Source organism: Papio anubis, chromosome 9, assembly GCF_008728515.1.
Source record: "Papio anubis isolate 15944 chromosome 9, Panubis1.0, whole genome shotgun sequence".
Lineage (NCBI taxonomy): Eukaryota > Metazoa > Chordata > Mammalia > Primates > Cercopithecidae > Papio > Papio anubis.
Window position 1 is genome coordinate 32,177,496 of NC_044984.1, and position 144,179 is coordinate 32,321,674.

The 144,179-nt window shown below is 36.7% G+C and overlaps 1 protein-coding gene and 1 pseudogene across 1 annotated transcript; one reads left to right on the forward strand and one right to left on the reverse strand.

Annotated features, from left to right (window-relative positions):
* Nucleotides 1–36,845: 36,845 nt before the first annotated feature.
* Nucleotides 36,846–103,498, reverse strand: SYT10 (synaptotagmin 10). The gene is made up of 7 exons (XM_003906194.4): nt 103,044–103,498; nt 90,168–90,525; nt 72,963–73,530; nt 49,645–49,765; nt 46,828–46,999; nt 44,284–44,413; nt 36,846–41,404 (listed from the first exon to the last, which is right to left on the reverse strand). Exons 1-7 carry the CDS (start codon nt 103,192–103,194, stop codon nt 41,333–41,335), a joined length of 1,572 nt encoding a protein of 523 aa, XP_003906243.1. The 5' UTR covers nt 103,195–103,498; the 3' UTR covers nt 36,846–41,332.
* A 14,919-nt stretch (nt 103,499–118,417) lies between these two features.
* LOC101021169 lies at nt 118,418–119,673 on the forward strand (annotated as a pseudogene).
* Nucleotides 119,674–144,179: the final 24,506 nt, after the last annotated feature.

Consider the following 144,179-nt stretch of genomic DNA (forward strand, 5'->3'; position numbering starts at 1 on the left):
AAACTACCATTGACTTTCTTCACAGAATTAGAAAAAAACTACTTTAAATTTCATATGGAACAAAAAAATAGCCTGTATAACCAAGACAAGCCTAAGCAAAAAAAACAACAAGTCTGGAGGTATCACACTACCGGCCTTGATACTACAAGGCTACAGCAACTAAAACACCATGGTACTTGTACTAAAACAGATATATATATAAATAAAAAAATGGAATACAACAGAGGCCTCAAAAATAATGTCACACATCTACAACCACCTGATCTTTGATAAACCTGACAAAAACAAGCAATGGGGAAAGGATTTCCTATTTAATAAATGGTGTAGGGAAAACTGGCTAGCCATATACAAAAAACTGAAACTAGATCCCTTCCTTACACCTTATACAAAAATTAACTCAAGATGGATTAAAGACTTAAATGTAAGACCGAAAACCATAAAAACCCTAGAAGAAAACCTAGGCAATACCATTCAGGACATAGGCATGGGCAAAGACTTCATGACTAAAACACCAAAAGCAATGGCAACAAAAGCCAAAATTGACAAATGGGATCTAATTAAACTAAAAAGCTTCTGCACAGGAAAGAAACTATCATCAGAGTGAACAGGTACTCTACAAAATGGGAGAAAATTTTTGCAATCTATCCATCTGATAACAGTCTAATATCCAGAATCTATGAGGAACTTAAACAAATTTACGAGAAAAAAAAAAAAAAACCCATCAAAAGGTGAGTGAAGGATATGAACTGACACTTCTCAAAAGAAGACATTTATGCAGCCAACAAACATGAACAAAAGCTCATCATCACAGGTCATTAGAGAAATCCAAATCAAAACCACAATGAGATACCATCTCACACCAGTTAGAATAGTGATCATTAAAAAGTCAGGAAACAAGAGATGCTGGAGAGGATGTGGAGAAATAGGAATGCTTTTACACTGTTGGTGGGAGTGTAAATTAGTTCAACCATTATGGAAAACAGTGTGGCGATTCCTCAAGGATCTAGAACTAGAAATGCCATTTGACCCAGCAATCCCATTACTGGGTATATACCCAAAGGATTATAAATCATGCTACTATAAAGACACATGCACATGTATGGTTATTGCAGCACTATTCACAGTAACAAAGACTTGGAACCAACCCAAATGCCCATCAATGTTTGATTGGATAAAGAAAATATGGCACATATACACCATGGGATACTATGCAGCCGTAAAAAGAATGAGTTCATGTCTTTTTCAGGGACATGGATGAAGCTGGAAACCATCATTCTCAGCAAACTAACACAGGAACAGAAAACCAAACACTGCATGTTCTCACTCATAAGTGGGAGTTGAACAATGAGAATATATATGGGCACAGAAAGGGGAACATCACACACCGGGACCTGTCAGAGGGTGGAGGGCAAAGGAAGGGATAGTATTTTTTTTTTTTTTTTTTTTTGAGACGGAGTCTCGCTCTGTCACCCAGGCTGGAGTGCAGTGGTCAGATCTCAGCTCACTGCAAGCTCCGCCTCCCGGGTTTACGCCATTCTCCTGCCTCAGCCTCCCGAGTAGCTGGGACTACAGGCGCCCGCCACCTCGCCCGGCTAAGTTTTTGTATTTTTAGTAGAGACGGGGTTTCACTGTGTTAGCCAGGATGGTCTCGATCTCCTGACCTCGTGATCCGCCCGTCTCGGCCTCCCAAAGTGCTGGGATTACAGGCTTGAGCCACTGCGCCCGGCCAGGAAGGGATAGTATTAAGAGAAATACCTAATATAGATGATGGGTTGATGGGTGCAGCAAACTACCACAGCAGACGTATACCCGTGTAACAAACCTGAACATTCTGCACATGAATCCCAGAACTGAAAGTGTAATTAAATAAAATAATAATAAAATAAAGAAGCTGGCTAAAACCCACAGAAACCAAGATGGTGATGTGAATGACCTTTGGTCGTCCTCACTGCTATAGTCCTATCAACGCCATGACTCTTTACAAATGCCATTGCAATGTCAGGAAGTTACCCTATATGGTCTAAAAAGGGGAGGCATGAATAATCCACCCCTTGTTAGCATATAATTAAGAAATAACCATAAAAATGGGCAACCAACAGCCCTCAGGGCTGCTCTGCCTATGGAGTAGCCATTCTTTATTCCTTTACTTTCTTAATAAACTTGGTTTCACTTAAAATAAATAAGTAAATAAATAAATATTGCTATCTTCCAAAGTTTTTGTTCCACTGAAAACCTTTAGAGAAAAAACTGTAAGAGTTTGGGATATTTTCAATTCAAAAATTTGTCATTGGTTTTAAGTTTCTTCAAATCATGTTTTCCCCTATTGTTTCTGCCTGAATTTGAATATGCCAGAATTCCTTAGAGAATTATATAGTTAGGAAAATCCATCAGTTTTTAAGTACTCTAAACTTAAAAACAAAGATGAAAAAAAATATATATGCTGGTCATATATCCTTATAAATGTATATATTTCACCTTATCTGTGATTTTCATTTCTTTGCCTTAATAATAGACATTGGTATAATTAAAAAAAAACAGGGGAGTAAACTTTTTGGATAAGGTTATGTCAAGACAATTTAATCTGAATCATACTTATTTGAGACATATGAGACTGTGTTCATCACATGAACTGTATGATTATGAAATAGGTTTTAATATCAAACTAAAATTATTTTAACTCAATGTATTCTTTGTAATGATAATAGTGCCTTATTTCTTTGTTGTCATAGGCATTTTTCATTCTATAATTCTCATTTATTCATTTTAAAAAGCTAGCCAATTTGACTCTCGGAGAATGTAGTGGCTCTTGGAATGTACACCTTTATATTTCTCTAAGCATAAAATCTGAACTTATTCAATGCCTGCTGGAGGTGAAGACATAGTCCAAATTTAAGTGTAAATCCTAGCATAAGGCAAAATAAATGTGGGAACCCATGTGTATTAGGCCATTCTTGCATTGCTATAAAGAAATACCTGAGACTGAGTAATTTTTAAGAAGAGATTTAATTGGCTCAAGGTTCTGCAGGCTGTACAAGAAGCATAGTGCTGGCATCTGTTTCTGGGGAGGCCTCAGCAAGCTTACAATCATGACTGAAGGTGAAAGGGGAGCAGGCATCTCACACGGCAGGAACAGGAGCAAGGGGTGGAGGAGATGCCACACACTTTCAAACAACCAGATCTTCTGTGAACTCAAAGGGAGAATTCACTCATCACCAATGGGATAGTGACAAGTCATTCATGAGGGATCTGCCCCCATCATTCAAACACCTCCCACTGATGCACCACCTTTCAATACTGGAGACTACATTTCAACATGAGATTTGGAGAGGACACATATTCAAACCATATCGTCATGCCAGTTGCATATCTATTCAGTATGCCCAGACATTTCCAACCATAGTGATGAGCTTTGCTGCCCATGAGGGCATAGAGCACATCTATAGTCTGTCAGGCTCTTACTGGCTGTTATCCTTTTCCAGCCTTCCATTTGTTGCTTTCCCCACCATTGTTCTAGATCTTGTCCTTTACTCTTGTTTATATTAATGTACAACTTATTCTATCCCCCTTTGGACATGCACCATGTATATGAGAAAGATTGTTTCTAAACACATTGGTCCTTTCATTGTGTTTCCGGTGATTTTAGTGACTGTATCATGCTTTGAATTACTTTTACAAATAAGCCCAAATGAAAAATACAGATATCATTGCATTTATATGATTAATTTTGATTTTTGAGTCTCATTTAGAAATACAGCATTGAAATTTTTAGGCATTCTTATTTTGATGATAGTTCTCTTGGTGAGTTACTCCATAGCTACCTCACCTCTTATTGAGTTATCCTTCTCGTTTCTAATTTTCTTAGGCCCACAGAAATGTCATTAGTATCTTTATTTATACTCATAGCATTGTCCAGTACCAGTTCCACAGGGAATCTGATCTAAAATCTAGCCAAACACCAGTGATATCCTATCTCAAACTATCGATTTTCCCTCACTTCATTATGATTACCTTTGATTTTCAGTTTTAGCAAATCTCTATTCTCTGTGATAGTGCTGACTACAAAGTTGAGAGGGTTATTTCTGTGATTAAAATTTCATGGTTTCTTGCATCTAAATTCTTTGCTAGAGAGAACATTGAATATTCTGGAGAGAAAAAAATACAGCTAACAATTTTTTGTTGCAGAAATTTACCATTACAAATTCTAGGGAGTGCCCTTTCATTAGTTCTCTGCAGGAGAAGTCAAATAATGGTAATAAGCTGCAAAGCAAGGTTTTGACAATTTATGTTTATAAAAATAAATAATACATTTTGCATATACAGAATAATGTTTTATCATGATTTTTATTTCCAGGACCAAATAGAAAATATAACATTTGAAACAATTAAAACAAGAATGTTCTCTGAAAAATTGAGTACTACATTGTGCTATTTCTGGTCCCTCTATGGTTTATTGACCCTGCTAATATAATCATGCATTTTTAGCATTAAAAAAAAAGCCATTTTTTGTGCAGTTAAGAATTCAGAGGGATATTGTTAATTGAACTAATAATTCTCAATTTTCGAATCAAAGCAACAAGAATTTCTTATAATCCTGATGTGTGGCTAATTCTATGTCATATAGTCTAAAGAAATACAGGGTCTTTGTTGCTGCAAGTTTTATAATTTTGACAAGAAAGCAAGTAGAAAGAGAAGTCACACACACACACACACATATATATAATAAAGTTCTTTTTTATAGTATAAAAACAGCAAAATTAAAAATATTCTGCCTGCTGGAATCTTATAGAGGCATTAATGGAGGGGCGTGAGATTTTGATTGGCCTTAGAGTGTAGGAGTTAAATTAATGGGTGGGTGAAGAAGGAAGAGTAGAAGACACAGTGGAGGAGAGGTTAGTATCCATCAAAAGGTATGCCAGCTCCTTTCCCCTAGGACTGTAGATCTTTGCCTAACCCTCAAATTTTGTTGGACAAACTCTCCGTGATATGTATAGGGTTCTCTTGAGAGCTGTAGGATTTTAAATTTCTTGTTTTTCTTAGAAACGGATGGGCTTGCTGAGGTGATTTATAGCAAGTGAATTAGATCAAGTTCAGTGATGTTCAATTTTGTCACATGTGTAGACACAGCCATAGCTCTGGAAGTTGTTAAGATTTTGTGTCAATAATAGGAGGTTAACTGGTAAGGTCACTTTGTGATTCAGAACAGAAAGACGAAATGTTCTGAACTGGATAATAAAATTCAGTTGGACATGTGACCAACATTGTTCTCAGGTACTGGTATCTGAAACATTTTTTGTAATGCTGGAGAAAAGCAGCAACATAATATGGTGAAATATGCCACAGATAAGAATTAACATCTGATGTTGCCATTGTCTGCTTATAGTATGCATCTGACTTCTAGTAGCTGCAAAGAAGAGGAGATTTTTGGAATTGAATAGAAATATTACAGATCCAGTGTCTTCTGGGTAGTAAGAAAACCAATTTTTTAGGCTCTTGAATTTTGCATTTTTTTAAACAAAATTTCAGGAGCTGTAGATCCTTCCTGGTACTGTAGTGCAGATAAGAAAGAAAATAAAAAGTAGAAAGGAAGAGATACAAAGAGGATGGAGCTAGAGACAGACAGCGATATAAAGACAGAGAGAAACAGGGAGAGTAAGACCAAGGGAAAGACAGAGACTGGATGATACATATGTGTGGGCTGTCAGCTCCCTTCCTGAACCTAAACCTGATACTTAGTTCTATGAACTGAATTGTGTTCCCTCTTCCCTAAATTCATATGTTGAGACCCTAACCCCCATTGTGATTATAATTGGAAATAGGGCTTTTAAGGAGGTAATTGAGGTTAAATGAGGTCTCAAGTTGGAGCATGAATCCATTAGAACTGGTGTCCTTTGTCTATAAGAAGAGGAAGAGACACCAGGAGTCTATTTCTCTGCACAAGCACAGAGGAAAGGCCACGTGAGGACACAGGGAGGAGGCGGCAGTCTGCAAGCCAAGAGGAAAGGCCCACCCTGAAACCAACCCTCCTGCTACCTTGCTCCTTGGACTTGTAGCCTCTAGGACTGCAAGAAAATAAATGACTATTGTTTCAGCCATCCAATTTGTGGTAAAGTATTTTGTCATGGCAGCCTGACCAGACTGGTACACTCACTATGCCAGTAAAGGAACAGTGCAACTACCTCATCCTTGACTAGCCAAGTCATTTTCTTTGCCAAAAGGAGAATGAGGAGTGCATCTTGGTTTGTGTCTAAGTGAGTTTGAGGGGACATCACACTGGAGTTAGCTCCAACTTTGCTGGCATAAAATAAACGTGTTAGATGATCCAGCAGCTCAGGAAGATCTTCAACTACATCCTCATCTGAAATCAGTTACAGTGACTTTCCCTAACTTTAATTCTATTATGTGTCTAATCTCAAGGAATGCAAGTCAGTTGGTGGTGGTTGGAATATATCAGTAGAGGTCCAAGCAGCAGTACAGGATAAGTAGACAGCATTGTCTGTTGGGTGATGCGTAACTCAGTTTACATTTGGCTGTGATCTGAGGGAAGCCCTCTAATCAGCCTGAAGCGTAACTGCTAGGAATGGGTGATGGGCAGGATGCTTAGAAGAGTGGGAAGGGCACTCCCACTCTTCTGCCTACTGCCAGGTCCTTGGATAAAATGCTCCTTCAGCAGGATCCTTTGCTTTATAATCCCTCATTCCTGACCATATGATTTATTCGTGGCCAGCCTTCTAATCCTGCACTCAATTCGCCTACCACCCAGTCTACAGCAACTTGTAGTCTCATAGGAATTGAAGTGGCATGAAGTTCTTCCTCGATTTGACTACGTCCTCTCCATGCCTCAATGAGCACAGGCTTTTGAAACAAAAAGACCAAGAAGAAACTCTTGTTTTCCTCTCTTATATTCCTCCCCTGAGAAAATAATCATGGAAAATCCAGCTGCTTTGACTGTGGGAAGCGGAAGAAGAAAAGGATGGAGTCAACTCCAAGGAGGAAGAAAGAAAAAGGGATCATATTGGTAAATATCTAAAGATATTACTCTTTCATACTTGTTATGCCACCTGCTATACATATGCATATAAATTGTTATTAGCTCCACTTTCTAGCTCCTTAAAGAGGAATTTAGAGAACCAGTGGCCAATCGGGGCTACTACAGATATGTCACACTGACTTAAACCATGGAGGAAGAATTAATGTCATTAGATCAGTGGTTACATATTTTCAGGTGTTACAGTCCTGTCTCATTGAATGAGAAAGAATGAGGGATGCTAGATGTTCTGCAATATTTAGGGCAGTCTGCACAAGAAAGGATTATTCAGCATCCTGCATGACTTTCATATCTTAATAATTAAAAATTTAAAAACTTGTTCAAATAGACAAAAATTCTGTTTGTGGTGTACAGCATAGTGTTAAGATATATGTACATATTGTGAAATGGCTAAATCAAGCTAATTAACATGCATTATCTCACATACTTATCTTTTTCATGGTTAGAACACAAAATTGACTCCCGTAATTTTCAAGTATAAAATATATTATCATTAACTATAGTTACCATAGGTCTCTTGAATTTATTCCTCCTGTTTAAGTGAAAATTTGTATCCTTTCACTAACATCACCATTCCGCAAACCCCAGCCTCTGGTACTCATCATTCTGCTCTCTACTTCTATGAGTTTGGCTATTTTGTATTCCACATATAGGTGAGATCATGTGGTCTTTGCCTTTCTATGCCTGGCTTGTTTCAGTCAACATAATGTCCTCTAGATTCATCCATATTGTCACAAATGCCAGTATTTCCTTTTTTTTTTTTTTTTTTAAGGCTGGATAGTATTCCATTGTGAAAATATGGCATTAAAAAAATCTGTTCAACCATTGATGGCTACTTCAGTGGTTTCCATGTCTTGGCTATTGTGAATAATGCTACAATGAATATGGGAGTGCAGATATCTCTTCAACATAACAATTCCAATTCTTTTATATAAGTATACCAGGAGTGGGATTGCTGCATCACACGGTAATTCTATTTTTAGTTTTTTTGGGAACCTCTATACTGTTTTCCACAATGGTGGCACTAATTTACACTCTCACCAACAGGATACAAAAGTTCCTTTTTCTCCACATCTTTGTCAAAACTTCTCTTTTGTCTTTTTGATAATAATCATTCTAACTAGTGTTAAGTGATAGCTCACTGTGGTTTTAATTTGCATTTCCCTGATTAGTGATGTTGAGCATTTTTTTCATATACCTGTTGTCCCTCTGCAAATCTTCTTTGAGAAATGTCTATTTAGGACCTTGGCCAATTTTTAAATTGGGTTTTTTGTTTTCTTGCTAGTGAATTACTGAATTCCTTATGTATTTTGGATATTAACCCTTTATCAGACATACTGTTTGCAAATATTTTTTCTTATTCAGTAGCTTGTGTCTTTACTCTGTTGATTATTTCCTTGGCTGCACAGAAGCTTTTTAGTTTGATGTAATCCAATTTGACTATTTTTGCTTTTGTTGTCTGTGCTTTTGGGGCCATATACAAAATTATTGCCATGACTAATGTCATAGAGCTTTCCTTCTATATTTTCTTCTAGTAGTTTTACAGTTTCAGATCTTAAGTCTTTAATTGATTTTGAGTTGATGTTTGTACATACTGTGAGATAAGGCTCTAAATTGTCCCAACCTATTGGCTAAGGTACAAATGAGGCATAGGTTTCGGGCAGAAGTTCAGTTAAGTAATAAACAACTGGCTGAAGTTTTTTTTTGTTGCTGCTTCCCTTGAGAAGCTCAGAGTATGGCCTTTGTTCGGCACCTTCCGCACACAGGTTATAAGTTATCTAACAACTTAACTCTTATAACTTTTCATATCCAGAGTGGAAAAACTCACATTATGTAAAGTGATTTTGAAGTGTTTAGTCATTGCTTTCATGATATAGGTACAATTTTTGAGGGTATGCACGTGATTCATTTGGCCAAAATGGATTGCACAAATTGACTTTTATCGAAAACAACTTACAATAAAAGAATTGGTTAATGGAAGACTGTATGATACCTCAGCTGAAGAGTCTCCATTTATGGTGGAGGTACATACCACTTTATCCAAAGTTAAATGAATTCAAGTAGCAGAAAATGAAATTTCATACTTTACATTAGAGAGTTTGTTTTTTAGATCTGCCCACAGGACACAGGGGTGGTCCTTGGGGATGGAGTGACTCATGCTCCCAATCATAACTAAAAGTTGTTAATCTTTCTTCTTTTCCAGAAAACTGTTAACTATTTTAGAGAATTAAATTACAATTCAATTTATTGGATAATGCAATTTAATACAAGAAAAGCTTCCCAGGAGCTTCCCACAGCTGTCACCCCAAGAGATCAAGAAAGCATGCTCCCTGCCGTATCACAAAGAACCAGGCACCCTTTCCAGACTTCAGCAGCCCTGGGGAAGTGAGAGCCCACCACCCCCCAGAGTCTACTGGGATAAAAATCTGCTTGGCATTCCTGCTGTTCTCAGACCTATATTCATCCAACCACTCCCAAGTGTTTCTCGTAATGCCCTGGGGCTCCTCTCCACTGATCCAGTTTCTTATTCCTCTTAGAGTCCCCTAACCCCTTTCACTGTACTATTTGGTATTCCTGATCTATGATCAGGAAATTCTTACACAGTCTCGGCTTCTTCCACATATTTGCCTTAACCAGACCTCCTCCTGCAGCATTCTCAAGCAGAAGTTGCTCACCTACTAACCTCCAGGCCAGATCATGTGAACCATGCAGGCTATTAATGCCTTGACCACTTGTCTCAAATGGTGTTCTCCCATCTACCGCACATTCTCACTCCCATGGGTGTGTCTTGTACCTTTTCTAGTCCCAAACTGTTCCATCTTAAAATCCCCAATGCGTTTCATTGAAAGGCCATAACTGTCTATATTTCTTATTGGCTTAAATAACCTATTGGAATAATAGTTTTATTTTTATGCTGTAGCTCCTCAGCACCGGTCTTAACTCATGTAGCTTTCTCATAACTACTTCGGAATTTTACTCTCTATCCACAAAGACCTTATCCCTTTCCTTCCTTCCCCCTTATTCTTAGCAAATGATTTGGACTTTGATATTTATCTACTTGACATAGACATTTTAATGTCTCAGTAACTTCAAATTCAGTATGTAGAAAAATACCTTTTGAACTTTCCTCCTCCATGAAAAATGTTCCTCCTATCCCTTGAGTCCAGGAGTTCGAGACTGGCTGCAGTGAGCTATGAACACGCTACTGCACTCCAACCAGGGTGACAGAGTGAGACCTTATCTCTATAAATAAATAAATAAATTCCCCTCTTTCAGTGTTCTCTGTCTCTCTTTCTCTCTTGCACACCTCTGATCGAGTCACTCAAAACTTTAAAACTATAAACTTGAAATGTTCCTGTCTGCAGGCATTCCACTGCCCCTGTTGGAAAGGCCATCTTCTTAGTAGTCATATCACTACATGGGCTGGATCCTAACTGTTTCCCTCCAGCCTCATCTTGTGCTAGCTGCTCCTCACTCTGCGAATCTTTTTGTACCACTAATAATCACCATCTTTCATTTTTTCTGATGCACTCAGCGTCTTTGCACAGGCAGTTTTCTCTGTTTACCACTATACCAGCAACCAGCTTACCCTTTTCATTCTTTTTTTTTTAAAATTATTATTATTATTATACTTTAAGTTCTAGGGTACATGTGCATAACGTGGCAGGTTTGTGCCATTACATATCTATATTTGTGCCATGTTGCTGTGCTGCACCCATCAACTCGCCAGCACCCATCAACCTTCGTCATTTTACATCAGGTATAACTCCCAATGCAATTCCTCCCTCCCCCTCCCCATGATAGGCCCCAGTGTGTGATGTTCCCCTTCCAGAGTCCAAGTGATCTCATTTTGTTCAGTTCCCACCTATGAGGAGAACATGTGGTGTTTGGTTTTCTACCCTGTGGATAGTTTGCTAAGAATGATGGTTTCCAGTTGCATCCATGTCCCTACAAAGGACAATAAACTCATCCTTTTATGGCTGCATAGTATTCCCCATGGTGTATATGTGTGCCACATTTTCTTAATCCAGTCTGTCACTGATGGACATTTGGGTTGATTCCAAGTCTTGCTATTATTGTGAATAGTGCCGCACAAACATAATGCGGTGCATGTGTCTTTATAGCAGCATGATTTATAATCCTTTTGGGTATATACCCAGCAATGGGACGGCTGGGCCATATGGCATCTAGTTCTAGATCCTTGAGGAATCGCCATACTGTTTTCCATAATGGTTGAACTAGTTTACAATCCCACCAACAGTGTAAAAGTGTTCCTATTTCTCCACATCCTCTCCAGCACCTGTTGCTTCCTGACTTTTTAATGATCGCCATTCTAACTGGTGTGAGATGGTATCTCATTGTGGTTTTGATTTGCATTTCCCGATGGCCAGTGATGATGAGCATTTTCTCATGTGTCTGTTGGCTGTATGAATGTCTTTGAGAAATGTCTGTTCATCCTTTGCCCACTTTTTGATGGGTTGTTTGTTTTTTTTTCTTTGTAAATTTGTTTGAGTTCTTTGTAGGTTCTGGATATTAGCCTCCTTTGTCAGATGAGTAGATTGCAAAAATTTTCTCCCATTCTGTAGGTTGTCTCTTCACCTGATGCAGTAGTTTCTTTTACAGCAGAAGCTCTTTAGTTTAATGAGATCCCATTTGTCAACTTTGGCTTTTGCTGCCATTGCTTTTGTGTTTTAGACATGAAGCCTTGCCCCATGCCTATGTCCTGAATGGTACTACCTAGGTTTTCTCCTCTAGGATTTTTATGGTATTAGGCCTAACATTTAAGTCTCCTAATCCATCTTGAATTAATTTTCGTGATAAGGAGTAAGGAAAGGATCCAGTTTCAGCTTTCTACTTATGGCTAGCCAATTTTCCCAGCAATTCATTTATTAAATAGGAACTTTTCCCCATTTCTGTTTCTCTCAGGTTTGTCAAAGATCAGATGGCTGTAGATGTGGTATTATTTCTGAGGACTCTGTTCTGTTCCATTGGTCTATATCTCTGTTTTGGTACCAGTACCATGCTGTTTTTGGTTATGCAGCCTTGTAGTATAGTTTGAAGTCAGGTAGCTTGGATGCCTCCAGCTTATCTTTGACTTAGGATTGTCTTGAGATGCGGGTTCTTTTTGGTTCCATGAACTTTTAAGGCAGTTTTTTCCAATTCTGTGAAGAAACTCGCTGGTAGCTTGATGGGGATGGCATTGAATCTATAAATAACCTTGGGCAGTATGGCCATTTTCATGATATTGATTCTTCCTATCCATGAGCAGGGTATGTTCTTCCCATTTGTTTGTGTCCTCTTTTATTTCACTGAGCAGTGTTTTGTAGTTCTCCCTTGAAGAGGTCCTTTACATCCTTTGTAAGTTGGATTCCTAGGTATTTTATTCTCTTTGAAGCACCAGAATGGAAGTTCATTCATGATTTGGTCGCTTGTCTGTTACTGGTGTATAAGAATGCTTGTGATTTTTTTATACATTAATTTTGTGGTCCTGAGATTTTGCTGAACTTGCTTATCAGCTTAAGGAGATTTTGGGCTGAGACAATGGGATTTTCTAAATATACAATCATGTCATCTGCAAAGAGGGACAATTTGACTTCTTCTTGTAACTGAATACCCTTTGATTTCTCTCTTGCCTGATTGCCCTAGCTGTGAACTTCCAACACTATGTTGAATAGGAGTGGGTGGAGAGGGCATCCCTGTCTTGTGCCAGTTTTCAAAGGGAATTTTTCCAGTTTTTGCCCATTCAGTATGATATTGGCTGTGGGTTTGTCAAGTAAATAGCTCTTATTATTTTGAGGTACGCTCCATCAATACCGTAATTTATTGAGCCGCTTTTAGCATGAAGGGCTGTTGAATTTTGTCAAAAGCCTTTTCTGCATCTATTGGAGATAATCATGTGGTTCTTGTGGTCTTTGGTTCTGTTTATATGCTGATTACGCTATTGATTTGCTAATGTTGAACCAGCCTTGCATCCCGGGATGAAGCCCATTTGATCATGGTGGATAAGCTTTTTGATGTGTTGCTGAACTGTGTGCCACTATTTTATTGAGGATTTTTGCATCGATGTTCATCAGGATATTATTCAAAATTTCTTTTTTGTGTTGTCTCTCTGCCAGGCTTTGGTATCAGAATGATGTTGGCCCCATAAAATGAGTTAGGAGTGACTTCTTTTCTATTGATTGAATAGTTTCAGAAGGAATGGTACCAGCTCCTCCTCCTTGTACCTCTGGTAGAATTCAGCTGTGAATCCATCTGGTCCTGGACTTTTTGGTTGGTAGCTATTAATTATTGCCTCAATTTCAGAGTCTGCTATTGGTCTATTCAGGATTCAACTTCTTCCTGGTTTAGTCTTGGGAGAGTGTAAGTGTCCAGGAAATTATCCATTTCTTCTAGATTTTCTAGTTTATTTTATGTGAGAGGTATTTATAGTATTCCTCTGATGGTAGTTTGTATTTCTATGGGGTCGGTGGTGCATATCCCCTTTATCAGCTTTTATTAATCTATTTGATTCTTTCTTTTTCTTTCTTTATTAGTCTTGCTAGTGGTCTGTCAATTTTGTTGATCTTTCTAAAAACCAACTCCTGGATTCATTGGATTTTTGAGGGTTTTTGTGTCTCTATCTCCCTTCAGTTCTGCTCTGATCTTAGTTATTTCTTTTCCTTCTGCTAGCTTTTGAATGCATTTGCTCTTGCTTCTCTGCCTTTTAATTGTGATGTTAGAGTGTCAATTTTAGATCTTTTCCTGCTTTCTCTTGTGGGCATTTAGTGCTATAAACTCTCCCTCTACACACTGCTTTAAATGTGTCCCAGAGATTCTGGTATGTTGTATCTTTTGTTCTCATTGGTTTCAAAGAACTTGCTTTTATTTCTGCCTTCCTCTCATTTCAAGTATGTACCCAGTAGTCATTCAGGAGCAGGTTGTCTCAGTTTCCATGTTGTTGAGCTGTTTTGATTGAGTTTCTAGTCCTGAGTTCTAGTTTGATTACACTGTGGTCTGAGAGACAGTTTGTTACAATTTCTGTTCTTGTACATTTGCTGAGGAGTGCTTTTACTTCCAATTATGTGGTCAATTTTGGAATAAGTAGCGATGTGGTGCTGAGAAGAATGTATATTCTGTTGATTTGGGGTGGAGAGTTCTATAGATGTTCTATTAGGTCTGCTTTTTGCTGCAGAGATGAGTTCAATTCCTGATATCCTTGTTAACTTTCTGTCTTGTTGATCTGTCTAATGTTGGCCAGTGGATGTTGAAGTCTCCCATTATTATTGTATGGGAGTCTAAGTCTCTTGTAAGTCTCTAAGGACTTGCTTTATGAATCTGCTCTCCTGTAATGGGTGCATATATATTTAGGTTAGCTCTTCCTGTTGAATTGATCCTCTTTCACCATTATGTAATGGCCTTCTTTGTCTCTTTTGATCTTTATGGTTTAAAGCCTCGTTTGTCGAGACTCAGCATTGTAACCCCCGCTTTTTGTTCTCCATTTGTTTGGTAAATCTTCCTCCATCCCTTTATTTGAGCCTATGTATGTCTCTAAGGCAGGAGGATGGGTCTCCGGTCACAGCAGACTGATGGGTCTTGACTCTTATCCAGTTTGCCAGTCTGTGTCTTTTTAATTGGAGCATTTAGTCCATTTACATTTACAGATTGTTATGTGAACTTGATCCTGCCATTATGATATTAACTGGTTATTTCGGTTCGCTAGCTGATGCAGTTTCTTCCTAGCCTCGATGGTCTCTACGCTTTGCATAAGCTTTTGCAATGGGCCCATCGTTGTTCCTTTCCATGTTTAGTGCTTCCTTCAGGGTCTCTTTGGTGGGCAAGCAGGCCTGGTGTTGACAAAATCTCTCAAGCATTTGCTTGACTGTAAAGGATTTTATTTCTCCTTCACTTATGAAACTTAGTGTGACTGAATATGAAATTTGGGTTGAAAAGCTTTTCTTTAAGAATGTTGAATATTGGCCCTACTCTCTTCTAGCCTGAGACTTTCTGCCACGAAATTCGCTGTTAGTCTGATGGGCTTCCCCTTTGTGTAACCCGACCTTTCTCTGGCTGCCCTTAAGATTTTTTCCTTCATTTCAACTTTGTGAATCTGGCAATTATGTGTCTTGAGTTGCTCTTCTCGAGGAATATCTTTTGTGGCGTTTTCTTGTATTTCCTGGATTTTGAATGTTGGCCTGCCCTACTAGGTTGGGAAGTTCTCCGATGATATCCTGAAGAGTGTTGTCCAACTTGGTTCCCTTTTTCTCTTTACTTTGCACCCTAACCCGATGATTTATTCTTTATAATCCCATACTTTTCGAGCTTTGTTTCTTTCTTCGCCTATTTCTCGTTTCCATTTGATCCCTCAATTACTGATAATTTTCTTCCAGTTGATCGAAGTTAGTGCTTTGTGCATTTGTTTCGCGTATTTCGTGGTCATGCTTTATCTCTTTTCTATTTCATTTATGACCTTTCTCTGTATTAATTAATTTTAGCCATCAATTCTTCCACTTTTTTTATTTCAAGATTTTAGTTTTCTTTTGCACTGCAATGCACTCCTCCTTTAGCTCTGAGTTTGATGGATCAGGCCTTTCTCTCTATCCTCACAAGCCACCAAGCTTTGATCCGTTGTTGGCTATGAGCTGCGCCTCCTTTGCTGGGGAGATGTGCTCTTATTTTTTGAATTTCCACCTTTCTCCTGCTTTTTCCCCTGTCTTTGTGGTTTTATCTGCCTCTGGTCTTTGATGATGATGGTGGACGTGCATGATGGGGTTTTGGTGTAGGTGTTCTTCTGTTTGGATAGTTTTCTTCTAACAGTCAGGACCTCAGCTGTAGGTCTGTTGGAGATTGCTTGGAGGTCCACTCCAGACCCTGTTTTCTCTGAGAGTCAGCAGCAGAGGCTGCAGAAGATAGAAGGTTGAATAGCGAGTGTATCTGTTCGATCTTAAGCTGGGAGGCTTCCTTCAGAGGTGTACTCTCACCCTGTGAGGTGTGGGGTGTCAGACTGCCCTAGTGGTAGATGTCTCCCAGTTAGGCTACTCAGGAGTCAGGGACCCACTCTGAGCCGTGGCAGTCTGTCCCTTCTCAGCTCTCAACCTCCGTGGTTGGGAGATCCACTGCCTTTCAAAGCTGTCAGACAGAGTTTCATGGGGCCGCAGAGGTTTCTGCCGCTGTTGTTGTTTATACGTGCCGCGGTCCCTGGCAGAGGTGGAGTCTACAGAGACAGGCAGGTTTCCCTTGAGCTGCTGTGAGCTCCACTCAGTTCAGCTTCCCAGCTTTGTTTCACCTACTTAAGCTCCTCAGCAATGGCGGGTGCCCCCTCCCCCAGCCTGGCTGCTGCCTTGCCGAGAGATCGCAGGACTGCTGTGCTAGCAATGAGGGAGGTCTGCGGGCTGGCACCTCCCTCGCCAGGTGTGCGAGCATAATCTCCTGGTGTGTGCCTGTATTCTTAAAGCCAGGCATTGGGGTGGGAGCACCATTTTCCAGGTGTTGTGTGTCTCAGTTCCCCTGGCTAGGAAAAGGGATTCCCTTTCCCCTTGCGCTTCCCAGGTGAGGCGATGCCTCGCCCTGCTTCAGCTCTTGCTGGTCGGGCTGCAGCAGGTGACCAGCACTGATTGTCTGGCACTCCCTAGTGAGATTAACCCAGTACCTCAGTTGCAAATGCAGAAATTACTGGTCTTCTGTGTCGCTGGTGCTGGGAGTTGGAGACTGGAGCTGTTCCTATTCAGCCATCTTGCTCCGCTCCCCCCTTTTCATTCTTCATGTCCCTGCTAAAATACCCTTTCCTCCAATTAAACCTCCGCTGACCAAGCTCTCTACAAGATTAGGTTAAGTCTTCCTAAAATACAATATAATAAAAAGTTGCATGTCTCAATTAGAATGATTGATTATTAATATTTATTTCCTACCCTCAAAATAAGTATCATAATACCAGGGTCTGGGGCCACTGGATTCACCTATATAGATTTTCAATAACATCCATGGAAAAAACGAACAGATGACTTTGAATCAGTCTATTCACTGTATTTTATGAAGTGTAAGCATGATGTCTTTATTGTGACTCACAGGGGTATAATTTTCTCTCTTCACAGAAGATATGAATCAATGCAACCTCTCTATCATCTCAATTTAAAGCACTTTGCTCATGGATCACTATCTCCTATCTTTCCAGATCACTTCCTCTTTCTCTTGTATTCCAAAACCCCTGGAGATGAGCATGATAGGAGAAAAAACATACAACAATACTGACTGTTCCCACTTTAAATTTATTCCATAAGCCTAAAAGGAGACCCTTAGTTCTGCCTAGCAGGAGGAGTGCCTTCCCCTTGGATGTTCATCCTCTCATTTTCCTGGAAGATTTTCCTACTCCCTCCTTTCTCATCCTTGGAATCCTTCCCTTGCGACTTTCCTTCACAGCTGGCATTCTTCCTTCACTAAAAACACTGAAGCACGCAGAGAGGTAGAAATTAGCATGGGAAAAGTAACATCATGCTTATGTGGTGCTGGGAATAACAGTGAAATAAGGACAGTATAATGGTATGAGAAGGGGGCAGAATATCTGAAGCAATGTCTTTACATAGGTGAGCATAAAAGCACAGTGTTATTTTTCCCATCTTAATTTCTCTTAAATATCTATAACATAATATTCCAATACAATTATTTTCTGAAATGTGATTTTTAAAATGCAGTATGTCATAATTTATTTTGGCAACGTCATATTGTTGAAAATATATACTGTGTTTCTAATAGTATTTGCTATAAATATGTGGAGTTTTCTATTTGTTTATATTAACTAATATTTAATCCTATGTTATCTTTTTATATAATGTACTGTTTTTAGTGGTTTCTTATTGTTTTCCTTCTTTTTGGTTTTTTTTTTTTTTTTTTTTTTTGGCGATCTAGACTATTTTGGTTTTAACCCCTATTAGTCTATTCATTGTTTTCATTGTAGATATATGCTTTTAGGTAAATATAGTGTAACTATTATTTTTAAAAAATATTAATGTCTCTTAGCCACCATGTATTATAATAAATTCAACCCCCTTTCTTTTCTTCCATCTCTTCACTCATTTCATATCTACTTTTTTGGTGATGAAATCTAAAATTTTAGTTCATGTTATCATTTCATACATTTTATACTACATTTTCTTTTTCAAGATTTTTCTACTATATTTTGTAGTAAATTAGTATTTATTCAAACAATTTCTATTTCAGTAGTTTTATTTCATAGAGACAATTTCTTTATATGATGACTTTTCTATTATTAAAATCTTTGTTTTTTTATTCTTTTCTCATTTTGTTGAATAACTTCTTCAAGTATCTTGCATTTAGCATATGGGTATGCTATACTCTGAACACTTGCACATTTAAAAATATATTTTCTTATTCGTATAGTTGAATGCAAATTTAGCCTTGCATAGAGTTCTTTTGTTGAAACTCTTTTTTACAACACGATAACAACAAAAATAACATTGAAAAACTTCAGAATATGTGACATTAAATACATTAGAAATTAATGTAATTAAGGATTGATTGCCAATTTCATGATAGAACTTTACTAATAATTACAATTATATAATTACAATTAAAATTAAATTATCTAATCACTTACAACAGGTTAAACAAATAAAATACACCTGAAATTAATAGCAAACCATGTTTATATTTAAGAAAGACCAGATGTGGTGGCTCAAGCCTGTGATCCCAGCACTTTGGGAGGCCAAGGCTGGGGGATTGCTTGAGCCCAGGAGTTTGAGACCAGCCTGGGCAATATAGTAAAACCACATCTCTACATTTTTTTTTAAAATTAGTAAAGCATAATGGCACCTGCCTGAAGTCCCAGTTACTTGGGAGGCTGAGGCAGAAGTGAGTTGTGATTGTGTCACTGCACTCCAGCCTGAGCAACACAGCAAGACTCTGTCTCCAAAGAAAAAGAGAAAGATAGTGTATTTTATTGTGAATACTCTCCATAAAAGGATAATTTTTTCAATGTATTAGTTCATAATATGTTCCTACAAAATTGTGCAAATTCAGAATAGGATTATAAGAATTAGAATGCCATATGACATCGGTAACTATATCCTTGTTGGCTTATTTATTAGTTTCTGGTGGAAATACAGATGTACAAATAAATGACAGCTGTCACTTCAGGTAAGACAGCTGAATATCAAAATTTATTTAAAAAGAGATTCTTAAGTTTTATTGTTGTTGAAAAGAGAGATGCAAACAGTATCAGTAGTTTCTTAGAATGAATCTTTAACAAATCAACATTCATTTGAAATAAAATCTGTGCTTAAATTTAAGGCATTTACATAGGTTTACATTTTAGTAGGGATGTAGAAAATACATCCGTACTAAACAATTGATTGAACAGTGGTGAGGCTTCGTAAAATAATTCCAAAATGTTCCAGACTTTAATTTTTTTTTTTTTTTTTTTGAGACAGAGTTTCACTACTGTTGCCCAGGCTGGAGTGCAATGGTGCAATCTCTGCTCACCACAACCTCTGCCTCCCGGGTTCAAACGATTCTCCTGCCTCAGCCTCCCAAGTAGCTGGGATTACAGGCATGCGCCACCACGCCCGGTTAATTTTGTATTTTTAGTGGAGACAGAGTTTCTCCTTTTATATAACACTATGCATCTGAGATATGGCAGGCATTTTGTTTCCCAAAATATTTGTGAAAAAGGCAAATGTGTACCATGTGGGAAATGACATCGTTTGTTGAAAACACATATGGAATTGTATATCATGGATTACATAAAACAATGTTGCAAAAATGAAGCTTGGCTAACTATTGGAATGGTTTGCTGAAATTGGTTTTCAGATTTGAATTTCATGTTATCCTTGAAACTTCTATATCACATGTGAAGGGTTTGGAATTTTGCCGTAAAAGTGCCAAAGTAAAAGTAATGTCATTCCCTTCTTTCTTTCCAAAAGTAGAAGCATTAAAGAGAAGCAAACACACTTAGGAGAGTAAGGAGAAGTTTTGCAAAATCAAAAACCAAAACCCCAACAACCCAAAAGGTAAACATAAAATTCTGATATATTTCAAAGTTACAAGAATTATAAATAACAAAATGAAAATTTTAAAATTAAATATTTTGTAAGATTACTTATAAACAATGTTATGTAAAATAATAACACTCTTCCCAATCTCTACTCCACTGTCAGTCTTTATGTGTCAGCTTTTGGCCAGCAATGTTTCTACCACCACTCTTTCTTTCCTTTCCCCACAGTCTTTATTGTTATTACCATTGTTATTATTATTATTTTTGAGACGGAGTCTCACTCTGTCGCCCAGGCTAGAGTGCAGTGGCGCGATCTCGGCTCACTGCAAGCTCCGCCTCCCGGGTTCACGCCATTCTCCTGCCTCAGCCTCCCAAATAGCTGAGACTACAGGCGCCCGCCACCGCGCCCGGCTAATTTTTTTGTATTTTCAGTAGAGACGGGGTTTCACCGTGTTAGCCAGGATGGTCTCAATCTCCTGACCTCATGATCCGCCTGCCTCGACCTCCCAAAGTGCTGGGGTTACAGGAGTGAGCCACTGTGCCTGGCCAGTCTATGTAATTATTAAGACTGTAGTGGTAAATGAAAATGGACCAGGTAAATTTTAAAGGAAATATGAATATGGGGTATATAGGAACAGTCAGAGAATTAACATGGATGTAGTTTGCCTTTATCTTGGTTGAGTGAGATTTTAGAGATCAATGCCTGTTCATTTTTGCATTTATCATTTTAAGCAGTAAAATTACATTTTTTTCTCTCTCCTTTTTATTATTTTATTTTATTTTATTTTTGAGATGGAGTCTTCCTCTGTCGCCTAGGCTGGAGTGCAGTGGTGTGATCTCGGCTCACTGCAACCTCTGCCTCCTGGGTTCAAGCGATTCTCCTTCCTCAGCCTCCAGAGAAGCTGAGACTACGGGTGCATACCATCACGCCCAGCTAATTTTTGTATTTTTAGTAGAGACAGGGTTTCACCATGTTGGCCAGGATGGTCTTGATCTCTTGACCTTGTGATCTGCCTGCCTCAGCCTCTCAAAGTGCTGGGTTTACAGGAGTGAAACACCGCGCCTGGCCCATTTTTTCTCTCTTTAACAGAATTAATTAACTACATTTGATTCACCGATCCAGTTTTGTAAACTCAGATGTGATACATAAAATATAACAAGCTAGATGTTAATTATATTAAAAATGGACCTCAAGTTTATAGAATTGTGTTCATCATAATGTTTGGTTTGTAGACAAATTATTTTCATTGGTCCATGTGAAAAAGAAAGTCCTGTTTTATTTTATGTATGCAGATAAGCGTGTATGTATGTATTTGTTAATATAAAGAGCGACCATGAACTCAAACCTTAATAATTAACTATACTGTGGCACACACCTGTAATCCCAGCTACTTGGGAGGCTGAGGCACAAAGAATCGTTTGAGTTTGGTAGGCTGAGGTTGCAGTGAGCCGATCATGCCACTGCCCTCCAGCCTGGGTGACAAAGCGAGAATCTGTCTCATAATAATAATAATAATCATCATCATCATCATCTAGACCATTCTAGTTATTTGTATGAATATATTTATTCATCTTCATTCTTTTTTTTTTTTTTTTTTTTTTTTTTTTTTTGAGACGGAGTCTCGCTCTGTCACCCAGGCTGGAGTGCAGTGGCCGGATCTCAGCTCACTGCAAGCTCTACCTCCCGGGTTCACGCCATTCTCTTGCCTCAGCCTCCCGAGTAGCTGGGACTACAGGCGCCTGCCACCTCGCCCGGCTAAGTTTTTGTATTTTTAGTAGAGACGGGGTTTCACTGTGTTAGCCAGGATGGTCTCGATCTCCTGACCTCGTGATCCGCCCGTCTCGGCCTCCCAAAGTGCTGGGATTACAGGCTTGAGCCACCGCGCCCGGCCCTTCATTCTATCATTCTAGGTACCACCTCCCAATAAACTCTGACCTTAATTTTATGTCTATCATTTTCTTGCTCTGTTTTTTGATAACAGCATTATTCAAATATAATTCATATAGCAAACAATTTACCCACATATATATGTGTTTTCATATATATATAATATATATAATTAGTGTTGTATTCACATGGTTATACAACCATCACCACAATCAATTTTAGAACATTTTTATCAGTTCAGAAGTTAATGCTATATCCTTTGCAGTCATCCTCAATCTTCTCATCTACTATAGCCCCAGGCAACCACAAATCTACATTCTGTCTCAATGGATTTGTCTATTTTGTACATGTTATTTCATATAAATACAATCCTAAAAATGTGTTGTCTTTGGTAACCAGTTTCTTTCATCTAGCATAATGTTTTCAAGCTTTGCATGTTATGGCATGTCCCAGTATTTTATTCTAAATAATATAGTCCATTGCATGAATATACCATGTTTCAGTTATCCATTCATCAATTGTTGGGCATTTAGATTGTTTCCTCTTTTTTGACTATTATCAATAATGAAGGTATGAATATTCATGTACACCAGGAGTCCCCAACCCCCAGGGTACAGACTGGTACCAATTCATGGCCTATTAGGAACCAGGTGCACAGCAGGAGGTAAGTAGCAGGCAAATGAGCATTACTGCCTGAGCTCTGCTTCCTGTCAGATCAGTGGCAGCATTAGATTCTCATAGGAGCTCAAACCTTATTGTTAACTGCACATGTGAGGGATCTAGGTTTCAACCTCCTTATGAGAGTCTAATGCCTGATGATCTGAGGTGATACAGTTTTATCCTGAAACCATTCCCACCCCAGTCTGTGGAAATATTGTTTTCCACAAAACAGTCCCTGGTGCCAAAAAGGTTAGGGACTGCTGATGTACACTTTCTTTGGTGGACTTATGTTTTTATTTCTCTAAGGTATATATTTAGGAGTGGAATTGCTGGTCATATGTAATTTTATGTGTAACTTTCCTACCAACAATTTATGAGGTTTCAAATTTCCCCATATAGATGGCAATGCTTGTTATTATCTGTCTTTTAAATTATAGGCATTTTAATGGTTGCGAAGTAGTTACTTATTGTGGTTTTGATTTCCCTGGTGACTAATGATGCTGAACATCTTTTCATGTGCTTATTGGTCTTTTGTATCTCTTTTTGGAGAAATGTCTTTTCAGATCTCTTACCCATTTTAAAATTGGATTCTTTGTCTTTCTATTATTGAACTACAGATGTTCTTTGTATGACTTATATATAATTTCTCCCATTTGGTGGGATGTATTTTCACTTACTTGATGGTGTCCTTTGAACCACAAATGATTTTAATTTTAATGAAATCCAATTTATCTATTATTTCTTTGAAATTATTGCCAAGTCCAAGGTCACGAAGATTTATGCTTATGTATTCTTCTAAGAGTTTCATAATTTTAGTTTTTATATTTAGGACTTTGAATCACTTTGAGTGAATTATTGTTTATGGTGTGAGGTAGGGTTCCAACTTCATTCATTTGGGTGTGAATATCTAATTATCCTAACACCATTTGTTGAAAAGATTATTGTTTTCCCATTTCATTGTTTGACACCCTTGTTAAAAAACGATTGACCATAAATGTGAAAGTTTTTCCTGAATTCTCAATTTGCTTCCACTGATTTATCATCTATTCTTGTTCTATTATCAGTCTTTATTCTCTTGCTCTTTTGAATTAGTTTATATGTAGTTTTTGCTTGCAGTGACACAGTATTCTTTAGCGATTTAAAAAAATTGTGTAAAGGTATAACTATACATATTCTTTAAGTTGAGTGTTTTCAGTCACCATTTTCTAAGATTTATTAAGAGTTTAAATTAAGGCCAGGCACATTGGCTCACACCTGTAATCCCAGCACTCTGAAAGGCCGAGGTGTGCAGATCACTTGAGGTCAGGAGTTTGAGACCAGCCTGGCCAACATGGAGTAACCCCATCTCTACTAAAAATACAAAAACTTAGCTGGGTGTGGTGGTGAGAACCTGTAATCCCAGCTACTCAGGAGGCTGAGGCAAGAGAATTGCTTGAACCCAGAAGGCAGAAGTTGTGGTGAGCCGGAATTGCACCATTGCTCTCCAGCCTGGGTGTCAGAGTGAGACTCCATCTAAAATAAAAAAAAAAAAAAAAAAAAAAAAAAAAAAGAGTTTAAATTAAGATTTATCCATATTGTAGGTAGAAATAATTAGGTGATTCCACTATTGTTTAATATTTTGTTGCTGAATATACCACATTTTCTTTATCCATTGCGCTTTTTATTAGCATGTGAGTCATTTCTTCTTTCCCTTCATTGATTTTGTGTGGTTTTCCTATTAAAATTTGGTATGTATCTCCTAATCCACATGGTTGAAGGTTTCTCTGGGTATAGACTTAGGAGTGGAATTGCTCCATCCCATATATGTGAAAGTCTAATAGATACTTCCAAATTGTTTTCTTAATATCACTCTCCTAATAGAAATGTATTAGAAAGTCTATTGGTTTACCACCTTTTTGGAGTTAGTGTTGAGACTTTGTGACATTGTCAATTAATATTTTATATTGTTCTCATTATAACCCTGATTTACATTTTCTTGATTATTAACGAGATGGAGTACTTCTTTATGTGTTTACTGCCCATAAACATTCCCTCCTCCATTAAAACCTTTCATGCTTTTGCTCACTTTATACTGGATTACTTAAGTTCTTCTTATTGATTTGTAAGATTTGTTTACATAACATGCTATGGACTCCTTATTAGTTGTATGAGTTGTTAATATCTTATCCTCAATTTGTAGTTTGTTTTCACCCTTTTTTGTTTTTTAATTTTTTTAGAAATGTGGGTCTCGATCTGTTGCCAAGGCTGGAGTGCAGTGGCATCATCATAGCTCACTGCATCCTTCAACTCCTGGGCTCAAGCAATCCTCTCCTCAGCCTCCTGAGTAGCTGGGACTACAGGCCTAAACCACCCCATCTGGTTGCTTTTTTACTCTAAATGTTTGTTTTGATAATGACAAGTTGTTTATTTAATGTAACAGTATTCATCAGTCTTTTGCAATGTAGAGCACATTTCATGTCTTAAGAAACCATTTCCTCTTTCTAAATTATTTATACTTTACAATATAATTTTGAGAATTTTCATTTCACATTTGAATGCCACTCAAAGTTGAATTTAGTATGTAGACTGAAAAGAGGATCCGTGTTTATATTTTTCCCATTTTTAAAACTTGCAGTTATTAAATAGTTCCATTGTTTTCTCACAGCTTAATATGTCCCCTCTGTTATATTAATTTCCATATCTATGTGGCATGTTTTTACTCTCTTTATTTTGTCAGTTTGCCTAAGTTCATACTGTACCACACTGTTTTGACGAGTGTAACTTCAGGATAAGACATGATTTTTTTTTTTTTTTAGGTGAAATCTCAACTCCTTTTCTTCCTTTTCAGCAGAATGTCTGTTCATAGACCTTTACTTTTCCATATGCCATTTAAGAATCAGCTTATTAGGTTCCATTAAAACAAAAACAAACAAACAGAAATCTTGTTGCAGTTTTGATTAGAGTTGCTTTGAAACTCTGAGTTCTTTGTGGTCCATCTGGAGGAAATTTAAATCTTTACTTTTGTTTGTTTCTATAATTGTCTTTGCTCAGTTCTAAGAAACTAGAAAGTTTTGGCCAGGTTTACCTACTCCAAGGTCACAAAGATATCCTTCTTTGTCATCCAGAAGATTTATAGGTTTAAGATATCCATTTAAGTGTGATGTAGATGAAATTAATTTTTATGTATGATATGAGGTAGGGGTCAAATTTTATTTTCTTATGGATTTCCAGTTGTTCCACTATTGCTCATTTTCTTTTTTTTTGTTATTATACTTCGAGTTCTAGGGTACATGTGCATAACATGCAGGTTTGTCACATATGTATACTTGTGCCATGTTGGTGTGCTGCAACCATCAACTCGTCAGCACACATCAACTCGTCATTTACATCAGGTATAACTCCCAATGCAATCCCTCCCCCCTCCCCACTCCCCATGATAGGCTCCGGTGTGTGATGTTCCCCTTCCTGAGTCCAAGTGATCTCATTGTTCAGTTCCCACCTATGAGTGAGAACATGTGGTGTTTGGTTTTCTGTTCTTGTGATAGTTTGCTAAGAATGATGGTTTCCAGCTGCATCCATGTCCCTACAAAGGACACAAACTCATCCTTTTTTATGGCTGCATAGTATTCCATGGTGTATATGTGCCACATTTTCTTAATCCAGTCTGTCACTGATGGACATTTGGGTTGATTCCAAGTCTTTGCTATTGTGAATAGTGCCTCAATAAACATACGTGTGCATGTGTCTTTATAGCAGCATGATTTATAATCCTTTGGGTATATACCCAGTAATGGGATGGCTGGGTCATATGGTACATCTAGTTCTAGATCCTTGAGGAATCGCCATACTGTTTTCCATAATGGTTGAACTAGTTTACAATCCCACCAACAGTGTAAAAGTGTTCCTATTTCTCCACATCCTCTCCAGCACCTGTTGTTTCCTGACTTTTTAATGATCGCCATTCTAACTGGTGTGAGATGGTATCTCATTGTGGTTTTGATTTGCATTTCTCTGATGGCCAGTGATGATGAGCATTTTTTCATGTGTTTGTTGGCTGTATGAATGTCTTCTTTTGAGAAATGTCTATTCATATCCTTTGCCCACTTTTTGATGGGGTTGTTTGTTTTTTTCTTGTAAATTTGTTTGAGTTCTTTGTAGGTTCTGGATATTAGCCCTTTGTCAGATGAGTAGATTGCAAAAATTTTCTCCCATTCTGTAGGTTGCCTGTTCACTCTGATGGTAGTTTCTTTTGCTGTGCAGAAGCTCTTTAGTTTAATTAGATCCCATTTGTCAATTTTGGCTTTTGCTGCCGTTGCTTTTGGTGTTTTAGACATGAAGTCTTTGCCCATGCCTATGTCCTGAATGGTACTACCTAGGTTTTCCTCTAGGATTTTTATGGTATTAGGTCTAACATTTAAGTCTCTAATCCATCTTGAATTAATTTTCGTATAAGGAGTAAGGAAAGGATCCAGTTTCAGCTTTCTACTTATGGCTAGCCAATTTTCCCAGCACCATTTATTAAATAGGGAATCCTTTCCCCATTTCTTGTTTTTCTCAGGTTTGTCAAAGATCAGATGGCTGTAGATGTGTGGTATTATTTCTGAGGACTCTGTTCTGTTCCATTGGTCTATATCTCTGTTTTGGTACCAGTACCATGCTGTTTTGGTTATGCAGCCTTGTAGTATAGTTTGAAGTCAGGTAGCGTGATGCCTCCAGCTTTGTTCTTTTGACTTAGGATTGTCTTGGAGATGCGGGTTCTTTTTTGGTTCCATATGAACTTTAAGGCAGTTTTTTCCAATTCTGTGAAGAAACTCGTTGGTAGCTTGATGGGGATGGCATTGAATCTATAAATAACCTTGGGCAGTATGGCCATTTTCATGATATTGATTCTTCCTATCCATGAGCATGGTATGTTCTTCCATTTGTTTGTGTCCTCTTTTATTTCACTGAGCAGTGTTTTGTAGTTCTCCTTGAAGAGGTCCTTTACATCCCTTGTAAGTTGGATTCCTAGGTATTTTATTCTCTTTGAAGCAATTGTGAATGGAAGTTCATTCATGATTTGGCTCTCTGTTTGTCTGTTACTGGTGTATAAGAATGCTTGTGATTTTTGCACATTAATTTTGTATCCTGAGACTTTGCTGAAGTTGCTTATCAGCTTAAGGAGATTTTGGGCTGAGACAATGGGATTTTCTAAATATACAATCATGTCATCTGCAAAGAGGGACAATTTGACTTCTTCTTTTCCTAACTGAATACCCTTGATTTCTTTCTCTTGCCTGATTACCCTAGCCAGAAATTCCAACACTATGTTGAATAGGAGTGGTGAGAGAGGGCATCCCTGTCTTGTGCCAGTTTTCAAAGGGAATTTTTCCAGTTTTTGCCCATTCAGTATGATATTGACTGTGGGTTTGTCATAAATAGCTCTTATTATTTTGAGGTACGTTCCATCAATACCGAATTTATTGAGCGTTTTTAGCATGAAGGGCTGTTGAATTTTGTCAAAAGCCTTTTCTGCATCTATTGAGATAATCATGTGGTTCTTGTCTTTGGTTCTGTTTATATGCTGGATTATGTTTATTGATTTGCGAATATTGAACCAGCCTTGCATCTCAGGGATGAAGCCCACTTGATCATGGTGGATAAGCTTTTTGATGTGTTGCTGAATCCGGTTTGCCAGTATTTTATTGAGGATTTTTGCATCGATGTTCATCAGGGATATTGGTCTAAAATTCTCTTTTTGTGTTGTCTCTCTGCCAGGCTTTGGTATCAGGATGATGTTGGCCTCATAAAATGAGTTAGGGAGGATTCCCTCTTTTTCTATTGATTGGAAGAGTTTCAAAAGGAATGGTACCAGCTACTCCTTGTACCTCTGGTAGAATTCAGCTGTGAATCCATCTGGTCCTGGACTTTTTTTGGTTGGTAGGCTATTAATTATTGCCTCAATTTCAGAGTCTGCTATTGGTCTATTCAGGGATTCAACTTCTTCCTGGTTTAGTCTTGGGAGAGTGTAAGTGTCCAGGAAATTATCCATTTCTTCTACATTTTCCAGTTTATTTGCATAGAGGTGTTTATAGTATTCTCTGATGGTAGTTTGTATTTCTGTGGGGTCAGTGGTGATATCCCCTTTATCATTTTTTATTGTGTCAATTTGATTCTTCTCTCTTTTCTTGTTTATTAGTCTTGCTAGTGGTCTGTCAATTTTGTTGATCTTTTCAGAAAACCAACTCCTGGATTCATTGATTTTTTGGAGGGTTTTTTGTGTCTCTATCTCCTTCAGTTCTGCTCTGATCTTAGTTATTTCTTGCCTTCTGCTAGCTTTCGAATGTGTTTGCGCTTGCTTCTCTAGTTCTTTTAATTGCGATGTTAGAGTGTCAATTTTAGATCTTTCCTGCTTTCTCTTGTGGGCATTTAGTGCTATAAATTTCCCTCTACACACTGCTTTAAATGTGTCCCAGAGATTCTGGTATGTTGTATCTTTGTTCTGATTGGTTTCAAATAACAGCTTTATTTCTGCCTTCATTTCGTTATGTACCCAGCAGTCATTCAGGAGCAGGTTGTTCAGTTTCCATGTAGTTGAGCGGTTTTGATTGAGTTTCTTAGTCCTGAGTTCTAGTTTGATTGCACTGTGGTCTGAGAGACAGTTTGTTATAATTTCTCTTCTTGTACATTTGCTGAGGAGTGCTTTACTTCCAATTATGTGGTCAATTTTGGAGTGAGTACGATGTGGTGCTGAGAAGAATGTATATTCTGTTGATTTGGGGTGGAGAGTTCTATAGATGTCTATTAGGTCTGCTTGCTGCAGAGATGAGTTCAATTCCTGGATATCCTTGTTAACTTTCTGTCTCATTGATCTGTCTAATGTTGACAGTGGAGTGTTGAAGTCTCCCATTATTATTGTATGGGAGTCTAAGTCTCTTTGTAAGTCTCTAAGGACTTGCTTCATGAATCTGGGTGCTCCTGTATTGGGTGCATATATATTTAGGATAGTTAGCTCTTCCTGTTGAATTGATCCCTTTACCATTATGTAATGGCCTTCTTTGTCTCTTTTGATCTTTGATGGTTTAAAGTCTGTTTTATCAGAGACTAGTATTGCAACCCCTGCTTTTTTTTGTTCTCCATTTGCTTGGTAAATCTTCCTCCATCCCTTTATTTTGAGCCTATGTATGTCTCTGCGTGTGAGATGGGTCTCCTGAATACAGCAGACTGATGGGTCTTGACTCTTTATCCAGTTTGCCAGTCTGTGTCTTTTAATTGGAGCATTTAGTCCATTTACATTTAAGGTTAAGATTGTTATGTGTGAACTTGATCCTGCCATTATGATATTAACTGGTTATTTTGCTCGTTAGTTGATGCAGTTTCTTCCTAGCCTCGATGGTCTTTACATTTTGGCATGTTTTTGCAATGGCTGGTACCGGTTGTTCCTTTCCATGTTGAGTGCTTCCTTCAGGGTCTCTTGTAAGGCAGGCCTAGTGGTGACAAAATCTCTAAGCATTTGCTTATCTGTAAAGGATTTTATTTCTCCTTCACTTATGAAACTTAGTTTGGCTGGATATGAAATTCTGGGTTGAAAATTCTTTTCTTTTAGAATGTTGAATATTGGCCCCCACTCTCTTCTGTCTTGTAAAGTTTCTGCCGAGAGATCTGCTGTTAGTCTGATGGGGTTCCCTTTGTTGGTGACCCAACCTTTCTCTCTGGCTGCCCTTAAGATTTTTTCCTTTATTTCAACTTTGGTGAATCTGGCAATTATGTGTCTTGGAGTTGCTCTTCTCGAGGAGTATCTTTGTGGCGTTCTCTGTATTTCCTAGATTTGAATGTTGGCCTGCCCTACTAGGTTGGGGAAGTTCTCCTGGATGATATCCTGAAGAGTGTTGTCCAACTTGGTTCCATTTTCCCCCTCACTTTCAGGCACCCCAATCAGACGTAGATTTGGTCTTTTTACATAATCCCATACTTCTTGCAGGCTTTGTTCATTTCTTTTTCTTCTTTTTTCTTTTGGTTTCTCTTCTCGCTTCATTTCATTCATTTGATCCTCAATCGCTGATACTCTTTCTTCCAGTTGATCGAGTCGGTTACTGAAGCTTGTGCATTTGTCATGTATTTCTCGTGTCATGGTTTTCATCTCTTTCATTTCGTTTATGACCTTCTCTGCATTAATTACTCTAGCCATCAATTCTTCCACTTTTCTTTCAAGATTTTTAGTTTCTTTCGCTGGGTACGTAATTCCTCCTTTAGCTCTGAGAAGTTTGATGGACTGAAGCCTTCTTCTCTCATCTCGTCAAAGTCATTCTCCGTCCAGCTTTGATCCGTTGCTGGCGATGAGCTGCGCTCCTTTGCCAGGGGAGATGTGCTCTTATTTTTTGAATTTCCAGCTTTTCTGCCCTGCTTTTTCCCCATCTTTGTGGTTTTATCTGCCTCTGGTCTTTGATGATGGTGACGTACTGATGGGGATTTGGTGTAGGTGTCCTTCCTGTTTGATACTTTTCCTTCTAACAGTCAGGACCCTCAGCTGTGGGTCTGTTGGAGATTGCTTGAGGTCCACTCCAGACCCTGTTTGCCTGGGTATCAGCAGCAGAGGCTGCAGAAGATAGAATATTGCTGAACAGCGAGCGTACCTGTCTGATTCTTGCTTTGGAAGCTTCCTCTCAGGGGTGTACTCCACCCTGTGAGGTGTGGGGTGTCAGACTGCCCCTAGTGGGGGATGTCTCCCAGTTAGGCTACTCAGGAGTCAGGGACCCACTTGAGCAGGCAGTCTGTCCCTTCTCAGCTCTCAACCTCCGTGTTGGGAGATCTACTGCTCTCTTCAAAGCTGTCAGACAGAGTCGTTTGCGTCTGCAGAGGTTTCTGCTGCGTTTGTTATTGTTTACTGTGCCCTGTCCCCAGAGGTGGAGTCTACAGAGACAGGTAGGTTTCCTTGAGCTGCTGTGAGCTCCACCCAGTTCGAGCTTCCCAGAGGCTTTGTTTACCCACTTAAGCCTCAGCAATGGCGGGCGCCCCTCCCCCAGCCTGGCTGCTGCCCTGCTGGTAGATCACAGACTGCTGTGCTAGCAATGAGGGAGGCTCTGTGGGCGTGGGACCCTCCCGGCCAGGTGTGGTATATAATCTCCTGGTTTGCCCGTTAGCTTAAAGCACAGTATTGGGGTGGGAGTTACCCAATTTTCCAGGTGTTGTGTGTCTCAGTTCCCCTGGCTAGGAAAAGGCATTCCCTTCCCCCTTGCGCTTCCCAGGTGAGGCAATGCCTCGCCCTGCTTCAGCTCTTGCTGGTTGGGCTGCAGCAGCTGACCAGCACCGATTGTCTGGCACTCCCTAGTGAGATGAACCCAGTACCTCAGTTGAAAATGCAGAAATCACCGGTCTTCTGTGTTGCTCGCGCTGGGAGTTGGAGACTGGAGCTGTTCCTATTCGGCCATCTTGCCGAAAATCCTGCTCATTTTCTTTTAGAGATCCATATAGGGTTTTTAAGTAAAGATATGGGATGCTCAGAGATGCATTTTCTGGAGATGGAGCTGTATAGTGGAGAGGGAGTGGCCTTTAGGAGAATCTAGACATTTTTAAACCAATTAGCAAGAGTTATAAAATTCAGAAAAGAGGTTTCATAGCCTCAGGTATGGTAGTGGCAATGGGAGAGGTTTTTTTTTCTTTTTTCTGAAGATGATTAACAGTCTATAGAACTTGAACCTATTGTCTAGGCTCCTTCTCTACTCTTCATTGTTTTTTTTCTTTTTTCTTTTTTTTTTTTGGTCAGGTCAGGGTCAATTTGGCATTTACTCCCTTCTTAGCCACTTCATCTGCACAAACACCTATCTTATGGCTTTTAAAAATATCCCATCCATGGGTTCTTCCTATTAATGACAGGAATGAAGTTGGTGCAAAAACTAGTACCTACTATTTGCAGAATATTTTATATATTACAAGATGGCACATACATTAACTAAGTGGTAGGTCAGACAGAAATAACTAATCTCAATTTATAGATGAGTAAAGTAAGTGTTAATGAGGTTCATATAACTTTCGTCAGTGATTTATCTAAAGAGGCAAAATACCTTTAAGTCTTATTTTGTTTCATAGTATGAAGGCAACCAGAAAAGCAACAGGTCACAAAATGTGCATGTAGTTTGAGGTCAAAGACCTAGATTTGAGGCCCCATTCCACAGTCTACTACAATACGTTGGACTTTCATTTAAACTCTGTTAACCACGATTATCTTCTCTGTTAAATGGGGGTGATGAAATCCACATGGCTTGTGGTAAGAATTAAGAAGCAATATATGTGAAAGTATTTTAAAATTGTATCAGTATTAGTTGTTATAGCTCATGTCCTGTAGAGATTAAAAGCCCTGATTTAGGAATGAGTTAGCCATGTTTGCAAGATTGTACTCTGCCATTGACTACGGGTGTATCCACTTAATCAATCTGAGCCTCAATTCCCCCATCTTTAAAAAGGTCACAATAATACATCCCAGACATTTTGTACACATAGATTTGGAATACAATAGGTAATAAGCACAGTGCTTGGTGCATAGCATGTATTCTGTATGTTTTAGGTAACATGTCCAATAAAAAACAATCTCTCCTTTAATTCTCAACTCTAGCTTTCAATTTTAGCTTCTGGTTGAGTTAACTTTGTACCTATTAGTGCTACTTATATCTTATTATTTACTAATTAGAGGTAGTTAGAGTTGTGTGTTCCTGGAAGCACCATTTACATAGACTACAGGCTGTTTTATTCCTCCTGGGGTTGTGCAATTTTGTGGCCTGTTTGTGCCTTGTGTTCTTTGTATGATTTCTATCTATTAGCTCTTTCACTTTCTGGCTTGAGTTTCTGTTACTGACTCAGCTCTAGCTTCCCATTTAAGGTAAGTTTTTTACTCATGTATGTTCTAAAATTAATTAAAAAATTAGTTGCTCATGAAAATGCACACAATCTAATCAGACTCACTAAATGCATTCATAGTGGGAATTCATTTCTCTTCACATAATTTATACTCATAGCTGGAACTTGAATGATTATTTTTCACTTGGAGAATTTTTTTTTTTTTTTTAAATTCTAACTATAGCATGAAAGTGGAAACTTCTTGTCAAGTGTCCTATTTGTGCTTTCTATTTAGATTTTTGGTTTTATTCTCTGTGGACGTTACTGGATACAACTTTACCCCATTCTGTGTCATTGTACGAGTGGATAGAATCAAAACTATTCAAATTTAGCACAACAAGGGATTTTTAAACAATAACATAAATAATGGGTTATTTTTTTCTACTTCTTTCAGACACACTGGTGGGTGACAGCCGAAATCATCCTGGAAACTGTCAAGATAAGAACTTGTGCTTTTCAAGAGAAGATAACTTTTGTTTAAACTTTGCTTTACATTTCCTCATACATATATTTAATATGTATTTTTTATTTATATATAGTATAAATGTCCTTTATAGATTATAACCTAATATTTTGACATCTACTTTGAAGAATGATTAGTTTGAGATATGCTTATATGAAAAATTTATCTGCTTTCAAAAATGAAATAAAAACCTTTAAAAATAAATAAGGAAGAAAATCCCAATGGAAGAATGGGAAAAGACTTAATGAAATCCAAATTGCCAATAATTATGTAAAATATGACCTATCCCACCAGAAAAAAAGGAAATAGAAATTAAAACATTTTTTCATGTTCAAATTGGCAGATTCAAATAATAATGCCAATTGTGGATGAGGGTACCTGGAAGCTCTCATATATTGTTAGTGGGAATACACATTTTAAACCAGTGGGAATATGAACACTTCCTGGGGAGAAATTTGGGAACACTACCAAGAAAATCTTTAAAAGTGGCAATCTGGTTCCTTTTCTAAAGCAATAACTTAGATTTCACTCAGGCTCTTCATACTGTTTGGATATACGGATTTAAACAAGGCCAGACAGGTCAGGTCATTGAGTTTTTATCCTGCATCATTCTGGGAAGAGGCATATATATATATATATATATATTTTTTTTTTTTTTTTTTGAGGCGGAGTTTCACTCTTTGCTCTTGTTGCCCAGGCTTGAGTATAGTGGCGTAATCTTGGCTCACTGCAACCTCTGCCTCCTTGGTTCAAGTGATTCTCCTTCCTCAGCCTCCTGAGTAGTTGTGACTACAGGTGCCCACCACCATGCCTGGCTAATTTTTTTTATTTTTTATAGAGACAGGGTTTCACCATGTTGGTCAGGCTGGTCTTGAACTCCTGACTACAGGTGATCCACCTGCCTCAGCCTCCCAAAGTGCTGGGATTACAGGCCTGAGCCAACATGCCTGGCCATATATATATATCTATATATATATAGATAGATATAAATAAACAATGACTCTAGGTATAGAACATCTGATTTGCCAACAGTTATGATTTTCTTTGAGTCAGTGCCCTGTTTACTGTCTAAAACTAGTAGCTACGCCTATATTCTTGATGAAAATATTTTGAAAACTGGAGACAAAGCAGAAGCAGACAAATGATCCAGCAAAATATCTGATACACCCCAACTGCTGAATCACCTGCTAAGGTATTTCTAGGGGCTTGGGATTTTTTTTGGAAGGTAAAACAAATTTAGCTAATGTGTGTAAATGGCATTTACGGCTTTTAACACTTGACTCATGATTGTTTCATTGCTTCTTAGTGGAAATAATCAAAAATTTAATTGAATAATTTTGTGATAAAAATGACATATATTGCAGAAGACCTTTAACATATATTCAGTGCCCGAATTATTGGATTATTGATAAACATATCATTCTGCACTACTAATGAATGCCACAAATAATGTCTATTAGAGAAAATCTTAATAATATAAAGGTCACAAAATTAAATCTGGAAAATATATTTTCTATAAACACAGACAAAGATAATTTATAATCACTTTATTTCTTTTGCAAAGTACATATGAAACAGAGTAAAATTATATTTCAAATGCTTTCCATTTTCTTTTACAAAAGTAATCATAAACTGTATACTTCATAAGAGCTTTGAGGTTTAATTGTTACATAATTCATCTGAACCTGACAAATATAGTCACACATTCTAAAGAAGACATTGTAAAAATACTGCATTGTGTAACATCTTTTAAAGGTGGTTGCAAAAAATTTTTTCTAAGTAATACAATTATATGCTGTCAAGTTTCACAAATGACTGTTTACAATGTACAAAGGCCAGAAACACAAATTTCAAAAGATTTTAACATTTCTGTTCTATAATACGGAAATCAAAGATACTGATTTGAACAATGGCCAAGTATCAAATCACAAAATTCAGCTGAAAAGTCACCTAACGAACAAGGACTAAAGGTACAAAAAAATCAGATATAATGGATCCAAATAATTTGATGTTACAAGTGAAATGATGGATTTTTAGTGGTTCCTGGCAGTTTAGAATAATTGATAATTGGCAACATCTTGGACTATTCGTTAGTGGACTCATCACATTTACAATGTGAGGCAGTTCTTTTCGACTTTGACTTCTTCATCCTGAAATAAAGGTTTCGCTTCATTGTTCATAATTTCTCCATATTTTGCAGGTGAACCCGATCACTTCTTTCAGTCGGAAAGGTCAATAACAAGCTAATGTGAATGACACCCTTTGGGCTGGACATTTGTCAATAAAAGAAACTATAAATGCAAATATTTTGTATATTATAGTTGGTCTACCTGTTTATTTATACAGTGATAAAATTTATGAAGCTATTCACACTGGAGATTACTATGTTCTTTAAGTGGAAAACTTCCAGGGTATTTTTAAAGAAAAACAAAAATTACAATGAAACTCACAAAATGATCTATATAAGTATAAATAGAACAAATCATGCAATTTTTATACAGAATAATTCAATGACCAGTTTGTAAACAACCTAGGGATTAAGGTTGTTTTGGGTCCACGAACTTTATTCTATGGAAAAATCATAGCCAAATATCATTCATATATTGATGCTCAGATTAGGAAAATTAAACAAAAAATTTTGAAAGGGTTGATGAAATAAACAGCTAATGCATTAACCTTCCAACATTGAGATTTATTTCTCTTAACACTTTTGGCTTATAATATTCATTAATAGCTAATAAATTATTTTTGAGGGAACAAAAATGTGAAACTGAATAACTGAAATCCACCACCCTGTGCAGTAAATAAGGGGATCTGTATACATACAACAGATTACACTTACAGCGAAATTTCAGGAGAAAATGGCTTACTTTGACTCTCTGGTGACAAGATCAGGCATAACTTTGCTTTTTGGAGAGGGTTCTCATGGTCCAGGTGAGTTTAGAAGAAATTATTCTCAGTTTGAGATAAAAATATTTCCATACAAATGTATCTATCAATAGCAAGTCATTTCTAGTGTCGCAGTATAGAATCATCGTAATCAATTCCTCCAGGCAGGAGTGTATTTAAATCATTTCAGGCATGAAAAAGGCTACCCTTTCTCTTAAACATTGTCTACGTATTTTTCAGTCACCACTTTTAGTATTCAAAATGTTTGCATTCAATAAACTGTTAAGTCCCACTTCCACTTCAGCCTTTAATTGAGTGCTTTATTTTTTTAAGTCTCTGTAGCATGATGTCATGCCACCAAATTATACCCTGGTTTCTTATGTTCACGATGAACAGGGTGAGAGGGAAAATAACTTTTTACTTTGATGAGAAGACACTTGAACTGAGTATTAATTAACTGCCACTGTTCAAATACACATCTTTTTGGTTAACTGTTAATGGTAGATGACAACTAATTACTAATACATCTTTTATTAAATTACCATTCACTTTAATTAACAGAATATTGAGTACATATATAGAAATCTTTTAATAAAACATAAAATTCTTACCTAAAAGGGTATCACTGAATAATGTATTGGAAACAACATTTAGTTTAATTAACTGTTTCTCATAGAAAATACAAGCTCATTCTTTTCTTTGAAATAATGGGTCTTTACAGCAGGTTCAGATGAATCGTATCCTGACCCATGTCACTGAGTTAACAATTAAATGCTCTGTCATAGGTTTTTTGGGAACAATGTTAAATTATATACATTTCTCTAAAAGTTAAAACACACACCTCTTTTGATTTTGCATCTCAATATCATATTTCCATACGCTTTAGCTTCTTTTCTCAACTGTCATGTAATTATTTTACTTTCATTCTTTGAATCATGTCTCATTGACAGCAATATATTTTTAGCCTAAAGTTTATAAAAATTTAGATCAAGTAGAGTACCTCAAAACAACCAGAGCAGCTTCAAAAACAAGTGAAGAAAACTCTGCATTTTCTTTTTATTTAGTAGAGGTCAAATGACGCTCTCAAATCCTTAACAACTCCAGGTGTTCTTTATTATCAGGCAATTAAATTACCTGGTATTACAACTAAGGTGGCAAAAAAAATCAGACTAAATTCTATAAAAATATACATTCTTAAATAATTTCAAGTACTCTTTTTGAGGAGCTAAAGAAATTACCACATGTTCAATGTTAAGATTTCGTGTCCCTTCATTTGTAATAGTCTTTGGCTCTTTTGGTAACTGATCCTCAAATAAGGTATATTTTGTTTTATGGATAGTGAAAGTTGACCACAGGGTTGGAAGTTTGGCTTTTTCAATTTTGCAGTAATTAATCATTAAATGAATTCTTTAGGAGATTGATACCTCTATACTGAGTTGCAAAAATTTATAATAATAAACATCAGAGGAGAATAAACACAGTTGGGAATGTCAATGAACTATCACCACCAAATAGGTTCAAATATATTTGCTTTTATTTATCAAAAACCTGAGTCAGTATTGATCAGTTGTGATCTCCCTGCAGTAACTACAACGTGCACACACTTCCCAAAACTGCATAAGAAAGTGAGTGCTTGGCTCTGCTTTCCTGTCTTTATTCCCCTAGCAGTAGTCTTAATGATATTTGTTGCTGAACTGTGAATATATTCAATATAGAAATGTTTACATGTTAAATGAAGTATCAGAAACACAGGGTTGGCCTGACAAAAACAATTGTTGGGAAAAATATTATTAGGAAACCAGTGTGAAAAAAACAATGTTTTGAGTTTTATGAAAAGATATACTCCACAAACATGAATGTTCTTTTCATATTCAATTTCCTCATCCCCGTGATTGCCTGGTGAATCAGGTAAAAACAACAACACATCCCTCCCCTAAAACTAAAAAGAATATCAGTGTTGTTATGCTAATGAATCAATCCTTACTCTTTTTTTCCCTAGACTTATATTTGGTAAGTCCCTGAAGAAGTCCCTGAAATTAGATATTCATTATATACCTGAACTGCAACTTCATAATGTGTCAGTACTGTCATTAAAATGTGATGTCCCACACAAATGAGAGGAGATTTGTAATATCAACCTTATTTTAAATACTGAAACTAAAAATATTTCATCTTCACTTACAAGCAGAAAGATGGTAAGTTATGTGTATATGAATGTGTGGGCTGTAGAGAGTGAGGGTGTGTTGTATTAAAAGTGTTAGGATTACATTTTAATAATATGAACTGTCATTTTTAACAATCATGCCTTATTAATCTGAGCATAAACCTACCTCCTGAATTACATGAAAGATCAGTTGTGGTGAATTTCCTCTTCTTAATCTCTTTCTCAGGATTAACACATATCCTTGCATGCTGAGTTTATTCTAACTTCAAGGAAACATTTAAAAAATTATTTTAAAAACTTATTTTAATCTACAATTCCCATATTAGAGTCTTCTGATTGGCCAATGGGTTCACATTTTTTCATCACAAGCATTGGCTTTTTCTCCTTAGGAAGTAAAGAAAAGCGAGTTTCTAAGAATCAACAAAAAGTCCTTCAAATATGTTTTTGGGTGAAAAGAATTATACTCACTTAGGAAATGTAATTGTTAATTTACTTTAAGCTTCAGTTATATCTAGTAATAAAACAATTGTCTCCAAAAATGTCATTCTATTAATAGTATAACTTTGTCTTCCCATTTGAAAAGTTTTATTTCCCAATAAAACAAATAATTTCAAAATGCAAGTGTCATCTGTCATTTTACCTATAGCAAATAATCCTTTTAGGCTTGACAAGGTAGCCAAGTGTTTCCAAACAGCTTTCTTCTATTATTTTAAATGAGAAAATGTTAGCTAGGAGTACCTGTTTTCCCTTAGGGTGGTATAAGCATTCTTGAAAAATCTGAGGCAGAACTATGTTTGCCTTTAAAAAGGTTAATGTGCAAAATATTTACCTCTTAATTAATAGTAATGCCATCACTACAAGAGATGTCAACAAAATGTTAATGCTTTTAAAACTTTTTTTAACATTTAGAAACAATGGGATTTTACAAAAATAAAAATTTCATAACCGCTGATAAAATTTTCTCATCCAGGTAAATATGTTTTTATTTTCTTGCCTTTTTTTTAAAAAACCATCAATTTTGAAATAAGCTTGAAATATATACTATCCACACCACACATCTCAAAAGTAAGGTTGGGGTAATTTAGTATAGATACTTTCCAACAGGGCCTGAAAATGGGACAAAATATGTTGACCTGATTTAAAAGAAAGTTCTGTTCTGTAAAAACATTTGCATAGTTTTTACATGTAGTGGCCTGAACCTTGATCCTTATGAAGGCAAATGCCTTTCATGCAAGGACTGGAGGCCTGGGCCTTTAGAATTAATGTGTTTATTATTATTAAGCATTGAAGGTGTATTATTAATATTTATGGTATATGTCTATATTTTGCTGAAAATAAATCATCTTTTCTTTATGAAAGTACTCAATTCCAATGATTAGCTTCTGACTGGGTTTAAGAGTCACCATTATCGTGTACAATCTAAACGATGATGAACACAGACAGTGTTGTTGTTCCTTTGGTGTTTGTCAGTACGGTCTATCAGAAATACAGGATCTATATGATAGCTTCAAGTCACAAAAAATACATGTCACAGTACTTGAGAACCTTACAAACACTTAAAAAATGAACTTCTGATTCTGTTCACTTAGAAATACTAATGCTACATTTGAGGTGAAGATTATTAGAATTAAAAAAATATCAGTTAAACAGTGCAACAGATATTTGAGCTAATGTTACAGTAAACCAGTATAAAATGGTAGCCACAATGGCTCAGCCTCCATTTTTCAGCCAATAAGCATTACTTCTTAAATTTATATTCAAAATGATTCTTTAAATTTACAGCTTTGTCTGTGTGTTTTAAAGAACAAGCTTGAGAGACAAAGTTTTGAGTTTAGCAGAGCCAAACCTCACCAAGAAAGTAATTTTCTGGGAATGTAAGAAAGTATTATCAGATAAGTAACATTAATTTGATTGTGCAAGGATTTGTTGTGTAAGTTAAGTTCAAAATCTCCTTTTAAGTTTATATAGAACCACATGCACAATTAGAAATGAACACAGTATAACAAAATCAAACCCATACATATGTGACATCTGCTACTTTATACAATAGCAGCATAAACTATATTTAATTTTAGATAAATATGAACTGTTTAAAAAACCATTTCTTTGCTTATGTAAACAATTACAACATAGTAAAACACTCTGTGCTAACAGGCATTTGACGCAAAGGATAAAATGCCTTATGCAACTAAGGACTATATGTATTCAAGTAAAATGTATTGATGTTCAAAGTTAAAAAATCAACAATAAAAGTAAATAAAAAAGTGCACATCAAGTTCGTTGATTACTATGGATATATTTTAAATGAGGAAATCAAACCTTCCACTTTTTTTTTCTGATTCAATGAGCACATGATCCTAGGTTCTTAATATCATGGTCTTATTTTGGAGGCATTATGGTGTGGAAGGTGGTTTAGGAGAAGGGCAGGATCCTTGACTATCAAAACTGGTCGCCCGGCCAGGTAACTGAAAGACAATAATTTCATAACATATGATCTAGTACAGAAACAGAATACAGTGGTTAATCATTGCTCCCTTTTAGTAGTGAATATTCAACCATAATATGTGAATCTCTGAAGAAAAGAAATACATAACTCCCTTTGCCCTTCAGAACTTACCTTCTCTGCTACCATGAAGGGACATGGATGTCTCATAGAATGTAGGCAGAGCATGGTACACAGACGTACATGGAGCAGCCCTGTGTAGACAACTATTTAAAACTGCAGAATAATTTCAAATTTTACAACGGGTTTTAGCTTTTTTTCTACAAAAAATAAATGGTTTACTTTAGTAAAGTAAAGCCCGGCTAATTTTCGTATTTTTAGTAGAGACAGGGTTTCACCATGTTGGCCAGGCTGGTTTACTTTAGTGAGGGGCAATTTCTAGGAAAGAGCAGTAAGAGACTAAACACAAGAGAACTGAAGTAAACACAAGATACTGCATTCCACTTGCTCTAAGGCAGGAGGTGATCATGGAGGCGGTTAACGAGATGAGAACTGCATTTGGCAGATGGAAGCCCCAAGTGACAGAGATACTTTCGCACAATCCTTAAATGCCTGTGTGTATTTAAAAAGTTTAATTACAACAAAATGAATGACTATCTAGATAAAAGGAACCCGATTTTCTTTTTCTTTTCTTTTTTTTTGAGATGGAGTCTCACTCTTGTCGCCCAGGCTGGAGTGCAGTGGTGTATCTTGGCTCACTGCAACCTCTGCCTCCTTGGGTTACGTGATTCTCCTGTGTCAGCATCCCAAGTAGCTTGGATTACAGGCACCTGCCACCAAGCCTGGTTAATTTTTGTATTTTTAGTACAGACGGGGTTTCACCATGTTGGCCAGGCTGGTCTTGAACTCCTGACCTCAAGCGATCCACCCGCCTTGGCCTCCCAACGTGCTGGGATTACAGGCATGAGCCACCGCGACGGTGGAGGAACCCGATTTTCTACATGATACTTTAGTCTTTGTTGTACCAATGGACACAACTCTCGAATAACTCTTCCCTTCTCATATTTATGCCTTCTGTGACAACAACATATATAATTACATACTTATTTTTCTTATAATGCACAATCCAGCTAGTTCTTAGGTCCCTAGTCCATATATTCTGTTTGACCAATGAATATAGAAACAGGGGTTAAAAGGAGCTATTTTGCTGGAGAATGTATATTTACACAATCTTGTTCTCAATAACTATCTGGGATCTTTTTCTGATGACTATATTGTAGCTTATCTTCCTGTATATTCTATTATGACAAAAAAAGTGTCCACACGTTCCCAAACACAAATATGTGCCTATTACAGAATCCCCCTTCCTCAGAGAAATGTAAAGCTGCTTATTAAGCACTAATAAATAATTACTATGCCTTGGTCATAAAGCACCTTTCTCTCATTCCTTAAGAGTTCTTGCTCACATTATCTCATTTCTCCCTGCATCATCCCTGCGCAGCCTGTAGAGGCATGCAGTTCTATTTTTGTGAAACATGGAGAAGTGTCGTTGGAGGCGGAGTAAACAGCCTGCTCAGAAGTAGACAGCCAGAGAAACAAAATTAGAATCCACCTCTCCACTCAGAGTGAGTTCCTGCCCAACATGGCTTTACTCTCCTTTTTAGATTTTTAGAATTAATGTTCACTTTTCACACGAAAAGATGAGAATCAGGAAAAGAATACTAATCATACAATAAGCAGTAAAGTGTACTTTAGGCAACATTCACCGTTTGAAACAAATAATAACTTTCTAAGATGTGAGCTACTCAGAGAAGACACGTCTATACTTATGAAGTTCTAGGGGAAAACACCAAGTGACTGCGTATCTCTCTCTCTCTCTCTCTCTCTCTCTCTCTGTGTGTGTGTGTGTGTAGATGCATTTGTGTGTGTGTGTGTGTCTATCTTTTATGATTTATACTGAATTATGAAGTCAGATAAAGACTTGACACATTCACATATAAACAGATACTGACGACGACAGTTCACCTGTGTGAACATGCAATGCTCATTCGGTGTTCATCCTATTTCCCTTACAATGGCCTTAGTAACACAGCCGAGGTCGCGTTTTTTTGTGACCAAACTGAGATTAGAACCTGGTCCCACTGATACTTAGTCAATTATACTGCACAGTCTCTCCCATTCAATCCAGTCCCTAGTGCTGGAACAGGAAGCACTAAGCACTTAATATTCAGCATTTCTTTAGTTTTACTCTGAGTTTACCACTATTTCAGAGTCAGAGCAGAAACACAGAGGGTAAAGCAACTTGCCTGAGGTTTTACAATAAGCAGTCACATAGCAGAGCCAAGCCTTGAACTCGACTAAACTGACACCTCAATATTTTTAAAACCTGTGGGCAGTTTTACTTCCTGATCAGAGTTGAGGGAGACATATCTTTCCCGTTACGCAGAAAAGTTATATTAGGTGACAGCACTTTTATTTAGGGATTGTGGAAAACTCTGGGTAAGGTGACTGTTTCTTACAGAAGAGAAGGACAAAAATGCAGTTTCCAGTTAGTAATAAACTTACTAGATTGCTCCAGCCTTCACAGATGTAAGTTTTCAGACTATGCAAAAAAAAAAAAACAAACCAAAAAACAAAAAACAAAAAACAAAAAACTTGCAAATGGCTTACTGTCCAAAAGAATACGAAGCCCAGAAAATGTAGTGTTTTTTAAAATCCAAGGAGGCACACAGAACTTTGCATATTAAATGTTAGAGAATGTGGGACAAAAGCAAGAACAATCTTTTCTATTTTTTTTAACCAGGATGAATACATAAAATATCAGATAAAGGTTAGCACATAAATACTATTTAAGTAAAAGAGACAACAAAAAGAGCAGATGTAAGGAACTCACAAACTTACCTCCAGCAAGGGGTGCCAGTGTGTTATTGGTTTTCGATGATAGGCCAGCATTTCATTCCAGTGGTCTCGCCCAAGACCCTCAGCATCCAGTCCTGTTCTGCATACTCCTATGACCTCATTGTGTCCTACCCTATGATTTGTGGAATATTATACTTTCATTTCCAACATTCAAAGATAAAGGGAGCTTCACAAATCTTAGTAGAATTTTAAACATATGATTAAAACATTAGATTCTGTAATTTTGCAGATTATACTACTTCAGACCGAAAGAAATCTCTTAAGTAAATCAACATTTACTAAACAGTATCAACATTCAAAAAATGAATGTGAATAAGAGGCACACACAAACCATTTCAGTGCTTTGTAGTTTAAGCACATTTCATCATAATAAAAATGGCATGAATGAGAAATACCAGTAGGGCTTTAGCTGTATGAGTGTCTTTCTTGCAAACAGTCTTATTTAATATAAGTGATGTGAAGCAAATCTTGTTCTTTCCACGAGGCTTAATGTTTTATAACGATGTTTAGATTTCTCACCAAGAAATACAGTACCAATTTTCTTTAATTGGCTCTAAATGATATGTCAGTGTGTTACCACTTGTATTACAATTAAATAGGGCAGGATTATGTTCAGTTGCATGGCATGTGATTTATTTTTGCATAACAGAAAACATACTGGACAACATTTGTGTTTTCTATTCAGGTCCTGCTTTCACAGCAATGAATCAAGATGATAATAATAACAGTTAATATTTTTGAGAGCTTATTATCTGTCAGTGTTCTAAGTAGTTTAAATGTACTGACCCACTTAATTCTCCCACCATGACCATGAATATCATTATTATCATTCTCTCGTTTTATAAATAAACTAAATGCCCAGAAGGTTAGGAGCTGGCCTGACTTTACATACTTAGTAAGAGGCAGAGACAGGAGCTGAATCAAATGAGTTGTTGACTGAAGAGCACATGTGGTTAAGCTGCTTCTCAAGAATGGAATGTCATTGGAAGGAGCTTTCAATTTTGACAGACATCTCCAAAGATACTTCTGAGATGATTTTAGAACAATTTCATTACTTTTTTCCCATCACTGATGTAGATATGTATATGTAGTATTATTTTCTTTAATATGAAATTTTCCCAACAAGCATGTTTTTAGGTACAAAAATTTTGTCTTCCTGTGCATATCTTGTTAGCATCCATTTCCATAAAACTGCCCAAGTGACAAATGCTCAGTTGCATCTACCTGCACTTATACTGCTGTGAGAACTCAATGGAGGTAACTGGCAAAGCAGAATGGGGCTCCTGACAAAAACATCTGCAGCTTTTTTAGGTTTGAAATTCCAACTACTTCAAGAGTTCTCTCTCTTTCTAAATAGTAGTCACAAGTGAACTTTTTAAAAATTATACATTTTTTTAAAATTATAATTTAAATTTTAAATTATAAATGTTCTAATAGATGGTGCTTGCAAATGTTATTTTTCAGTGTTTTTTCCCCCTAGCTCTAAGCCAGAGCTGAGCACATTAATTTCTCTCAGTTATAGGGTCCTGGTGATGATACTATAAAATGGACACTTCGTGTTTGTTTGTGTGTTTTAGAACAAAATAAATGTACTAAGCTACTCTTTATGCGCTGATAATTTTGTAGGTTAAAAACATAAGCATTCATTTCCAAAAATTGTATAAATCTAAAAGGCAAAATAATAAGAGGAAGTATACAGTAAGGCCCAAATAAGAGACACAAACTGTTGATAGGACAAGAGTTCAGAGGAAGAAGAGGATTGGTCAACAAAGCAAGACTTACAGAGGTGCTGACATAAGCAAGGATGTGGGGTGTTGATGGGACAAGATACACGAAGCTGGAGGACAGTCCAGGCAACGGGGAGAGTGGGAGGGCAAAGGTAAGAGCTGCAGTGGGAAGGATCTTCAGAGCTGCATAGGGGAGGCTGCAATGTTTTCGTGAAAGCAGGAGTGACTCAAACTGTGTGATCTGGAAGCACTATCCATAAAGCAATGCTTTAAGATTAATGTGAAGGCATCAAAGCTGTATCCTTATGGCTACTATTCACTTTCCACTCTTATTCCTCATTGTTTACAGTTCTATAGGATGCTTAAGTTTTACAAATGGGAGAAGTGATTCTCAGAGTGATTATGTAACATGTCCTCTCATGCAGCTAGTTAATGAGAGAGCTCGGGTAAGCACCATGATATTCATATTCCAGCCTAGTTGGTAAAACAAATTCTGTTGATTATAATCTCTGTTGTTACTGTAAAAAGACTCCACAATAGTGCTTTCCTGAATATGTTCTATATCACTTCTGGACCCATTCTTTCACCAGTCCCAGGTGAATTTTAATTTAAAGATGACTTCTTTTGGAAATGAAAATCCAGAACTCTAACACAGAAAACAACGAATTTTGAAGGAATCAATATTCCCTCCTCCAATTTAAATTAAAACTGTTGTAGCAGTAAATGACCTGAAAAGCTGAGTTTGGCTTGTGCATGACTACACATGGCTGCCGTTCAGTGAGTAGAGAGATATACATACCTATCATAATCCATGACTGCAATGGAGAGGCTGACCTGGTCCACGTTCTCCGGAGGGATGTCAAAAATAATGGCCTCATTGTACACAGGGTTTAGAGTGTTTTTCTTTGTAGTTGTTTTCCTCTTTTTTAATCTTCGACCTTCACACATCAGGGACACTTTGACATAAGGATCTAGGAATAAGAAGATAACTTTATTAGAATAAAAGTAATAGTCCAAAGTATAAATAAAACTGCAGTTTATTTTTACTAAATAAGACATACAGTACTAAGGCCTATGTTAAGACCTTTAGTATTACCAATTTTAAATTTGTCTCCAAAAAAATAATAATTCTAGTAAGGTTAGTTTCTTTCAAAATGGTCTAGAGTAAGAAGATCAAAACTTGGGAAAGACTTAGCAACACTGTACCTAGACAGATAGAGATCACAATAAGCAGCAATTAGAGAGCAAAAAATATACTTGGAATTTCCTTCAAGTACTGGAAAAGGACCTAAAATTAAAAATATCATTTGCTTAATAAGGAACTTCGATTGAAAAAAATGATACTTACAAGTGATTTATTGCATGCACAGCAGGAAATGATAAAAAAAGGGGATATTTGGTTTAAAGATGGCCACACAGGAAGAAGTCTCCTGATATGACATTGTCTACATCATGCCAATTGCAGGAGAAAAATTTAGTTGGGCTACATTTTTATAGGCCAAAGGGAGCAGATAATTGTTAACAAGTTCTGCTACAGCTGACTTGATATCTCTCCTATTACCCTTACCATCTTAAATTGTAAAACTGCTAAAGTATGATAGAAGACTATATGATGGTTATACAAAATTTCCAACAAGCCTTACTTTTGTACCTTCTATTCAAAGCAGGTATGGTTTTGGGAGGTGATATTGACATTGGGTTGAGCACACTAGATAGTTAAACAATCAATGTCTGCTATCTTATTTTTTTTTTCATTCTGACCATCCTCTACCTGTAGCACCAATATTTCTTTTTCCCTATTTCCACAGTAATACATTTTATTTCCATAGAATAAACCAAAATGATGACAATATTAATTTATTTGAGCATGTGAATGCTTCTTAAACTCTTGAAATATGTATCTGTATATTTCCAAAGCATTCCCATCAAGAAGCAAGGTATTCGTGGCTGGAAATGGGGTATATAGAGGAAAACAAGATAGCAGGGTAATGTTAATCTCTGTTTCCTATTTATTTTTAAATTTTTAAATAACAGGAAGTACATCCTAAGGAGAAGCTCATTTCTGTGATACAGCTTTGTGTTTGAGCCCACAGGCCTAGGCCTTCTAATGAACAATGGGAATGAGAGGCATGGATTACCCTTTGTAACTCCCATCACGTCTCCGACTGCATTTCTCTGCTCGTGACAAGGATAATTTACTGGCTCTTTAGTTGATTCACAAGCCTGTTGTGAGGATTAATGAGGAGGTGCTCTCAAAGCAAGCGTTTCTCTGATGAAAAGTTTCATATAAGTAAAATGTAATCTTGCACTTAATTATAACTTTGATGTTGTTTTCTTGTCTCAAAATTTGATCTCTTTTCATACACGGTAAAAAAGAGTAGAATGAACAATTTGCAGAGTACACTGTTTATCTTAAATTCTTCAACATTTACTGACCCAAGACCTTCTCACCAAAATTAATGTAGAATTTACTTGTTGTTCTACTTTCACATACACACTATGTATTGCAAATTTTAAAAAATGAACATCATGACATAGTTCAAAACTCCATGATAGATATACAGTAAGTAGTCTCTCTCCCATTTGTCTTCATCCCTCTTCATCCCTTAGTTTTTGTATATCACTTCAGTATTTTTCATACAGATATTAGCAATATGAATATATATATTCCAAATTTCCCCATTCCTACACAGAAGGGTGCATAATATTCATGTTAATTTTTTACCCCTTTTTAAAAATCCACTTGTACATCCTGGAGCTATTTCCACACTAGAACTTATAGTTCCCTGATGTTTTCTGTGATGCAAATTTAGATTTTGTTGTTGTTCTGCAAAACCACAAATTATAGATCTTCCCCAAATGTCATCCTTTATTTCCACCATTTCTTATTTCTGTTTAATACAACAAATGCCTACCAGTCTCCCTACTCTTCGCGTATCATTTTTCTTCCACAGAGTTGTGCCAGTGCTTATGTATTAAATTCTAAATAATTACCCAGAACTGCAGTGAATTAAATAAAGGGATGAAGAAACACGATGTGTCTTTATCTTTTTATCAGAGTTAGCACAAGAGGCATTTCCTTCAAGAATTTCTTTCAGAATCTTCAAGAAGCATTGATTTATTTTATTATTTATTTCAGACACTAGAGATGCACACATTTTTAGTTAGGTGGCAAAAATGCAAATGCAAATGATGGTCGTGGAACATGGTTATTTCTCTGCAGATCAGGTGAGGGGAATAAGTTCAGACTAAAATATATCTTCACATGGCCTCACTCACCACTTAAAGCCTAAGAATCTTCCTTTATAAACAACTGACTAACTGAAAGTAGGGGAGTAGATGGTAAATTATGTATTTTTGAGACAGTACTAAATTGGTAGAGGAAGAAATAGAAACCAGAACCCAAATTCAGATCTATTTGATAACACCTTTTAAAAATTTCATATTGATAATGTAAATAAAAGAGATGAATTGGAACATTTAAATTTGTAATCTTGTTTTTTCTTTTGTAGTACCCCATTATAGACAAATAATTCAACAGTCATATATCATTTTAGATACATGAAATATTTTATTTGGGATTGTGCTCTTGGTCCTATGGCCATTGTGTACATACCTGATGAGCCAGTAATATCCATCGCCTTCAGATTTCTGCACTTAATGACTGTCAATGTCATACGCCCTGCCGTCGGCAAGTAACAAAGGGAAAACATGATTTCACCCAGGTCTACGCTTTCCTAGAAAGGCAATCGGAATGTTAGCAATTTCAAACACTGAAAGGTGAAAACAAAAAATAATGAAAGATATTGAATACAAAATCACTTTAGTAGAATACTGGAGTGTCATTTTAAATTGTTTTATTGAGGATAATACAAATAACATTGCAAGAAAGCTATTCTGAATGCAGTAAGCAAAATGATTGTATCCCAGCTGCTTATTTGCTATCTCCACTTGTACTTACAACAAGAATCTCAAACTTAACATAGTCAAAACCAGACTACTGATCCCACCCATGCCCCATCATCTTCCAAAACTGATTCTCCTGTCAGCGTTTCCACAATCAACAAATGGCATCACGATTCACCCAAAGGCTGAAGCCGAAAACCCAGTAGTGACTATCATTCTTTTATCCTCACCCCTATGAGCAACCTATGGGTAAGTCCTATCTACACTATCTACAAAATATATCCCAAACCAGTGACTTTCTTTTCGGCTCTATTACTGCCATTCAAGCCACCATCACTGCTTGCCAGGATTACTTCACTAGCCTCAAAAACAAAACTCTCATTCCAGAGGTTAATCTTCACACAGCAAAGTGAACATTTATGAAATGCAAATCTCTTGCTTAAAACTCTCTAAGGGATCACAACTGTAGTGGAATAAAATCCAAACTCCTTACTTCGGCATATAAGTGGAATAACTTCAAGTCCTGGTGTGCCTGGGACATTCCTGGTTCATACCTATTATTATGGGGGTAATTATTAAGAACATCCCCATCCACATTTGTTTTTTGAGACAGGGTCTCGCTCTGTTGCCCAGGCTGAAGTGCAGTGGTATGACGAGTGATTCTCCTGTCTCAGCCACCTGAGTAGCTGGGATTACAGGCATGTGACACCACGCCTGGCTAGTTTTTGTATTTTTAGTTTGGACTGTTGGCCAGTCTGCTCTCAAACTCTTGACCTCAAGTGATGTGCCCACCTCAACCTCTCAATCTGTCCACACTTAAATATGTCTTTGTGTGGCTAATACATTAGAACGTCACACATAAGGTTTATGTCTTCCGGGCCCTACCTTTCTCTCTAATATTTTCTCATTCCTCTCCCCTCCAAGGTCTGATGCAGACACAAATGTCTTTCTTTGTGTGTGTGTGTGTATGTATGTGTGTTACTCAAACAAATGAAGTTGGTTCCTGCTTTGGGGCCTCTGTTTGTTTTTTTCCCTTTGACTAGCACTTCTTTCTCTTAAATCTTTATATGGCTGACTTCTTACCATGCAGAAGTCAATTCAAACAGCATTTCTGTACTGGGGCCTTCCCCCATCATTCATTCTGAGACTGCACACCCTTCATATCCTATACTCACCCCACTCCCAGACCCTTCACATACTTTTGGTAGTACTTATTGTCTGATATCATCTTTTAAATTCTTTTTTGTTTGTTTCCCTGACTCTCACATATAACACCCAGGACAGCAGGGTTCTTGGCTGTCTTACTTTCTACAACGTACTGAAGAGTATGGTGCATAGCTGGTACATACTAGTACATATTTTTTGAAGAACTGAATATATTATTTAATTAATCTGGATAAAACCTGACCTGTTTTGTTTCATTTTTATAAAGCAGAACGGTCCACAGGACCCTGATGTCGATTTATACGTGGTCTTTTACTGCATAGATGGTGGACAAATGAAAATGAATGTGACAATGGACAATTTAGGATGCCCCTTAAAGAGCTGTTTACAGGATTCAATGAAATCATGCCTGGTAAGAAATTTGTGGCAGGTTTACTTTTGAGGGAAATGACTTGCTGATTATGCACCCAGGTCCACAGAGCTGGGGTCTTAAACTTTTTTCATGATACACTATTAACATCTATTGGGCTTACTCAGATAGCTCAGGTTCTGATTTACATGATTCTCATTTCTTTATTCATGGTCTAGAAGTTGGAGAGACCAGTAATTCAGAGAAATAACTTTAATTAAATTTGTGTTTGACCCCCAGTTTTCTACTTTCTAAAAGTGAGATCCTGGGAAATTCAATTAAGTTGTTAATCTCCAAAATTTCATTTTCAAATTGAGAAAAACACCCACTTCACAAGGGTTGTAAGCATTAAAGGAGATAATGTAAATAAAGCATAAGGCATTTTATACAGTGTTTGGCATGTGATAAGGAATGATGTTTTCTTTACTACTGAATTGCTAGCACATAGAGCAGTGTCTTACATATATCAGGAATTCAGTAAGTACCAGATAAATGAAAAGCTTAATAATGGAAGTGATTATTATTTTGCAAGAATATTAGCAAACAAAAACTAATTTGAAAGAAAGGTATATCCAACTGGATATCCTTTGGGCTAGTGGACTGCTGTAGACCAAAAATCCCACAGAAAAGCATTGAGGAAAAACAGGAAGAGCACAACCTCCTGCTGAAGAAGGAACATCCTCCTCCTTCTAACCTTTTTTTTTTTTTTTTTTGAGACAGGGACTCTCACTCTGTCGCCCAGGCTGGAGGGCAGTAGTGCAACCATGGCTCATGGCAGCCTCAATCTCTCCAGCTCAGGGGATCCTCCCACCATAGCCTAGCTGGGATTACAGGCATGTGCCATCAAGCCCGGCTAATTTTGGTATTTTTTTATAGAGACAGGGTTTTCCCATGTTGGCCAGGCTGGTCTTGAACTCCTGGGCTCAAACGATCCACCTGCCTTGGCTTCCCAAAGTGTCGGGGTTATAGGGGTGAGTTACAGTGCCCAGCCACCATCTAACAATTTTTGAGCATTATTTGCCAGGCGCAGTGGTAGGTGCTGCAGACGCCAAGATGGACATAGCATGGTTCGGCCCTTGGAGGTCTCAGTTGAGAAGGAAGTGAGCAGGCTAAAGGGCTAAGAAAATATGTCTGAATGCCATTTTTATCTGTTGATTCTCTCCTTGTTTCTCTTTCTGCTTCTTCGTCCAAGTGTTTCTTCAGGCTCACTCTAAGGGGTTAAATTTTCCGCCTGACAGCCATTCCCCTTTCCCTCATTGGGTATATCTCTTTTCAGTTACTATAAATAAGTGTAGGCATATTTTGTTGCCAGCTGGTCAAATAAACGATCTCTTAATGAATGTAGATCATGACACCAAGTTCTACTGAGAAACATGGTGGCGGTGGTAATGGAGAAGCCAGAAACAAAAAAACAGGAGACATATCTCAGGCAAGAAATGCTTAGATTCCAATAGGATACAAACCACATGAAGAGAGGGAAAAAAGCACACAGTGTAATCTATAGGAATTAACAAATACAACATATTTCACATGTCTGACTTATATGGTTTTACTTTTACACGTTAAACCATCTGTGAATGGGATTTTTCTACTCCTTTAGATACATTACATGCTTATTAGCTGGAACAAAGAAAGTTCACTATGTTTAGTTCCATCTTTTAAAGATCTTTTATATGGATTCAGTTGCAAGTTAATTTTGACCATCTGTTATTAACAGGTATTTGATAAACATGGAGAAGTTTGAGGATTGGCCAAAACACTAACCCAAATAAATTTAAAGCACAGATCATCATTAAGGGGCATCTTCCAGCAGCTCTTTAGTACAAGGTGGTTGGCTTTACGCCTATAGCACTAGGAAGAACTCCACTTAAATATTAAACTCGGCTGGCACGGTGGCTCATGCCTATAATCCCAACACTTTGGGAGGCTGAGGTGGGCTGATCACTTGAGGTCAGGAGTTTGAGAGCAGCCTGGCCAAAATGGTGAAACTCTGTCTCTAGTAAAAATACAAAAACACTAGCTAGGTGTGTTGGTACACAACTGTAGTCCCAGCTACTCAGGAAGCTAAGGCAGGAGAATCGCTTGAACCCGGGAGGTAGAGGTTGCAGTGAGCCGAGATTGGGCCACTGCACTCCAGCCTGGGCAACAGAGTGAGACTCCATCTGGAAAAAAAAAAAAAAATCAGTTAGAGACCAGCCTGGCCAACATGGCGAAACCCTGTCCCTACTAAAAATACAAAAATTAGCTGGGTGTGGTGGCTCATGTCTGTGATCCCAGCTACTCAAGAGGCTGAGGCAGTAGAATTGCTTGAACCTAGGAGGCAGAGGTTGCTGTGAGTCGAGATCGTGCCACTGCACTCCAGGCGGGGAATAGAGCAAGACTCCATCTAAAAAAAAAAAAAAAAAAAAAAAAATTCAAACTCCGTGTAGTCAGGAGTTTTTAGAAAATTGAAATGAATTGGGTGGTAAAAATTAACATAAGGGATGCATACATAATACCTGCACAAAAATTTAAGTCTTCATTAAACTAATTTTTTATTTCAAGAAGTGTGAATGTGAAAGAACAAACTGCCAACATATTGCAAAGGACAGAGTACTCTCTAAGGTAAATATCAATATTCTTAAGCTTTCAAAATCTGGAAGTGATCTAAAAGATTACCATGAGAAAATGAAATTAATGAAGGTAAGTGGCTGCATGACCTTAAAAGGGCCCTATAACATATGTAACGCAGAACTCTAGAATTTGGTAACTGCTCTGAGCTACTATGTGAGCTAATTCTCACTACCCTCCACCAAGTCTGTGCCCTTATTGATAGTTCAACTCCAATGAACAGGTAGAGTCTTAAGGGCCGCCTCTTCTGTCTGCCACATACCACTGTGGTTTAAAAGGTCATTCTCATCCCCAACAATCCAAGCACTTTAGTGACCAGTCAAGAACCAAGAAACAAATTGAAGTGTCTCTAAACATATGACATAAATATAAGGAAATTATACGATAAAGTTATTTATATAAGGAGTTTATATCGCTTTTTTCAACACCCATTTGCTATTATTTTAGACAAATTTTAGCAAGAATGTTTACTTGCTATATCAATCTACTGCAGGTCCAATCTCACACATGCAATGTGGAGACGGGGAAATTAACAGCAGTAGGTCTAGTGCAGACAGCAAGAAAAAATAGCTACAAAGACACAAAACTGCTAAAAAAGTAAACAGATATTCTAAAAAGAATAGCAAATTGGAATCATTTTGTATTAGGGGTATTAATAATAATAATGCCTCAGCAACTTGAACTCAACATTTTATTCAGACTTGAACAGTAATTAATATTTAAAGTAATGACCTTGAGTCATCAGGGTAAGGAAATATATCCTATATGTTCTGTTCAAGAAAATAGAGACATGTACACTATTTTTCAGGATTATTTTTATCCAAAATGCTTAAAATGTTTAAAGTGGTATTATATTTCAGCTCAAATGAGTAAGGCTTTGAGTTTCTGAAAATTGTGTGTAGTCTCATTTTTCTACAATTTTATATAAACATGAGTTTTCCATACCAACCTCTGAAAAATTCTTGTATTTTGGGGCAAATAACCATTTGAAAGCCTATTACAAAGTCTAGGATGCAGTGTTCCATAAAATTTATTTCGGGTAAGAAGATTTTTATTCCATTCTCATACACACTAATTTATCTGGCTGAACAATCACAATAATAATCTTCAGAGTTCCTACTTGGAAAAGGGGCATATGAAAAAAGGGTAACACTGAAGCTGGTTTGGAGGTTATAAATTTGATTTCTTCATGCTGGCTCCACCAAAATGGAGCTGGGTAGATAAAGACCATTTTTTGATGGTTGGCTAGTCAACCTCACAGACCGAGTCACAGTTATACAGTGTTTTCCATGTAGTCTTTTTCCAAAATAAAGTTAAAAGTCACTGGAAAGACAAATTGACATGCAAATATTTGCATTGCACATCCTATTACAGGGCTAATAGTAAAATCAAGCTGTAGCAATGGAGTGTAAGAGATGGAGAGAAGGGAGATTAAAGGCTCCATAACTAGAAGGTCTATGAACCAAGAGAAGTATTCCTGGAGTGCAATAATGATTAGGTTGGGCTTGAAGAATTAACCAGATGGGATTTCACAGGGTAATGAGGAATAATGTTGTATGTGAGAACTATGATAATACTCAGAAATAAAAATGGTCAGTATGCATTGAGAAATACGGAGTTTGGAAACATGTTGGAGGAGGGTTAAGCTTGATGTAGTTGTTTGATGTCTTCTGTGGGCAATAGGGATACCAAGGTGTTGGTGACATGAAAGTGCGGGAGCTTGGCAGAGTGGAAAGGGCGTAGGTTCCTGGGTCAAAAAAACGAGTTAAAAATAGCAAATCTTCCATGTTATATTCCCAAGTACATGGCAAAAATACTTGACTTCTCTGAGCTTGAGTTTAATTACAAACAAAATGGAGACAATAATAACTTGCAAGGTAGATATCAAACATGTAAAGTGCCTGGTGTAAACAGGTACTCAAAAACAATAATGATGTTAAAGAAAATAATATTTGAAAAAAATTTTCTTTATCTTGAGTAGGCTAGATTAGAATGAAAAAAGACATAAGAGAGAGAGGTCATTGAAGTAAAGTTGGCGTGGGAAGATGTTGGCTGAGGAAAAGTTTGAATTCAGTGATATATTAGGAAGTTAGAATCATTAACATGTATTAAAAAAACTAAACAAACAATTGGTTGCTATGGTGATAGCAGTCATCGCATCAACTTAGCATCTTAAACACAGCCTGTCGTCCACATTTCCTTGGTGGTAAGAAAACAGATGGTTTTCTTCACACTGTTAAAAGTGAGATGTAGAACTAGATCAAATGAGCTTCTTCATCAAGTTACTAGTCCTTCATTCACCTGCCCACAAAATAAGCTACAACAAAATACAGACCCAGAGTGGATCTACTGGATTCAAACTACTGTAAAATATATTTCTCCCTGACCTACACTTCTCATTCACCTGAGAAAATCATGGAATTTAACCTTGAACAATCTACTTAACCTCACTTGACCTCAGTTTCCTTGGTATAACATGAGGTGCTCAAAGAGATGAGCTAATTTATTTTCCAGCTCTAAAATTCTGTAATTTTAAGCACTGGTGAAAAATGAGAACTAAATAACACATATAGTTTAGGCATGTTCGAGAATGTCTGGACAAGCCCTTTCAGGTCCTGTTTGTTATAGTCTGGGTGGAGCCTCCTTGAAAAGACCACAAACAATCATTTGGTGTGAATAGATAAATTTAAAGGTCAAGAACAAGTAGTCATAAAAATGGCTATCATTTAAACTTCCAGATAATATGCTAGAGGAGGAAGGATCCAATCCTCAAGGCTGAGAGTGTCAGGCTTGATCTAGTTGGGGATTCATGAGGAAAGGCCATACAGGATAATAAACGTGCGATGTCATTTATATTATCTTCTGGCTCCACTAAAATTCTCAAGAGGATTATCTGATGATGTGTGCTGAACACACAGAGCATACAATATAAAGTCCAAACTATTTGATATGACACATGTGGCCCCTACTCATATGGTCTCTACATTTTTTTTCTGCCTTCATCTTACAAATTTTTTGTTATGCTCCCACAACCCAAAACCTCTGCCCTCCATATATATAAAATAAGTAACTTGCAAGGTAGATATCAAACATGTAAAGTGCCTGGTGTAAACATATATATATATGTATGTATATATCTTTGTGTATACACACACACACAATGTCTGGTCAATCTCTAAACTTTTATTAGTTCATTAGCATGGTCATGTTTACTGAGTGCATAAATAATGCCAGGCACTCTTCTAGTCATTGAAGAAACACTGATGAAGAAGACACAATTTTTCTCCTCCTAGGGCTTATATGTGATTTCGGACAAGTTGCTTAACCTTGAAGAACACCGTACAATTAATTAGGGGACAAGCTTTAATGGTAACACAGGTCTGCATAATTTTAAATTACTTTTTTTTTTTTTGAGACAGAGTCTCCCTCTGTTGCCCAGGGTGGAGTGCGGTGGCAAGAGCTTGGCTCACTGCAACTTCTGCCTCCTGGGTTCAAGCAATTCTCCCACCTCAGCCTCCTGAGTAGCTGGGATTACAGGCACATGCCACCACACCCAGGAAATTTTTGTATTTTTGGTAGAGATGGGGTTTTGCCATGTTGGCCAGACTGGTTTTGAACTCCTGACTTCAGGTGATCTGCCCACCTTGGGCCTCCTAAACTGCTACGATTACAGGCATGAGCCACCACCCGGCTGCTTATTTTTTAATTTAATTTAATTTAATATAATTTAATTTAATTTATCTTGTGTTGTAAATGTTTTCTAGAGAGATGCTTGGATTTTAATTATGGGAACAGTGATGAAAGATATTTGATTCTTTCCACGACGATCGAGGAGGGCATTAGAGGTGGGTAACAATCTAAATGTTGAAAAATGAGTAAAGGCAAAGGGAATTAAAAACAGAGGGGTCAGCTTATAAGAAGGCTGTGAGGGGAGGCTTACAGTGCTCAGTGATGACCAGAAGGCCAAACAGAAAGCATTGGCTCTGGCAATGCCAGACTATGATTCGAATGGCAACACAGTGGCCTTATTCGAAATGGCCTCTCCTCAGGAGCACATAATCAAATCACCTCTGCAGTCAGGACGAGATCCATTTTTATGGCTAATAACAATTACGTGGAGGGGTTGCGGTTATATTTAAAAGGGATAATACACAAAGATAGCATACGTCAGACTACAGTTTGCAGCCTGACACAGAGTACGTGCCAGAAAACATACGACTTTTCTTTTTTGCTCAAAACCATGTTTCTGAGGTCAGTGATTAGCATAAGGTGAATGTTCATTCAAAAGCTTACTAAATGACTAAATAAATAATAAGGTGTCAGGCCAGGTCATGATTTCCATTAGTTGCAGGAGAGGCATCTACTGCTTGAAGGAGTGAAAGTTATTGGCAACTAGACAACAAGTGACAAAGACACTTTTTATGGGTGTTGTGGTTTGTGTGAATGAAATTGCCTACAATTGTGCAAGTGCTTGCCCACACAGGATGACCTTGAGAATACAATAAACCAGTCATAATAGTTTTGAGCCATTTAAAGATACATGCAAGGTTTGGGGAGCTACAGTTAGAGGATACTTATCTATTAGCTTTATTGGACCTTATTTCTCTATAGATCTCTCTAGTCTTGTGTGACATGGGATTATGTTTGCTGTAATTCTATAGCACACTAAAATTTCAGAATCAAATGCATCCCTAAAGTCTGTAAATTGCTCTTTTTCCTTACATATCTGGTAATTTCTCCCAACCAGCCAGCACATGCAGTCTAGTGACTAAAGATGGCAAATGGGAGGGAGGAAGAAGCAATTTGATGGAGTACAATTAGGAAATGTAATTAACATTGTAACCCTTTTCCAGTTTCTAGCCCACTTTCCCTTTTTCTTTCAAAGAACCACAATTTTTGCATAACAAGCCCTCCCTGCCTTTCCTCTTCCTCCCAGTGATTCTGATTCAATCAGGTTTCATTGTGTTCCATAGAGGTCAGGGAAGAAACAGGAAAAGGAGGCTTCTATCACAAAACCTAGTGAGATTCCTGGATTTTTACATCATATTTTCATTATTCACTCTTTTCTGCCTTCTCTACTTGAAGATAAAGAAAATGCTCACCAGGTGCCTTTTAGCAGGACTTCCTTGTATTTCTGCATGAAAGAAGCAATGAATTTTATACTAAGCACATAATCTTAAGCATTGTGCTTGGCCACGGCACTAAATCCAGGTGAAGCATAGCTGAGGTCAGGGCAGGAACGGGGCAGAGAACATGGCTGTGTTAGAGACAGTATAATTACAAAACCCCCCTGGACATTAAGCGATTAACAGCAACCACCCAGAGCTAGCCAGCACACTGTTTAAGAGTGCCTATGTCACTGCTCAATGGGAGATCCATTTTCAGTTCCCTTCCAAATGGGAAACAACTACTAGTTTGGTGCAAAAATAATTGTGGTTTCTGCCATTAAAGAAAATTGCAAAAACTGCAATTACTTTTGCACCAACCTCATATATGCCAGAATGGCTTAGCTCTTGTCCTATCCAACACAGCCACGGACTGTAGCTATCGGGAGCCACAAAGTGACAGAGCTGAGGCCTTAAAACAATCCTTCCTTGATTTAACTAATCAAGTCTCAAAATTAGCTGTGTAATGAAGACAGTGAAGTAGGAGGGAATAGCCCCACATAGATACTGAGACAAGAGCAACTGGAGACACAAAAAGAGGATACAAATTTCATAACAACTCTTCCCTTCATCATACTGGATAAGAGATAATCATAAACTTATTGGTGCAAAAAAACAGAGACTTATTCTCAAACTTCCATCATCATTTAAATAAGGGCATGAAAACCTGTGCAATAAACTATATACAACTCTCCTTATAGTGTTTGATGCTTTTAAATATATTTACAAAATTGTTAATTAAAGGAGTCCCTGTAAGTATTGCTGTATATAGACACCTAGACTGGATGAACTTGACTTCACTATTTTAGAGAATTGATTGACATTGTTCCACTTCTGCCTCTCAAAGTTTATTCTCCACATAATAGCCAGAGATCGTATTGATTCCAAGGGAGTCTATGGCTCACTTCTCAACAAAAGCCATCAATGGCCTCAAACGTAACTCAGAATAAAACCCAAAGCTCTTTCCATGGCCTGAAGACTCTAGATGACCTGACGCTCGGCTATCTCTCTGATTTCATCTCCCATCACACCCGTCTGAGAGTTCTTATCTGAGCACTCTATCTAGGGTGACCTCCACTCCACTACCACTGTTTACTTCCTACCCTGCCTCATGTTTCATATAGTACATGCCTTCATTCATGTGCATATTGTATATTTGTTTCATTATTATCTGTCTTCTTTTCTAGAATGTTGGCCTTCTAGAAAAGGAACACTTTATGTCCTGAGATGCTGGGAAGAGTGTCTGGTAAACAGGAGAACTAAACAAAAGTTTGCTGGGTTGATGGGGGTAAGATCCTTGCTCCTCTCTATATAAACAGATGCAGTCTACTTGTTATGATAACAGTGTGTTTGGGCACAATTTTCTGTGTCCAGTTATCTACATTTTTCTGTAGACTGGTATTTGATAGGGGCCAGCTTCCTTTTACTCACCATAGGATGTGAGACGATAGATATTGAAAAATCTAAAAGCACTGTAAAACCACGAATAAAATGGGTATCCAGTCAGTAAGGTCTCTGGTTTACTGAATTAAATGTGCCGGACTTAATGCAATATATGTCATGGCATAGTCTTGAATAATATTGTCACATTTTGTTCTATTTTTAAGATTTAGGAAAAGAGTTAAGGCATCAGTATCTCTCATTCATTTTTTTCAAAATATGAGGGTAATACATTTAAGAAATCTAAATATTATGGCAAGAACTTTAGGACGTAGAAGTAGCTGGGATATTAGCAGTTGAGTGGATAACAAGAAGGTGTTTTCTTTGTGTGCAGCATGGTAGCATGTCAGGGATAACTGACAATTAGAAACTTTAAATTTTACAAATATTTTACATTTATCATCTAATTTTACTTTCAAAATATTCCTGTTGGGTTGGTATTATTATAAATCTCTTTTGGTGGATGAAGAAACAATTTCAGAAATGTTCAGCAACTTATTCTAAGTGATACAGCTAAAGGTAACCATCCCAGGATTCTAATAAAAGTATACTCATTAGCATTTTAACTCCTGTACTTTCCTGCTTCACTCTGTGGCTTTACCTAATAGAAATGGTGCCTACAATTTTAGTGGCCAGAAAAATAAAATTGTTTTTGTGGTCTTAGATTTCAAAGTCAGCAGATAAAGTACCAAAAATTTTTTTAGAAATTCGAAAATCAGATACTTAATTTATAGCAAACTCCCTACTGCACTCTGTTATAGAGAAGGAGAAGAATTATTCTGAACATTTACATTTTAAAAGCATCTGCATATTCTTGTCACTATATAAGAGTGTGTTAATAACTAATAATTATACTGGTTAAATGCAAAGGAGAAAGAGAACAACTTTAAACAGTATCTTTGGAACCACACTAAATTCCTAGAACTTATAACAGGCCCAGCTATGCTGCTGGAGCATTAGGGAGCTAAATATCTTCTCTTTATTTCCTACAACCTTCAAGCATTAACATATACCAGGACACAGCTGATAGAATAATAACCCAAATATGAATTTTTTTGTTAATTCCATCTAAGAGAGAAAAATTACCTGGATATTTTCTGAAATAATATTGACTCCAATTGATTTTTAAAACAAGGCAAAGAGAAGCATTGCTTAGTTCTCTATGCATATCAATCACAGTTTTACAAGACAGATTTGACAGGATTACAAGTTTTAAAGGCCTTATGCATACGTTTTTGCCACAAATATTATGTTACAAATTTCCGTAATTCAAACTATATTAGTTTTAGCGATTCCAATTCTGTAAGCCAATAGTTGAACTTCCGTGTTTCACAAAAAAAATTCATTTCTTTTCCTTTCTCTTTAGTACATTTCAAGTATAGTAAAACTCTAATATCATTCAGGGTGAACAACTGAACTAGGAATGAAAGATTTAAAACCTAGTTCTGGCTCTTCTACTAATCAGCTTTGTGAATTTACATTATTTTCTTAACATCCTTGGGCTTCAGTTTTCTAAACTATAAAAAGAAAGGATTAAACGTGGACTCTCTACCAATTCTAAAATAATGATTATGTGATCTAAACCTAAGACTCTCAAAATCCTGCCCAGAATATGCCCATGAACTTTTAAGGTAGTATGAAAAGACTTCTGACCTATTACAAATCTTACGTACTTTACTCTGAGAGCAAGATCTCAGGTCATTATTTAATATATTGATCTTATTTATATACAATTATATAATTTGGGTATTTGATTATTCAACCTGAAAGCAATGAATTGGAGCAGTAAGGAATGCAGGAAGCGTGCAAACTTGAAATAGAGATGAGATATTTTAAATATAAGAGAGCATTGGACAGAAATGAAAATCTGCTTTTTAAATTTATATAGTTAATGGTCACAAAGATCCGGACTGTTAATAAAAGGATAATTTACATTCAGAATACTCTAATTAAAAAGCAGAAACATCTGTGGCATTTTATAAGTATTTATATTTTAAATTTCTAAGATAAACTGGGAACATAAAAATATGTTTTGGAACCTACGAAATTAACATAGAGAGCTATTTTTCCAGGCTATTGTATATCTGTGTCTGAAATCTTAATTTTAAGAGGCATAAATTCTTACTTTTTCAATTGCAATGAAATGTGGAATTCCACTTTTTTTTTTTTTTTTTTTTGAGATGGAGTCTCGCTCTGTTGCCAAGCTGGAGTGTAGTGGTGTGATCTTGGCTCACTGCAACCTCTGCCTCCTGGGTTCACGCAATTCTCCTGCCTCAGCCTCCCAAATAGTTGGGAGTAGTAGAGAAGAGGTTTCACCATGTTGGCCAGGATGCAGGATGATCTCAAACTCTTGACCTCGGGATCCACCTGCCTCGGCCTCCCAAAGTGCTGGGACTACAGGCATGAACCACTGCACTAGGCCCAGAATTCCACATTTAAGAAGATCCTTTGAAGTTCTTTAGTGTTTTAGGAATGATCTAAAACACTCTAAGAGTAGAGTGTTGATCATGGCTCTTTCTTACTTTCTGTGGTTGAAGCCTTGTCTTATCATCAGCCTTTACAGGACTAATTTGATTTCTCCTAAGGTAACGAGCATGTAGACGAACAGTCAGATACACAGCATGGTTCAGAAAGGTTATAGGAAATTAACCTGTTTGTAATTAGGAAACATTTTCTTTCTTTAGAGTATCAGTGAGAGATCCAGTGGGAAACAGATGGCACACACAAATCAGAGTAATTCCAGAGGGCTTCATGAAGGGCTATTCACAGAGATGTGAGCTGGGAGGAGGAACCACAAGACACAGCTACCCTGGAGTGGTAACAGCACAGGTTGTCTTGACCACTAGCACTTAAAGAGCAAGTGGGGACAGTTACCTGGATTCAGAAAGAAAGTAATCAGAAGAAAAGCCTGCTTTGAGAAAAACCGTACCCTCAGATGAAGGGCAGAGACAGCCTGAGGTTTTCTTGCAGGGGAAGAGAGCAATGGACAGAAATATATTTCCCAAGGTCATTCTTCCGCCTTCATATCTCTTGCCAGAAGGCAGAGACTCTTGCCTCAGGACAGAAAATCTGAACCAAACCTACCAGCCTTTTGAGGCACCAAACGGGGTGGAGAACAGCAGACATTGAACCTAAAGACACACCTAGGAGATATCCAGCATCTTCAGCTTCTGAGGTTTTATAAGATGCAGACTGGTGAAGGAACAAAGAGAGAACAAAGTGCCTAACGGAAAGGGAAGAGAGCCCTCTTCCCTTGGGAAGAAGCCCAAGGAGCCCTCTTCCTTGGGAGAAGTCTGACTCTCAGAATATGAATCTGAATTGAAAATGAAAAGATGAGTGAGGCTTCCCAGGCAGAAACAGCGACAATGGACATTTCAGGCAGAGGTATCAGTCAGTAAGAAAGCTTGCGGGCCTGGAAACATATTGCTTTGAGTGAGGTGAAACTGATGCAGAGAAGTCACATAGGAGAGTGGTGGAAATGAGTAGGGAAAGTTAGAACTATCTGCCAGTTCATAAAGAATAGGTAGAGTCAGAAATCGGAAGGGATAGGAAGGATAGGCAGTGGAATATGCTGCTCAGGAGGGTGATACCTGGAGTGGAAGTGGAGAGAAATGAAGATGCCAAAATACTCAATGAATGTGTGAAAAATAATTGAAATACTGTCTCCAGGTAGGAGATGAGGTCCAGGCCAGATGGCATTATGAGTATATACATCAAACCAAACACTGCATGTTCTCACTCATAGGTGGGAACTGAACAATGAGATCACTTGGACTCGGGAAGGGGAACATCACACACCGGGGCCTATCATGGGGAGGGGGGAGGGGGGAGGGATTGCACTGGGAGTTCTACCTGATGTAAATGACGAGTTGCTGGGTGCTGACGAGTTGATGGGTGCAGCACAGCAACATGGCACAAGTATAGATATGTAACAAACCTGCACGTTATGCACATGTACCCTAGAACTTAAAGTATAATAAATAAATAAATAAGAAAAAAAAAGCAGCAAAAGTGTCTACTCACTGAATCACAGCACACAGTAACTAAAAAGATGTCAAGGAGCTCTAACTCAAAACTTTCCAACTTGAATAGAAAAATATAAGACCTAAAATTATCCCTCATGATATTACTATAAGTTTTAGTATCAAGGTCTTTACGTCTATTTAATATGATGCTACCTAAACAATAACCAAAAACCCACCATAAAATACATCCTATGTCATATATGGAACATTTACAAATATCTGACGGTGCTAATCACTTATGTTACTTAGTCCTAACAACCAACTGTGGTTAGCCTTCTCATAATTCCCATTTTACAGATACTATAATTAACACTTAAAGAGATTTAGTAACTTGGTCAAGCCATACACAGATAAGTGACACAGCAGGAATATAAAGCAATGTGGGTTTGTTACAGAGACTTCAGTGCTTCATTAAGCACTTAGAGGCTACATTGCCTCTTAACTCCAGACACAGAGAAAGGGATAGTCCCAAGGATATAGTGGGGAAGCTCGATGGGAGTTATAATATTTACCAGTACAACCATGTAGGAATTTAAATGGGAAATTATACAGATATGATGAATTTAGGCAAAAACCGTCCTCTTGTTTTTCAAACAACCCCAAATATTATGACTAAAACATGGTTGGGAGCTATTCCTTAGGTAGCTGCTTGATACTCATTTTTGAATGACACCCTTCCAATGCATCTAAATATCATACAGTGCTTACCCAGCAATTCTAGATTTATCTAAAAAGTATGGCATCACTGCTGAATTACATTTAAAACTGGTGGCACAAATTTAAGTTCAGATTTGCATTAACTTTGACTTTTTTGTTTTGTAAAACAGAAGCCTGTAATCAATGTTACAGGAAGCTGCTGTTTAAACTGCTAATAAAAGGCTAATATAATAATTGTTGTGGGCTATTTTATAGCCACTTACCTGCAATCTTTCCCATGAAAGTAAAAGTAGTCAAAACACACTGATCAGACAACAAAACCTTGTTCTCTAAATGTGCATAGATGTGATCTAACATGAAAATAACATAATAAATTATGATGTTACTTAATATTACTCATGAGACAAAGCTCCTTTAAGTAGGCTGGCTGAGTTAGGCACATGTTAAGGCCAAGAAAAATCATACTTTGGAAACTGAACTCCCATGGTCTTATGATAGTATGTGAAGGACTCTACTATTTTTAAACTGAAGTTAAATTTAATTCTAAATTAACATAGATGCTTCCCATCAATTCTAGCAAAATAAAAGACCGTACATACAGGTTCATGGAATTTACTTGCATCATTTGAGTTAATCTATCATCAGTTACTGGTGGCCCATAAACAGATGTGTAATCTGTGACACACCAAGACCAGGTTTATTGCAGAGATGAAACAGAAAACTAGGAATGTTCATAGAGGAGCAGATGTGGGTTCATCGTCCCAACTTGCAGGTCAATAGCTACAATACTGTCTGTTACACCCCAGGAGACCTGGTAAGACAGACAGCCCCTGACTAGAAAGGTTTGCTTCCGACTGCCCCACTTTCCATCATACTCTTTTCCTTAAAATAAAACTGGAATTTCACCACTCTTTAAAATGTTCTTAGTTGACACATATTTCATAGTTAATGAACTTTGGAAGACAATTCATTGATAGCTAAATGTGAAAAATATATAGTATTCTTCTGATCCTATGATTGATCCAGGATGATTGAGGGTAGAATTAAAAAGACATCTCTATATTAAAAATAATTTTAAATATTAAAAAATTTTAGTAATGTGTAATAAAATGTGTTATTTCAAACTGAAGCTCAGCAGGTGCATCCAGTACCCTGAATGGCTGATACGATGAATACAACAGTTCCTTTGTACTTGTCCTGTCAAGGTCTACTCTTTCAAACAATACCTGGCAGATGCTTAGTTAGAATATACTAGATTCAAACATTTTATACCTGTAATCAGGTCAATGTGATATACACAAGCAACTTCCTTACTTGCAAGAACTTTAAAGTGTGTAGAACACAGTTGGTGCAAAAAGAAAATTTCATTGAATAGGTAAGTAAATAAATATGCAAATGAAGGTAGTTCTGCTCAAAAAAAAGGAAATCTTTTCCTTGTCTACCTATCTTTTCAATGGCTTCTTGAGTATGCACAGGAAAACTACATTCAAATATTCCAAATACATTAGTCTTGGTTGGCTGTGGTGGCTCACGCCTGTAATCCCAGCACTTTGGGAGGCCGAGGTGGGCAGATCACCTGAGGTCAGGAGTTTGAGACCAACCTGGCCAACATGGTAAAACCACGTCTCTACTGAAAATACAAAAACTAGCTGGGCATGGTGGCACATGCCTGTAATACCAGCTACTTGGGAGGCTGAGGCAGGACAGCTGCTGGAACCTGGGGAGGTGGAGGTTGCAGTGAGCTGAGACCACACCACTGCACTTCAGCCTGAGGGATAGAGCGAGACTCTGTCTCAAAAAAAAAAAAGAAAATAGTCTTTATAGTGATTGACATTTAAAAAAAATTCAACGTTCCAATAATATTATGCATAATAGCTTAAATATAAAATGTATATAAAGCAACATGCTGCAAATAATTCTTTTTCTATAGTCATTCATCCAGTTACTACCATATATTCATTCTATCTGGTTGCCAATAGCTAACTCCTACTACTAAATTCTTGTGTGTCTTTACATAGACTTTTTTTGTATATATAACTGAATATGAATATATATTTCTCCTTTACATTTCAGAAATAGCAGCATAGGGTACACATTGTTTTTTAATATCTATTCTATAAATGTTTCTATGCTAGTATTAAAGGTGGTTGGCTTGCCAGATTTGTGATATATAGTAAGATGATCGCTAAAGTGAAAATGAAATTTTTGCACAGAATAAAGATTCACCTTTATGGTTTCTTTTGTCAATATCAAATTTCAAAACAATTGCTACTTCCTGAAAAATATTAATCCTTCTTATATAATTTATTAATGAAATCATAAATATGAAATATGTGCCTCTTGTTTCAACCTGATAACATTTTTGTTAATAAATTTAAAATGTTCCTGCTTTATTTCATATATATATGGGTGCCATACCCTGAATATTAAAAAGAATTTGTCTACAAAAAGTAGCTAACATTAACAAAGTACACCTAAGCATATCCTTGTTTACTTGTAATCAATAGGGTACAACATTGCATTGTTTTCTCCTCTGGTAGTGGCAGATCTGTATTTATACAACTCTATACTTAACCCCATATGAAAATTTGCTATGTTATTTATTCAAAAAGCATTTATTCATTAACCACTAAGCGCTCATATTACGTAAGGAATGCAAGAGATATACAAGATGATTTCTGCTTTCCAGAAGCTGAGAGACTAGTGGCAGACATAAGACAAACATCTGCAGAATGTTTAAGTAAGTGCAGCAGACAATGCTTTCATTAGCATATATTAGCTTCTTTCCATTCTCGTTGCTACCAGCCTCAATCAGGCCTTGCTCATCTCATCTAGTCTGTGATGTTACATTCCTACTGAGCACCACATTTCACAATCTGCCACTCTGATCCATTGTACACACGGGTTGCCATATGAGGTAATGGCTTCACTGATTTCACTCTTCTAATAAAAAACAGAATAAATAGAAACTCCTATGACATTAAATGTCCTCTTGATTATAGATAAAATATAACATTCTAGTTTGGGTTCCCTTTAGTCTCTTCATTTCATATTCACACTTTACTTTTCTGCCCCCTGAAAACATGTTACAGTCCCGTTTATTTCCTTTTCCTCATGCTGTTTTATTCTTTGAGAATCACCCAACTCTTTTCTTCAGAAATCTATCATCATGGAAAGGCAATCTGAAATATTTTCATATGGGATACAGTCAGTACCAAAAAGTGTGTGTGTAGACAAGACCACATTTGTGGAGGCTATCAGGAAACGGTTATATAATAATTTACACTGAGGCATACACTCTATTTCCTTGCTGTTTGTCTCCTTTGTTAAAGTCCTTGCATAAAACTTGTATTTTACTAGTCTTTCAGTTTTAGAACTAAATATAAACTTCATTCATAGAAAGTTCTCAGTAAATATTTAATCAAATTAAAGTTATTTGAATCAAATGCTGTAGAACAGAAAATTTTGGGGGATGAACTGTTCTAGGAAGATTTTTTTTAGATAAGGCCTTGGACAGGCCTTTGCACCTGTGGAAAAAAACATGATAGAGACTCTGTAATGAAAATTTGTGGGAATGCGACACTTAAGACCCTTAAAAACAACAATCACAAAAACCGCTAGGTCTGATTTTCACTGAGTCTTCTCTGCAACAATTATGAGATATAATTATATAATTAGCATGAAGAAGGAAAAAGACAGCCATGGCATTTACAACAATATGATAATAAAGCAAGTCTTAATGATTCTGAGAAGAATCATAAAAAATTAAAGACACACCAGCTAGTGCTTTTCAAACTGATAGCAAAATGGTATTTTTTTTCCCCAGTAAATTTTGGTTTAAATTAAATTGGAGATTTGCAATTATATAAAGGCACTCTTTGAAAATCTCATAAATGATTATTTCAAATAAAAACTTTACAATTACAAAGTTATAAGAATTAAAAGAATATTTATATTTGTCATCATTGTCTTCTAATCTGATAGTTTTTTTTGTTTGTTTGAGACAGAGATTCACTCTGCTGCCCAGGGTGGCATGCAGTGGCACCATCTTGGTTCACTGTAGCCTCCCCCCTCCCAGTTCAAATGATTCTCCTGCCTCAGCCTCCCAAATAGCTGGGACTACAGCTGTGTGCCACCATGCCCAGCTAATTTTTTATTTTTAGTAGAGACGGGGTTTCACTCACCATGTTAGACAGGCTGGTCTCAAAATTCTGACCTCAGGTGATCCACCTACCTTGGCATCCCAGAGTGCTGGGATTACAGGCATGAGCCATCGTGCCCAGCCAATAGTCTTTTAATCCAGTATTTATTTTATTTGTTACATAAACTCTTTTATATCTGTGTCTGCACAGTTTGATTTGCCTTTGTAGGTTTCCACAAGACTTAAACAAGTGAGAGCATATCCTACATTGCTTTTTATTTCTTTCCTCTTATTCTCCATTTTTCTAGAAGACTCAATAATTTCTGCATGAAATTCTTAAAAATTAGTGATGTGTGAATAGAAAAAGAAAGTTTCTTAATGAAATTTCCACCTACATCATTTTTTTTTCATTTTTACTAATGAGAAGATGTAACATTGCTTAATGATTTTTCAAAGGCTGAACAGAAATTTTAATTAAATACTACCCTAACCATAATATTTGGCCGCATGGTCTAGAAATTCAGGTTTCATTACTATATTTCCAAACAAAAATCCAGAAGCAATATTCCGAACAATGTGTGGTTCAATATTCTAGTTAAAGGAGAATGCTCTTTTATTAGAATAATCTAAAAATATGTTTTATTTTCTGCCAACTTCTTTTTATATTCAGAATTCTGAAATGAGAATGTCTGCAGAGGTGGCAGGTGGAATAAAGGTAGCCCCAAAGATGGGCATACCCTAATTCCTGGAATCTGTGAGTAATGTTACTTAAATGGCAAAAAGGGCTTTGTGGATGTGATTAAGATTATGGACTTTGAGATGGGGAGATTTTCCTAGATTATCCACTGGGGCTCAATATAAGGCAATGAATACCTGTGGCCTCTAGAATCAGGAAAAAGCAAGAAAATGGGTCTCCCCAAGAGCCTCCAGAAAAGAATGCAGCCCTGTCAACCGCATTCATTTTAGTTAGTAAGATCCATGTCAGATTCTTGTTTTTATTTTTTTTTTGAGACAGAGTCTTGCTCTGTCGCCCATGCTGGAGTACAGTGGCCTCGATCTCTGCTCCCTGCAGCCTCCGCCTCCCAGGTTCAAGCAATTCTCCTGCTTCAGTCTCTCCCGAGTAGCAGGGATTACAGGCATGTTGACACCATGTTTGGCTAATTTTTTGTATCTTTAGTAGAGATGGAGTTTCACCATGCTGGCCAGGCTGGTCTTGAACTCTTGACCTCGTGATCCACCCACCTCAGCCTCCCAAGGTGTTGGGAATTACAGGCATGAGCCACTGCACCTGGCCCCATGTTAGGTTTCTAACTACACTGTAAAATGTTTGTGTAAGACTAAATTTGTGGTAATTTCTAACCAAACTGTATTTCTAACCAAATTATAAAAGATTTCTAACCAAATTGTAAAATGTTTGTGTAAGATAAATTTGTGGTAATTTTTATAACAGAAGTAAAAACTAACATTCAAGCCATATGGGAAAGTTGAAAATAAATTTAAGTAATTTATTAATATTAACAAACAATGAATAAATATTATTGGCAATGAGAAACTAAAGTTTCCATAAGGAATCCTACTTTTTTCTAAGTAGAACCAGTTTGGAAAACGTATGAATGTTAAAAAAAAAAAAAATTTCACTGTCAATCTCCTAGTCGATTATACTAATTTTTAGATTTTATTGGCAGATTATATACCTCTGAGCCTGAATATATGTACAGAACATACTTCACTTTTTAATAAAAAAATGTGTTTGTTGCAACCCTAGGACTTAGAGCGTGCCAAACATAAATAGGTACTCAGTAAATATTTGTTGAATAAATAAAAAGTAATAATAAGACTGAGGAATCAAGAGAAATAATCTAACAATTAACTGCCATCTGCATTTGTAGAATTCTAGAAGGTGTTATTTTTAAAAACAATAAAAATCAGTATTCATCATGTTTTCCCTGTGGGAATATAGGTAATAAAATGAACACAAATGTGAAATCAAAAGAGCCCCACTGTGCATTTGAAATATGATCCACTTTCAAAATTCCTTCTTTGTTCCCTAATAGGTATCACAATAGAGATTATGACAGAAAAATTCAACAACTAAAAATGTTATGATGCTGGAATACAATATTGAACTGGCAGCATAAAGTTTCAAATTAATTTATCCACATAATTTACAATGACAATATAATTATTCCACATACTGATTGTAATTAGTAAAACATTCATAACTGGAAAAACACAAAAGGACCTATTTTGAATACAAAAGTATCCTTATGTTTTAAATAATCCCTTGTCTCTGTTCAAAACTTCAACGCTTTAAACTTATAAGATGTATTACAACTCAAACAAAAGATGGTAAATATGTAAAAACAACCTGATGATAAAAAATTAAATGTCCCCATTTAAAAGCTAATAAACTAAAGCAAGCAATCTAACTTAAGAGATCACTTCTCTAATTCCACTTCTATAATTCTATACCGGACGAATAATCTTGAAAAAACCAGATTTACAAAAAAAGAACACAATTTTTCATATAACAAAATTTATGCCTAACCTAAGTGTCTAACAGTAAGAAAATGGTTAAGTAAATGGATCATGTATTTCAACATCATGCGCTGAAACGAATATAGAATGAAAGAAAATTGGTGTGAAAAAAATTAAGCTTAGTATGGTCTTAATATTCTAAAGTACGCATAGCAAAAAGTTGGAAAGCAATATGCCAAAATATTATATATAATTGGTAGCATTGTAGATTATTTTAATTTTATGTTATGTGTTTTTACTCTGTTTTTAAAATTTTCAGTACTGAAGTTGGTATTATTTTATAATCAGAAAAAGCATTTTGTAATGAAAAAGAAAAGTTTTAATGTAAACAATGATTACTTCTTGATCATTGATCATTTCATATATTGTAATTGTGTGTATTCTATGAAAGCTTGTGAAGTAATGGGTTGTTTCATATCAAACCAAGGACTTTTCAAATAGCATCAAAGTACATTTTAGGTTTGATTTGATGAATTATCTTAAATAATGAAGTCATTATTCTTAAAGAGTGAAATAATTTCTAAAATAATGAAATTAACAAAATTATCTTAAATAATGAAAACCAATACTAACTATGAGGAAACTGGGTGCTGTAGATAGGATATTTATATTACAGATAAATATTTTAAAGGAGAAATAGTCTACAAGTTCTGTTAATTTATAAGAGTTTTTTTTAATTTACACAATCACTAGGGTTACCAATATATTCAGCATTAGGTGACTGAATTATTAGTAGTAGAAATGAAATCCTACCTTTGCAGGATCTTAGACATAAATTCCATAACTCTGTAAGACTTATCCCAATAATTTGGGTAATAATTAGTCATATATCATTGTAAGTCAAATAAAAAACAATATATTGGTGGAATTACTACTTACTGTGGTAGCACAATGAATATCTTTCCATACTGTGGCTTCCCTGGAGAGATCAGAGACTTCAAACAAATTATCAAGAATCACTTCCCCAATCATGTCATGTCTAGAAAATCTGTCAAAATCATATACACTGAAATGTAGTTTTCGGTTGCTTAGTTGATCGTATGCTACAGGAAATTGAAAAGTTTCATCAAATAGAGGATTTAAAGTCTTTCTGTGCACGCGGGTCTGAAATTTCTTTTTCCTGTCTGGAAGAAGATACATCTTCACATAAGGGTCAGAAGTTCCTGTGAAGTCTTTAGCAGGGAGATCTAAGGCTTTGATAATTTTAACAACTAGAAGTTCATTTTCATAATCATACTGGAGGGTAAAGTTAAGTTTCCCACAGGTTTTGACATCTTCTTTTTGGTTGCCCTCAGAGTCAACTGATCTCTGTTTGTACAGTTCTGGCTTTATCCTCCCAATGCTGGTTGTTGTTTCTCCTCTTTGTAAAACAGGTTCCGTGCCCATGCTAAAATCAACACTGGAAACCTGCATTTGCCTCGGCAGGTGTCTTCGGAAGGAATTGTGGCTGAACACACACACATATACACAAAATCATTGAGGGAGATCATTTTGATGAGAATGTTATACAGTGGCATATAAACTCTCCCCCACCCCCAGAACAGTGAAAAGATATCTATATCTACATAGATAGACACAAACATATAATCAAAGAGGTACTTTTGAAGAAAAATAAAGAAGTACAATATTCAAAGAGAGGTCTCCTAAAATTCCAGAACACCTGAAACACTTAAATGTTCTTTGTGTGAGTGTGAGTGTGTTTGTTTTTTTGAGACAGGTTCTGTCACCCAGCTGGAGTACAGTAGTGCTATTATAGCTCACTGTAGCTTAAAACTCCTGAGCTTAAGCCATCCTCTGGCCTTCACCTCCTGAGTAGCTAGGACTACAGGCGTGCGCCACCTTACCTGCCCAGTTAACTTTTAAATTTTTTGCAGAGACAGAGTCTTGCTATGTTGTCCAGGCTGGTCTTGAACTTCTGGACTCACACAATCCTCTCACCTTAGTTTCCTAAAGTGCTGGGATAACACATGTGAGCCACAACATGTGGCTGGCAAATGTTAATTTTCATATGCTTTTGGAATTTTGTACTCTCAATCATAAGCATATAATTAAAATTAAGCACAAAATTAAAAACAATTCTTAAAAAAACCTGATTAGCAAAAAAAATTCAGTATTCCACAGAAAATTGTGAATGTTACCAATCATCTGAGTCCATCTAGATTGTAAGCATTATACAGACAAAATCATTCAGATGGCTGGTTTCTTTTCATCTGGATATTTGGGTCTCATGAATTTCACGTTTTAGTGACTACAGTATTAAAACAAAAACATATTATAAGTCCACATTTTCTTATAATGAGTTGTTTCTAATTCTTAATCTTACTAAATTAATATTTACTTTTAAAAAGAATATATGGTTGTGACTGCCAAAAATGAGTACATTTTCTTTTTTTCAACATGCTGTGGTCTTCAGAAACTCTAAGGATAAAAACAAATGTAGAATTTTAGAATTTGAGCCCAACAAAACAAGTTTTTAAAAATTCAGACTGAATTTCCTACAGTCACTATTACTACTCATCTAGTCAACATTTCCAGAATATTAAATATATAAGCTTACTAATGTCTTCTACATGTGACTTGCATTAAAGATCTGCTTCTTTTATACTTCCTCCAAGCTTTCTGGCATGAACTGTGCCATATCTCCTCAAAGCTTAGTCCCAGGTCTTTTGTTACATTTCTCGTCAGTCTGTCCATCAGTTCTTGGACTATAATTATTGTCTTGAATTTGATGGTTTCTCAGATAAATCCCAGCTACATAAACCTCTAGTCCCATATCTCTAAATTTCTAAGGAAGATTTCTAAACAGATGTCTTCATTTTGCCCCAAATGCAAGAAAACTCATCATTTTCTCCCTTTTGCTTGCAAATTCATTCTTTATCCCACAATCTCTGACAATAGTAGTAACATTTTTATCAGTCACTCATGCTTCCAAGCATGAAGTATGCTTTGAATCATTCTCCTTTTACACATAGCATTTACTCGGTTTTCTAAATCCTGTTGCTTTTCCTTTGAAACATCTCATATAATTATTCACTCCACTCCTTTTCCATTGCTATGGAGTCCGGATCCTTATCACTATATACTTTGCTTTCTCCTGTCACCTTCAGCTGGCTTTTTTTTCCCTTTCAGCTCTGTCTTACACTTAATATCCAGTCAGTACACCCTCAGAACACTGATTTCAAAATACTTTGTTCACTTCTGTTGTCTATTGCAGCAGGTCTACACCTGTTACAGCACTAAGTAATATGGATGACATTGCATGATTAATATTTGATTCACTGATGCACAAATGAAGCTCAATTTCTTTTTTTTTTTTCGAGATGGGTTCTCACTCTGTCACCCAGGCTGGAGTGCAGTGACATGATCTTGGCCCACTGCAACCTCGATCTCCCATGTTCAAGCGATTCTCCTGCCTCAGGCTCCCAGGTAGCTGAGATTAGAGGTTCCCACCACCGCACCTGGCTCATTTTTGTATTTTTAGTAGAGATGGGGTTTCACCATGTTGGCCAGGCTGGTCTCGAACCCCTGATCTTAAGTGATCTGCCCACCTTGGCCTCCAAAGTGCTGGGATTACAGGCGTGAGAAGATTGATTTCTTTTTTTTGTTTTGTTTTTTGGGACGGAGTCTCGCTCTGTCGCCCAGGCTGGAGTGCAGTGGCGCGATCTTGGCTCACTGCAAGCTCCGCCTCCCGGGTTCACGCCATTCTCCTGCCTCAGCCTCCCGAGTAGCTGGGATTACAGGCACCCGCCACCACACTCGGCTAATTTTTTTTTTGTATTTTTAGTAGAGACGGGGTTTTACCATGTTAGCCAGGATGGCCTTGATCTCCTGACTTCAAAGAAAAGTTTACAAATTAGTGACCATCCAGAAGTGAGATGCCTGGGCACAATACCATTTGAGAAGTGGTGACAGGAGCTGAGGATTTTGAACCTAGAAAGGAGAAGCAGTTGAAGAATAGGGTAAAGATGGATTAAGGCTAGCTGTCTTCTAATGCCCGAAGGACTGTCATGACAGCATTTAGGAATTTATGGAAGGGACAGAAGATAAACTTTAGCTTAATATAAAGGAACGTTTAAGATCTAGAGCTCTCCAACACAGTAAAGTAGTGAATTTCCTCAAGCTGGAAATGTAGAACAAAGGTTAGATGCTGTAGAAAAATATTCCTGCCTCAAGTAAGATTTGGCCTCAAGTCTAGCATCACACTTGAGGCAGGAAGCATTAAGTGTTTTCTAACCTTAAGTTTATTCTGTGATTCTCTGTCATTCTACAGTCCTTCAATAATTTTACGGGCCTAAATGTTTACAATGCAGCATCAATATTATGTGCATTAATACAATGGAATTTGTTAAAATCAGAATTATAATCTAAGGTGTTGCCAAGTTCATTCTCTTACATTTAATTTACTTATTTACTTTAACTGTACTGAACTGTTGAGCAGTAATTCAAAAAACACCATAGAAAATGCTTAGGGCTGTATTGAAACTAATTCAACCTCTCTTTATGGTCCCCTTTCATACAGAAAAGGAAGACAAACCAAAATGAGCCGTGAGAGTATCAGTAGCTCTGCTTGTTTCTACTGTACTATTCACAGACCTCTCAAACATGGACCTATGGTTCAGTACATACATTGCAAATTAAAGATTCATACAAGTAAAGTGGTGGAAGGGTGTCACAAGTGAAAGTAAACTGCAGTGTTTTTGAAAGATCTTGTCCTCCACATTCTGCTCAGCTTCACCCCCAGAATGAGAAGCTTTTAGTGTGCTGTCACAGAGAATTATATGGATAAAAGGAGAAAGCCTACGGAAAAATGATATTCCAATATCAGATTAGTGCTGAAGTATGCCAAGAATTAGAATATGAAAAAAATAATGTCTAATACAATTTGTAAGAAAATAAAAAGGAATAATAAAAGATGGGGAAAAATAAAGAAATATACACTACAACATTTTCACGATAAAAAGTTAGGATGCCTTTGCTCTTCAGATTTTGCCAGTAAAAGCTAGTACTTATGATGTTGCAGGTACGGGTGTAAATTCTTTATCAATTCAACTGAGCCTCATGTAACCCAATCAGGCACTCACTATTATGTTCCCAAATGAGGACACTGAGGCACAGAGAAGTGAGTAATGTATTCAAAGTCTTGCTGGTAGGCAGGTGCTAACATTAAAATTTCACTGAGGCAGTCTGGGTCTAGTGGCCACACCCTTAGCCACCATGCTATATATACTGTTATATTAATGGTTATCCTATTTGAATAAATTACTTCAAAAATCAGTTATTCTACTAAATAACCATATAAAATATTAAAGTGTCAATTTATATATATTTATATGTTTTCCACTTAAATATTATATATAACATAATTATGTAATCCACTAAGATCTGAAGTTTATTTGGTTAAAATAGCTTGAGATATCTTTTTAGAGGTTTTAACTTATTTGACTTGTTACCAAAAATTGGAAGGGAGCACAAGTGTTTAATTTGTAAATGAAAATGATCAGACACTGTGTACAAATTTCTTATTGAGTCTATAGTTATGATACATTTTATTAGAAATGACATATTTTGGAAATAGCAACAAAGTAAAATTTGTAAGGCGATTTGTAGTATATCATATATTAAAAATGACTTTTAAAATTTGACTATAATTGAAAAACTGTTACTATATAGAGAAACATACTAGAATTACTTTATCTCAGGTGAGAAAATTAGCCCCTAATTTAAACCACACTGACTTTATGACTCAATATTTTAGTTTCTGTATCTAAATGAGTATACATGTAAAAAAGTCTTTGCTAACTTAAATCTTGAAGTGATTTGTTTCTTCAGATATATGTCACTCTATTGCATTAGGCATGACATGAAATGTATTTTGACCTTGAATCTACCCCAGATATTAAGGATCCGGAGCTTAAACTAGGGTTAGCAAAGGTCAGAGAGAATTTATGAAAATGAAAAGAATATAAAAAGGAATATAAGTGGTATATATTACTGTGAAATATTAAAAGGGTCTAGTATAATCTAGTTTGCATATTCATTATTCTTAAAATATTTAGGATATTTTATTGAACAGAAAATCAAATATTCTTGCTAAAGTCACTTTTAGTTATGCAACAAGCTTTTGATTTTTGGGAGCAAAACCCCTAAGAAGTTAATTCCTTATTTTTTTTAATAGATTTATTCCATCATTTCACACTCCCTTGTGCTTTTCAATATTATAAAACTTCAATTTTCTATCCTCTGTGCCAAAATTAGTAATTTCTTCTTTATGACTCTGATTATATTTTTGCAGCTGTAAAGCCCCTTATGAGAATAAAAAACTAGTAACATTTTTGTTCTAGTAAGTCAGTGTCCTAATTATAGGGTAAATAGCACATATTCTAAGTCACAGTTTAGCTAGTCAGTTAAGACAAGCTTTAATGAGTACAATGTTAAACTATTGCCATGACAACACAGATCTTTTTCTTCTGGCTTTTTTTTTTCTTTTATAATGACAGTGATTAGTGGCTATACAGTCTCACACAAATATCCAACCAATCACAGTGCAAGTCATTTGACTGTTACTAACCCCTTTCTATCCTTCAAACCTAGTATTAGGTTGGTGCAAAAGTAATTGCATTTTTTGCTGTTGAAAGTAACGGCAAAAACCGCAATTACTTTTGCACCAACCTAAATTCCATCTTATTCTTCAAACCTAGCACTGTCCAAGCATTCTCCCAGAGAAGGAAAAACTTTCCCCATCTAACCTGGAACTCTGAGGGTAGCTAGATATCGTCAATATTAGTTGATGGCACTGGAATATAATGTATTAATATGGTCACTTTCAAATATTTACTACCAATAGATCCTTTTCTTCCAATAAAATCTGAGGCTAGAATTTGACTATGTAAAGACAGAGCTGCTTTGGTTGACATGTGGTTAGAGTCCTGGAAACTCACTGGAATATGAGCAAATTCTTCCCAACTATGAGAAGAAAGTGTTTAAAGATTTTTACAGAGAGATGAGGTGGAAAAAGTGCTGGACTAGAATCTGACTACAGTTTGGTTCCAGCTTCCCTATGTAGTGAGGGCAAATTTGGCACATCACTTAACTTGTTTGAGCTTTATTTTTCTCATTTATAAAATGGTTCTTTTACAGTTTTTGAGAAGATTAAATGATATATTGTATATGACTTTCCCAGCTATCATTTTTCATATTGATATTAGTTATTACTATTATAATTCAGGACACAAGGAGCTGAAGTGCAAATGCCATAATGAATTCTAGTTTTGACAAAGTCAAATCTAGGCTTCCTGGGGATGTACAAAGTCATTTCTATGTAAGCATGTCCTGGACCACTACCCTGGGCTAAAGAGACCACCTGACTTCAAATCTCAGCATCTAATGGGAAACCTATATCCTCTTGCTCTAATTTGCAATGCCTCTACTATCTATTAAATCAACCTTAGATATTGCTTAAGAAATTACAGAAGAAAAGTAAAAATATCTTTAGCAGCTTTCTATTTATTTAATAATTAAGTGTTTAAAAGAAATTTATCTCCATTTTAATATTAAAATCTGCATCAGAAATTCTCATCATATATTCAGTTAGATCCCGATTTCATAGTTAAAGAAGCTTGAGTAGCAAGACTAAATCAAGTTTCTGGTTAACAAAGTTTTTATTCTCAGTTTCCTGTTTTCTTCCATTCAACTTGAAACAAAGACAAGGTGATTCATTCATTACACAAATATCTGAGCATATACCATGCAAAAGACCATAAGGAGAGTAAACTGTATAAAATGCCACAGTGGATTTTTAAAAATAACCCATTGACCTCTACATTCTTAATCTTTTTGGAATGTTTTTTCACCTTATTTACCTGGTAGAAATTTGGCTCTTCCCCAAGGACATCATTTCCTATGCGTTCCTCTCACATGGTGGCTGTTATTTCCCATGGCCCTTATTCCACCAGCTTGCCAGTGAAGTAACTGTTTCTTCTTGACCCCCATTACCACTTCACACCATTCTCTTTTTTGTTGTTGTTGAGACAGAGTCTCACTCTGTCACTCAGGCTGGAGTGCAGTGGCATGATTTCAGTTCACGGCAACCTCCACTTCCCTGGTTCAAGCAATTCCCCTGACTCAGCCTCCCAAGTAGCTGGGATTAAAGCCACCACACCGGGCTAATTTTTTTGTAGTTTAGTAGAGACGGGGTTTCACCATGTTGGCCAAACTGGCCTCAAACTCCTCACCTCACGCAATCCACCCGCCTCAGCCTCCAAAAGTACTGGGATTACAGGTGCGAGCCACCAAGCCTGGCTCACACCATTCTCTTTTAAGCTACCACACCCATCTCTGAAGCTCAAGTCAAGAACTCACACTCCCATTACCATTTACTGTTAGTGATCTATTGATATCCAAAACCCTCTCTATAAAGTCTTCATTATCTTAGTCTTCTGGTTCATGAACATTATCTTTTACAATGTTTCTGCTCTAATTCTGGCAATCAAAGTATTTCTTCCAACCCTTTGGCCTCAAGGTTCAATGAACTCCTCTCTTCCAATGATGTTCTCTACTTAACCTCAGTCACTATTATGTAAATAGCCAGATTTTGTCATCATCAACTGCAAGCTCTCCACAACCGCAATTTCAGGCATGCTTCCCTCTGATCAACACTTCCTACCTTTTCAGGTTCCTTTAAGATGGAAGAAATAATGGTATGCTCTTGTGCTGAGAGTACTAATAAAAGAGAGGGGGAGAATTAATAATGCAAACATCAGAGAGGAGGATTCTTAGAAGTGACAGGAGGCAAAATGGGATCTAACATGAAAGTGGAGGGATTAGTTATAGATAGGTGCATTGAACATAGTATCAATCAGGAAGGCAAATATATGGGATAGATGCTGGTAAGAGGGTTGATGATGTGGTGGGAATCTGTGGAAGGTTTCTGCCCTTTGCTTCAATTTTCTTAGTAAAATGGGAGATAAGGTCATTAATTAAAACTGAAAACTGAGAATGAGGAAGAAGGTGATAGAAGTTTGAAAAAAGGTGAGAAGGTATAAAATGATGTGGTTTGAATGTTCCCTCCAAAACTCACATGGAAACTTAATCCCTGATGTGGCAGTATTGAGAGGCAGAGCCTGTATTGTAAGATGTGACTAGGGCATATGGGCTCTGCCCTCATGAATGCATTAAATCCATTCATGAATCAATGGATTAATGAGTTAATAGATTTGTGGATGATCACAGGAGTGCAGCTGCTGGCTTTATAAGAAGAGGAAGAGATTGCTGAGCTAGCATATTAGCATACTCTGCCCCTTTGCCTTGACATGTTCTGCACCACCTTGGGACTCTGCAGAGTCATCACCAGCAAGAAGACCCTTGACAGATGTGGCCCCTCAACCATAGACTAAAGCTTTTCTAACTATAAGAAATAAATTAGTTTTCTTTATAAATTATCCAGCTTCTGATATTCTGCTATGAGCAACAGAAAATGTATCAACACAATAGTCTTGTGACTCTCAAAGATTGAGAGGGAAAACAGATTTTTGTTTTAGCACTAGATAGCTAAATGAGGAATGTGGTCATGAATTTCAAGTGGATTCATTAGAGTTGTTTATATTTTTTTCCACTCACATTGCACATGTGCAAGTGTACAGGTGACAGAGCAATGAATTCAGGTAGGGCTGTGGTTTTGCCCTGCAAATACAAAAATAGAAAGCAACAAGAGAATTGAGGATGTACACAAGAGTGACTCTGATTGACCATGGAATTGAAACTGAGTAAAGAAGAAAAAATAATAATATCAAGGATATAGGAATTATGACATAGTGACAGAATCAATGGATTGGAGGTTTTGGTGAGTTGGAAGGGTTGTCTGAATTGGGATGTAAAGTTAAAAGAACTTTCTATTCACCCCACTTTCTCAGTGCTGCTCTGTTTCTCTAATATATTTGCAGCAAAACTTTTTGAAAGAGTTAATTACAGTATATTCACCGTCCAGATTCTATTTAAACTTACTCTAATCAGCTTTTCATATACTGTACCACAATTGCTCTTGAAAATGTGAACAATGTTGCCCCCACATTGCTAAATTCAAACAGGTCCATTCACAATCATTCTACCCAGCCTTAGCACACTCCCCTGACAGCTACTCCCTCCTGGGAGCTTACTTACTCTCCTCATTTGGCTTCCAGGTTCCACCCTCCCGGCTTCCCTCCTACTTTACTAGCCTCTACTTCTCAGTCCACCTGGCTGTTCCCAATCTCTCAACGCTCAGAAATTTATCCTTTTTCTTCTTTTTCCCATCTACTCTCAACTACTTGATGATATCATCTCCTGGCTGAGGACATAATCTACATGCTCAGGATCCCAAATTTATATATATGTTACAGATTCACTTCAGAGTTCCAGAGTCATTACCTAGTTGCCCACTGAGCTTGTCCACTTAGATTTCTAATAGAATCCTTAAATGCCACAGGTCCAGATCTCCTCTTCTTGCCTCTCAAACTCACTCCATTCACAGTCTCATCTGTCTCAACTTGATTTTCTCAGATGCTTAGTCCAAAATCTTCAAGTCATTTTTGCTCTTCTTATTTCACTCACATGCCCCAGCTCACCTATCAGGATAGTCTGTTTCTTATACCCTCAAAATATATCCAGTCGGTTCTCACGAACATTATTAACTACCACTTCCCTGGTCTGAAACATCATCACCTCTGACCTGGATTAGAGCCTCCTTAGCGGACTTTCTGCTTCTATCCTTGTGCCTTCCTCAATGTCTCTTTTCAATACAGCAGGCAGAATCATATTTTAAAAACAGGTCATGCCACTCCTTTGACTTCCTCTAGTGGCTTCCCATATTACTCAGAGTAAAAGCCAAAAATAATGTAGCCCCCTCTACCTCTGCTTTGTCTCCTAGATTTCTCTTGGTGGGAACATGTAGCACAGGTTCTAGCTTCAGGGTCTTTGCAGCACCTGCCTCCTCTATATGAAAAGCCCTCCCAGACTCCTCAAGGCTTACCTCTCTACCACTTTGAGTCTTCGCTCAATTTACCTTCTCAGGAAGATTTATCCTGACTACAATGTTTAAAATTGCAACACTGCCTCCCACTCAGACTTTCCTATCCCTTTGTTTTGTGCTATAATTTTCTATAGGACTTATTACCTATTATAACCTCATATAATTTATAAGAAGGTGTGTGTGGGGGGGGAGACTTTTGACAGTTTTGTGCCAAATGTGTATCAAATTTCAAGAAAAATGTCTATGACATAATAAGTGTTCAATAAATATTGTTGAAGAAAGAAAATATTTTCTCTGAAAAATTTAGCCGTGTGACTAAATAGCAATTGAATAATAATAATAAAAGCTAGAGAAACAACTAGTTTTCTTCTCAATTATTTAAAGAGATGGCTAAAATCCATTCAGTAGTTTACCTTTATTCTATTCAAGAATTTACAGGCAATTGGTTCTTTAATAAATTTAATGAAATAAATGTTCACTTATTCTGAACTTAAAACCTTCAGATTATGAGAATAACATACTGCCTATTGTGCTAAGGAGGCAATTCAGTTATTCTCAAAATACTTACTTTGACTTCTCTCCATGTTTAAAAAAGATACAAGATATAAACATCATAAAACAATGATAAGCAATTGCTTTTGATGTAGCATATGTTTAAATAAATGTGTATGAAGCAATTAGGTTGGAAAATACTTCTTCATAGCTTTTGATCTACAGATAATGTTCTGAGAACATAACATATATATTACAAGAAAAGAAGTAAATATAGACTGAAGCCTTAAACCTTAAAAAATTCTCAATAACAACTGGTCAAAACAATAAATCCAAGAACTTATTTTTTAGCATTACTTGATTCCTAGAAGGTCATTTGACCATAATTCTAGCTCTGGATTTCTATGCTCAGTGTGCAATTTTATGCCTTCCTTTACTTTGTAATATGTTTCTGACTCTCATGAGCTTACCTCCTGGTGAGCTCAGCTAGGTTTTGGAGAAAAATAGTCATAGCTCTATAACCGGGTTCATGTAACAGTCTTGATGACCCTTCGTCTGTGCCTCCACATCTCCTTGACCTTACTGCACATAGTGTATTGAAATTACCTGTTTTCAGATTTGTCTTCCACTCTCCAAGACTTTCTTCTAAATTGTGGTCTTTATCATAGCAGAGACTAAGTATTATTCATCTTTTAATGTATTTCATCATAAACATTTGCTAGGAACTAAGAAAATGTATGTTGGAGTTTGTATGAAAATAATTCACCATACGATTCCTGTGACTAATAAAACCAAACTTCCCAAGCATTATTCATATTATATAGAAGAGACTAAGAAGCTGAGGTGGGAAGATTACTTGATGCCAGGAATTCAAGACCAGCCTAGGTAACATTTTGAGACCTCATCTCTACAAAAAAATTTTTAAAAATTAGCCAGGCCTGGTGGTGCGTGCCCGTAGTCCTGGCAACTTGGGAGGCTGAGGCAGGAGGATCACTTGAACTAGGAGCTCAAGGCTGCAGAAAGCTATGATCATGCCACTGCACTCCTGGGCAACAAAGTGAGACCCTGTATCAAAACAACAACAGCAGCAAAAAAGAACCGAATCAGTGTTTGTGTATAAGACAATATTTATAAGTGCCAGAAAACAAACTTCAAATTTCAATCATTTTGTTAAGGTTGTGACTCTGGCTTTAGTTCAAAGAGTCATCTCTTTTCAGAAAAGAAACAAGGGTGTACACCTAATACATTTCTTTCATGAAGGGGATTATTTAACCACCTCAAGTTCCTGCAAAGCATGTTTTATGAACTTCTATTTCAGGGAGACAGATCTCAAGTCTTTCCATTGTTCTGGGCAAGTGTTGCTACTTGATACCCTAACTAGCCATACATCTTTTAAGCTCCTCCTTTTTGTAATATCTCATTTTTCATTCCTTACAGTGTTTTAGCATAGATAATTTCAATCTTAGCTATCTTTTCAGAGAAATTCAATTTTTAAAAAACATTCTTACAGTAAAGTTAACTATGGAATCTCATTTTATGTATTTTTAAATAATTTTTCATTTTTCTTATAATAATGTACATTAAGCATTCTTTTGGATACTATGCATGATGATTTTAAGCATTACTCTTCTAATCAACCATAGCTAATTGCAAATATTGTAAATTCATCAGCACATATAAGTCAGTGATTTCTTCCCATGTACATTTTCCTGCTTTTGTTTCATGTTCAATTGTTTCTGCTATTACAGTTCCTAATTATTTTCAATAGGTACTTAGAGTCCTAAAGGTCATAAATCTACATAATTCCTCATCCTCAATACATTATTTTGCCAGTTACTATTCACCTTGTCTTTACATCATTAATAAATGCACATAAAATTGATTCTCATACTCATCCCTGTGTGAATACGATCATTAACCTCTTTCTAATATGAACACAGTGTATCTCACCACTCATCAGCTGGTGTGGCTTTTAAAGACGATGTATTTAAAAAGGCAAAATAAGTGGAAGATGATCAATCAATCAAAAGCATTCAATTGACATTATATACCTATACATTGGTGGAAATTAGGAGGGCATAAAAGTAGGTTATACACCCTTGTTCTCTGAAAATTTAGCATCTCGTTTGGAAACAGCTGGAGCTCAATATTAAGATACAAAATAATTGCTAGGTTGTAATTAGCAATTACAGTTTTAATAGCATTGCTGTTTTAATATAGCAATTTGTTATTTAATACAGCAATAACAGCTTTAAATAATAAAGGATAATAGTTAATAATTGGGCAGATAAAGTTGGACTCTCAGATGCATTTTCCATAAAGATCTTATAGTACATAAAAACGAGGTTGTTACTCCACACAAGGAAAGCAGCATGAACAAAAGCACACAGGCAAAGAGAGTCAGGTCTTTAGGAGGATGGTAAAAAGACCAAGCACCCTTCTAGTGAGCAACCATGGAAGATCAATGGGATAAACAAGATGAGGTCATTGAATTCATTTATTGATTCTTTTAATTCAGTAAGTTCACTTTGAGCTCCTACAGTGTTTTGTTAAGGCATCAAAAAGCAATATAGAAGTGAATACGGCAGATTTTCTGCCTAAGAAAGCAGCATACAACTCTATATGTGGGGGTATATAGAACCAAAATGCTAATGGTAGCTTGGTATAATTATAGTATAACAGCCTTGAATGACTTTTAAAAGATTTGGACTAGACATGGAATTACTGAATTGCCACTTAATGTTTTTTTACAAGGGATCTTAGATTTTCCTTTACAAATTTTCTTAACGTTTCTTTTTTGTTGTTGTTTTCTATTTCCTGATTTTTATTATGCTTGAACATAATAAAAAGTAATTACAAAGTAGATATCTTCTCCTATAGTCTGTGTTATAAAATGTTGCCAGGTGAATTATCCTAAAACATAACACTTATCCATAGAACTCCTCTGCTACAAATACCTTTTGACAAGAGAGACTCTGAACATGTTGGCCATGATTTCAAGGTTTCACTATATTTCAGTTTCAGCTGATTTTATCGTCCATTATTCCTTCACTTTACTCTATTTTTTGATCAAAGTACCTTACCTGCTGTTTTCTTAGCAAAACTTCCTACTCTATGATTTTTCACATAATATGTTTCTATCTAGGATGCACATCCTCTCCCAATTGCCACTTACATGAATTTCCAGTTTCCTTCGACTCAGCTTAATGGCTCTTCTCCATGCCTTAGCTGGAAATAATGTTTCAATGTCCTGAATTCCACATTCTCCATCACATAGCTGGCATTTGTAATTCCTTATATTGGTATTGCATGTATTGTCTCCACATTATATTATAAATTTACAGAAGTGGTCACAGATGCTTAGAGTTTTCAGAGTGGAAGGAGTAGGATACATTGACTATACCCAGGATTAAATATATGTTGCATAAGGTTATTGGATGCATAAACAATCAATCAAGATGACGCTTAAAGAATATTAGTAATGAAGAAATACATAAATGCTGGCTGGGTTGTTTGGTTGCCTGCCAGGCTGATAGGACAAAATGTCCAGGTATTTGAAAAGGGAGACGAGAATTTGAGAAATGTGTGTTTCTAGCGATGCTGCTAACTTCTACGCCCATCAGGATGCTATTTAAATACAGAGACAAGTAAAACTTGAAAGACTATGATGTCTGAGCCAAATTAAAAGGAGTCCCAATAGACTGGAGCTGTGACATACTAATAAGGTGAGGAAACAAAGTATTAAAGTTAAATTCAGTGTGTGTGTGTGTGCATCTGTGTGTGTGTCTCTCTCTCTCTGTGTGTGTGTGTGTGTGTGCGTGCCTGTGCATGTAGGTTTGATTTTGCTACATCTCAGTGAAAAGTTGGCATATGAGCAGAATAATTTGACTCATAATGTACCCTCGATCTCTGTGTTCATGTGGACTACATAATGAACTCAGCAATTTCCTCTTCCTCTCTCTATAAAGGTAATTTCTAGTATGATTAAGTAATTAATGTAGATGAGGGTTTTGAGAACTAGAAATAATCATGTTTTCTGCAAGGAATTCATCCCAAGGCTAAACAGATTCAAATCATGACTCTAGTCATTCATGATAATCATATAAAATTCCAGATTTTTAATTGAGTAGGATAAACAGGAAGATGCTTTTCTCCAACCTCCCAACTACCTGTCCTAAGCATACTTTGTAACCAACATATTTAATTGCAGGAAAACTACATCCCCGTGGCATTTAAGCTTAATTTGTGTTCTTCCATCTGGATAAATTTGAATTTTTACTCTTCCCAGCTGCATGACTTCAGGCAACTTTTTAAATCTCTCTGGGTTTCATTTAACTCACATGTAATGGGGATAATTAATAATACTTTCTTCATGCAGGTTGGGGAAGGATTATCAGGAAGGGTGCCTTGGCATAGTGACAAAATTTCAAGTGCTCAAAATTCTTTTCTTCTTCTTCTTTCCCCAATCACCCATATGAACAATGAAAGTCAGAGGCAGGTGAAATGATACCACATTTCTAGCAAAACTCTGAATGCGTGTTGCAGTTTTTCCTCTTAGAAAATATCAGATATATACAATCTAATTTTTATGATTTTAAGGTTGAAATTTTTATGTTTTTCTGAGTTGTTCAATTTCACATAATTACTGAGAAATCCATAGCTAGCAAAATGAAGCCTTCGCTCACGTGTTTTCATTCTCCTCTAGCTAGGGATAATCAGACAAGTGGTCTCTTTATACTCAACAGAAAATATTTTGGAGACAGTATTTTGTTTTTCTGAGGTTCCAAAAAAACATTGATTACCTGAATTTGTCTTCATTGAGTATCTTTATATAATCTGTACATATCAGCTAAAGAGTTGAATAATTCTGAATGCTAAGCTAATATATATTCACAGGGGTTGGTATTTCTAAAATGTTTTGCAGATTAATTGAAGATTTTTACCCTGAAATTTCTGAGTGTCTTAAGTCTTCGTGGCTATAAAATATCATATTTGGCCAAAGTTTTCAGGGACGGTAGTGATAATCAAGTAAATACATCAGGTAATTTTACAGCGGTTTTCCCCTATAAGTATAGTGAGATCAATGTCTTCGAAAAAAGGAAGTTCCTCCCAAAGACATTTTTCCCCTATTTGTAAAACATGTAAAAAAAAGTGGTTTATTGGACAATTATTTTATAGTTCAATAAATATATATATAATTCAATAAATATATATATAGTTCAATAAATATATAATAAAAGTTAACATGGATATTTATTGGGTTACATTACACAAAAATCATAAATAAGAAAATTGAAAATGAGCCTAAATATCATTGCTCAGGAACACTTGTCAAAATAAAAACAAAATATGAGGCATTCCTTAGTTATAAAATTTAAGTAGCACAGAAAAGTGTAACATGAAAAGGACACCTCCATCCATCCTCCTTATCCCAAAGTTCCTTATCTCAAAGGGAACAATTATTCTTATCCCTCTAGAATACATTTGAGTAAGAAGTGGATTTATTTGTAGATACAATTCTCTTATTTACACATAATACATATTGAACAGCCTTTCAATTCTAGTAGCCAATATGTCCCAGTTTTTCAATTTGATAGATTTCGAAGCCCACAAAGTATTACCATGTTGGAAAACATGGATGCACCTTCAGTTTAGAGAGATAAAAAGGTAAGATTAGGAAGTCAATCAGTTTGCAGGAAATAGCAGTTTCCTCTCAATAAGAGATCATTGATTTTACCCCACCCTGGAATAAAACTAGTTGCTAGTTTTGGGAACCCGAGAAAAACTGCTCTCATGCAATTTGTTTTAAGAATTGATGCCTATACTTAGCAGAAAAAAACGCCTCTTTACAAGAATCATTTTTTCCTGTACAGTTAATACATATAATGTGAATATACTGTGGTGAATTAATTCCAACAAAGTTTTGTTGATTTTTCCCAGGCTGAGTTAAAATGTATTTCCTTAAGGAAGTCCTCTTCTTCCTCCCTTTTATGTACACTCCTCCATATGCCCATGATATTTGGCTTCTTGTGGAACTTATACTTTGCCCAGTTAAGAATCTGGTCTACATGAGCTCAAACACACAATGAAGTTTCATGTTTTTGGTATATGTGTTAAATAGTTGCAGACTAAATATGAATCTGTTAGTTGTGACTGTGAAATTCTAGATGATTCCTGATTGTATAGAGCCTCCATGATATGCATTTCAAATGGATTTCTTAATATTTATTGGTTGAATTAAATTAAGTTGAAAGACCACAAGTAGCAGCTATCAACTGATGATATTTCAAAGCAGAAAGTTTAACAATAATCTGTAGTTACACGATTTTACTGAAACCTCACAGTCTGCTAAGCCCCTCTCATGGTCCTGCTCCCTATTTGGCTTCTTTGTCCTTAGTTTCTCTCTCTCTGCCCGTATGTACTTTGTCCTACCCTTTCTCTCTTTATGTATCTATTTCCTATGTCTTTCCCATTTCTCCTGTTTCTCTTTTCTTCCAACTAAAGTTTTTCTCTCTTATGAAATTTCATACACACACACACACCCACACACACACACACACACCAGTTTTATATATTTAATCTTTCCTTACCGAGATGATGACGTAGGTTCAGTAATTTGTCTTTGCACACGTGCATGTTTAATTAAATGTTCTTTTAAAGCAGTTTGGACTTCTGCTGGGATGTCAGGGGAAGTGTGGCTGATTTTTATTGCAGGCTCAATAGCTCTTACGGCTGGCTTTTCATTTTCCTTAATTTCTTTTTTCTCTTCAGTCTCAAAAACTTCAGTAGGAGCACTTGAAATGCTCTGTGGAAGGGTAGTGACGTTGGAAGTCACAGGTTTGCTTTTCCAGCATGGCCAACACAGCTTCCAGAAGACAAAAAGTGAGACAACCAACAAGGCCAGTCCACAAAAGCTGACAACGACTGCTAACAGGCTGACCGAAATATCTGGAAAAATTATAATGTAAAAATGATTAATTAATATTGTACATTAAAAAGCAGAAATGAAAAGAAAATTTTACATCATAATTGTTATTATTTCCTGATTTAGAGTTTCAAAAACTCAATTTTAATTTATCTTTGTAGGAAGAAAAAGTTAATAATCATTCCTGGAAATTCTCAAAGGAGATAATTGAAAAGTTCCACCCCAGTAAAAATTCTAATTATATACAGGAAAATTATGATGTATGCATATTTCCAAGTATACTATGATGGGTCCAAGATTTTGCAAACTCCATTGATTCTTTCTGATAATTTTGTATTATTTTTGTTCCTAATTTCTCTTAATTTCTTGAGTCCTAAATTAATCAATGAATTGTGCTCTGGTCTGAATTTTTGTATCATCCCCAAAATTCATATGCTGACATCCTAATCCCCAAGGCCATAGTATTAGTAGGTGGGACCTCTAGGGAGGACATTAGGTAGCGAGGGAAGTCTTCATGAGTAGGATTAGTGTCCTTATAAAGTAGGCTAAGGGAGCTCTTTTGCCCTTCCACCATGCGAGGCCATAGCAAGAAGGTGTCATCTATGAACCAGGAAATGGGTCCACAGGACTAGTGCAGGCATTCTCCACGGGGACTTGACCCTGTACATTTTGCAATATAGAGAAGCAGAAAATTTTCATTTCTTGAAGATGTCAAGCTTTTTCCTCAAAGAAGGGGAAATTGATATATCATTTCTTAAGGATGGGGGTTGGTCAAGATTCCATCATAATTACAATCTTGTAGCTCCTTGCATCCAGAGACATAAGGCATGGGGGAAAGGGAATTCCGCTTAATAGAAAACAGTGCAAGAAGTTAGATTAAGTAGAATTTTATCCTGAAAAGTAAAACTAAAATTATGTAAGCAAGCTTATTGTCTTTTATTTATGTTTTGCATTGCTTGCCATAGCAATTATGACTAATCATTAATAGTATTAAAAATGAAATCAAGTGCTTAATGCATTCTTCGTGACATATTTTTCCCCCAATAACAAGCCTTGTTTAACAAAATAAAAAGAACCTATCAAAAGATTGAGTGAGGATCTAGGAAAATTTATGAAGTCAACAAAAATTTTTAAAGACATTTTCATATTTGTGATTCATTTAACTATGACATGGAGTACACATTTAATTCAAAGAAAAATGAGTGGTCCCAGAAACATTTTAAATCAAGGTGTTGAAATGAAAATTTGCATTTCAGAACTAACATTTTGGCTAAGAAGAAGACAGAAGTGAAGACAAGACTGGAAGAGGAAATACTAGTTAATAGATTACAACAGCTATCCTTGTGAGAGACTGTAGTGGTTCTGAACCAGGGTTGCTGAAATGGGAAAGAAAAGATTCCAGAGAAAATCAAAGCCCTAGTGAAGGAGTGTGAAGATTAAAAAGGACAAGAATGTGACTCACTGGGATGATGAAGTAAGGAACACAATGACTTCAATTTTGGTTGTATTGAGTTTGAAGTACTTACAGTCATGCAAGTAGAAATTTTGAGTAGGCTATTGGTCATGCATAAATGCAAGTTAAATAAATTGCAACTAATTTAACTTCCTTAAGTAGTGGGATCTGAATCCATAGAAGATAAATGCTCTTTAACAGAATTCTGAGTACACCAATATTTAAAGAAAGAGAGTTTTAAGGAATAAGAAACCTGTACAGAAGAATGGGGGAAAGGAGAAAGAAAGATATGGAAAAAAATCAGGTCAGTCGGTTTTCACAGAAGCTAGGAGAATATTTTAAGAAATGATAGTGTAGATCATTAAAATAAGTTCAATTAAAACAAGAGTTGAGAAGTGACCATTAACTTTAACAAGTATATCTTTAGTGAATTCTATGAGACCAGTGAAGCAGACGTTGTGTTAACCAGATTACTCTGGATTAAGAAATGATTGGCGGCCGGGCGTGGTGGCTCCCGCCTGTAATCCCAGCACTTTGGGAGGCCGAGACGGGCGGATCACGAGGTCAGGAGATCGAGACCATCCTGGTTACCGCGCTGAAATCCCGATTCTACCAAAACCACAAAAAATTAGCCGGGCATGGTGGCAGGTGCCTGTAGTCCCACCTATTCGGGAGGCTGAGGCTACTCGGGAGGCTGAGGCAGGAGAACCCAGAGGGCGGAGCTTGCAGTGAGCCGAGATTGCGCCGCTGCTCTCCAGCCTGGGCCACAGAGCAAACTCCGTCTCAAAAAAAAAAAAAAAAAAAAAAAAAAAAAAAAAAAAAAAAAGGAAGTGACTGGCAGTGTGGAAGTGGACTCTGTGAGAGTAGATAATTCCTTCAAGAAATTATACCTAGGAAAGGAGGAGAGAGAGGGAGCAATAACTACAGCAACACATAGAGTTGATGAAGGTGTTTTTATTCCAATGTGCAATACCTCAGCATGCTTCAGAATAATGAGAAGGAATCAGTGGACAAGAAAGGATAGGCAATTAAGCAGAATAATTAAGAGTTAAGTCCCATAAAAGGTGACAATGGATGAGATCTGAAGCAAAGATCAAAGAATTGGATTGCTTCTTTCTTTGTAAGAAAGAGAATTGTTCTGGATGCCAGGAAGGTTATAGGTCTGGAGGCAGGAAGTCAAGTGAATTCTTGTTTATAACTAGTATTTTTCTCTCCAAAGGAGGAGTTAGGGTTAACTGCCAATTATGTTGGAATATTTGGGAATAGTTTGGGATATCTGAAGAGCGTGACAACAATTTGAAATAGGAACTATAGAGAATAGGAGAAAATTGAATAGGAAAACATCAGATGCCTGGTCAGAATATACATTTCTTTCGAAATTAGAGACTAATAAAGTGATGCTAGTCTGCCTGGTTTTAAAATCTTCTAAACATTCAGCAGCTTTGGTGTAGGGGCAGAGAGACAAATAAATTCATCCATGGATGAGGTTTTTGGTTTGTTTGTTTTTCCAGAAGAGTGTGATAGACCACAAAGGAGAGAGTATATTGGACAGATAAAATGATGCATCATAAGTAGGATGCCATATTTATTGAAAGAAAATTCAGAGATAAATAGGAAAGTTAATAGACTGGAGTTTCTAAATGAGAAAGATGAACTCATAGGAGATTTTGGTTGGGGATTGAAATATTTGGATTTACAATGCTATGGTAGTATCGTTCACCATAATGACAAGGGTTTGAGTATGATCATAAAATAAAAGAGGTAAGGTAGACTAGAGAAGATCACTGGAGGAAGGTGGCCAATCACCAGGAGGCCAGGGAGATGAATATGAATGTCCTGGCTTTTCTACATGGACTTTCAAGTTACCCATTCCAATGGGCAAACTTGGTGACTAGGCTCTCTAGCTCTAATTTTCATGTCTCCAGATAATTCAAAAGAATCCATTACATAACATTCATCCTATTATATCTGGAAAGATTAAGAGTTAATGAAATATACAGAAATTAGATTAGGCTCTGAGATAATTAGGTTTAAAATTGCTCAGACTCTGGTTTGGTTACATACATATGCATAAACATTATTCTGCCACTGTCTGTCCATATGTCTGTCGGTCTGTCTGACTATATATCTCTAACTAATTTTAGTTAGAAACATTTTACTCTTTTATCATGTCTTAATATCCCAAAATAAAGTGACACAGTTAGGAAAAACTGAGAAAAAGATCACTGTCATCAGAAAATACAGGGAACTTCTAAAATGCGACTTCCTCAGAAACTTTTAGTATAGCACAACTTTGCTAAAGTCTGTATAACCAGGCCATAACATTTGCATGATCTTGTCCACTGAGACTTAAAAATACTGCTGGGTCCAATTACCTACTACCCACGCAGCTAACTATGATCATGCAGAAAAGCACAGGCCAAGTGTCCTGTTCTCAAATCCAATTACCACTGCTTGAATTGATACTCTTCTCTGTGTCTCTATGTATCTTTTTAAAAAGTTTGAAATTCTAGTTCATTTTTAACTTTTCAAAATGTACAAAAATGTGATTTCCAATCATTAATCAGAAATTAATATAATTTAGTTCATCGATATTCCAAGCCTTTTGTTTTTCCTGCTCCGTGTTTTTGCCTGACCACACTACATGTTTGCTTATGGCACCATTTCACAGAGAAAGAGGGGCAATAAAACTCAAATCGGCAACTCTTAGTCAAAGATGAAATTTTGGGATTATCTCTGAAGTTAATTTATTTATACTATACATCTGATATGACCATTATAATAATTAGGGCATGCTTCTGATTTCTGTAACAAGGGACCAAATTAATAGTGACTGAAACAAGATGGTTTATTTCTCTTTCATGTGAAACGAGACTGTCCCAGCATAAACAGGCCACAGCAGATTTATCACCTCCAAGGTGCCTGGAATTCTGGTTTGTTTTACATTTTTGCTCTGCTATTAAAAGGTCTTTGCTTCTCTTTAACGTCCAAAATGGCAAGGTACTATGTCCATATTTCAGCTGGATGGAAGAAGATAGAAAAAGGGAAGGCTATGTCAATATTTCAGGCAGCTAGATGGAAGAAGAAGATGGAAAAAGGGAAGGTGAAGGTATGTCATTTCATTTTAAAAGTACAAATTTGAAGTTGTGCACATCACTGCTAACTTCCCAAGGGTCAGGACTTAGTCATGAGGCTATACCAAACTGGAAGGAGATGGAAAAATGTTCTTTTAAAATGTTTTATGCTGCCATATTCTTAAAAAAAATAAGAGATCCTATTGTTGTGAAGTAGAAGCAGGAGATGAATATTGGGAAGCAACTAGTAGTCGCTTTCTCATCGATAAATCTAATACATAATATAATCAATCACCAACAATCCTTGCATGTTGCCTCTTATAATGCCCATTTTAAATGTATTGATCTTTGCTTTTCTCTTGAATCTCAATAAATGGTAAAAATTATATTAATACTATATTTAATCCATTATCAAATAAATACTTTAATACATTTTGCATTTTTGAAATCAGGATGTTATCTTAGTATTGATGGCTTGTCACAATAGCTAATAGCCAGGCAATAATTGTGTCATAATTTTCGTTATTTGTGTATGTGCTAAAGCAAAAACATCAGCATCAAAATTTATAGAAGTCCAAGTGGCTCGTAAGAGAATATTGGAGAAAATACTGAAGCATATCCTTTAACCTTACAAGTCAATTTTTTGGAAATGTGTGGTGAAGGTGGTGAGTCAGATGTATTTAGAAATACTGATAACATCCCACATATTTGCACAGTTAGCTTTAGAGCACAGTACCATTGGCCTGTATATCTTTTATGAATTCTTTTAAGAAAAAAAATGTATCATTAACACTTTTTATGGCATAGAATATGAAATGTATGGAAAGGCAAGGGCATCATTAATTCTGAATCAAGAAGCCGTTCAGAAGAATCAGACTCAGAATTTTAGTTTTAAAATCACTTTTAACCTATGTATTTATTTTATGTTTTCCTTCTATATTTGTGCCAGAGTGATATAAGACTTCTTTAAAAGTCTAATTAAGTTTTAAAAGAGGTTATTTCTATACATATAAAATAAAAGTCGCACGTGATTAAAAAGCATTGTGCCATAGTTTATTTGGCAACATTCTCTTTCCTTTCTTGGTGCCACATAAAATAATGGTGCATCTTATAATAAAGGCATCTCTGATTTGATAAAACATGGTACCAAATATGGTATTCAAATATCTAAATTTATTAAAAAGCTTTACATATGCTCATAATTGAGTAAATTATAATTTGTGACTGTATATTACTCATATATTTACATTAACTTGAACATCACACATAGCATCACATACATTTAATTGATGGCACTAGTACATTTAATGCTTGGCACAGTGGCTTTCACATAGTAAGTGCTCAATAAACATTGCTTGAATAAAGGCATAATGCTAACCCCACTTCTCAGGTACATTAACAGCTCATATTGTAGCAGATTAGAAATGATAGGCTTGTGAATATTGTTTTGTCCATTAGTCCTATAAATTCATGACTACTAAAACATCACTAAGGGAATAAAATTAATAAATACTGAAGAGAAAACAATAGTCCTTTTTAATTAAGACAATTTTGTGGTATGGACAAATTGACATTTACAAGGTTTTAAAAATTGACTGTTTTCTAATCGACAATGGAATAATAAATTAGATACTAGATCATAACATACATCAAGGTCCATCTAAGTAAAAAAAAGGTCATTAATATCAGTTCCTTTCTATTCTCCTTAAGATGATTCCCCCCTTCTGGCTCCAAGGCCATTACAGCAGAATTCCATAAAGAAACAAAGGTGTTAAAGACTTTTATTAATTTCCGGTAATAAACCCATAAGAGCTTCCACTTTTTTCCCTTGATAGTCTACGTGAGGCATGTTGATGTCAGCTCTTATAGCTTCAGTGACTACTTAGGATGTATTTAACATTATGAAGAAAAAGAAAATTACCCTATAAAATAATAAAAGAAGTCATCTCTTTAGTCAGGAACTCTGTTTGTAAGCTTGGTCAGTGTTAGGTATTCCACCAACAGAGGAAACTGGCATTGTGCAAGTTAGACGACAGACCTACAATAGTAACACTCCTTATCTGAAGGTTCAGTTTCTTTGATACATTCATACTAATGATGCTCTGAGATCTTTTAGTGGGTGACTCTCAGCTCTTTTTCCTTGTCATATTTTGTCTCCAATGCCTCATAGTACTGAATTTTTAACAGTATACACTGTTAATTACTTAACTTGACCAAAATATGGTAGGAAAATACAGTACACAAGATTTTAATGAGTTATTTTTTCTAATTACAAATTAACAAAAACAATGTAACTGGTAATTTAATATCTGTTTTCACTACAGACTTATTTATAAACATATGAAAGGAACCATATTTGGGATTTTATGAGTTCAAAGTTGTGCATTTCAAACACACTAAAAATCTTTTATGTGATTTTACAGTTGACACAAATCAATTGTATTTGGCCAAGAATATGTAAACACCTACTCATACACTGAAGTACACATGTGTGCATATAGTCAAGTTAAGAAAAATGAAAAACACTGCTTGTCATATTTGGATGACAGAAAATCTAATAAAAAGGTTTCGGATTTGGGTCATAATTGCACACGAAGAAATTTTATTAGCCAGTAATTATAGCCAATAATATAATAATAATAAGAGCTTATCTTCACAGACATTTTTTCCAATGCCCTTTGGCGCCAAGGATGCCCCCAGAATCTCCTCTTCCTATTCCTACTCTTCGTTAAACCTAGGTTAAAATCTAAGAAGCCCTGGTTTCTTAGCCTATCTCCAACACTAACTAGTTGTGATTTGAAGGGAAGTTAAATTTCTTTGCTTTGGTTTTCACATCTGCAAAATGATGATTCCCACTTTCAACTGGAATGATTAACAGCAATCTGAATAATGAGATGGTTACTTTTCCCCTGTCACTTTCTACTTAGCACACTAACAATGCTTTCCTTTTACTGCCATACATGAATATATTGAACAGAGATTCTAGAACTTGTAGACCCAGCGCTTTATGCAACACTTACAAATTTGCCATGGAATTATAGCTCCACCTGAACACACTCTGAAGAAAGTCAATGGATACCTATATCAAGTTCAGTTGCTTTTTCATGAGTATATTGCTCACTGAATTGTAGCTTTTAAATGTTTCAAATGCTGTAATTTCTGCTGTTATCATAAACTAAATATTCTGTATGTCTATGTAGCATATTAGACACTGGTGACACAAAAATACAGATGTATACAATTTAATTGCAGAAGGGATTTGGAGGTTATTAAGACAGACTCATTATTTTACAAATAATAAATTTGAAGCTTCTTGATAATAAATCCCAAGATGCATTCATTCATTAAAAAAATATTAATTGGGCCGGGTGCGGTGGCTCATGCCTGTAATCTCAGCACTTTGGGACGCCGAGACGGGTGGATCACCTGAGGTTGGGAGTTCGAGACCAGCCTGGCCAGTATGGAGAAAACCCCCGTCTCTACTAAAAACACAAAATTAGCTGGGTGTGGTGGCACATGCCTATAATCCCAGCTACTCGGGAGGCTGAGGCAGGAGAATCGCTTGAACCTGGGAGACGGAGGTTGTGATAGCAGAGATCCCACCATTGCACTCCAGCCTGGGCAACAACAGTGAAACTCCGTCTTAAAAAAAAAAAATAAAAATAATAAGCAAATAAATAAATAAATAAAGTAGCTAGTATGAACCACAGATTTTTCTAGGCACTGAGGATAAAATAATTAACAAGCCCCTGCCCTCAAAGAGCTGACATGCTATTGACTTAATGTGTACATCGTTAGTGGAATAAAACGTAGATCGGGAAGAATATAATCATATGTTCAAAATAGAAATGATTTTAATTGACATTGGAAATTACATTAAACATTTATGGTAATGATTGTTTTCTGCCGGAATTTTGTATTTAAAAAAGCTTGTAAATGAATGCAGATGCATCTCAAACAATTACCATTTTTTTTTCAGAAAACCAAAATTATAGTAATGACTAAGTTTTTTTAAATGTGATTTGAACTTGCTATACAAAATCACTCATAAGAATTAGATGTCAGAGACTCATAGTTCATAGAAAAAGGAAATACAGCTTTTAATTTGTCACAAAGGAAAAAGAAAAGGTTAAAGCCAAAAGAAATTCCTGCCAATACTGCTAACATACTGGGAATTAAGAAGAATAAATGTTTGCTGAGACCTCTTTGGTTTTGAAGATAGGTCTCCATTTCCGTTTGAAGTAAATCAGACCAAGCACAAGGTGTATTGATGATCATGTGACAATGAGGTTAGACATAGCAGAAGCTGGCCACTCTGCAGTGGAGTGACAATGTGGAGGAAGGAAAAGTACCCTCTTATATATCCTTCTTCAAATGGGCCTATCATTTTGAATTCACTGTGGCTCTATTATTCTTTTACAGACCTACAAGTCTCAAGGAAAATATTCTGCTGATAATATGTTTGTAAATTGGAATTCTTTATACAATCACTAGGATGTGTAAAACTCTGTTATGGTGATTAAAAAAATGATAACTCAATTAATTGGGTAGTCATTTGGTTTGTCCCTCTACTATGAAGTCCCTCTACTAATTTTAAACCTTTATCGTAGACCCACTATGCCTTGATCTTAGAGGGAAATTATGATGTAATTCTTAAAATTTTACTTAACTATCCCTTTTCTTATCAGGTAAGTACTTTAATAAAATTATTTGCCATATACCTACTTATTATCCCTACCTCTAAGAAACGGAAGAACACACGTATGAATTTAAAAGAATTTGTATAAATTTTTATTTTAGAAATTTTAGTCCCAAATTAAAATTGTATAAACATGCAAAATTAGAACATGAATGAATTAAATGCTTATGAAAATCTTTAAATTAAGGTTAGATCTATACAATTGTGATGTGAGCTCAAGTGAATGAGCTTAAGTGGGCTTGATTAGCTGTGATTTATGAGGTGTGCCTTTTAAGCAACATAGGTTCCTTGAAATTGATAAGCATTCGAGCAGCAATTAAGGAGTAACCAGACATTAAGCTAAATCCAGTTTAAAAACGATTATATATATATTCAGTCACAGTATGCCTGAAAAATAACTTTTGAGCCCAATATATTGCTTTGTATTTTCCCTAAGCATTCTAATATCAAATCATATTGTGCATTGAGATGAATTTAGTGGGTGATATATTTATTTGGGGAGAGGGAGAGAATCTGTGGTAAAAAGACTCAACATATCTGATATTCTAACAATTGCACATGGTGAACTTTCTAGAATATTAGTAATGCTGGCACATATAATGACTCTGATAAACTACGCCAAAAGAGTAAATGTACCTGTGTTGGCAACTTTAGTGTAAGTCTTCACCAATTTCATTTAAGTATGAGATTGGTCATATTGCGATCATACTGTGATTGTGAAATCCTCAATGGCAACAATACTGCTGCTGCTTCTGCTACTGCTGATATGGTAAAAAGAATGGTGATGCTTGCACTTCACTGACATTTACAAAACCAGTAAGATAATATCTTACTTACATATGTGATTTGTAACTCCCTTCATGTAGAATGACTTTAACTGGAATTACCTGAATTTCTCTCCCTCTATCTCTATGTGAAGAAATTAAAAATATACACAATTTTGGAGCTTGTAATTATTACTGTAATGTTAGAACAACTAATACCATCTGGGCAGTGCTGATTAACTTTCAAAGTAAATAAGCACTGTGCCATTCAACATTGTTGATGTCTTCCTACCAAAAATGCCCTTCTCATTAAACAATGAGTAGAAGGATCACTGGAAGTGCTTTATTTAGGAACCTATAATAACAAGCATGAGGGCACAAAGTTATAAGAAAATCTACTTAATCTACTTTGAAGAACAGTGTGACGCTGAGTGGCTAAGAAATATATATTATGTAGTCTATTTTTCCTCCTAAGGGGAGGAAAATATTCTCGCAATTGTTTTAGGCTAATTTTCTCACTTTTTATTCCCAAGGAGAAAAGTTCAAAAGGAATTCAGACTACAACTACTTCTTGTGGTGATTAGGAAAAACTGAGAACCATTTCTATAATTCATATACTGTATTTTATCTGAAACTGATATAGTTGTTTATTTTGGGCAGATTTAGAAGTTGGGATTTGGTTTCTAATTTTCACATATTTTCCTCATTACTAGCCAATCTGAGACCCGGGCAACCCCTATTTGGTGTGTGATCACAAAAGGGCAGGAAAGAGGAAAATCAGTAGTTTTATTCACAGCATCAACTATTCAATTACCAAAGCACAGTCTTCAAACTTAAATACTCTAATTTCGTCCAGCGTAGCCTCTTCTCTCAGTGTTACCTTTAGCACGTGTGTCACTAAAGACGTTTCAGAAAAGCTTACCTAATATCACCACAGAGGACTCTGAGGTCACACTATACTGGTCTTTACCTCATACTTAGCAACGATACACACGACACAGAATACAACATGCCCACCAGTGCCTTCCACTGAGTTTCATACACTCCTAGGAATTTAACACCTACTGAACGAATGGAAATGATTATCAGTTGTGTTTATACACTGACAAAATTTTAAAGTTTTCCGTTCCAGGGTCCAAACAGCGGCATCTCTTCAAGCTCTGCCAAGTGCAGACAGAGCCCCCTTGGCTCGCGTTGCCGTGGATCAGAGAATTCCAAATCCTGCAGCTACTCATGTGAACGACGGAACGTAAAAGCTAAACTAAACCCATTCCCGCTCCCCGCTTGGCTTTGACGCAGGGATAGTGGTGGAGGAGATTCACTAAATGTGCCCAGCTTTGCTCCCTCCCAGCACGCAGGGCTCCATGTTGTCCTGCTCTACCCCGAGCCTGACTGTTCAGCTCTTGTTGCCCTGACTACCTTCAACGCTTAAAATTCCGCCAGGAGATCAAAATGACAGGAAAAGCAAAGGGAAAGAACCTAGAAAAGGAATGGCAACCTTCCAGCCGAAAATCCCGAAAGCAGTGTTTTTTGACTCCTAGTGCAACAAGTGACCCTCCCAAGCGGCTCTCGAAACCACGCAGCCCGCAACTCGGAGATCCACCTCGCGTGCGCCCAAGCAGCACAGCAGGCTGGACACACCAACCTGTTCCCCAATGGTGACCCAAACAGTGACTCGGATTCGATTCTTTCCACCCCCAAGCCTTGAGGAAAATCCACTTGAGACTTTTTTCCATCTCCAGATTTCCGACGGTCGATATCCTCCTCCATCCAGCCCACTTCCTAGTTTCCTGAAGGGTAGGGAGGACGTCTGTGAGTTGGATGTATGAGAGCGTGCGTGTGCTAGGGATTTTAAACGTTTCCCCTCTCTTCCACTTCTTCGATATGTGCTCTGAGCTTTAGGTGTCGCCTCACAAATGGGATCAATAATCCCTGCTGTTTTACCAACTTTGTCATGAAACCCTAGAAAATCATATATATTAAAAGGGCTTTAGAAATTGTCAAGTACCCGAAAGGTTGCAGCCGCGAGTTACCTCGGAGGCCAAGGCAGCCACCTCTGCAAGGGAGTTCTGCGTCCAAGCATAGATTGTCCGTCCCGCCTGGCCCCCATCAAAAAGGCCGGGACCAGAGGCTGGTGAACGAGCGAGAGCAGCCCCAGTCCCACAGGTGAGCCGCCCCCACAAGCAGCCGAGCCGCGAGCCTTCCCGGCGCAGTCACCGCCCGCACTCACCTCTCCACTCCGGGAGCGAGATGGGAGGCGTGGGAGAGCGCCGAGAGGCGCGGCGAGCCTGGGAGCGGGAGACGGCGCCGGGAGGCGGGAAGCGGACCAGAGAATGGGAGAAGCCCTGCAGGTGGACAGGAGGAAACAAAACCCAAACGCCCCACCCTCGAAGTCGCCAGGAGCTGAGCGAAGGAGGGAGCGAGGTAGGAAAGCGCGGCGCCCCAAATATGCCCCGGGAGCGGCGCGGGAGGCGCAGAACCCCGGAGCTTGCAGCCGAGCGCGCGGGGTCCCAGCGGAGCGCGAGGAGGCGAGCGGAGCCCTCCCGGTTACCTGTGCTGCCTCCGCCCTGGCTGCCCCTGTCCCGAGGGAAGATGCCCAAGCACTTCTCCCATTCCACCTGGCCCGCGAAGCACAGCTCGGTGACGATGTGCAGCGCCTTCTGGCACAGACCGTTCACTCCGTCCTCCTTGTGGAAACTCATCGTTTGGCCTTTCTTTCGTTTTCTCTTTTTTTCCCCAGTTAGCTGTCTTTTCTTCTTCCCGACCTCTAGACTAACCCCTCCGGCGTCCTAAGCCATAGTCCGCCTGCCGTGACTTTAGCTGGAGAGCGCGCAGCTGAGAGCCGGCAACTCTTAGGAGCCCCACGTTAGTCCCATAGCGGGAGCGGAGGGCGCAGGGGAAGAAGAGGCGCGCGAGGAGGCTGCGGCTGCGGCGAGGTTTGCGCCAACTCTCCCGCCGCGCGAGCGAGCCGAGGCGAGCTGGAACTAGAGACCCGGCATGGAGTGCTGAGGGGAGGGGGGAGCCGTAAAAAAGCCAAAGCCCTCGACTCGCAAGCACGCCCCCCTCCTCCCCCCAGCACACTGGTGTTTCTGGCGGGTGCCTGGCGGCGACGCGTCCAATAGCAGCCCGGCGCGGGCGCGGGGTGACTGGCGGCAGAGCGCGCAGACCCAGCTCCCCGCGTCCTCTGGAGAACGGACTCGCGAGGGAGGGCTGGCGGCCCGGCGCCCCTGCCGAGGCTGGAGTTGCTCATCGTTGCCCAGAGCTGGCCCGAGGAGCCCTCTCCGTTTTCCCAGTACTCTTCCCTGCATCAGTGCAGCCATCCCCGCCGCCTTTGTCTCTCCAACTTTTCCACGCATGTATTCTACTTTTTGTGCTATCTGCTTCTGCCCTTCTGGAAAAGCCATCCCAATCGAAGAAAAACTGAAAAAGTTAATTAAAAAAAATGAATGCATGAATAAGCAAACCCTCTTAGGTAGGTCACAAAATAAAATGTTATTTGTACTAATAATCAGATAAGATTCTGCTGATTAATCCGTAATTGGAGATTGAGAATGCACAACTTGACTCTCTCCATCTACCTTCTTAGCGACTTAAAACAAGACATGGATGTTAAAGGGAACAGGATTAAGTTCAAATCTGTCACACATCTCAGCCTAACCTTGAAACTGCTTTCAGGTCTTGGTGTTCCTCCCACTTCAGCCTCCCTAGTAGCTAGGACTCCAGGGACTCCAGGCGCCATTTTTTTTTTACTTATTGTAAAGACAGGGATCTCACTATGGTGCCCTGGCTGGTCTCAAACTCCTTTGCTCAATCAATCCTACCGCCTTAGCTTCCCAAAATGCTGGTATTACTGGCACTAGCCACCGTTCCCGGCCTGCTTTCGGGTCTTTGCCTGAGTCTGTGAAATGGGAGATTTTGATTCGGATGTCTTAAGCTCACCTATTCTTATAATTCTTTAATGTAAATGCGTGCAAATCACTAGAACTAAAGCGACAAAATAAAATTAATAAACACGGGCTTCAGGATATAATAATGTGTTTACATGGTTTTTAAACTGTTTTCGGGCGGAGTTTCATCCCATATCATAACCTGAGGATTGATTTAACCCTCTTGTGATGAGGGATTCTTTATTTTTGAAGTGGGATGTATTGAACTTGTTGGCATGTCTATACTAGTAGAATAAGTAGTCTTTTTTAAAAACAGCTAATCAGTTCATGGTAAATTATTTCCTTTGCACGGGCACTACGGTAAACCTACTATAAATATTAGCCATAGCACTCCAGTAGGGAAGCATTCATTAGTTGAATAATTTTGACCTGATCCATAGGATAATTGGTTTAACTAGGACTATTTTTTACCATGAATTAAGACAAACTAAAATCTGCAGTCTCTATCTGAGTTTTGTTTTTATGCACACTGACTTGGGTGGTTTTTCAATCATTGTCTAAAGAAATAATTTCACTGTCAATCAAAAAAATTAAACATCTACTGTATCTACAAAGTTAAGTAACACATTTTAATAAGGCCCTTTCCAATTGCCTTTTGCCCCCCATTCTGCTACAGTCTACACAGACAGACTGGTAGAAAACAACCTGCAATGCAATGCTGTACTTTCATATTTACCATATGAACTAATTGCTGTGTAGGAGGACCAAATGAGTAATTATCTTTATACTACTTACAGAATCTAATTGCTTAAGTGGAGTAATGCAGAAGATCTTCCTAATGACCCTCTTGTGTTTGATTTCAGCGTTAAATATTAAGTAAACAAATTCTGAAAATAACTTTCCTGGTATTTGTTTATGCTGTTCCTGGCCTTACTGTTGTGTTTTCACAACAAGCAGAGTTAATTTCACTTGGATATTCCATTTTCTGAATTCATTTCTCTGAAAAAAAATTTCTTTCATCTAAAATGAATATCACAGGTTTTGATTTTTTTCTTTGTTCTTTGGACTATCTCACAGCTCATTAGCAGGTGAATCAAAACAGTTTTTTTTTTTGTCACTAACTAAAAGCTCAGGCAAGAATTTTGGGCAAAGTAAAAACTGCATTGAAGATCATCTTTTTCAATGCTGAAGGATAAGATGACAAGAATTTCAACTTTCAGTCTTTAAATTTTTTTCCAACTATTTCAACTACCAAGAGCCTAAAAAGTAAACCAAGAAATACAGATTTGTATTTACTTCCCCACTCACACTCTGAAGGAATTGGTGAAATAGTAAAAGGAGAGGAGTGCAGGTTAGACTGATATTTACTGAGCACTGTAGGCTGTGCTAAGTACTATAGTAGCCATTGTTAGTAAAAAAAAATGCTGGCTGTAATGATCTCTGTCACAGCTTCCTTCTGGATGACCTCTAAGTTATGTAGAGGAGGGACTGGTTTGGAAGTAAGGAGCCCAAGAAAAACCCACGTGAGCTAAGCATATCTGTTTAAGTGACAATTTTAAACATTCAAAACTCTGTGATTTCCCTACTTGCTCAATCCTCTTCCAATTTCTTCTTCCTCTTTCTCATTCACATCGTGGAGGAGTGAGAGTTAGCTTGTTAGGCAGAGATCTCCCTAAGGTGAGGGGAACTTGGGAATCACTCTAAGACTCTAATTTTAAATATTATTTGACCTCCAAGACAGGAGCTAAGAGAGTGGGTAAATGAAGAAATCTCAGAGCAGCTAAGCTTAGTCTGAATGAAGATCACAGAAAATTATTAAATTTTAACTTACTTAAAGTGTTACTGCTTTCCTTTTTTGTATTTTATTGGCAGCTCAGATTCATAACATCCCAGTTGTAACTTTCTGTATACACTTGGAGCCGCTCCTGTATTCCTCAATTCAGAAAATGGAATTGCCACTCACTCCCCGCTGGTGATGATGATGACCAAACTTCTAGCTTGCACAGAAGGGTGTCTGTACTAAGAAGTCCAGTTCTGACTCCAGATCCTTCCTTCCTTCCTCCCTTCCTTCCTTCCTTCCTTCCTTCCTTCCTTTTGACAGAGTTTCGCTCTTATTGCCTAGGCTGGAGTACAATGGTTCGATCTCGGCTCATTGCACCCTCTGCCTCCCTGGTTCAAGCGATTCTCCGGCCTCAGCCTCCAGAGTAGCTGGGATTACAGGTGCCCGCCACCACGCCCAGCTAATTTTTTGTATTTTTAGTAGAGGCAGGGTTTCACCATGTTGGCCAGGCTGATCCTAAACTCCTGACCTCAGGCAATCAGGCCACTTTGGCCTCCCAAAGTGCTAGGATTACAGGCAGTAGCCACTGTCCCCAGGCCTCCAGATCCTTTTAATACAACCCAATTCATCACTCTGGAAGATTTGGTGTCTTCTCTTTTTCCATTATGTTCAATTTGTTCATTTTTCCTGATGGATACCCAGTGAGCATTTCAATCTGAGACTCAGTTTTGAGTTCTTCAATTCTGAGAAATTCTATTGGTTTATTCCTTCAGTAATGTTCTAACTTCCATTTTTTCTGTGCAGTCCCTTACTAGAACTCCTTTTTTGTTGGATTTTTGACTATCAGGACTAAATTTCCAATTTTCACTTCTCTTCTATTTTCCATTTTTGTCACCCTACTCCTTGTGCTCTAATTTTGGGGAGTTTTCCTTGACGTTGTCCTCTGAGCCTTCTATTAAACTACTACAATTTCATGTCTTATAGTTCTAAGATCTGCACACTTTTTGGGTTAGTGATTATTTTTTCTTATTTCATGGATGCAAAATCTTTTCTTCTTTCTCTGACCATATTCATTATGTATATTTAATACCCTTTCACCCTCGTTTCAGTCTTGTCATCTTTTTCTCTGAATAATTCTTTTTGTTGTTGTTGTTCTGTTCTTTATGTTGGAGGATTTTTTCTCAGGTGTCTGCTGATCCCTGGGCTTCCATTTAAAAACACTGTAATATGGATTTGCAGGACCAAGTGCATCAGTAAGACATAGAACAAGTGAGCATCACTGAAGGGCAATTCAGAACTGAGCTGTATTTTTAATTGGAACACCCCAAATATCAGTATCAGCAGCTTTATTCTCTGGAGTGATTAAATTCTTTTCAGAGAGGGACTATCTAGTCTCTCACCAGGGATGTAAAGGTAATAATTAAAATCTGCCTGCTTTTACTTAATCCTCCTTCTTCAGTATGTCCCCTGACTCTGTCCTCTTTTGAGTCTGATGTCTGGGATCTAGAGCCTTTCAAGGTTAATATTTCTGGGCAAAATAAAACACAAAAAACAAACCTATTTTATTTACAATTTGGGGAAGGGTAATAATTAAGGATGTGTGGGTGGAGACTTGAGCTTCAAGACATCTTAAGAATTACATTGACCCCCAACCCCTGCCTTTTTAGCCTCTTGTCTTACCTCCACCTTCTTCAGAATGAATATGAGGTGTCTCCATCTCTATTTTTTTCTGGGTCTCTCTGGGGTGAATCACTAGCTTCTCATTGCTGTCTGCCTCTAGAGGTTTAAGCTCTCTCTGCTTAGCAAGTTAGTGACTGCTTCTTCACCGACTTCCATCTTCTAAACCTATTAACATCTTTTGTCTTTTTAGTCTTTTTGTTCTTTGGGGTTTATAGCCTTTTATTGCTTTACTGTCATTGCAGTGTCATTTCAGGAGCAGGAACACAAGCACACAAGTTCTTAATTTATCATGTTTAGCTATTTAAAAAGGCAATTCTCATTGTGCCACTATTTAAAACTTTCCTGTGGCTTCCAATTGTGCTTTGGATTTATTGAATACCTTCAGCGTGGTCTGTAAAGCCTTACTGACCTGACTTCTGTCTGTCTTCTTTATTGTTTTCTGAGTTGACCATGTACTTTCTTTTCATCCTCAATTTCTCCTTTGCAGCACAAATCATAAAGTCAAATAATTTCTTGTAAGCTCTGGAAGGAAGGGAACATATCTTGCTTTATCACTGCTCTTTTTCTAGTGCTTCACACTGTGCCAGTAGTAATAGTTATTCAATAAGCATTTGTTAATGAGTAGATTAATATGTCACTTCTTAACCCTATCTCTTTCTCTGTAGTTATCATCAGTAATAAGAGCCATTAGTTACTTATTTCAGAAATATATAGTATATTAGTCTTTTCTCACACTGCTAATAAAGGCATACCTGAGACTGGGTAATTTATAAAGGAAAGAGGTTTAATTGACTTACAGTTCCACATGGCTGGGGAGGCCTCCCAGTCATGGCGGAAGGTGAATGAAGAGCAAAGTCATATCTTACGTGGTGGCAGGCAAGAGAGCTTGTGCAGGGGAACTCCTATTTATAAAACCATCAGATCTTATGAGGCTTGCTACCATCAGAACAGTATGGGGGGAACCACCCCCATGATTCAATTATCTTCACCTGGCCCAGCCCTTGACACATGGGGATTATTGCAATTCAAGGTGAGATCTGGGTGAGGACAGAGCCAAACCATATCACCAGTGTATGTAATAGAAGCTAGTAAACTGTTCTATTCCCAGGGAGGAAGAAGGCCCAGAAGGAAAAAGATGTCCATTTGTATCTCAGGAACAGTCACAAACTCTTGATACCTGTTTTGTGTCATGTCTGTGTTATATGTTTTATATCTATGCTTAATAATCATAATCATAATTATTATTAGATATATAAGCTATAAAAAACTAAGTACTTTCAAGCTCATTGTTATAGTATTAATATCTTATATATTAGCTCATTTAGAATAGTGACAGACACAGTTCTAAGCTTTTTACATACATTTACTATTTAATTTTCACAATAAACTTGTGTAATAGATATTTTTATTTGTATTGTACAGGTAAAAAAAACCACCTCAGAGAGTTTAAGTAGCCTTTCTTAGGGTATATAGCCATTGATAGTAGAGTCTGGATTCCAATTCAGACCTTAAGTTGCAGAATTAGGGTCTCAGCCATTGCTGTATGCTGCGGCTTCTCATCTATCCTCATAAGGTGTCTACAGAGTAGGCAGAAAGGTATTAAGGGATCAGTCAGCCAGGAAGGTGAATTGATAAAAGCATGAAATGATAAAAGTATGGCCTTTATCTACTTCTTCATTCACATTAGCAACCAATCCATGACCCTACTAGTTATACCATCTAAGAATCTAGAATGAACCTTGTCATATTCTTTTCCTCTCCCATATAAGTAAATAAGCATACGGATACACAGATGTATAGGTGTTACTCTGTTGTCTATTTTCCAAAATGATGCAGTTTTTACCTAACTGTAACTAATGAAAATCCCTTCAGTTTAACTGTTGTAGTTTAATGAATTATTTTTTCTTGCTTTGTTGAGGTATAATTGACAAATAAAAAAAGTACACATTCAGGGTGTATAATGTGATGATTTGCTATAGCTATACATTGTGAAATGATTACCACAATTAATTTAAATAATATATCCATCATTACTCATAGTTACCATTTTGTGTGTGTAGAGTAAGTTAGTGAAGACACTACAGATCTCCAGGAATACCTGGGAGATATTGTGGATTTGGTTCCAGATCACCTCAATAAAGTGAATATCATAATAAAGCCACAAAATATCATCAAAAAGTCACAGTACATTTTTGGTTTCCCAGTGCTTATAGAATTTATCTTGACACATACTGTAGTCTATTAAGTGTGCAATAGTACTATGTCTAAAAAGCAATATACATGCCTTAATTAAAAAATACTTTATTGTTAAAAAATTCTAATGATCATCTGAGCCTTTAGCGAGTTGTAGTCTTTTTTTGCTGGTGGAGGGTCTTGCGTTGGTGTTGATGGTTGCTGATTGATCAAGGGTGGTTGCTGAAGGTTGGGGTGGCTGTGGCAATTTCTTACAATAAGACAGCAATGAAGTTTGCTGCAGCAGTCAACTCTTCCTTTCACAAAAGATTTTTTCTGTGCTTTGTGATATCATTTTACCCACAGAAGAATTTTGTCCAAAATTGGAATCAATCCTCTTAAATCCTGTTGCTGCTTTATCAACTAAATTTATGGAATATTCCAAATACTTTGTTGTCATTATAACAGTGTTTCTTGCATGTTCATCAGGAATAGATTCCATCTCAAGAAACCACTTTCTTTGCTCATTTATAAGAAGCAACTCTTCCTGTGCTCAGGTTTTATCATGACAGTGCAGTAATTCACATCTTCAGGCTTCACCTCTAATTTTAGTTCTTTTGTTATTTGTACCACATCTGCAGTTACTTCTGCCACAGAAGTCTTGAACCCCTCAAAATCATCCATGAGGGCTGGAATCAATTTCTTCCAAACTCCTGTTCATATTTATATTTTGGCTGCCCCCATGAATCATGAGTCTTCTTAATGGCATCTGGAAGGATGAATCTTTTCCAGAAGTCTTTATATTTACTTTGCCCAGATCCATCAGAAGTTCACCATCTATGGCAGCTGTGCCCTTATCAAGAGTATTTCTTAAATATTCATGTCCTTTGCAGCAACAAGTATGCAGCCGGAGGCCATTATCCTAAGTGAGTTCATGCGGGGACAGAAGACCAAATACTGCATGCTCTCACTTATAAGTGGGAGCTAAACATTGGGTACTCATGGACATAAAGATGACAACAATAGACACTGGAGACTACTGGGTGGAGGAAGGAGGACAGAAAGGATTGAAAAATGAACTATTGGGTACTATGCTGAGTACCTGAGTGATGGGATCATTTGGACCCCAAACCTTAGCATCATGCAATATACCCCGGTTACAAACCTGCATATGTACCCCCTGCATCTAAAATAAAGTTAAAAAAAAAAAGAACCTCGAGAGCCATGTACAGGAAATGTATCAAAATGGAAGAAGAACAAGAGTTTAATAAATCATCATTTATAAAAACCCCAAACAACAACAACAACAACAACAACAACAAAAAGTATTTCTGAAATAAAAGACTTGAAAATCAAAATTACTCCTTGGTACATGGGCAGCAGTCGTGAAAACAACATTAATCTCTTTGTACATCTCCATCAGAGCCCTTGGATTTCTAGATGCATTGTCGATGAACAGTAATATTTTGAAAGGAATCTTTTTTCTGAGCATTAAGTTTCAACAGTGGGCTTAAAATATTCAAGAAACCATGCTATAAACAGATGTGCTGTCATCCAGGCTTTCTTGTTTCATTTAGGGAACACAGGCAGAGCAGATCTAGTATCATTCTTAAGGATCCTAAAAGTTTTGAAATGGTAAATGAGCCTTGGCTATCACTTAAAGCCACCAGCTTCACTAGCCCTTAATAAGAGAGTCAGCTTGTCCTTTGAAGCCGGGCACTGACTTCTCCTGTCTCCTATGAAAGTCCTAGATGGCATCTTCTTCTAATAGAAGGTTGTTTCATCTACATTGAAAATCTGTTGTTTAGTGTAGCCACCTTCATCTGTGATTTTAGCTAGATCTTCTGGATAATTTGCTGCAGCTTCTACAGCAGCACTTGTTGCTTCACCTTGCACTTTATGTTGTGGAGATGGCTTCTTTCCTTAAACCTAATGAACCAGTCTCTGCTAGCTTACAAGGTTTCTTCTGCAGCTCCCTCACCTCTCTCAGCCTTCAAGTTACGGCGTTGCTCTGGATTAGAGTTTTGAGTGAGGAAATATGGTGGAGGTTTGATCTTCTATCCAGACCAGCAAAACTTTCTTCATATCAGCAATAGGCTGTTTTCTTTTTTCTTTTCTTTTTTTTTTTTTTGAGAAGGAGTCTTGCACTGTTACCCAGGCTGGAGTGCAGTGGCGGGATCTCCACTCACTGCAAGCTCCGCCTCCCCGGTTCAGGCCATTCTCCTGCCTCAGCCTCCTGAGTAGCTGGGACTACAGGCGCCCGCCACCACGCCCGGCTAGTTGTTTTGTATTTTTAGTAGAGACGGGGTTTCACTGTGTTCGCCAGGATGGTCTCGATCTCCTGACCTCATGATCCACCCGCCTCGGCCTCCCAAAGTGCTGGGATTACAGGCGTGAGCCACCGCACCCGGCCTGTTTTCACTTTCTTGTCATTTATATGTTCACTGGAGTAGCGCTTGTAATTTCTTTCAATAACTTTTTCTTTGTATTCATAACTTGGCTAACTGATGCAGGAGGCCTAGCTTTCAGACTGTCTTGGCTTTAGACATGCCTTCTTCACTAAGCATAATCATTTCTAGCATCTGATTTAAAGTGAGATATGCGGCCTGATGCGGTGGCTCACACCCGTAATCCCAGCACTTTGGGAGACCGAGGTGGGCGGATCCCTTGAGTTCAGGAATTCTGGACAACATGGTGAAACCCCACCTCCATTAGCCGGGCATGGTATTGCACTCCTGTAATCCCAGCTACTTGGGTGACTGAAGCAGGAGAATCTCTTGAACCCGGAGGCGGAAACTGCAGTGAACTGAGATTGCGCCACTGCACGCCAGCCTGGGTGATAGAGTGAGACCCTGTCTCAAGAAATAAATACATTAAAATAATAATAATAATAATAAATAAAATAAAGTGAGAGATGTGTGACTCTTCCTTTCACTTAAACACTTGAAGGCCGTTTTCGAGTTAGTGGTTGGCCTAATTTTAGTATTGTATCTCAGGGAATAAAGAGACCCGATGAGAGGGAGAGAGATAGGAGATCGCGGGTTGATGAAGCAGTCAGAACACACAAAATATTTATTAATTATTTTGCTGTCTTTTATGGGTGTGGTTTATCGTACTTCGAAACAATTAATATGGTAATATCAAAGATCACTGTGTTAGGCGATTGTTGCATAGCTATAAAGAAATACTTAAGACTAGCTAATTTATAAGAATAGAGATTTAATTGGCTCACAGTTCTGCAGGTTGTAGAGGAAGCAAAATGCCAGCATCTGTTTCTGGGGATGGCTTAGAGAACTTTTAGGGTGGAAGCTGAAGTGGGAACTTGCATGTCACATGGTGAAAACAGGAGCAAGAGAGAGGGAATTGGGGGTAGAGGTGCCACACACTTAAACAACCAGATCTTGTATGAACTTAGAGGGAGAGCTCACTTATCACTAAGAGAATGGCCCAAGCCATTTATGGGGGATCTATCCTCATGATCCAAGCCCCTTCCATCAGGCCCCAACTCCAACACCGGGGATTACATTTCAGCATGAGATTTGGTCAGGACAAATATCTACACTGTATCAATCACTGATCACATATTATCATAAAAATATAATAATGAAAATGTTTGAATATTGCAAAAATTATGAAAATGTGACAGACATGAAGCAAGCACATGCTGTTGGAAAAATGGTGCCAATACACTTGCTCAAGGCAGGGTTGCCACAAACCTTCAATTTGTAAGCAGCACAATATCTGTGAAGTGCAATAAAATGAAGCACGATAAAACAAGGTATGCCCGTCTTCTCAGCATATTTCAAATAAATAATACGGTATTGTTACTGATAGTCACTATGCTGTATATTAAATCTCCAGCATGTACGGCATGATGAATAATTATTTTTAATGACTAGAAACATTTCAAGATGATGATATACCATAATTTATTCAATTATTTCCCTACTGATGCAGATTTTTTTTTTTTTTTTTTACTTTAGCTATTTATCACAATGGGCCATGTTGCAGTGAATTTACTTGTAATATTTACTTAAATACTGATAATTTTATTTACATTATCTATATTTCCAAGGAAGATAATTCTGCTATGCGAAATTACATTTAAATTCACATTTCTACCAGAAACATACAGGATTATCCTTTTTTGTGCATCCCCGTTTATAAAAATAGATGTTAGTACTTTTAAATTCCTGACATTGAGTGCATTATTTTCAAAGACTGCCCTGTGTTTTTATATGTAAACACTTATGCAAATATATATAATGTATATGCCTATCAAAGAAATTAAAATTAAAATGCAAAATATTTTTATTTTTAATTAAAAAAATAAGGAATCTGAGACTAACCATTGTTTCTTTTCTAAACTTGTGATCTCAAACCTTAGCATGTGTAAGAATCATTTGGAATGGTTGTTAAAACATAAGTTGCTAGGCCCCACTCCTGGAGTTTCTAATTCATTTGATTTGAGGTGGGGACTGAGAATTTGCATTTCTAAAAATTTCCCATGTGATACAGATACTGCTGGTCCAGGGACCACACTTTGAGAACCACTCTTCTAGATGGGTTCTTTAGACCAAAAAGTATCCTTAAGAATTTACGTAGTATACTTACCTACTTTGGGTGTAATATCTGGTCAACTCAAAATAAGCAATCTAAAATAACAATAGATTGAGGGCATTAATTGAAATTAGGTAAAAAACAAACAAACTCACAGTTCTGTTTTAAGTTCCATAATTTGCCAGCTGTGTAATGGATAACTTACTCAAATTCTTTGAACTTAGCGTGTCTTTTTTTACTGATAGAATAATATCATGTTTTACTTCATCAAAGGATTGCCCTGATGCTCAAAAGAGGCAGTGAATGTGAAAGTACTCAAAAATGCTATGCAAATATAAATTATAATCGTCACTCTGTGGATTAGGATTATTTGATATATAAATCAGTTACAGCTCAGCCTTTTTACTCTGTGTCAAATATTTTTTCGAATTGGTGCCTCATTAATAAGTAAAATAATTGGGCCCCCTAGAAGTCTTAAGAAGTAGCAAAATACCTTTCTCAAGAGGCAACAAGTGATGAATTACCTCACGTAGCACATCATTAACCTCCCTAAAATTCCCATTTACACCACGTTCTTCCTCAATTCTCACAGAGGAAGTTCTAATCATTCTAAATCATATTAGAATATTCTATTATCTCTGCAGCAGTGGCCTCTCTCTGAAATTATCTTGCTGGTTTATTTATGTGTTTACCATCTATCTTTCCCATACTAGATCACAAACTCCCTGACAGCCAGGTCTGACTTTTTCACCACTGCATCCCAGAACTGAGAATAATTATAGGCACAGAGCAGGAATAAAATGACAATTTAGCTTTTTAGTGACCATGTGAAGCGCTATAATAGCTTTTAAGTAGGATTTATCTGGTACTGACAAGTTTGAATTAAGTGCTTAGAATGTACTGTGTCAATTTCTAAACACCAAAATCACATAAACGTTACTGGTTATTTTGAGAAGTTCAATAAAGAGGATATATTGATTAAAATGATTTGTAAATCACTAGGATTACAATTTATTCATTCAACAAAGTTATATAATTAATACATGATGATATAAATAGTATGTAAGTTCTGAGGAAATTTTTATTCTCAGTTTCTCTCTTGGCAGAAAGCTGGCCTAGAAAATTTCAATTTAATTTGTTGAGTAAGTTTTCTGCAGAAGAATTTGTAATATTTTTTATTGTAAACATTAAAGAGTAAGTGCTAGAATATGGAATATGACTATAAAGTAAAATATACTGTTTGTCTGCATAGTTGCTTTTATGGACTCACCAACAATTTCAAAATGCTGCATTTACGCAAATTTTTTTTGGAGTTCTTCTTTTGGGATAACTTCAAAGCCAACTCACATGCTACAAAATACAAACAAAACAAAAAACAGAGAACTTAAAAATGATTCAAGTTTTTAAAAAGTTTTTTAAACCTAAATCATAATTGTGTATATTGATTAAATATTTTATTTACCAATCTTGAATTCTGGCTGTTAAATCTTTACTTTAAAAACAAAGGGATTCATGATAAAAAAAAACCAAAACACTAAACAAACCAGGAATACAAAGGAACTTTCTCAACCTCATGAAGGGCATTTACACAAAACAAAAACCAAGTATTCCCCTCCTCACAGCTCTCCCACACAAACAAACAAAAATCCCAACTAACATCGTACTTAATGGTGAAAGACTGAAAGCTTTACCCAAAGATTAGGAAAAGACAACAATGTACACTCATGCCTCTTCTATTTAACATTTTACTGGAGGTTCTAGGCAGGACAATTAGGGAAAAATAATGAAACAAAAAGCAGCCAGATTGGAAAGGAAGAAGTAAAACTATCTCTGTTTGCAGAGGACATCATCTTATATACAGAAAATCCTAAGGAATCCATATTGAAACTACAACAGCTAATAAATGAATTTAACATAAAGTTTCAGGATTCAAGATCAATATAAAAATATTGTTGCTGTACAATAGTAATAAGCAATCCAAAATGAAATTAAGAAAGCAATTTCACTTAGAACATTAAAATAGTAAAATACTTATAAGACTTGAGCCTTGTAAAATACAAATATTGCTGAAAGAAAATTTAAAATGTCTTAATAAATGAAAGATATGTTCATGAATCCAAGACTTACTATTGTTAAGAAGGCAAAGTCGCAAAGTTGGTATACAGATTTAATGTCATCTATATGAAAATCCCAGCTGCTTTTTTTGCAAAAATTAATCGAATGATCCTAAAATTTAGATGGAACTGCAAAGCACCCAGAATAACTCAAACAATCTATAAAAAAGAAGAAATTTGAAGGTGTCATACTTCCAATCAAATTTACTATAAAGCCCTAAAGTAATGCAGACAGTGAGGTGCTAGGATAAGGACAGATACACAGATTGATGAAATGATAATCCAGAAAAAAACCCTTATATTTATGGGCAATTGACTTTTCAATAAGGTTACAAACACAATTCCGTAGGGGAAAAATCATTTTTTCAACAAATGGCGATGAGACAACTGGTATACACATGCAAAAGGATGAAAGTGTACTTCTTCCTCACACCATACATAAAAATTCAAAAGAGATCATAGACCTAAATGTAAGAACTGAAATTATAAACCTTTTTGAGAAAAGCAGGAATAAATTTTCATGACCTTCAGTTAGACAATAATTTCTTAAATTTGACACCAAAAACTCAATAGACAAAATTTTAAAAAATAGATAATTTGAACTTAATGAAAATTAAACCTTTTTTACTTCAAAAATGCATCAAGAATGCAAAAAGCTAACTGATAGGTCTGGAGATAAAATTGTAAAACACTTATATAATGAGGGACTTTAATCTAGAAAATATAAAGAATGATTATAAGTCAACAACAAAAAGACAGATAACTCAATTTTAAAAAAATGAGTAAAGGATTTGAGTAGATATTTCCCCAAAGAAGATATACATACGGTCACTAAGCACATTAAGATATTCAACATCATTAGCCATTAGAGAAATGCAAATTAAAACCATAGTAACATATCACTTCATATCAACTAAGATAGCTATTATTAAAAGACAGATATAACACATGTCAGTAAGAGAGTGTAGAACACTTATGCACCTCTGGTAGAAATAAAAATGGTACAATGACATTGGAAAACCAGGTATAACTTCCTATGAGTTATCTACTGATTCACTTCTTAGTATTTAGCCAGGAGAACTGGAAACATTTTCACACACAAAAATGTATACACTAATATTCATAGCAGTATTATTCCTAGTTTTCAAAAAGTGGTAATATCCATCAGCTGATTAACGGATAAACAAAATGTGATGTATTCCGTACCATAGAATATTGTTTTGCAATACAAAATAATAAATTACTGATACAAGCTACAACATAGATGAGCCCGGAAAATATTGTGTTAAGTGAAATAAGCCAGTCACAAAAGACCACATACTCTGAGGCACCATTTATACAAAGTCTCCAGGGTACCTAAATTCTTAGAGATGAAAAGTAGATTCGTGGCTTTCAGGATCTGGAGAAGGGGGCAGGAAGAACTGGGGAATGGGCAGTGGCTACTAATGGAAAGGTTATTTTTTTTGGTGATAAAATGTTTCAAATTTAGTAGTGATGTTTACACAACTCTGTGGATACTCTAAAAACCACTGAATTATACACTTTCAAAGATTGAATAATAAATGTGAATAATATCTCAATAAAGTTATCTTTAAAAAACAACAAATGCTTATTTATCACCACACAGAATTTAATTTTCAATGCCTTATATATTTAAAATTGTAAAAATTAATTCTAAAATAAAAATGTTTCGATCATTTTTAATGTAAAAATTGAAACCATAACACAGGATAAAAATATACTGAAAAACATTATAAAAAATGAACTGAGGTCATGCTGAGCCAGGGTCTGGCCCGTGAACTCAGCAGCAGCCCCTCAGCTTCACCCACCACCTACCGACCACGGACGGACCCCTGCAAAGTGAAGGAGCTTCCGGCCTTCGTGAAAATGTGTAAGCAGGATCCAAGTGTTCTGCACATGAAAAATGCGCTTCCTGAGGGAGTGGGTGAAGAGCATGCGGGGTAAGGTGCCATCTGCTACTCCGAAAGCTCAATCAGAAGAAAATATCAAGGAAGAAAAAGCAGATAATAAGACGGCGGAGGAAGACTTAAAGACAGACAAACCATCAAATGAGGAAAGCGATCTAGGAACTGATAATGAAGGTGTGATGGAACTAGACACTGATGCCCCTCAAGAAATGAGAAATTCAGAGATAGCAGAGGAGATGATGGATCAGGTAAACGATAAGAAAGTGGCTGCCATTGAAGCCCTAACTGATGATGAACTGTAGAAAGCCATCAACTCATTCATAGATTCCATCAAGCTGAATCCTTCTTGGCCATTCTGTATACCAAGAGGGCCAATGTCTTTGACAAATTACAGAAACCAAATGCTGCCATTCAAGACTGTGACAGAGCCATTGAAATAAATCCTGATTCAGGTCAGCCTTACAAGTCATGAGGGAAACCACACAGATTTCTTAGTCCGTTGGGACGAAGCAACCCATGATCCTGCTTGGCCTTGCCTTTAAACTGGATGATGATGAAGATGCTAGAGCAGTGCTAAAAGAAGTTCAACCTAGGGCACAGAAAATTGCAGAACATCGGAAAAAGTGTGAGGGAAAACGTGAAGAGTGAGAGATCAAAGATATAATAGAGTTAAGAAGGCTCCAGAAGAGCATGAGAGAGCCCAAATAGAGGAAGAAGCCAGAGGACAGTCAGCAGTTCAGTATGACTCTTTTCTTGGTGGCTTTCTTGGGGGAATGCCTGATAATTTTCACAGAGGAATGCTGGGAATGGGAGGGGGAATGCCTTGAGTGGCAGGAATGCCTGGACTTAAAGAAATTCTTAGTAATCCCGAGGTTCTTGCAGCGAAGCAGGATCCAAAATTATGGTGGCCTTCCAGCATGTAGCCCAGAACCCAGCAAATATGTCAAAACACCAGAGCAACCAAAGGTTATGAATCTTATCAGTAAATTATCAGCCAAATTTGGAGGTCAAGTATAATGCCCTCCTGATAAATAAAGCCCTTGCTGAAGGAAAAGCAACCTAGATCACCTAGAATGCTTTAGATGGGTGTCACAATAATATGAACCAGTGTACTTCTGACCTTCTCATCAAGAGAGCTGGGTCACCTTGAAGATACTCACTATCCCTCGACCCCAAATGCAGCTGAAGCATTTTACAGTGGTTTGCCATTAGGGTATTCATTTACATAATGTTTTCCTACTAGGAATTACAAACTTTAAACACTTTTTAAACTTTAAAACTATTTAAAACAAAAAACATGAACTGAGAAAAATGTGTGTGGCATACATGCCAAAAGATTAGTAACAATAATATATCAATAATAAAATATTTCATAAATTAATTAAAACAAGTCAAATTTTAATAATGAAATAGGAAACATGAATTTTTAAAAAATGTAGCCATGACAAATTAACACATAAAATAACCTCATTAATAGTCAAGTAACTGCAGAATTTAACAATATAATCAGCTTTTAAAAAAATTGTAAGAGCCAGTGTAGGCAAGATAACTGGGTAGTTGTGTACACTGTTGGTAAGAAAATAAGTGGATGTTATATTTCTCTAAATTACTCATTTTTGCATGCTTTCCTTAGAAGTATACTTCTAACAGTTTATCCTAAAGAAAATATCATGAGTGAATTAACTGATTTAGCAAGAAAAATATTTATCAGAACATTGTTTGTAATACTAAAAATGTTAGAACAATTTACATTTCCAAAATGGGGGATTTATTAGATCACGTGTGTCATATTGGCAAAATTGAACACCATTCACTTATTCAAAAAAGAGCTATTGGTGAGAGGAATCTGAGATGATGGAAATAGGAAACACCAGGAATCTGTTTTCCCACCTAGACAACAATTGCGTTAGCAGAATGGGTCTGATGTAAATATTTTGGAACGCTGGAGTCTGTTGAAGGCTTGTAACTTCCAGGGGTGGCTTGGATGGTAAATTGCAGTTAATTTAGGTCAGTTTTAGCTCTTACCACCATAGAATCTGTCTCGCACACCCAACCCCATGACAGGCAGCTTGCATGTGTTCATGGAACAACCTGCCCATAGTTTGCAGGAGCCATGTTGGGCAAAACATATCCTGTCTTCCAAACATCAGGTCCTGTGTTCTCATTACCAATTGCTATTTCTGATCACAGAAGTGCAGATGGGGTCGGGGGGATAGAGAGGCATTGTTGTTGCATCTCCCCCAGTTGTTGCAAGCCCTCCATCTGTGACTGAAAAGACTTCCAGGTGATTTAAAGGGCCAGTGATTCTTGCCACACCCATTTTTCTCCTTTTCCCTGCTTGGAAGCCAGACATTATAAAGACTAGGACGTTAAGAAGCAATTGCATACATGGGGAAAATTAGAAAGTTACCATGCATGTGTAAGGAAAGGTGTGGGCTCAGAAAAGACTTGAGAAGACCTGAAGTTTACACCACAGGCTGATATTTGGCACAGAGACAGCCTACAACAACAGCAACAAAAACTATAATAAAACTGCAAGCCCTGGGAAAGGGAGAGGATTTGATTTCCAGAGTTAACCATTTTATTAGATTCAAATGTCTAGTTTTCAACAAAAATATCAAAAGACATACGAAGAAATTGGCAAGTATGACCCATTCAAAAGAAAAAAATAAATTAACAGAAATTGTCACTGAAAAAGACCTGATGGTAGATCTACTAGACAAAGATCCTAAAACAGCTGCTTTAAAGATGCTGAAGGAACTAAAGGAAGATGTGGAGAAAGTCAAGAAAATGATGTGTGGAAATAAATGGAAATACCAATAAAGAGACGGAAAACGTAAAAGGAAACCAAAGAGAATTTCTGGACCTGAAATTATAATAATGGAAATGAGAGAAATCACTACAGGGATTCAGAGAGATTTGAAGAGAAAGAAGAAAGAATCAATAAAGTTGAAGATAGGACAATGGAAACTATTGAGTCTGAGGAGTAGAAAGAAAAAAGATCGAAGGAAAGTGAAAAGAAACTATAGGACACGTGGGACAGCATCAACCAACATATGCATTGAGAGAGTCCCAGAAGGAGAAGAAACAGAGAGAGAAAGATAATTTTTGAAAGCATAATAGCTGAAATATTCCCAAATGTGATGAAAAACATTAAAATAGCTATTTAAGCAGCTCAATGAATTCCAAGTAAAATGAACTAAAAAAGACTTACACTGAGGCACATTATAGTAAAATTTTTCAGAGACAAAAACTAAGAAAATCTTGAAAGCAGCAAGAGGGATGGAACTTGTCACATATAACAAATCCTCAACAAGACTATCAGCTGATTTCTCAGAAAATTTGGAGGCCAAAGGTCAATATAGTCAAAGTGCTAAAAGAAATTTAAAAACCTGTCAACTAAGGATTCTATATCTGGCAAAACTTTCTTTCAAAAATGAGGGAGAAATTAAAATGGTCTCAGAAAACAAAAGCCAAGGGAATTCTTTACCAACAGGCTTTCCCTGTAAAAAATACTCAAGGGAGGCTGGGCGCGGTGGCTCACGCCTGTAATCCCAGCACTTTGGGAGGCTGAGGCGGGCGGATCACAAGGTCAGGAGATCGAGACCACAGTGAAACCCCGTCTCTACTAAAAATACAAAAAATTAGCCGGGCGCGGTGGTGGGCGCCTGTAGTCCCAGCTACTCAGGAGGCTGAGGCAGGAGAATGGCGTGAACCCGGGAGGCGGAGCTTGCAGTGAGCCGAGATCGCGCCACTGCACTCCAGCCTGGGCGACAGCGCGAGACTCCGTCTCAAAAAAAAAAAAAAAAAATACTCAAGGGAGTCTTGCAAGATAAAATGAAAGGTCACTAGTCAGTAACTCAAAGCTGTATGAAGAAATAAAAATCTCAATAAAAATAAGAATGTGAGTAATTATAAAAACTAGTGGTATTGTAACAATGGTTTGTAACTGTACTTTTAATTTTCTACAGAGTTGAAGAGACTTTTAAAAAATAGTCTAAAGGTTAGTATTATTGAAACTTTGCTTTGTAACTTCAAATTTTGTTAGAAAACAAAATTGTGATTTAAGAGACTAATAATTATTAGTATATGTTTTGGAACACATAAGGTATAAAAATGTCATTCTGTGAATGACATAAAAAGGGTAGAGGCAGAATTGTTAAAAGAGTAGAGCTTTTATATGTTACTTAAATTAACCTGGCATAAATGTCAATTATAGTATTATAACTTTAGGGTGTTAAGCATAATCCTCATGGTAACCACAAAGAAAATAGCTATAGAATATATACAAAAGGAAATGAGCAATGAATTTTAACATTCCACTACAAAAATTAAACTAAACATAGAAGACAGTAACACAGGAAATGGAACACCAAAAAGTTATAAGCCATATAGAAAACAAATAGTAAAATGACAAGTAAGTCCACCCCTGTAAGTAATTACTTTAAATGTAAATGAATTAAACTTGCCAATCAAATGACAGCCATTGGATGAATGGATTGAAAAAACATGTTCGCAATATATGCTGTTCACAAGAGACTCACTTTAGATCAAAGATACAAATAGATTGAAAGTGGACAAAAGGAAAAAGGTATTTCATGCAAATAGTAATCAAAAGAAAGCAGGGGTAGTTATATCAGACAAAAATAGACTTTAAATCAAAATAAACTTTAATCTTCTTAAAGATAAGAAGGAAACTTTATATTCATAAAAGGTTTAATACAAGTAGGAACACACAACAATTACAAACATGTAGACACTTAATGGGACTAAGAAATAAAGAGAGAAGACTCAAACTACTAAAATCAGAATGGAAAGTGGGCATATAATTACTGATTCTACAGAAGTAAAAAGGATTATGAGAGTGCTATGACAAATTATATACCAACAACTGGATAATTTCAATGAAGTGGACAAATTCCTAGAAACATGAAACAAACAATACTAAATCATGAAGAAATAGAAAACATGAATAGATCTATTACTAATAATGAGATTGAATCAGTAATCGAAAAATCTTCCAACAAAGAAAAACTTTAGACCTGATGAATTCACTGGTGAATTCTGCCAAACATTTAAAGAAAAATGAGCACTAATCAATCTGTTCAACCTTTTTTAAAAAATTGAAGAGGAGGAATTGAAGAGGAGGGAACATTTCCTGTCTCATTCTATAATGTCAGCATGAACGTGATACCAAAGCCAGACAAAGACACTGCAGGAAAAGAAAATTACAGAACAATGTAATTGTTTACAACAATTGTCACTGAAAAAGACCTGATGGTAGATCTACTAAACAAAGATCCTAAAACAACTGCTTTAAAGATGCTGGAGGAACTAAACAATATAAACAATGATTCAGCAAAATATTAGCAAATGGAACTCAGCAGTATATCAAAATGATTATACACTATGACCAAATGCAACTTATTTCTGAATGCAGTGATAGTTTAATATATAAAAACTGATCAATGTAATGTATCACATTAACGGAATGAAAGAAAAACCTACATAATTATCTCAATTGATGCAGAAAAATTATCCCACAAAATTCAACATCTTTTATAATTAAAACATTCAACAAACTAAGAATAGAAAGAAAGTACCTCAATATAATACAGGCCATATATAAAAATCCTGCAGTGAACATTATACTCGACTGTGAAAAATTGAACATTTTTCATCTAAGATCAGAAACAAGGCAAGGAAGACTGCCTTCACCACTTCTATTCAGTATAGGACTGGAAGTCCTATTTAGGGCAATTATGCCAGAAAAAGAAATAATAGGCATCTAAGATAGAAAAAAGGAAATAAAATTATCTCTGTTCACAGATGATATGCTTTTATGTGTAGAAAACCCTAGATTCCACAAAAGAACTATAGAATCAATAAATGAATTCAGCAAAATAGCACTATGCAAAGTCAACACAAAAATCAGTTGAATTTTTATACATTAACAGTAGGCCATCTGAAAAGAAAATTACAAAAATAATTCCATTACAATGACATCAAAGAAAAGAAAGTACTTAGGTATTAACTGGGCAGTTGAAAAATGTGTACAATGAAAATGATAAAACATTGCTGAAATTAGAGAATACATAAATAAGTGGGAAAATGTCCCACATTCCAAGATTGGCAGACTTAATACGGTTAATATGTCAACACTACCCAAAGCAAACTTCATATTCAATGCAATTCCTATCAAAATCTCAATGATTTCTTTTTGTAGAAAGAGAAAGCCCATTTAAAAATTCACATGGAATCTCCAGGGACCCTGAATAGCCCAAAATATCTTGAATAAAAGGGAACAAAGCTGAAGCACTTACACTTCCCAAAAGGACAGATATGTAGGCCAATGAAATAGAATAAAGAACCCAGAAAAATAGCTGGGTGCAGTGGCTCATGCCTGTGATCTCAGAAATTTGGGAAGCTGAGGCAGGCGGATCACCTGAGGTCAGGAGTTCGAGATCAGCCTGGCCAACATGGTGAAACCCTGTCTCCACTAAATATACAAAAATTAGCCGGGCGTGGTGGTGGGCATCTGTAATCCCAGCTACTCGGGAGGCTGAAGCAGGAGAATCACTTGAACCTGGGAGGCGGAGGTTGCAGTGAGCTGGGATCAAGCCACTGCACTTCAACCTGGGTGACAGAGTGAGATTCTGTCTCAAAACAACAACAATGACAACAAAAAACCCAGAAAAATCTTCCCACATATGGTCAAATGATTTTGATATGGTGCCCACACCATTCAATGGGGGAAAAGATAGTTTTGGTTCTAGAAAAATCGGATATCGACGTGCAAAGAAATGAAGTTGGACTTTTACCTAGCACCATAATTCAAAAATTAACTCAAAATGAACCAAAGACCTAAATAAATGTAAGATCTAAAACTATAAACCCTTAGAAGACAACATAATGCAAAAGTTTCATAACATTAAACTTGTCAAAAATTTATTGCATATGACACCAATTTAAACAGACAATAAAAGAAAGAGAAGTTGAACATTATTAAAATTTGAACAATTTTATGTATTAAAATAACAGAGTAAAAAGGCAACACACAGAATGGGAGAAAACATTTGCAATTTGTTCTCTGCAATTGATCACTGATATGATTGGATTATTTTAATTTTTATCCTTTAGCTTATATCCTATATCATCTAAATTTTATATGACAACCATGTGTTACTATTATAATATGAAAGAACTACTTAGATAATAATAGTTTCAAATAAATCTAAAGTTTAGAAAGGGATTTTTTAAAAGATTGCAATAATTTTTGGAACAGGTAGTCTTAGTCTGTTAGGACTGTTTATACCATAAAATGGATTGACTTATAAACAACAGAAATTATTTTTCACAGTTCTGGAGGCTGAGAAGCTCGAGATAAAAGTGCCAGGAGATCAGTGGTGAGTACCCACTTCCTAGTTCACAGAGAGCAGTTTTCATCTTGTGTCTTCACATAGGAGAAGGGCCAGATATGCTCCCTTAGCCTTCTTTTATAAGACCAAATTACCTCCCACATCCTAATACTATGATATTTGAGGTTAGGATTTCAAAATATGAATTTTGGAGGGACACAAACATTCAGACAATAGCAAAGGTATTATAGTTTAATAGTTATGAGCTTGGGTCTGGAGTTAGCATAGGTTCAAACCCTAACCCTGCCATGTCTTCCAGCATTTTAAGCAATAACTATTCTAAAAGTTCAGAATCTTCTTCTATTAATTTAGAATTATAACACTTTATTGTATATGGATTAATGATGTAATATATGTAAAGCTCAGATTCCAATGCTTAATATTTTGCAGAAATTCAATAAATGGTGGTAACCTTCCTTTAAACTTTCACAGAGCCCGTATTTCTTTATTTTGATCTTAAGAACATAGGTCCATATCTTTCTTAAATGCTTTGCTTTGAACTTCATTTAATTATAGTAAATCAAAATAAATATAGAAAAATGTAATCTCATTTAAATTAGATGCAAGGAACATTACAAAAATATTAAATGAAAATTGTTTCTCCATGTGAGCTTGTATTTCATTATCATTCAAATTATTTAACAAAACAAATTTTTTAGGTTTAAATGATTTTAGATTTTTTTCAGCCGGCTGATTGTTTCAAATTGAAACAATTGCCAGCCTGGTGTTCAAAATACAGTAACATATCAATGTCTGATAATTAAATTAAAGAGTCTGTGCTTCCTTGGATTCATATGCATAAATAGCACTTAGTAAACTTAATAGTAAATGAGGGATTAAAATGATTTTCCTATGAATCTAAAACAAGGACATGCTTCTGAACTGTTTTCAAGTATCCAGACTACATAGGGTAAATATTACTTTTAAATGAACACCTTAATATTGTGTACTTACACTTTCTGTGATACACACAGATAATTGAAAACTGTCAATGAACTCAGAGCACTTTGTCCAGTAAATCTAATGGTTTCAGCTGATTTAGTTGCAGTCACTTTATTCTTTTGCAATGTTAAGTTGCCTAGAAACAGGAATGCGGGATTGCTGGCAAGATGGCCAAATAGGAACAGCTCTAGTCTGCAGCTCCCAGTGACATCCATGCAGGAGGTGGGTGATTTCTGCATTTCCAACTGAGGTACCCAGTTCATCTCACTGGGACTGGCCAAGCTGAAGCAGGGTGGGGTGTCACCTCACCAGGGAAGTGCAAGAGATTGGGGAACTCCCTCTCTTAGCCAAGGGAAGCCATTAGGGACTGTGCTGTGCATTCCTGCACACATACTGCATTTTTCCCATGGTCTCCGAAACTGGCAGACCAGGAGATTCCCTCCAGTGCCTACGCCACCAGGGCTCTGGATTTCCAGCACAAAATTGGGCAGCCCTTCGGGCAGACACCGAACTAGCTGCAGTTCTTTTTTCATATCCCAGTGGCACCTGGAATGCCAGCAAGACAGAGCTGTTCACTCCCCTGGAAAGGGGGCTGAAGCCAGGGAGCCAAGTGGACTGGCTCCAATGGGTCCTACTCCCACGGAGCCCAGCAAGCTAAGATCTACTGGCTTGAAATTCTTGCTGCCAGAGCAGCAGTCTGAGCTCCACAGACTGGGGATGCTCAAGCTTGGTGGGGGAAGGGGCATCCACCATCACTGAGGCTTGGGTAGGAGGTTTTACCCTCACAGTGTAAACAAAACCACTGGGAAGTTCAAACTGAGCCCAGCCCACCTCAGCTCAGCAAGGCTGCTGCGACCAGACTGCATCTCTGGATTGCCTCCTCTCTGGGCAGGGAAGCGCTGAAAAAAAGGCAGCAGCCCCAGTCAGGAACTTATAGCTGAAACCCCCACCTCCCTGGGATAGAGCACCTGGGGGAAGGGGCAGTTGTGAGGAGAGCTTCTGCAGACTTAAACGTTCCTTCCTGGCAGTTATGAAGAGAGCAGAGGATCTCCCAGCACAGTGTTTGAGCTCTGATAAGGGACAGACTGCCTCCTTAAGTGGGTTGCTGACCCCCATGTATACTGACTGGTAGACTCCTCCCAGTAGGGGCCAACAGACCACCAGGAGAGCTCTGGCTGGTGTCTGGCAGGTTCCCCTCTGCAACAAAGCTTCCAGAGGAAGGAACAGGCAGCAATCTTTGCTGTTCTGCAGCCTCTGCTGGCAATACCCAGGCAAACAGGGTCTGGAGTGAGCTTCCAGCAAACTCCAGCAGACTTGCAGCAGATGGCCCTGTTAGAAGGAAAACTAACAAACAGAAATGAATAGTATAAACATTAAAAAAAAGGAGGTCTACTCAAAGACCCCCTCTGAAAGTCCCTGACTTCAAAGACCAAAGGTAGATAAATCCATGAAGATGTGGAGAAACCAGCACAAAAAGCCTGAAAATTCCAAAAACCAGAATGCCTCTTCTCCTCCAAAGGATCACAATTCCTTGCCAGCAAGGGAAAAGAAAAAAAAAAAAACTGGACAGAGAATGAGTTTGATGAAGTAGGCCTCAGAGGGTGGCTAATAACAAATTTCTCCAAGATAAAGGAGCATGTTCTAACCCAATGCAAGGAAGCTAAGAATCTTGAAAAAAGGTTAGATGAATTGCTAACTAGAATAACCAGTTTACAGAAGAACATAAATGACTTGATGGGGTTGAAAAACACAGTATGAGAACTTCATGAAGCATACACAAGTATCAATAGCTGAATCGATCCAGCAGAAGAAAGGATATCAGAGATTGAAGACCAACTCAATGAAATAAAGTGAGAACACAAGATTAGAGAGGAAAAAGTGAAAAGAAACAAACAAAGCCTCCAAGAAATATGGGATTATGTGAAAAGACCAAATCTATGTTTGATTGCTGTACCTGAAAGTGACAGGGAGGATGGAACCAAGTTGGAAAATACTCTTTAGGATATTTTCCAGGAGAACTTCCTCAACCTAGCAAGGCTAGCCAATATTCAAATTCAGGAAATACAGAGAATACCACAAAGATACTCCTCGAGAAGAACAACTCCAAGACACACAATCATCAGATTCACCGAGGCTGAAATGAAGGAAAAAATGCTAAGTGCAGCCAGAGAGAAAAGTCGGGTTACCCACAAGGGAAAGCCCATCAGATTAACAGTGGATCTCTCAGAAGAAACCTTACAAGCCAGAAGAGAGTGGGGAACAAAATTCACCATTCTTAAAGGAAGAATTTTCAAACCAGAATTTCATATTCAGACAAACTAAGCTCCATAAGTCAAGGAGAACTAGAATCCTTTACAGATGAGGAAATGTTGAGGGATTTTGTCACTACTAGGCCTGCCTTACAAGAGCTCCTGAAGGAAGCACTAAACATGAAAAGGAACAACAGAACCAGCCACTGCAAAAACACACCAACTTGTAAAGACCATTGTCACTCTGAAGAAACTGCATCAACTAATGGGCAAAATAACCAGCTAACGTCATAGTGGCAGGAACAAGTTCAAACGTAACAATATTAACCTTAAATGTAAATGAGCTAAATGTCCCAATTAAAAGACACAGACTGGCAAATTGGATAAAGAGTCAAGACCCTTCAGTGTGCTGTATTCAGGAGACCCATTTCATGTGCAAAGACACATATAGGCTCAAAATAAAGGGATGGAGGAATATTTACCAAGCAAATGGAAAGATAAAAAAAAAAAAAAAAAAGAGCAGGGGTTGCAATCCTAGTCTCTGATGAAACAGACTTTAAACCAACAAAGATCAAAACAGACAAAGAAGGGCTCTACTTAATGGTAAAGGGATCAATGCAACAAGAAGAGCTAACTATTCTAAATATATATATACCCAATGTATGTGCACCCAGATTCATAAAGCAAGCTTCTTAGAGGCCTACGAAGAGACTTAGACAATAACACAATAATAGTGGGAGACTTTAACACCCCACTGTCGATAAGAGATAGATTAAGGAGACAGAAAATCCATAAGGATATACAGGATTGAACTCAGCTCTGGACCAAGCATACCTAATAGACATCTACAGAACTCTGCACCCCAAATCAACATAATATACATTCTTCTCAGCACCACATCACATGTATTCTAAAATTGACCACTTAATTGGAAGTAAAACACTCCTCGGCAAATTCAAAACAATGGAAATCAAAACAAACAGTCTCTCAGACCACAGTGTAATCAAATTAGAACTCAGGAATAAGAAACTCACTCAAAAACCCACAACTACATGGAACTGAACAACCTGCTCCTGAATGACTACTGGGTAAATAACAAAATTAAGGCAGAAATAAAGATGTTCTTAGAAATCAATGAGAACAAAGACACAATATACCAGAATCTCTGGGATACATTTAAAGCAGTGTGTAGAGGGAAACTTATAGCATTAAATGCCCACAAGAGAAAACAGGAAAGATCTAAAATTGACACCTTAACATTAGAATTAAAAGAACTAGAGAAGCAAGAGCAAGCAATTTCAAAAGCTAGCAGAAGACAAGAAATAACTAAGATCAGAGCAAAACTGAAGGAGATACAGATGTGAAAAACACTTCAAAAAATCGATGAATCCAGGAGCTGGTTTTTTGAAAAGATCAACAAAATAGACCACCAGCCAGAATAACAAAGAAGAAAAGAGAGAAGAATCAGATAGACGCAATAAAAATGATAAAGGGGATATCACCACCAATCCCACAGAAATACAAACTACCATCAGAGGATACTATAAACACAAATGAACTAAAAAATCTAGAAGAAATGGATAAATTCCTGGACACATGCACCCTCCCAAGACTAAACCAGGAAGAAGTCAAATCCTTAAATAGACCAATAACAAGTTCTGAAATTGAGGCAGTAATTAATAGCCTACAAAGCAAAAAGAGTCCAGGACCAGATGGATTCACAGCCAAATTCTACCAGAGGTACAAAGAGGAGCTGGTACCATTCCATCTGCAACTATTCCAAATAATAGAAAAAGAGAGAATCCTCCTTAATTCATTTTATGAGGCCAGCATCATCATGATACCAAAACCTGCCAGAGACACAAGAAAGAAAGAAAATTTCAGGCCACTATCCCTGATGAACATTGATCCGAAAATCCTCAATAAAATACTGGCAAACTGAATCCAGCAGCACATCGAAAAGCTTATCCACTGCTATCAAGCCGACTTCATCCCTGGGATGCAAGGCTGGTTCAACATATGCAAATCAAATATAATCCATCACATAAACAGAACCAATGACAAAAACCACATAATTATCTCAATAGATGCAGAAAAGGCCTTCGACAAGATGCAACAGCCCTTCCTACTAAAACTCTCAATAAACTAGGTATAGATAGAATGGACCTCAAAATAATAAGAGCTATTTATGTCAAACCCACAGCCAATATCGTACTGAATGGGCAAAAGCTGGAAGCATTTCCTTTGAAAACCAGCAAAAGACAAGGATGCCCTCTCTCACCACTCCTATTCAACATAGTATTGGAAGTTCTGGCCAGGGCAATCAGGCAAGATAAATAAATAAAGGGTATTAAATTAGGAAAAGAGGAAGTCAAATTGTTTCTGTTTGCAGATGACATGATTGTGTATTTAGAAAACCCCATTGTCTCAGCCAAAAATCTCCTTAAGCTGATAAGCAACTTCAGAAAGTCTTAGGATACCAAATAAGTGTGCAAAAATCACAAGCATTCCTATACATCAATAATAGAGAGCCAAATCATGAGTAAACTCCCATTCACAATTGCTACAAAGAGAATAAAATACCTAGGAATACAACTTACAAGGGATGTGAAGGACTTCTTCAAGGAGAACTACAAACCACTGCTCAAGGACGTGAGGGAGGACACAAACGGAAAAACATTCCATGCTCATGAATAGGAAGAATCAATATTGTGAAAATGGTCATAGTGCCCAAAGTAATTTATAGATTCAATGCTATCCCCATTAAGCTACCATTGACTTTCTTCACATAATTAGAAATAAAACTACTTTAAATTGCATACAGAACCAAAAAAGACCCCATATAGCCAAGACAATCCTAAGCAAAAAGAACAAAGCTGGAAACATCACGCTACTTGCCTTCAAACTATACTACTAGGCTACAGAAACCAAAACAGCATGGTACTGGTACCAAAACTCATATATAGACTAATGGAACAGAGTACAGGCCTCAAAAGTAATGCCAAACATCTACAACCATCTGATCTTTGACAAACCTGACAAAAACAAGCAATAGGGAAAGCATTTCCTATTTAATAAATGGTGTTGAGAAATCTGCCTAGCCATATACAGAAAGCTGAAACTGGATCCCTTTCTTACACCTTATACAAAAATTAACTCAAGATGGATTAAAGACTTAAACGTAAGACCAAAACCATAAAAACCCTAGAAGAAAACCTAGGCAATTCTATTCGGGACATAGGCATGGGCAAAGACTTCATGACTAAAACACCAAAAGCAATGGCAACAAAAACCAAAATTGACAAATGGGATCTAATTAAACTAAAGAGCTTCTGCACAGCAAAAGAAACTATCTGCAGAGTGAACAGGCAATCTACAGAATGGGAGAAAAATTTTGCAATCTATCAATCTGTTGAAGGGCTAATATCCAGAATCTACAAAGAACTTAAATTTACAAGAAAAAACAAAACCCATCAAAAAGCGGGCAAAGGATATGAACAGACACTTTTCAAAAGAAAACATGTATGCAGCCAACAAATATATGGAAAAAAACCTCATCATCACTGGTCATTAGAGAAATACAAATCCAAATCACAATGAGATACCATCACACTCCAGTTAAAATGGTGATCATTAAAAAGTCAGGAAATCACAGATGCTGGAGAGGATGTGGAGAAACAGGAATGCGTTTATACTGTTGGTGGGAGTGTAAATCAGTTCAACCATTGTTGAAAACAGTATGGCGATTCCTCAAGGATGTAGAACCAGAAATACCATTTGACCAAACAATCCCATTACTGGGTATATACCCAAAGGATTATAAATCATTCTACTATAAAGACACATGCACACATATGTTTACTGCAGCACTATTCACAGTAGCAAACACTTGGAACAAACCCAAATGCCCATTAATGATAGACTACATAAAGAAAATTTGGCACATATACACCATGGAATACTATGCAGCTGTAAAAAAAGATGGGTTCGTGTCCTTTGCAGGGACATGGATGAAGCTGGAAACCATCATTCCCAGCAAACTAACACAAGAACAGAAAACCAAACATTGCATGTTCTCACTCATAAGTGGGGGTTGAATGATGAGAACACATGGACATGGTGGGAAGGGGGCGCCTCACACACCGGGGCCTGTCGGGGTGTGGAGGGCTAGGAGAGGGATAGCATTAGGAGAAATACATAATGTAGATGACGGGTTGATGGGTGCAGCAAACCATCATGACATGTGTATGCTTATGTAGCAAACCTTCACCTTCTTCACATGTACCACAGAACTCAAAGTATAATTAAAAAAAAAAAAAAAAAGAAAGAAAGAGGAATGCAATATGTGGCCACTGCTTAGAGAGAAAGAAAACAACCACCTTTTGTATAAGCTAAAACTTACCACCTTGGTTTTACTGACATAAATACCAACAAAGTTGATCTGGGTGTCTCAGGAGCTGGGGATACTGTAGCTGTCAAAAAGTAGCAATCTTTGTTTTCACAGAGCTAACCATTTTTCAGTAAGTGTTTATTGAAACTGAAAGCTTTTGGTCTATGTTTGAGCAAAGATTTATCCTAAATGAAATTATTACTGGTCATTATAATTGGAGGACCATTATACAGAAATGGGAGGATCTTGCTTGTATAATGTTATATAAAGAGTTTAAAATAAACAGGATAGGTTGGAGTATGACAAAAGAAGAACATTTCCTTCATTTAGGATGAAGAAAATAATCTGGGAGCTTTTTGAAGTATGCTTTTCTATATTTTTACATCAGAATTTCATGGAAGATGACTGTGACCTATGGAAAGTTTTGGGAATTAATTTAGCAATTAATGTCACTTTGTGCCTGTTCTCATATTGGAATATCAACGTACCTGCTGATGACATTTTCTAAAGATTTTGTTTTGGGATAAAACGACCTACAGTGATTTTCATAAAATATAACTTGTTTGTGGAAACAGATGTAAACATTAATGATAAATTAGATGGAACATCTAAATGATTTAAACAGAATAGTTAGATGCAATAAATTAAATATCGCATAATAAAGAAGATATAGGGCTTATGAAGATGTTGAGGTTGATTTATGGTTGACCTGTAAGTTGTTATTTTCATTTCCAGATGTAGGGGTCTGCATTGGTTAGTTTTATGTGTCAACTTGGCCAGCACGTAGTACCCACTTATTAAATCACACACAAATCTAGTATTGCTGTGAAGGTATTTTTGTGTGTGTGGTTAACCTCTAAAATCAGTTGACTTTAAGTAAAGGAAATTATCCTCAGTAATTTGGAGTGAACTCATCCAATCAGTTGAAAGGCCTTAAGAGCAAAACTGAACTTTCTCTGAGGAATAATACAGTCTACCTGTGGGAAGCAACTTCAGCTTCTGTCCCAGCTTACCAGCCTTTCTGACAGATTTCACACTAGCTAATCCCTACAATTCCATAAGCCAATTCATCGAAATAAATATATTTATCATATCTATCTTTCTGTCTATATCTATTCTAATTCCAGGAGACCCAAAATGTTATTGTGTTCTACCAGTCAGAGTAGTGGCTTATGGAAGTCAAGTTAAGGGCTTAAGGAGTCAGAGTAGGAGATTATGGGGGTCAGGTTATCAGTGGGATTTTAGCTGAAGCCTGTGTCTGAGTTGAGCAGGTCCACAGACCAATCTTGTGGTTTTTTTCTCCAGTTCCACAATGTGTAATTGGGACAGATGTACTCAGCAACTGGTAGAATCCCCATCTTATTTCCCTGACCTCTGGAGTGAGGGTTATTGTGGTAAGAAAGGCAAATGGAAACCCCTAGAACTGCTTCTATCTAAGAAAACAGTAAACAAAAGACAATATCACAATCCTGGAAGAATTGCAGAAATTTATGTTACCATGAAGGACTTGAAAGATGCAGGGTTGGTGATTCCTACCAAAACCCCATTTACCTATTTGGCTTGTGCAGGAAAAAAAAAAAAAAAAAAATTGATCGTGTGTGTGTGTGTGTAAATATACGCATATGTGTATGTGTATGTTTATAATGTACATATGTTTATCATTAACTTATAGAATTAAAAATAGAGACACAGAGAGTTTATGCAACTTGCCTGGGGTTACCCAACTGGGAAGTGTGGGGCTGGAATAAAAAGGTAGTTTATTCAGACTCTAAAACCTGTGAAGTTTAAACTGCATGAACAGTAGTTTTGTCGTGATAGGTATCTGCAGCTGTTCCTTGGAAGTCTGCTCTTTTTTGGTGAGAAACTCTAGGAGTTGTTGTCAGCCTATTCAGGGAGTGACTGTTGCTTCATCATTATGCTGATGCCCTTCCAAATGTTCTAGAATTAAGGTTACCCTTCTGTCCCGAGTGGCTACTCTTAAGCTGTTAATAGAGTCAAAATTAGATTTTAATTTCGTATTTACATTCTTATTCGTTATCAGGAGGAAGAAAGGTCCTGGTGCTTATAATGAAATTATACTGAGAAGCCCAAGCAGGCTGTGACAAAGGAAATATTGCTTCCATGTCAGAAATAATAGGAAATGAATCTGATGTACATCAAGTTTTGACTTTTTAGGCAAAGACTCTGAGGTTGGGGCAAACTTGGTAATTTACAGTAAGTAGTTACCGAATGTTCGGACTTGATGACATGCATTTATACATTACCTAGTTTTCTACTTTTTATTTAATCATTAAATAAAAATTTAGCCCACAAAATAAATATATTAAAATTCATGCATTTATTACTATTTTTAAGTCCCCCAGAAGAACAGAGATTAGAATTTTGCCTAATGAAATGGGTTCAGATATATAAAAATAAAGACATCTATCTATCTATGTATCTGTCTATCTAATTTACATGGAACATCCAAACAGCTGAGTCAGCAGTATACACTCCTGGTCGTGCATCAGAGTTGCCTGCAGGGCTTTGTAAAATACCCATGTCTGAATCATACCAAAGACCATGATTAAGAATCTCTCAAGGGAGTACCCCAAAAGTTGGATTTTCAGAAAGTGATACAGGTGGCATCAATTCATGGCTGGGACTGATAACTATAAAAGTTGGAAAAAAGACTAAAATTGCATCAGTTAATTGAGTCAATTGATTTTCTAGCCTGCTCACTCTTTAGGAGCCGAATCCCTCATCCTACACATACATTCCTAATCATTTTTATTGGATTCACCTTTGTCTACACTTTTATTTTGGACTTCCTGTTTAACTTCATTGTCCTTCACTGATGGGAACATTTTCTTTAATTCTGGCTTCTTACCAGAATCCTTGTAAGGATTTTGTAAAGCTCTGGCATATATTTATTCTGATTTGGTTAATCTATTTTTTTAAACAAATATTTTTTATTTATATATATGAACATATAAATTTAATGGGTCAGACTAGATTACTTTCTTGAGTTAATTTGTTAGCTTCCTGGTTGGAAAGGAACAAACAGCATTTTTGAGAACAGATACAAATGGCTTATGTTCCATCAGCTGAGTCCTGGAAGAACATCAAAAATCAGTTGTGCAGAGCCACTAAATTGAAGAAGTGCACTCATTCCGAATGTTTTTATTTTAAACATGTATATAATTATTTTTGAATTGTATTTTTATTATGTGTAAATAATAAAATTTAGACACGAACAACATGTTTCCCATGCTTCGTTTTTTTTTTTTTTTTTTTTTTTTGTAATGGGAATGTTGGCAAATAGGAATGTTGTTAAGACATAATCATGTTTACACTTTTAGTCAGATTTGGCTAGCACTAGAAAACAAAATGAAATATCATTTAAAAAAATAATTGTAAATACAGTTCTCTTCTTGAGCTTATTTATTATTTGAATTGAAATAAGAGGTAGAGGAAACAGAATTTTATGGTATACTAGTCTGTGTTATGTGACACCACTATTCTTCAGTTGGGTTTCTCATATTCTCTGGAGGAGTGACATGATTTTTTAGGAGAGCCTTTAAATATTAGGCTATAATCACTTGTAACCTAAAATTTCAAGATGGCCAGTCTTGGTCTAACCAGAAAAAAACTTGTATTAATGATGACATTAAAGAAAATGGTAAATCTCTTTAAATATTTTTGCAATGAATATTTATATGTTACTATATTCTTAATTTCAATAAAAAAACTAGAGAACATCAGATCCATTTGAAAAAAACCTGCTTGAGGATATTACTACTTTTAAATTCTACTGGATACATTTTCAGAAAACATCATTAAAAGGGCAAGCATGGAAAATAGCTTGATTACATTATTGAGATCCAATAGTTTAGCAAAGTTTGTTGATCACCTAGATCCTAAAGGTAATATGTTTCTAAGTAAGTTATGAATGGAAAAAAATCACTATTTTCATTTGTAACTCATGGAATCTGTCTTTACAGTTTGTTAAAAAATTTTTTAAAAATATGAAACGTTTAAAAAACACAACTTAGGAGGGATAACCTAAAAAATAGCAGAGTAGGGAGCTCTCTATTGAAACAAACGTTAAGATGAAAAATAGCTAACTGAAACAGCTTTTCAGAACTCTGGAATCTAATAAAAACTAAGCCAATAGGAAACTTGTAGGAACCAGAGAAGTGCTTAATAAAAGAAAACACTGCTAAATTTCAGCAGTTAAGGAAATCTCTGTCAAGTCACTGGCTGAATGCTGTGGTAACGGAACAGATTTCAGTGACTACACACAGCAAGGAATAAGTTTTTGAAAAAATAGCTTTAAGAAGTCACTAAACAATTGGATAACAGCAGCCCTCAACAGTAAAGTTTGGGGAGGGAGAATATTATTTCCAGATTTTCCATGTTACAATTTTCAAAGTTTTGATTTTTCAACAAAAAACTAAAAGGCATACAGAGAAACAAGAAAGTATGCCCCTCACAGGAAAAAGTGTTGATTGACAAAACTATCACTGAGGAACCCAGACATTGGACTTAGTAAACAAAAACTTTAAATCAACTGTATGCTCAAAGAGCTAAAATAAACTATGGACAATGACTAAAGGAAACCAGAAGAATTATGTCTCATCAAATATGGAATATTAATAAAGACATGGAAATTATAAAAAAGGAAACAAATAGAAATTCTGGAGCTAAACAGTAAAGTAGCTAAAGTGAAAGATTCACTAGAGGAGATAAGCAGTATATTTGAGCAGACAGAAGAAAGAATCAATAAACTCCAATTAAATTATCCACTCTGAGGAGCAGAAAGGAAAAATAATGAATTAATATTAATAAAGCCTAAGGAATCTTTTGGGCACTCTCAAGTATAACATAACATTCTGGGATCCTCAGAAGTTGAAGAAAGAGATAAAGAAGAAGAAAGAATATATAAAGAAATTGTGGTTGAAAACTATAAATTTGATGAAAGTCTGAATTTACCAATCCAAGAATCTTAATGAACTCTGAGTAGAATCAACTCAAATATAGTCATACTGAGACACACTATAATCAATCTTTGAAGTAGCAAGTGAAGTGACTCATCACCTACAAGGAATTCTCAGTAAGATTAATATTTGTTTTCTTATTTGAAATTATAGAGGCCAGACGACAATGGGGCAACATATTTAAGGTGTTGAAAGAAAAAAGACTGTCAATCAATTTTATATTTGACAAAACTCTTCTTCAAAAATGAAAGAGAAATTAATATATTCATGGATGGACAAAAGCTGAGAGAGTTTATTGCTAGTAGGCCCACCTACAAGAAATATTAAAGGATACTAGATAATAAATCAGAAGCACACACAGAGATAAATAACTAGTAACGATAACTACATACGTAAATGTAAAACAGTGTTGTTTTGGTTTGTAACACTTCTTTTATTATATATGATTTGAAATATAAATGTATAAAACAATGATTAGGGGTATTTAATATAGACACACGAGGCATACAAATGTAACTTTTGACTACAAAAGTGTAAAGGGGGCGATGGAGCCAGATAGGAATAGAGTTTTTTTAATGTTACTGAAGCTAGGTTGGTATCAATTTAAACTAGCTATAAGTTTGTGATTTTAATTGTAATAGAGAAATTACTAAGAAAATTACTGAGACTATATAGAAAAGAAAATGATGAAGAATTAAAATGGTTCACTGGAAATAATCAAACACAAAAAGAAAGCAGTCTTGGAGAAATTGAGAAACCTTAGAAAACACAAAGCATAATGGCAGAAGTAAGTAAGTCCTTAGTTTTTACTTACCATGAATCACTTTGAATGTAAATGGATTAAGCTTGCCAATTCAAGGCAGATTTTAGCAGAATAGATTTTTAAAAACATAATCTAGCTATATGCTGTCTACAAGATATTCATGTTAAATCCTTACCCAGTCTCAGAGATTTTGTAATAGCAGCACAAATGAACTAAGACAAATTGGGACTGATAAATGGGGTGTTACTATAACAAATATCTATAAATGTGGGAGCAGCTTTTGAACTCAGTAATGGGTAGAGGTTGGAAGAATTTGGAGGTATGTGCTACAAAAAGCCTAGATTTTTGCCCAATGTGGAGTGTTAAGGGCAATTCTAGTGAGGACTCAGAAGAAGAGATCTGTACAGAGAGCCTGAATCTTCTTAGAGATTATTTAAGTAATCATAATCAGAATGCTTGTAGAAATATGGACAGTTCAAAGCCATTCTGATGAAGTCATAGACAAAAATGAGAAGTACCTTATTGGAAACTGGAAGAAATGCAATCGTTATTACCCACAATGTGGTAAAGAACTTGGCTGAATCATGTTCATGTTATAGTACTTTGTAGGAAGCAGCTCTTCAGAGCAATTAACTGGGATTTCTGGTGGAAGAAATCTCTAAGCAAAGGTTCAGGGTGCTGCATTGCTTCTCTTAACTGTTTATAGTCAAATGTGGGAAGAGAGAAACACATTAAAAATGGAATTTATGATTAAAAGGGAAGCAGAACTTAAAGATTTGGAGAATTCTCAGCCTAGTCAGGTTGAAAACACATTTGGGAGAGAAAACCAAGGGTGTAGCCAAGTGACCATTTGATAAGGAAATTAGTATTGTTGGAAGAAAGCCAGATATTATCCATCAAGACAATGGAGTAATGACCCTGCAGGCATTTCAGAGATTACTGGTGTCTCTCTGCACTTCCCATCAGAGGCCCAGGGTGCCAAAGCCTAGGAGACATAACTGTGTCCAAAGAGGGGTCCTGGGTACCCACAGGGGCGAAGTTGCCATAGAGAGTCCTCACTAAGGCAGTACTCACTAGAGCCATGGGCTTGGGGCTACCACGGAGAACCTCTAGTAGGGTGATATCTAGTGGAGCCATAGGCACGGGGCCACTCCCAAGATTCCAGAACTGTGGAGCCACCAGCATGCAGCTTCAACTCATGACAGCTGTGTCATGGGCTGTACCCAGCAAAGCCAAAAAGGCGGGGTCACAAGGAGCCTTGCTGATCCAACTCCTACTCTAGTATGTCCAGAAGGTGAAACATGAAATCAAAGAAGATTGTTCTCAAGCCTTAAGATTTGCCCTGTTGGCTTTTGGACTTGGAACCTGTATCACTTTCTTCTTTCGTATCTCTCTAAGTGTCATGGGAATGCTTATTCTATGCCTATCCCACCATTGTATTTTGAAAACATCTAATTTGCTTGATTTTATAGTCACATTGCTAGAGGGGAATTTGTGTCAGCATGAAACACATCTTTGAGTCTCACATATTGGATTTAGATATTTAGATAAGACTCTGGACTTTAGACTTTTGACTTAATGCGGGAACAAGTTAAGAATATTGGGGCTATTGGAATGGAATGAATGTATTTACATCTGAAAAGAATTTTTGGAGCCAGAGACAGAATGTGATGGTATGTGTCCCCCCAAATTTATATGTTGACACTTAATCACCAATGTGATAATATTGAGAGGTGAGATCTTCAAGAGGTGATTAAGTCATAAAGGCAGAGCCTTCATGGGTGATATTTATAAAGGGGCCTGAGGAGGCAAGTTCATTTCTCTCATCTTCACTCTTATGTGAGGACATAGCACACATTCTCTCTGGAAGAAGCAGAATTCAAGATATCATCTTAGAGGCAGAGATGGAGCCCTCACCAGACACGGAATGTGCTGGCGCATTGATCTTGGACTTCCAAGCCTCCAGAACTATGAGAAATAAGTTTCTATTATTTATAAATTACCCAGTCTAAGATACTTTGTGGTTGTAGCACAATTAGACTGAAACCCAAAGACTCAAATAGGTTGAAAATTTAAAAAGATGCAAATTTCAATCAAAGCTGGGGTAGGTGTAATAATATCAGAAACATACCATTTAAGTAAAAAATCATTAAAAGAGATAAAGAATGATATTATATATTGTTGTTAGTATTAATTCAGCAAGAAGTTATAATAATTATAGGCATATACTGATCAAACAACAGAGCCCTAATATATATGTAGCAAACATTGACAGAATTGAAAGGTGAAAGAGACAGTTCTACAATGATAGTTGGAGATTTTAATACCCTACTTCCAATAATAGATAGAACATCTAGACTGAAGATTAATAAAGAAGTGGAGGACTTGAAGAACACTGCAAAATAACTGGATCTAACAAACATATGTATAACATGCTATTCAACAACAGCAAAATATACATTATTCTGAACCGCACATAATATTATCTACAATAGACTATAAACTAAGTCAGATATCATGTCTTAATAAATTTAAGAAGTTGAAATTATATAAAGTATCTTTACTGACCACTTGGAATGAATCTAGAAATTAATGGCAGAATAAAAACTAGAAAATTCACAAATAGATGGAAATCAAATAACACACTCTTAAACAACTAATGGGTCAGAGAAATAATCATGAACGAAATGAGAAATTATTCACAGATGAACGAAAACAAAGTCATAACATACCATAACTTACATAATGCAGGGAAAGCAATGCTTAATAGAAAATGTATAGATTTAAATGAGTAAATTATAAAATTATAAAGATCACAAACCAATATTCTAATTTTGTACATAAGGACTTAGAGAAAAACAAGAAAACTACACCCAAAATGAATGGAATGAAGCAAATAGTATAATGGAGGTACACAAACAGATAATAGAAAAACAACAGAGAGAATCGATGATATTGAAAGTTAGTTTTGGGAAAATATCTACAAAATTGACAAAACCTTAGCTAGATTGACTAAGGAAAAAACCAGCAACAGAGAATATGCAAGTAACTACCATCAGAAATGAAAATATGGATATTACTGCTGACCTTTACAGATATTAAAAGTATTATAAGGCAATACCGAAAATAATTGTACCGAAACAAATTATATATTATAGATATAAATTAGAACAAATTCCTAGAAACACACAAATTATCAAAATGGACTGAAAAAGCATTTAAAAATCTAAACAGACTCTAGCTAAAGTAAAGAGATTGAATTAGTAATCCAAATTCTACCTACAAAAACATCTTGAGGCTGATGCCTTTACTGGTGAATTCTACTAAACACTTAAAAAATAATTAACACCAATTCTTCTCAAACTCTTCCAAAAAAGTAAGCAGAAAGGATAATTTCTAGTGCATTCTATCAGACAGCATTACCTTATTATCAAAGCCAAAATAAGACACCACAATGAAAGAAGACAATAGACCAATATCCCTTATTAATAAATATGCAAAAACCCTCAAATATACTAGCAAATCAAATCCAACAGCATATTAAAAGGATTGTACATCATGACCAAGAGAGATTATCCTAGGAATGTAAGGATGGTTCAACATAAGAAAGTCAATATAATAAATCACATTACTAGAATGAAGGGGAAAAATTCCATGATCAAATCAATTGACTAAAATAAAGCATTTGATAAAATTCAACTCTCTTTCATGATTAAAATACTCAGCAAACTTAAATAGATGGAAACTTTCTGAATATGAAAAGGACATTTATTAAAAACCCATAACTAACATCGTACTAAATGGTGCAGGAATGGAAGCTTTCTCCATAAGACTGAAAATAAGACAAGTATGCCTATTCAATGTTGATCTTCAACATTGTACTGGAAGTTAAGTCAGGGCAACTAGCAAGAAAAAGATATATAAATTAGAAAAGAAGAGGTAAAATAAATGACATAATGTATATATAGAACCCCCCCCCAAAAAAAATTAATAGAGCTACTGAATGAATTCATCAAAATTACAGGGTACAAGATCAACACATAGAAATTAGTTGTGTTTTTATAGAAAAGCAATAAACAATCTGAAAAAGAAAGTAATAAATTTATTCCATTTACAATATTATCCAAAAGAATAAAATACCCACAGGTGAATTTAACCAATGAGGTGAAAGACGTTAAAGAAGACCCAAATAAATTGAAAGACATCTTGTCTGTGTGGATTTGAAGACTTAATATTGTCAAGATGGTAATACTATTTAAAGTGATCTACAGATTCAATACAATTCCTATCGAAATTCAAACATCCATTTTTTTTTGCAGAAAATGGAAACATCAATTTATGAATTCACATGCAATTGCAAGGATCCTTGAATAGTCAAACCATAATGAAAAAGAGAAATAAGATTGAAGGATTCACACTTTCTGATTTCAAAACTTACTACAAAGCTAAAGTTAATCAAAACTGTGGTACTAGCATAAATACAGACATTTAAACAGTAGAATTAAGAGTCCAGAAGTCAACTCATACATCTATATCCATTTGATTTTTGACAAGGTTGCCAAGTGCATTCAATAGGAGAAATAATAGTCACTTCAACAAATGATGCTGACACAACTGAATATCCACATGCAAAAGAAAAAAAATGATACTTACCTCATACTATATACAAAAAGTGACTCCAAATGATCAATGGCCTAAATATAAGGGTTAAACTGTAAAACTATTACAAGAAAATGTAGGAGTAAATCTTCATGACAGGGAATTAGGCAGTCGATTCTTCAATATGAGCCTGAAGTATGAGCAACAAATGAAAAAGATAAATTGG

What these genes read in the sequence shown, in the direction of transcription:
- SYT10 (XM_003906194.4), bottom strand. Translation starts at nt 103,194, where the DNA reads ATGAGTTTCCACAAGGAGGACGGAGTGAACGGTCTGTGCCAGAAGGCG. An exon ending in GCAGTCATGGATTATGATAG is followed by an intron (nt 44,414 to 46,827) that starts GTATGTATATCT and finishes CACAAATCATAG; the next exon opens with GGTAGGACACAATGAGGTCA. An exon ending in ACTGGCACCCCTTGCTGGAG is followed by an intron (nt 41,405 to 44,283) that starts GTAAGTTTGTGA and finishes ATTGTCTTTCAG; the next exon opens with TTACCTGGCCGGGCGACCAG.